Genomic DNA, 144179 nt, shown 5'->3' with positions numbered 1-144179 from the left:
GGCCTGGTATTTCTGCACATTTCTACTTTCTGCTTCATTTTTATTCCAGAGAGGGCTGGTTTTCAGCTGTGGACAAAATGACCTTTGAATATATATCTCCAAAGAGATTTGAGATCTTTAGCTGATTGTGACAGTGTCTACCTGCCATCACTACCAATGCCTTGATTTAAGTCAGGATTTGACTTTATTACCAAGATTAAAAAAAAAAAATACTACATCACTCACACTGCATACAGAAATCATGTCCACATTATACAGAGCAGTAGATCTGAACTCACTGTGTTTTTGCTATGCTGTGGCATAAACACTATTCATTGCCATTCTCTGTGACCCTCTAATCATGTCTTCCCGGTTAATTGCAATTTTTACTGGTATTTTTCTACTTATGAAGATGCTTTTTCTTGAACAAGGTCAGGTTTTCATCATTTTCAGTAAATAAGTTTTGACCAAAGAGCACAGTTTGTGCTGGCTTCCTTATGTGGCCAACATTTCCCTGATGAAAAGCACGTCACAAAGATGCAGCTCCCAATAACTTGCTCACAGTTTTGGCCTTGTCTGTGTTGCCGACAAAGTATGTTTTTCACACAGGGATTAATTAAGGCACATTAGTCATCTCCTGAAAGCTAACAACAGGGCGATACAGTGCTAACACAATAGGTCTTCTCAACTGCTTGGCAGCGCTCTACTTAAAAATGTGACTGACCTGAACCTTGCTTCCTATGAGACCCTGTGGGCTCTTGCTGCACATTTCATTTCTGCTTCAGAAAAACTCCTTTTCTGAGCAATGAAGAGGCAACCATAACTTTCGTTTTTTTTCCAGTAAGTGGGTGTGAAGGTGACAGAGCATGAGTGTTCAGTGCAGGCACCATAGCATTCTAGAGCATTAGCTTTATATGTGATATGAGTTGATATTAAGGCACAAATCCAACCACAGATTATGCAGCAGCCCTGCTGACAGGCAGACAGGTTCTGATCTGAGCCATTGTGATTGCCCCATCTCAAACCCAGCTCTGGTTTTGCCCCCAGTTTACAACTGACAGTGAAAACCCATAAAGCTGGAGTATAACAACTGCTACTACACTTTCAGCACGGCAACCTTAATCAATAAGAATACATCAAAAGCATTTTCTTTTTGCTGGGAGGAATGACCAGAGAAAAACTGAGACTGCTGGTTGGCTACCACTGAATTCTAGGTGCCATCAGCATTCAGGTCGCTGATGCTCATTTGACACTGAGCACTCTGTACAATCAGAGCTTGTGTGTGGCTAAGTAGGTGCATACAAACCAGTTTAATCAGCCAGTTTGGGATTTCTGACTGTGGTGGTTTGCTAAATGTCACTAAAATTGAAATGCAGAATTCTGGGGGAAACCCACTGGCTGTCAGGACCTTCAGCACACACTGTCTTCTGTCCAGAAGGAGCACAAAGCAAAGGGGAAGTAACTTCTTTATGACAGTGCTCTTCCTGAAGGGCAGGAAAGAAAAACAAGTACACGAACAGGAAAAGGCACCCAGTACAGACTGTCCAAAAGAAGGAAGGGCTGAAAAGTGGAAAAGTCCCCAGTCATAAAAAACCAGACTTTAATTTGTGAAAGAGCAGTCCTCAGCACCTAGGGAAGTTTGAGGTAGAGATGAGCCAGATGACTCAGTTACTTAGTGTAAGACAGACTGCAAGACCAGACAGAAAGAGGAGTCTGCATGGTAAAGAGAGATGATTTGTGATCATAGTCCAAACATAGGAAATGAAAAAAAATATGTACAGAAATATGTACAGAATATGGACAAATGTGAAGAGTTCATGCTAATTTTTTCATAGTCTTTGGGAAATATGTCCCAGAGCTTGATGCAAGCATTTTATTATTTGAAGTTTATTTGAAGGGCTGGCTTCATTATCCATTGCCATCTTAGGTGCTCCTTCAAGTATTAACTATTGGGTGAAGACCTGAGAAATGAAAAGCAGAAGTTTGCAGGTAGGCAAGAAAAGAAATAGCATAGGAAAGAGGTTAAATAACTGGTTTAAAGAAAATAAAAACAAACCCAGTAGTTTAAAAGATCAAGGGCCTTGGCTTTAGCTCTTTTAAATGTACATTTCCAGGTTCAGCCTCCAGCCACCTCTAAAAAAACAAGTAAAATTTTGTGGATTTTTTGAAAGTGCCTGTTTGTCTTAGAAAGAGCCCTTGGAAGCTGAGCAATGACTTGCCCAGTCAAATGTGTAACACTTACACTTACCAGCTTATAAATATGCAAAACTAATATAACACAGGCATGGTGCTCTGTTGCCATCTGAAAACTCAGCCATACTCAAGGGTGATTCAATCTGCATTCATTGCAATCCATTTGTCAGATGTTTTCCATGTTCATGATAACCTCTGAAAAGCTCAAAATGAATTGTCATCGAGCGGAGATGACTTCTCAGGAAGGTTTGCCAGTTTAGCTGTAATCATATAAGCAAAACAGAATCATTGACCCTCCAAGAATCAATACAGCTATGCTAGTGCAAAAATATTTACAGTAGTTGTTTTTTAAAGCATGTCTGCAATACAGATTTGGGACAGAATCAGTCACGGAGGTGCCAGGCTGTGATGTGTGACAGACATTGAGCACCCAGCCCACATGAATTTCCAAATGGCTGTGCCTTAACCTAGGCAGAGTATTCCACTAAGCCACACAGGCAAAAGAGGAGTTTTGCCCTCTTTTGTGGTAACCTGTACCACATTTTTCCATGCCAGAAATATGTTCATTGGAGAAAACCAACATTATTTGGGTGTGAACCAGGTTTTTTACCAGTATAGGTTTAATTTGGGCTAATACATTTTTTAAGATACAACATTGGAGAGGCAAGTCCTTTTAGATTTCCCATGTGCAAGGCAACGACTTGTGTCTTCAGTTCCCTCCCTGCACCCACTTAGGTCATCTGGAGTAAATACCAAGTAGGGCATCCCTCAAAACATCTGCTGATACTTTACTGGCACTTCTGCATTAAGAAGTGTCCACCAGGGTAGATGAAACAGCCTCAACTCTGTGTCTAGATAAATACCAGGAGGAAAATATGGCAAATACCTCAGAAAAGAAACCTCTTCTACAGACACAACTGATCTGGAATGACATCTGCTCCATCATCACCTGCTTTTCCTCCCTCTTTCCATGTAAGACCAATAAATTATCATTGCTGGCATTTTAGCCTTCTTTCACAAGAATATGAGGCCTGTATAATTACTCTGTGTAAGACTGGGTGTACCTGTATATTAACACTTTCCAGGAATAATTTTTAAGCCCATTTTCAGGTTCAAAAATTATTGAATACATTGACAGAGAGGTGAAAGACTCAAAGACACTAAAGCTATGCAAATAGGAATGAGGAAGAAGAGAAAAATGAGGAGGAAGAGAAAAATCACACAGCAAAATAAACCCCTGTATTCTATCTTGCTTTGGGACCACCACCCAAGAGTAAGAAGAGTCAGAGAAACTTGAAGGCATCCAAGTGAAGAGCACTGGGATGGAGGGGACAGTGAAGTTCATAATGAGCAAGGAGAGACTGGCTTTGTTCAACCAGGAGAGCAGAAAACTATTGGCAGGGGATCAGGTTCCTTTCTTTTTACTGCCTGATGGAAACAAAATGGGGGAAATGGAGACAGCCCCATCTGAAAGATGCACAGTGAAAGGACAAGCTGAAACAATTGCAACCTATGTTGGAGGCTATTCCAGCTGGACAGAAGAAAATTGTTTCGTCTTCAGAGGAGTTCAGTGCTGGAACAAGACCCCTCAGAAGGTGGGCATTGTCCAACCTTGGAGATTTCCAAACCATGCTGAATGAGACCCCAAGAAATCTGATCTACCTCCAGAATTGGACCTTCTCTGACCATGATGCTGGATTAGACACCTCAAGGTGCGTGAGGGCATGAGTTGGACTCTATGATCTTAAAGGTCTCTTCCAGCCTTGTGATTCTGTGAAGGGGACCCTTCCCACCTAAATCATAGTACTTGACTCATCTATCATTAGACACCAGAGACACCACATAAAAACACATCCTTAAGATACAAATGTGTAGGAAATGAAACTTCCTTGGGGTTTACTACTCATGGAACTATTTGAGCTTTTTAGCAGTGTTTTGCCTTTATTAAGTTGTATTAAAGCAGTAGTGTGGAAAATAAAGAATGGAAATACATGCTAGCTTTGCCTTCACTAGACACAAAAAGAAAATGCAACTTTATTAATTGTGAAAATCTGCTTCTCAAAAGATGAAAATAATTTTGGTGTGCAGCTTCAAGTCCTGGAGACAAGTCCTATGGAAAGTTAGGGGTCTTCATTTCCAGTGCAGGAAAGAAAACACTCTAACAGAAAGGTGCAGACATTGTTAGTGCCCCATGCTCAGGTTTTTCTCTCTGTCAAATCAGATGTGCCCATTGTCTGAGTTTCACCTATGAAATCAGTGCCCTTAGCTGTGGGTGATCTGAAATGGGATGCTGTACCTGACTTTGGATGAGCTGCATGATGCTGCTTTTGCCCCAGGAAAAAGCTGTTGAACAGAAACAGTAAATAAACCCCCCAACTTTACTCTCCCCCAGGAAGGTAGACCTCTACACACAGCAGAAAGTCAAGCTCCAACCCCTGGGCAGAGAACAGAAAGGGAGCAACTCCACAGCCCTCTGTGGCACACACAGGGGAACACAATTGCATTCAGCACCTCATGGGCTCCCACAGAGTATCCAAAACCTCAGGGATAAAGCCCTGGGCAGCCCAATCTCAGCACTGCCTCTGCTTTGAGGAAGTCTGGACCAGAGACCTCCTGAGGTCCCAAGCCAACTCATCTTATGATCATGCAAATATTTACTCAAGAGCTTTAGCAGTCACCTGATGCCAATTTAATTGTCTTGCACATCTCCATTCACCAGCCCCAGAGGAAAAAAGATAAGTAAAAATTTCAACCGAATGTGGTGTTGAGTATTTTTAACGAGAAAAAAAATAAACTGGAGTTGGCAGCTCCTTTTTTCACAAGTTTCTATCTAACCCACTGAATTGCTTTAGATTAAAAAATTACATTACACTCTGGAGCCATCTCACTTAGAGTCTTTGGGCTTTTGTGGTTTTTTTTGAAAAAAACCCATCATCTTTAGACTGGATTTTAACAGCCTTTAATTATTTTTAATTGTGAATGATTCAAAATTGCTTTGTTTCATTTGTTTGTTCCTAACAAGATGTTTTATCTCTCTCACAGTTTGTTTATATAGAGACAAGGACTCCAGTCTTGCCTTTTCGAGGTGTGTGTTGGGGCTGCTCATTAGCTCAGCAAAAGTATATTCCAACATAGTTTTGTCAGTGTAAAACGAATGTTGATTGCAGACTTTGAAAGAGCAGCCCAACCAAGCAGTGGTTCCTCCTGTGCCCTGAGAGGCTTTTGCTTTCCTCTCTCTCCTGACCTTTTCCAGCTCACCATGGATCCTTCTCTCCACCTTGGCTGTTACACCAGAGCACTGCTCCTGGAGCTCTGTGTCTTCCCACTTTTCTGACAAAGATTGCCCTGGTAAGTTATCTGGAGCAACCAAAGAGTGTCTGCTATGGCTCCAGATTTACTGTCCCAGGAAACCTCTTGGTGGGGAAAAGAAGGGTGTTGCTATTGCACACCACGCCCCAGCTCCTGCACTAACAGCAGGACCAGTCATGCTGGACTTGTTATTCCTCTGGAAGGGACCAAACCCTGACAGAATCCCAGGAGGATGGCCAAGTAGGGATGATGGGACCACTCGTGAACAAGCAGCCCACTAGGACATTGTACGTACCTGCAACAGCCTCTGCAGAGGATGTACAGTTTGCCAGCCTGGGAGAGGTCCCTAAAGCAGAAAGACCAAAGAAAGTGACTGGAACTCATTCAAAGACAGTCCCTCATGTTAATTCTCATGCACTGAGTGAGATGTTTACATTAGGTGAGAGACTGACCATAGCTATGCAGCTTGGAAGGGACAACTCCTAGGCAAGACATCTGACTCCTTAAAATTTCGCTGAAATAGCCACACATTGAAACCCAGTCAGCTGGTGTGCCTTCCCACCTAGAAAACAAACGTGAGCAATCTTGTATAATTATAATAATTAGCATTTGTAGTATGATGATGCTTTCATGCAGGCTATTTTATGTGGCTTTTTATCATTGTTCTTTAATTAAAAAGATCTCCAGCTATTGAGATCAGCACGAGTGTGTCACACCTAAATGAGTGAGAAACTCAACTTTACCCCAGATCCTAAAAATAAGGGTTATTCAGAATTTGGATACTCCTAAATCTGGCAGTGCTTGTTGCTGGGGTTTGGTTTGCACTTGTGCTTTTAGGTACCAGCCTATGCTTGGTGGATAAGGAAAAGAAGCAGAACCAGAGCTGGAGCTGGAATCTGCCATGCTGGGTCTCAGTGCTCTGCCAGATCCAACAAACTCTACACCTTTCCTACTGTAAAAGTTGCAGATGTGAAAAACAGGCTATGAAACAAGCCAGAATTCCTTTTGTTTCCCCTTAACCTTTTTAAGAAAGAGAATCCATTGAAGGAATGTGGTGTATTCCAAAATGTATGGATTTTACAGCAGCTTGTGAAGTACAGTCATAGAACTGCAGCATACACCAAGTGTTTGAAGGTCCTTAACATTCATTCCATCTTTGTTCTTATTTAATTAGTAAACATCTTCAAAGGGAACTGCCTGACTGCTCAGGCAAAGGGCACAAGCAGTCCAGCACTGCAACAGGCAAATAAATGTTTAAAGGAAGATACTTGGAACATACAAGAGGCTGGGTTTTTTCATGCAAAAAGGAGAAATAAAACCTTTCTGTGACTCACAATCCTAGTTAAAGACAAGGCAAAGCTGTTCCTGTTCTGAAGGCTGCTGTGGCACTAGGGTGTTCATTTACAAAGAACTGTGTCTATATGCAGATTTGTGCCAAAATGCACTTTGGATTTGCAACTACATCAGTACTGTTTTCCATGTAAACAGGTTTTTTTGTCACTGGTTATCATAACAATCTCAAAAGTATTGACCTGTTGGAAAATAGTACCCCTTGACTCACAGTGATCTGTTTTCAGGCTTCTGCAGAGTATTTCTGTGCACATCTCAGCATTAAGCTGGCTGCAGAAAGGACTGGAGAAAGCCCTGGCTGTGTAAACCAGAGACCTCTTGAAACCAAAAGGTTTCTACATAGACAGGAATAGCTCTTACAGGCAGACAGGGTCAAGCTTTGATCTTTAAAGTTAAATAACAGTCTGCTCTCCTTCACAGTGTCTAAGTGTCTCTGAGAAGTCTGTTTTGCAGCCTTGGTGACCAGGTCCCCGATGCTCATGGAGATAGGTGGAAGTCAGGCACACAAAGCATCCCTGTGGTCCCTGCTGCTGGCCTTCCCTGGCAGAGCCATGCAGCACATGTCCTGCTCTGAGCTGGAGTGGGACACTGGAGAAAAGCTGTTGTGAGGCTGGGATGGAATCAAGGGTATGAATAAGAGAGGTAGAAAGGCACATGTCCACTCCCCTCACTGACAGGACTAGAGAGGAACTGGTGACAATTCAGTCAATTTCTTGAATGATGCCAGAAACCTTCAGCAGAGGTCTTTCCATCACCACACTGAAAGAGATCAAAGGCACTGCCAAAGAATCATGGGTAAAATGAGTTGAAAGCCCCTCCACCAAATGCTATAGTTCAAGAAAATATATGAAGAAAAAATATTGGAGACAAAAAGGAGAGCTGTTATTATGTCATCTGACTGTCATGTAAATTCATTTCTGGATGACCACAAATTTTCCCTAGGCTTTTAAAACCTTTCAGTGCAATCTGGATTCACTCTGCAATTCATATTTTATAATCCTTCTTCTGTGCCATCTGTCAATCACCTGCAGTTTGAATGTGAGTTCTTTTTGGCAAAGATATTTTTATGGCATAGAAAAGTTCAGACTGGCACCACGGAGATACTTCTCCATGCTGGAACATCTGTAGACCCTTGAAACACCATTTTATAAATCAGTGAATTTGTAAATCCTGTAAAAAGAATATTTAAGCACCCACAAGGCATTTTAGGACTCTTAGATACTGATAACTCAAAAGTTAATCATTGCTGATTAAGAGAATTTTATGAGACAAAATAATGGAGTAATAAATATCCAAAGATTCTTTACTTTTAAATTATTATCATGCAACCTTATTCTGTAATCATAAATCATAAAACTTAGAACATATACATAAAGACCATAACCCATATAGAATTTGAGAGTAGGGCTTATGTCTGTAATTAAATAAAGTGAGCAAATATAGCCAGGAGATGGTCTTAAAATGAAAAGCCACAATAGTTGTAGGGGATTTTTCAATACCTTCTTGCCTGAGATAGACCCATAGCAAAAATTTAAATTTCAAATATTAAAAAATGTGGAAAAATATATGGATTTGGGGATTGGTTTTGCTTGCCTTTTTCTTCTTCTATTTTTTTTGTAGGCTTTTTTCTTTTAATGGAATTTTCCCATGAATAAAGGAAAAACAGAACTGTTGCAAAAGTTTCCATAGGAAGTACTTATCATTTCCCAAACAGCTCTCATCTTCTTTCTCTTGATTCATACTGTGGATTGAAGATGTCTAAACCCTGAGTCTCAAAATGGTACTTAAGCACCGTGGAAAAAAGGGAATAATAAAATAATGCTTGGTGGACTATATATAACACTATGTGATTTATGAGTTAATACCTGTCCTGTTATTATTTCTCTGCTACTGTTAAGCAGATGACCTCAGGACAGCAGGGAATGCACTAAAATAATTCTTTCCTCTCCAAGAGTTAAAACCCCACTTCTTGAACATACGAACCAGAAATGAAATGAACTTTTGCAGCCTTCTCTTTGCCATAAAAGGACTCCTCTCTTGGCAGCAACCAGAGTCCATTAGCTGGGAAAGCAGGCAGGTGTAAAAGAAGTTCATGTTTAACCTCACTGGGTTTGAAAGCCAGCACTGAAGTTTATCAGCTCACAAGCCCGTGAAGGGAGGAAAGGCAGAGAATGGGATTTAGTCAAAGACTTACTCAGAGTTAACACAGGCCACTGGCGCTAATAAACAAACATTGCCAGACATCAAAAGGAAGTAAGTAAATCTGGGAAGGTTTAGTCCAAACAATGGAAGGGCAAGCTAAGCCTGTTGCAGGGTGGGCAGTGGAGCGGTGACTTAGAGATGTTAACCCTTGCCTGGGCCACAGAGGCATCACAAGGAAGGGATTGAACCCCAAATTTGTTCCAGAGAAACAAGAAAGTTTTAGCCCAAAAGTCAGAAAACCTCTACCCTCTGAATCTCAAATTTCTTTGGTTCTCCACCTTAAATTAATCGTGTCATGTAAGACTGGGAGTCAGCCCAGTGCAAAGATCAATGAACAAAACCTGATTTCAAGAGTTGAAATCTGTCAATTTTCACACAGTGCCCAGGCAATCAGTGGCTGATGGCCTTACAGCAGAGGCCATGGCTGCTTGGCACGCTCAAGCATGGAGTTTTCTATGTTTGGGAGAAAATTTCCACTGCAACCAAGCAGTGCAACTGCAGCCCATGGAGCTTGGTGATGGGGAAGCTGTATGATGATGATGGTGAAGATGTATCAGCACTGCCTTTTGCAAGAATGTCCCTGAGGTCTCCAACAGCTTTTCGAGGAGCACACAGCTCCCACATTTTCCTTGTTTAAAGGGCATCTCCTCACCTTAGGTCTCTGCACTAGGTAGGGTTTATTGACTACAACCAAATTGTGTACTTGATGTTTACCTTGAGTTTCATTTCCAGGATGGGAAAAAGGCAACATACTTAACAGACACAATTCATCAGAGGGGAAAAAGTGTCATTAACTCATCCAAGGCTTCCTGATCTGTGTAACTCCCTTTGTCTTTTTAGTGCTTCCAGTTTGAAATATCAGTTTTGCTCCACCCATAACACAGTGCCTTGTGAGCACAGCTCCAACAACGACTCCATGGAGAACATATGTGCACCTCTGCTCTGAAAAAGGCTCTTGCTGAAATTAAAGGTTTGAGGATGCAGCCAGAAACTGGAAGAAAGGAAATCTCTTCAGGAGACAGGTCTCAGTGTTTTATGAGTCTCAGAACTATGGGTGGCCATCCATGCTCAGAAGGGCTGTTGGAGCCAGCAGAGTTCAGATGGACTCCACCAGGCTCAGCCAAGGGTCTCCTTCTGAGACCAAGGAGCAGGAGCTGCCACCTTGACTGGATGCCCTAAGACTGACCTTCCTTCTGCAGAGCCAAACCTTCTCCTGAGCACTTGGGAAAGGTGGGTCATGCTTCCTCTCACTGAGGCACAATCTCATTTTTTGGAGGCTGAGTGGAACCAGAAGCACTGGGGTGAGTAGGGCATTGCTTGCAGAGGTCAGAGCCCACCCCTCTGTGCTCATTAGGGGCAGAACTCTCATGGGCTCCTGCTTTGCATCTCCCAAAGGTTTTTGTGTCACCTGGTTCCTGAAAGAAAGAACCACAAGGTGACAACTGTAAAGAATGGAAAGTTGCCCCTCAGCTCTGTATTTCCAGTGGGAAGATAAAGAGATGGACAGGAGGCACTACACAGCTTCTTTCCCTTTTGCCCAGGAAGAGTAAAGAAAAGGGAAAATCCACAGGTCCTTCCTAGCAGCTGGATGTTTTTGATGCATGCTCACCCTCCTGAAGGGTGTTCCTGTGGTTGGAAGCACAGGCACTGCCTCCAATAGGGAGCCTGCAACTTATCCCCCAGGAATGGGCAAGTGTGTGAAAGGGAGACCAGAGAAGAGAGACTGAAGGATGCAGAGAGCACAGAGGCCCCAAGCAGACAGACAGACAGGCGTGATCAGGTAGGTTTTTGCTGATCACCATGGTATTGTATCTGCAGGGTTTAGGACTCCTCTCATGTTGCCCCCTCGGACATTTCACAGCAAGGACAGCCAAGCCAGAAGTGTCTTGCTCCAAAGGCAGGTGATACAATCAAAAAGAACAACATGAAAAAAAGGGCGCCCATAGAAACCACAATCAACACAGAGGTTTAAATAACATCATGCATAATACATTGCAAACTTCCACCTCCAAGAGAGGGAGAGATGGCTGAAAAGGAATGTAAACTGAGCCAAAAAGAAAGCAAGGCTTTTTCCAAAAGGCAAAGGCTATCAAATCTGTAAGGGCTTGCAATCTGCTGTGGCACAGCTTGTTCAAAGGCTGAGGTGAAAAACAGCGACCCAAAAAGGCCCCAGAGCCTGAGGATTATTCACTTTTTTTTCTCTTCAGTTTTTTCTTTCTGTTATTTCTGCTTAGTCAAGGCTCATTTTGGCACTTCAGGAACTCACATCTGTTGCTGGGAGTGCAGGCACAGACCACCCAACACAAAGGAACCAGCAAGTGCGGAGCCACAGCTCCAGGTGGCTCCAGCCTTGCTTCCTTGCCACCCTCCCTGCCTCCCAGCTCCCTCTCCATCAGCCAGGATGTCTTGTCAGGTGCCGTGTCACCTCAGATCTCTTTCAGATCACGGTGTGGTGCCTTCCTTTGTCAGGCAAGGTAACGCAATGACAGGATGATGTGCAACGGGTCCATGTTTCTTTTATTAGGATCGTGTACCTGCTGTCACTTTGGATAAGGACTATCTATTTCAAGTGGTTTCCTGCGAAGTCAACAGGGCTGAGTTTCTCTGAGAGGTCATAAGAATTATCTGGAACTCCCAAGTGTGTCTATTCAAACCTGCATCCTCTATCACAGCACGGCCAGCTTTGTTACTTCAAGATCCCATCAGGTATGTAAGCCCTAAAGCAGCCACCAGAAGCCCAAAGAACATAAGCACATATTTCACTTTGAGCTAAAGGATTCCTTTAGACGTCAGTTTTGTTACCCCTGTGCTTAAAGCTAGGCACATGTCTTTTGTGGATCCTAACAGCATCAATAATTTACATTGTGGAAGCAGCTAGAGGCCCCATTTATGTTGATACTGTTGTACAAACAAAATCATTGACAGTCTCTGCCCTAAAAATCTTTCAGACTGGAAAGTGAATCTGCAATTCCCTTTGTAGCTTGCTCTTCCCAGATTTATTTTTCTCTCATATTTAATCCAACTTAAAGACTTCCGTGCAGCAACATCAGCATGTTATTTTTAAATTCAGCTTTTAGTGACTAATGAGAAGAAGTGACCCTCATCTTTATTGTTGAAAAGAGCAGAGGCAGCTGGGCCCAAATGCTGAAAGATTTAGTGTAGAGCAACCAGTAATGTGGAGGCACAAAATGAGATATGAGCCATGAATTAAGATGCTTCTGAAATACTTTTGTGAGCTTTCAGCACTACCACAGGCTTCTCATCATATCAGCTGTTTGCCAGTCAAGACAATAAAAATGCACCCTTCAGATTAATTCTTCCCCAAGAATCTGGGCTTAAAGCACACAGGATGCTTTGCTGACTGTATTTGGCTACGTAGGAATTGGTATCAGCCTTCTTGTAGTGTGGAACAGATGCAAAAACAACAGAACAAAGCAGCTGGGTCTCAATTTCTGTGTTGAGATGGTCTCACGCTATTCTGTTTGCTGTTTCTTTGCAGTTCTAATCCCACACAGAGCATGGTTCTGGAGACAGAACATCTCTGATGATCAGGCGTCTTGCTGCAGAGTCTGAGTGTTTATGTGTGTAATTGTCATGAGGTGTTCTCGTTCACTTCTCTTCCCATCAGGGAAGCACCCTCCTCTGCAAAAGTACTGATTCTCATTTTCCACAACTGCTGTGGTCTCAGCTCTGGACTGTCACTTGTCCAATTCTACAACATGAAGACCTAAACTGCATCTTGTGGCCCAGTCAGTGCTGAAGAAAGTGGAAAATTCAATGTCTGGGTAGTTTTTATTTAGTTTTTGAAGTACACACCACATTATCTGCAGCACAGTACAGCAGATTCCTTTAGCACAATGTTGCCCCACTGACTCATAGTCAATTTATCATCCTCTAAAATCCCCCAATCCTACTTCATGATAGGAAAATACTGGTTAGAAAACACCAAGTTTCCTCTTTTTCAGGAGACTGACAGAACTATTTAAGGGTTTTTACAGTATCTGCTGTTTTCATGACATCCTTAGTGTGCACAAAGTTGACCACATTCAATATTCTTCTCAATTAAATCTCTGTAGCTGTAATATAAGACCTTAAAGCAAGCCAAAATATAACAATAAATACAAATCTCTATTAGATTTCAGGTTTTCTGTGGAAAAGGACTGGAGTATCCACACATTTGTTACCAGTTTCCAATCACTCCCCTGCGTTAAATCTAGTGCTCTCCCAGGCAGACACAGCTGCCATCTCCAAAAGAGAACACCCCACTCAGCACAAGGAGATGTAAAGAAGCCCTTGTTGTTGTTATAATATGTAAGCATTTCAGTAGCATCCAAAGGCTCCAGCAAGGCCTTCAAAAGCAAGACACAACTCACCTGTAACATCTCTGCTGAGCCTCAAAAGGTCAGGTTTAGCCTCTAAAGGTCTTTGTTGAAGAGCAGCTGTAAAATCAGCACTAGTCCCAGCCCAGATGTCTAGGAGAACAGCTGAGATTGCCTCTGACACAGGCAAGATTCATTTCATAAAGTACCAAATTAAAGACACGAAACCCTTTCTTCATGGAAAGGGAGGGAACAGCAAGCCACACTTCCCATCACACTACCTTCTACCCTCAAACCTGCCACCCACCCCATACAGTTGCCCTCTTTGAATTTTTTTCAGCCCAAGCAGAAGCTGACTCTGCAGCTTTCTCAGCTTGCCCTTTTCCAGTGGAGGCTCCTGAGTGCTCTTGGAAAGCCCCATCTGATCCGAGGACCAGAACCACTCTGTGCACATGGCCAGGCTGGCAGCAGGAGCTACAGCTAGATGGAGAACAGCTGGAGTCCTAGAGATCCCATTTCCAGCTCAGGTACTCCCTCAGCAGCTGATCCCATCCACCTGGAGTGACTGGTGGCAGCTGTCCCTTTTTCCAGACACACTTGGCCAGGAGCTCTCACATGCTGTCCTCTTCAGAGATGCTTTGCTCCAAAGTTGGGGTACAATGGCATGGTGAGCCAGGAACAAACCCTGACATGGAGGAGGCACCATGGAACTGGCTCCTTGGGAGCTCACATGCTGTCCTCTTCAGAGATGCTTTGCTCCAAAGTTGGGGTACAATGGCACGGTTAGCCAGGAACAACCCTGACATGGAGCCAGGAACAAACCCTGACATGGAGCTGGCTCCTTGGGGGAATCTCTCTGTGCTTTTCCTGTTTCTCCATGAAGCCACCATCAAGGACCCTTTCCCTTTGTGCTCTTCCATCCCTTTGGGACTTCTGAAAATCAGCTGCTCTTTTAATTTAGACCTCAGCCCAGTAGGCCAGTAATAAGCAATATTTCTATTTCCATAAAAGACTCCTCCTCAGTGATAAGGATAATAATAATAATAATAATAATAATAATAATAATAATAATAATAATAATAATAATAATAATAATAATAATAATAATAATAATAATAATAATAATAATAATAATAATAATAATAATAATAATAATAATAATAATAATAATAATAATAATAATAATAATAATAATAATAATAATAATAATAATAATAATAATAATAATAATAATAATAATAATAATAATAATAATAATAATAATAATAATAATAATAATAATAATAATAATAATAATAATAATAATAATAATAATAATAATAATAATAATAATAATAATAATAATAATAATAATAATAATAATAATAATAATAATACCAAAACAAACAAACAAACAAAAACAGAATTCCAAAACAAAAATCCACATTCATTGCTGATTCTGGGGTAAGGGTTTGAAGCCTATTTCCTTAGTTCCTACAAATATTTGACAGTACTGATTTAGACGTTTGGTCCATTTCACCCTGTTGGCATATATTAAATGGTGAGATCTGACTACATTTTTAGGTCTTTTATTATAGCAAGTAGGGATGTAAGTAATTGATCCTGTGGAATTTGTCTGTGGTGCAGAGGAAGCAAGCTGCACAAAAAGATTTCCTTCTCTTTTATATTTTCCATTTGATTGTATTTAATAGAAAATATTAGAAACCATACTATATTCAGGAGAAAATCCTTCCTTTGTTATCTCTTTCTTTGGGGTGAGCAACCCTCTGACAGATCTGTTTCAAGCAGAGCACTGAGGCGCTACACTGGAATTATTTGATTTCTACCTTCCTGAGATCAGCTTTCTAAGAAGAAGTCAAACGTGTGCCTCCAATTTACAAAAGAGCAATGCAAGCAATGGAGAAGATCCAAAGACAGCCAATAGCATTAGGAAGACTTCCCTCAAACTGACTGGGGTCTGGATCAGACCCAAAGACAGTTGGTCTGAAGAAAAAAGAAGAGCAGAATTTGAATATTCCTTAAAATGTCAGAGACATAAGCAAAGCTGCATGTAATAGAAATAAGGAAAGGCTGACTGATAGAGTCAGCCTTACAAGCTTTTCATTGTTCCTATGATTTAGGACAAGCCAATTTCTGACAGATTTAGCCAAGGACCCATTTTCCTGTCAGGAGAAGCCGTGGAGAGCATCAGTAAAGGCTGAATATACCACAGTGCAGAACAGCTCTGTGCTTGAGGTGAGAGCCTTCAGCAAGGAGTCAGAGGCAGCTGGTCTGTGCAGGGACAGGCACACAGGCAGCGCTGCCAGACATGCAGCTGTATTTGCAGTACACAGGCACCTGCAGTGCCAGACACGGGCTACAATGAAATTTCTCTCACCCAAATGCTGATCAAAGAGCACTGAGATATTCCAGGCCAAGGTAATGATAATCCAGCAATGTGTTACCACTCTTGGAACAGTAGCACTAGCCCCAAAACAATCAAAACTACAAAACTAGAAATAAGACATTGGGAAATGACCCAAAGTTGCACTAAAGGAGGGTCGGGTTGGACATTAGGAAAAATTTCTTTACTGAAAGAATGGTCAAGCATTGGAAGGCTCCACAGGGAAGTGGTGGAATTATTATCCCTGGGTAGACATGGAACATCATGATATGGTTTACTGGGCATGGTGGTGTTCTGTCAAAGGTTGGACTTGATGATCTCGGGGGTCTTCTCCAACCTTAATGATGCTCTTATTCCATAATTACTGCTGGTGCCTACAGACCAACAGGTACAGACTCCTAAAAAATTCCATAGCTCTTTTAGAAGGATGAATATAAAGTTATGATAAAATCCAGGTTTTTTTAAGATTGTGTGCTGCCTACATACATCTTTGCTATTGATAACCCCTACAAAAACCCAAGACATTCCCCATCCTTAGTGGCGGCTGCATATGTGTAGAAGGAAGTCATGAACCAATTACTGTTTAAAATGTTTTTGACTCCTAAAAGACTGTAACTCTCTCTATAAACATACCACATGACTAAAATTTTTGGCTGGACTCAAATGATTGATGACTTTTCAGGCAAAAAAAATGCCATTTTGAATCAACTGAGTCAAAACTGGGCACAAGAAAGGCCAGAGAATTTCCTGCAGCAGGTCTCATAATCAGATTAAAACCTGTGGCTACATCTTCAAATCATAGAATTCTTTAGGGTGGAAAAGAGCTCTAAGATCATTGAGTCCAATCCTTAACTCAGCACTTCCAAGTCCACCACCAAACTGTGTCCCTAAAGTGCAACCACTACACGTCTTTTAAATCTCTCTGGGGATTGTGACTTCACCAACTCCCTGGGCAGCCTGTTCCAATGCTTGAACACCCTTTCAGTGAAAAAGATTAATAAATTATTCCTAATATTCAATTTAAACCTCCTCTGGCACAATATGAGGCCACTTTCTCTTGTCCTATTGCTTGTTATTTAGGAGAAGAGACTGACTCCAACCTGGCTACAACTTCCTTTGACAGAGTTGTAGAGAGTGACAAGGCTCCTTTTGTCCAGGCTTAACACCCCCAGCTACCTCAGCTGCTCCTCACAGGACTTGTGCTCCAACCCCTTTCCCAGCTCCATGACACTTCTCTGGACCAACTCCAGCACCTCAGTGTCTTTCTTGCAGTGAGGGCCCCAAAACTGAATACAGGATTGAGGTGTGACCTCACCAGTGCCCAGCACAGGGGGACAATCACTGCTCTGGTCCTGCTGGTCACACTTTTTTGGATGCAGACCAGGTGCCATTGGCATTCTTGGCCACCTGGGCACACCCTGGCTCATGTTCAGCCACTGCTGATCAGAGGTTCTTTTCCTCTGGGCAGCTTCCCAGCCACTCTGCCCCTACCTTGTATCACTGCAGGGGTTGTTGTGACCCAAGTGCAGGACCTGGCACTTGGCCTTGTTGAACCTCGGCCCATCAACCCAGCCTGCTCAGATCCCTTTGCAGAGCCCTCCCACCCTTTGGCAGGTCAACAGTCCCATCCAGCTTCACCCAAACTTACTGGGTGCCCTTGATCCCCTCATCAATGTAATTGGCCCCAGTACTGAGCCCTGGGGGACACCACTGGTGACTGGCTGCCAGCTGAATTTACCTAAATTTTCCAGTGGCAACAGAGGTAGCAAACAAAAAAAAAAAAGGAGTTTTTCTCTTTTTCCCAGAGAAAGAAGAGCTGATACCTGAAAGAGTTTTAGCAGAAATCTCTCAGTGATTTTAATTATGAGAAATATTTTAAGAGCTCTTTACTAAGTTTTCATTTAGTGAACATAGATCTGTCCTGTCTGTCCTATTACTGTTTAGGGTAGAAGGTTTTTATCCTCCTTCTTCTTCTTCTTCTTCTTCTTCTTCTTCTTCTTCTTCCCTGGCCCAAGAACCACAAAATGGCTTTTCCTGGAATGGTTCAATTGCATGTAACCATAAATTAAAGATGAGCTATCTCTATACTGAAACCCTGTTCAAGACCCACATCAAAACATCTCTGTCCCACATTTACAAAATGTATATTTGCTTCATGCTAAGGAAACTGACATTTACAAGTGGCTGTGTGCTTTGTGCTTCAGTGAAAAAACAAGTTTTAGCTGTGGTTTGTGAAAGGTGGGCTTCTCTCACCAGGGGCACATACTTTCCCAGGAAAAGAAGCACTGGTCTCATTAAGACCCAGTAGAGGATAATTGCCCTGCTAAAAGGAATGTTTTGCAAGTTTGATATCTAAATAATGAAGAAAAATACAGAACACTCAAAATAATAAAACCTGCCATTCATACAAAAGTTTAACCTGGAAGGCTGAAGCATGGTAGGTAGGAAAAATCAAAAGCATTTCAAAGTGCTAGGCAAAACTCTGAATGTATCTTCCCACAGTGACATCTGCCCACCCCTTACCATAATGGAAAGTGTGTCTCAATCATATCAGTATTTTCCTCCTGACCTCTATGCCTACATATCAAACATTACAGGAAAAAAAGTAATGCAAATAAACATACAGAAAATGAAAGTCATAACTCTTAAAATCAATGGCAGTTTTGCCACTGGTTTCAGCAGAGCCAGATTTCACATACAGATAACAAAGCAGGTCATCAGTGTCCGTGTCAGATCACTTCCTGACTCTATGAATGGAAGCTTCTCTTGGCAAAGGGAGCTTGGCTTTTACCTTTCTAAAGTCCTAATTCAACGTAGTACTAAAAGCCCTTGAAAGAGACAGTTCAGTGTTACACTAAGTAAGCACTTATCCAACTGCAACCTGAGTTTGTAGCTTCAGGGACAACACACAAGTGAAAAGGAAGGGACATATCCTCACTGGGAAGATGGCAAGACTGAGTTCCCCCTAACCCTTGCTCTCCAATGCATTGTTTTCTGGTATTTGAGTGACTGAAGAAAACATTTTCCCAGTCTGGGGAAAAGTGGCACATTTGCATCCTAGACAAGGGACTAAAGGAGGAAATATCTTCAGGCTCATGCTGAACATCACATTTCTGTCAGTGGTGGCACCCTCAAAGCTCAGCAGCTCAGTCTTCATGCTTTGGGAATCTCAAACACCAGGGAAGTCCTCTGAAACCCAAGGCTTGCAAGGTACCACCAGAGGCCAGATGAGGTTCAGAGTGGCATTATCCAGTCTTGACCATTCTTCCCATGCTGAAGCAGCCATCAGCTATTCAGTCTCTGAGGATACCTGAACTAAGTCACCACAACAGCCTTAAGACCTGATCTCTCCATAATCCCCATCCACCCGGAAATAAAAGGGAAAAAAAGTCCATAAAAGCATGCTTCTAGTTGAAAGCGCCTTCCTGCATAAAACAGCACATATTCTAGCTTTTGAGGTCAGGTGGTATAGAAAGGGTTAACCAACATTCAACAAACGGGCAAACTGTTCTTTTTCAGTGTTTCCAGTTTTAGAAAGTCCCAGTCAGTTCTCTGGATAGAGCACATTTTTAAAGAAAATGGGCCAGAAAGTCCTCTACAGATGGGTCACACTGACAATATAGGAGCAGAACAACGGAATTGTTGTCCTATCAGGGCTAAGCCAAAAATAGTTGTTTTCATAAGCCTTTCACCTGATTCTCATTTCTCATTTGCACTGAGGTCCAGAGGGGACGGGAGAACCAGTTTAACACTAAACTCTTTCAAGGTGTATAGCAGAAGAACATTACTGAAAAGTATGTAACAAATGAGAATGGTGGCAAATTACTCCAGTATTGGCAGAAGAGGTGACTCTGACCTCAGAAGGTGGTGGGCAGGTTATGGTATCATTCTGGGTTTCTGCCTCTCTAATAAAATCTTTGTGCATCGTAAGTATTCCTCTTTTCATGTAAATACCCCAACACTTTTTTATGAGTGCATGTGAGAGGTAGGCCTACTCTGGGTATTATTACTGACCCCAGTCACATCATTCCTGAAATAAAAGTCCATAATGACTGCAAATTATTCTCAACCATATTTTTATTTCCAGCACTTAATGCTTATACAGGCCTTTCACAAAGAGCACAATCCACATGCCCTGTCTTGGAGGGACATAAGAGTATGCTACAAGTAATGTACATAGGACAAAACTTTGTTATATCCTTGCAGCCTAAGTATCGTTTTATCACACTCACCTCCAAACTCATCTGTGCTAAGTGGTGTGGCCAACCAAGAGAAAACTGTGTCATGTCATGGCAGGGCTGTTTGGCCTAAATTCACAGTGGGCCATGGTTTTAGATGCCTGAATTAAGACATGATAAAAGGAGTAAATTTTCAAAAGTATTAAATATCTGCCCATAAACAGAGACATAAATATAGACAGAAATAATATAAAATTTTAAGAAAGCCAACAATTCTTTTTCAGTTAGAACACTAGCAAAAAAACCAGAACACTAAAACCTATATTAAGTCTCTGACATGAAAAACCCTTCAGTAAGCCACACAAAACTCAAAGATGTCAGATAAATAGCACAGTAACTGGCTGGCACAGAGAAATCAAACAAAGTCTTCAAAACTGCTCTGGAGAAGATGGCAGAGCTCAGAGGTCGAATATTTCAAGTGGTTACACATATCCCTCCCTGGAAGCTGGCAGCTAACCCTGTACACATTTTTTAAAAACCATTATGGAAGTTGTCACGTTCTGTGACATGTTGATCAAGGTTCCCCACCAAGCAAGGGGCTTTACTTAACCTCAGACCTGCTTTTGAGTTGTGCACACATCCCAGCACAAACATACAAACACAAGTCAACAGACCTGCAGTGTCATGGAGCCAACGATATTCATTCAAAGCTCCAGGCTGGGAGAGGGGGCCAGAAGCTTTTGGCAGTGCTCAGACCTCCCAGCCTGAGAGGAGAGGCACTGGGGTTGCTCAGTGCACATTTGGGAACGTGACAAGAGCTTTGTACCTCCCCCTGTAAGGATCCCCTTCACTGTGAGCATAATGAAAGGATGGGGGTGCAAGGAAAGGGGGGATTTTTCCCCCAAGCACCTCAACCCATCACAGAGCATTCATTTTCAGCATTTTAGGGCTACTCATTTATTCACCTGGTTCTTCACTTTACCATGCTGCAAATGTTGCAAAATCTTTCACAGCTCTGCTAACCAGAGCAGTTCAGCTACAGCACAGCACCTCAGTCAAGCTGCATGTCTCTTCAGGTCTAATATTAAAAAGCAGAAGATTAAAAAACTGAATGAGGTTTCATTCAGAAATAAGTTCAAAGAACATTCAGGACAGAGAAAGAACCATCCTATACACTAAGCCCTCTGTGATACCAAAACAATCCCTGTTGCCTCCTTCTTTGTTTAGACCAGGCATCTTATGCTCATGGGACTCCATTTCAACAGGACACGAAGATACATCAGTGTGGTGCAAACAGGAAGGACCAAGGTCCACCTTCTACTCTTCAAGCCAGGCACATTTCTCAGCTTAGTGCCTTAGCCAAAGACATGCCAGCTCCTCTGGAGATAACCCATCATGCCGGTGTAGACAAGCAGAGTGCTGTTGATCTCTTGGCTGACCAACCAGGCTACTTCCTATGGTCAGACAACTGTGTAAGTTAAAGAAGTTTTAATTCTCATTTTGACACTTGTGAGACTGCATCTGGAGTAATGTTCAATGTTGGTTCCCCAGTACAGGCAATGCATTGACATAATGAGCAAAAATACATTTCATCTATAACTCATCTGTGCTGGATTCCAAGACTGCTTGTTTATGAAGGATGAGCTTTACAGCATTGAATGAGATCAATTCCAGCTAGAATTTTAAGGGCAGAAAAACAGTATTTTTTTCAACAACAAGCATGACCAGTTTGACTACAGTGGATGCCTTTTATTATTCCTAATAATAAAACAGACACTAGTAGAGATGTGTACAGATATAGCAGACACTACTATGTGACAAGTAAGACACTGCACATCAGGTTGGATACTATTTGTGTTTAATATTCCCATAATTTTGAGCTGTCTTTCCTTCTGTGCCTTCTTCTCACAAATTGTATCATCAGTGATCTATGAATCTCCTACAGTTTGTCTGTACACCAGAACAAAACTCCTCCTGTCATTTAACATTTCTTCCACATTATTTTATATCTACTGTCTGAAGTCCAAGGGTCTCTTTCCTTCCTTGTCATGTGAGAGCAGTAATGGAAATTCAGCAAGCACAGGATTTTCAAGAGAGACAGTATCTGAAAGAAGTAAAGTTTAATAGAAATTGCAAAATTCACATCTGTTCTACCTCACCACTGAGGCTCCTGAACTCCAAAACCTTCATCTTGTTCATACATGTAAATAAGACAAGTTGGTTCCATCCCTTGGCACTGGAACCAACTACCCAACTGCTCATATCCAGCCAGCCAAGCCCTTTCACATCCCCAGAACAAGATGCCTGCTGCCTAATTGCTGCTGGCAATGGCCTCTGGCCAGTGTGCATCCACAGATGGTGCCCAGGCACTGCCTGGAGCAGCTCTAGCTGGGGCTGGAGCTGTGCTAACAGCTTACAGAATGGACAGCTATACACCAGTGCCCAGGGTTATGCCTTGTCCCTCTTTAATCTGCTGGGATAAAGCTGGCCACAACCTCCTACAGCTCTTGCATTTGCATACTTTCCTCCTCTCTCTTGGTCATCACAGAAGAATAGCATCTGCTAAGGCAAAGCTCAACTGGACTTCTAGAATCTTGTCAGCAAGGGCTTGAAAACAGATGGCCAGTTCACAAACTTTTCAAATTTATTGTAATTATTTATCACACCTGCCTGTTTAAGGTGTCTTTAAGAAGCTAAGGTGACTGCTGTTTTTTCAGGAAGTAGACTGGTAGTCATATGGGGAGAAATAGTGGGGAAAACTTGATGAGTCAAGTTCTGGAAATAAAAAGTTAGACAAGAAATGACAGATCAAATACTGCATGTCTGTCACTTACAATCTGGTCTCTAAAGCTCCAAAAGACACAGCTCTTATTTTAAGGTCAGGTTTAAATACCCTTCTACAGTATCTTTGCACAACTTGATTGAGACACATGCCTGAGGGGCCACCTTGTACACAGTGGCCCTGCCTACCATTTATCACCGTGCTGGAAGTGCTCGTGAATTACTCTCCACATATACTGGTTTATTTAGAGATAATTTGGGTTGCCCATGTGTGAACAGGGCCTTTCATTGAAAACCTGCACGCAGCCAGACAGAGGGAAGGAGGGCTTGTGGGAGGGCATGACAAAGTGCTTCAAGTAAATGACACCCAAAACTGTTCCACCTCTTCAAAGCCAGCAGGTAACCCACAGCATGGAGGAAACACCGGTGCAAACAGCTGCCACTTCTTGTTTAGCCAAAACCAGGCATTCTGCATGTTTATTTAGACTCAGCTGACTCTTAATGTATACTCACATAACACTGACCACGGGTGTTGCAATGACATGTTTCAATGTTCCAATGGAATCTTGTTTTCTATTGACCCTTTCCAGACAGACCAGAAACAGGTAATTCTAGTGAGGAGGAAAAAAAAATAGAACAGAAAAATTAGGAATAAAAGAACACTTTCCTTCTTAGAACCTTGAAATAACTTGGGGTTTGTATTTACAGAGTCTGGGTGGATGCTGGGTTTCCACTCTCCTAAAGGGAAGACACATAGCTACCTGCTCTGTGAATATTAATAACAGTGCTAAGCAATGTCATGCCAATTGCCTGATAATTACAATTGTAATTACAATTATACCTTAAAATTTGAATCCATTGGTGCAGAAGAAGGACACCCATGTGCAGCTGAATGTTAACAAATCACTGCCTGGGAGGATAGTCCCATTCAGAGGCCTCACATGAACCTTCCTGGTCTTCTGACAACTTCCTATTCAGCCCTTGTTATCCTCCTCTTGCTCTTCTCAGAAGCCAGACTGTGAGCCAGGAACAGCTGATATATGAAGGACTTGGGCACTTGTTCAGCTGAAGCAGAAAAACCCATCCTTTGGCAGTAGAGAGAAGGCATTTCCTATTTAATGTGGTGATTATTAAAGTGCAAAAAACTCAGGTTTCAATACAACTACTATGGTATCAATGGAAAATTCCTAATATTTCAAAACTGGAAAGTCTGAGTTAAAGATGTATATCTTGTTTTGGAACATGAAAGAAGAGTACAAGTCTGAGAGTGCATGTTGCTGTATTTTGGAGTAATCGTGCCAAATCACTCCATTGAGTAAACAATGTATATATGGATATATATAATTATTGATATCAACATAAGTCCAAAACTAGGCCACTTATTGCTCTGGTCTGTGCAAACTCTACACATACCTTTCACCTAAAAGAACTCTAGCTGCATCTCACGAGGTGACAACTCATCCAAGGACCCCATCATCATGGTACCACTCAGCTGTATTCAATATCACAACAGTCCCTTGAAACCAAGGTCGCTCCTTGGAGAGACCTGGCCTCCAGCTAGTGCAGAGAGGCCAAAATCCTGACTGTTGAATGCATGCAAGCCAAAGATCAATCCCTGCTAAATGAAACTTGGAAGAGTAGTATTAAAGTTAGCTCAAGCTACAGAGAACTGCACTTTAGTTCACCTAGATCTGCAGACAGGATTATTTCACCCATCAACAAGAGCACCTTTAGAATTTAGGTGATGACCAAATGTCACCATGAACTATTGTCCTTTCCAGCCCAGATTTTGTTCTCTTTAACTAATTTGCCCTGGTATCAACACACACAAGGAGCTAGGGTTCTATGCATGTTGACATCCACTGTGCTTTAAGCCATCTGTCTGTGTCAAACACATTATTTCCCCATGCTGGGGTAGTGAAAAACAAGAGTAAACAGGTTTGTGGAGAGATATCTTCCAGTCTGGAGACTATGTCTACCTACAGAAAGGGCCAGAAAGGATCCAGGAAACTGCAGACCAGTCAGCTTTGTTTCAGTCCCTGAGAGAATTATGGAACAGGTCCTTACAAAAGCTATTTCCATGCAAACACATTTCAAGAACCTGAATGTGAAAAGCCAATGTGGACAAACTGAAGGGTCAATCTTGTTTGAGCAAAAATCATGCTCAGCAGAAGAAAGGAAAGTAGTGGATATCATCATCAACTTGACTTTCACAAAGTGTTTGACACAGCCTCCCTCAAAATCCTTTTTGACAAGTCAGTAAGATATGGTCTGGGCAGATGAAACACAAAATGGCTGAGGAACTGAACTCTGTTGAGTTCAGAGGCTCAAAAGTTAAAAGGCTCAAAGTCATGCTGGCAGCTGGGCACAAATTAATTTCTTCTGAAGTCGATGCAATTCAGCTTTATAAGGAAGGTAGGCCTGAATGCACTGTCACCAAATTTGAGGATGAGCCAAAGTTGGGCGAAGAGGTAACAGTGCTGGAAGAAAAAAAACACCATATAGAGACCTCAATGGGCTGTCGAGATTTGGCCAACAAGAATGAAGTTTAACATGAGGTTCAGCAGAGATAAATGTCAAGTCCTGAACCTGGGATGGAATAATCCCAAGCAGGAGCACCAGCTGGGCACTGGCTGGCTGGACAGTTGCTCTGCTAAAAAGGCACAGGGTGTCTTGGCAGACAGCAAGAGGAACATGAGCCAGCCAAGCATCCTGGCAGCAATTATGGCCAACAGCATCCTGGGCTGAATTAGTGAGACTCTTGCTGGTAAATGAAGAGATGTGATCTTTCTACTCAGCTCAGCACCTGTTAGGCAATACCTGGAACACACTGTTCAGTTTCTTTCTTCCCAGTTCCAGAGACTTTGAAAGCCTGGAGATGGTCCAGAGGGAACCAAAAAGATTAGGGGAGTGGAGAACTTTACAAATAAATGAACTTCATTTGCTCAGACTTCAGCAGGGAAGGCTTAGTGTGTGGAAATCAAATCACTGCCTTCCAATACCTAAAAAGTAGTTCTGGAGGAGACACATCTCTTCACAAGGGTGCACTATGATAGGAGAAAAAGCAATGGGCCAAACTGACTTCTAAGGAAGTTCTAGGGAAGCTCCATGTGATTATCTAAAATCTTTCTTCTGTGAGAGCAACAGTTGCCTGAAGAGAATGGAATCTTTCTCCCTAGAAATAATAAAGATGTAAATTGATTTGGCCTAAACTAACCTAATCTAATCTAATCTAAGACCCTGTTTTTAAGGGAAAGTTGGATCAGATGGTGTCAGGAGGTCCCTTCTAACCTAGTGTTAGAAGTGTTAGTCTCTGTTTCTGTGATTCCTTCCTGTATCTTCTCAACAGATACTTTGCTATGCATCTATGTCAGGGGAAAAAATTGTCCTGAGCTTTTCAATTTGGAATAGAGAGCAGAAAGGATCCAAGAGCAATTTCTTTCCACGGATGTCCAACATACAAAGATCTTTAAGATCTCTAACTCAAAGAGCAGCTCCAGCTCTCACACACCCAGACTTTTAATGCCCTGGGTTGCACCCTAACCTGGACACCTGGCAGACACTCTCTCTGCCAGGTGTCTGCCCAGTCTTACCCTGCCCAGAGGGTAAGTGAGTTTCATGCTTCTTGCTGGCCATGCCTCCCTAACTATGGTTTTGTTTTATGATCCACGTCATGCCAGCCTGAAGCATGAGCCCTGCCCTTCACCTCATGGGCATGGTCAGGCATGCATAGCCCAGCCTCTTACTGGGAGCAGCAACCTCTCATGAAAGAGGAAAAAAAGAAACTGCTACCAGGAAAGGCAAAACTGGCTGCAAGCAAAGGTCTCACCTAACAGAAACACCAGTCATGGCTTGAGCCATGAGCCTGAGAGACAAACAGAGCCTCACAGATACCTTACTCCAGGGCCAGCAGCCAAAGAGTTAACTGTGGTAGCAATAACAAGGCAAATGACTGAGATGTCTAACTTTTTGGCTTGCCACCTTTGAACTCACCATCCCACTCACTGCTTCCCTGCTAGGATCCATACCAAGATGAACAAGATAAGAAGGATGTGTTTATCAGTCACGCCAACATTTTCATGTCTGGCATGTGGCAGGGAGGCAAGGCAGCAAGTAGGCTGGCAGTGAGCTGGAGCAGTGCCACAGGCATGTGGCTGGGGAAGTGTCGGGGCCACCAAGTTCTGTCACACACCCCTGGGATGGCTCCCACCAGTTTGAAATTGTCTCCATCATGGAAGCCACACCTGAAATACCTTTCCAAAATTGCTTCTGATAAGCAGCGATTCCTACCCTGAGGAATTGGAGGCATGTCGAATCCCAAACTCCTCCCTTTCATGGCCCCAGTCACTGGCTTGCTGCAAATGAGGGCGATACAGACACCTCCATTGCTATTAAATACAATGAGATGTCTGAGACAATGGGAACCTACTCGGTGCAGCAGTCTTTGAGGTACTTGGGATGATGCCCAGCTGTGTTTTACTTGGCCCATCCACAGGCTTCCAGGAGACCCTGCGTCACTGCTCCCTGTCCCAGCAACATGCCAGGGCAGCCACACAAGCTGGGGAGGAAAACAGGAACATTAGCAGCAGGGCAAGCAGCAGCCAAGCAGCCACCATGGAGCCACCTGGAAATTGGAAAACAGGCAGAGTAGGCACCTATTTTTATGAAAAAAATGATCTGCAATTAGATATTAACTGATTCAGACCATGCACAGGAAGACAACACAGGCTTGAAAACAGGAATGAAGCACAACTTCACAAAGGCAGGAAATTGATGTATACTTACATTTATACCAATTTCCCATATAAAAATATCCAGTAATTCACCGTCCATGCTCCCTCTGCTGAATACATTGGCTGGAAGGAACCAAACATGTCAGAGAACTGACATGGTAAACTAAGCTGGTAAGCTTTCAATGCATTTTGTGAAAACAGCTGAGCAGAGAAGAAATCCCAAAGCTGCCAGCCCAGCTTGGGGTGAGTTCATGAGCTATCAGAGATCAGAGGCTCTGTTTGGGGACCAGCTGTGGTCCCAGGCCTGCGAGTACAGGGAAGGCACAGACAGTCCCTGGGTATGTGAAATGGTGGTGGGAAGGTGTCTGGCCAGGTGTCTCTGCAGCCAATTGACTCAAGAGGAAGATGTCAAAGATGGCCTTCCATGTCAAAGAAGCTCTCAATGCTGGTCTCTGCAAACCACTCTCTTGTGCTTGGCAAAACATGGAAAACACAGACATACCCAAAGAAACTGAAGTTTGGTTAAAAAAGCATTAGAATTTCCTCCTTACACTGACCTACATCCCCAGTGAGCATCAGTTTTCATCCACTGGTTTCTCATCTCCTGAAAACTTCTAGTATCTCAAAAGTTTTCCCATGCTTTGTAAAATCAAGAGTCTGCAGCACAAACACAAGCAGAGAGAAATGTGGGATGGCCAGAATGCTCAGTGCTCAGGCAGGGCTAACAGAGGTGGCCAGCACAGAGCTGGTCACGAGCAGCAGGGATGCCTTTGGGTAGCCTGAGGAGGGGGCAGCCCCTGCCTCCTCCCTTCCCTGAACAAAAGGAGCTGTAGCTGCTGAACCACCTGGGTTTCCAGTAGAATTGTGAGGCAAGTTGCTATGGACCTGGGGCTGTCCTAAAACAGAGAGTGATTTGGGAATGGCTTAATGCCCATGGGTGTGGACACCCAAAATTCAGCTCTGTGGTACATCCAGACATTTTAGAGTCTTCACTTCTAATTTTCCTGAGCTCTTTTGAATGGCCATTCACCACCTGCTAACAGGTTATGTGGTTTTTATTGAAATCCCATGCTGATATACACAAACCACACAAAAAAAGGACATCACCTCAGAAGGACCAAGTGTGGATAGACAGGTATGACACTGAGCATGACAAACAATGCAGTCCTGACTGTAAAGAGAATGTAGTGGGCAATGCAGCCATGTTTGTGTCCCCCAGCTGGTTCAAGGTTCAACCATAGAACCCAAAGTATGAAGGAGGTGCAAAATAATGAAGACAAATGGTGTGCTGGTGTTGGAATGGTAAGAAATGTTGGGGAATCCTCTTACTCAAGCAAATCTTCCTGTGTCCTGTCATAGGAAATTATTTCAAATATTTCACCTATGATAAAAGGGAGGTATTCTAATTGAGGGTTAAAAATGGGAATTCCTATGGCTGAAAAAAGGAACATCCATCACAAGGAGATGCCACCTGCACACTGAGAAATAACTTTCACAAGAGCTGAGACTACTCAGAAAGTGCTGTATTCTAAAGCTTTTCTTGGACTTGGGATGTTTTCTTCTTAACTTAGCAGACCCAGAGGTCCTTATCAGTGCTGGAAGTTCAGATGACTTGGCAATCTTCCTGAACATTTTCTTTAAAATGAATAAACCTGACAAGCACAATATGAGTTACAAACTGCCTTGACTTCCAGGAATAAGAGGATGGTTCAAAGAATGCAAGCCTGGAGCCCGATGGAAAAAGAGCCTATCTTAGAGCAGAGCCTTCCCATCCCCACCCGCATTTTCTCAGTCAATTTTGTACCCCCTGCACTTTCGTTACCAGGCAGTTGGGATGTCTCCGTGCAGCAAGACTCATTCCAACTGGCAGCTCTGGATCAAAGAGCAGTGGAAGCATTAATCAGTGTGCCTAATCATTTCCAATCACAAGAAACTTTTCTCTGTGACCTGGCATATAAACACCAAGTCATTTCACTCACTGGTTGACGCACCAGAAACCAAACAATGCTTATCGTGCCTAATTCATCTTACTCCTGCGGGTTATAGATGGATCAGCCTGCAATCGTCCTGCAGCAGTGGCAAACTTTAGGTGCTTTACTTAATCAAACTGATTAGCAACCTGTCTGTAATGCCTTTTATCTGTTGGTGGCAAAGTAGTTTACCAGCATTAAGTGCACCTAATTTTGCGATAGCAAAGCAGGACATGGTGACATATTTAAAAGCACCTCCACTGATGTGGGGGAGCTCTTGTTTTAAGGGGGTGGGGAGGTTCAAGGCAGCAAGTTTTGCTGATGCATGAAAACCACTTTGAAAATTAAATGAGCGAATGGCGGAGTCAGGGAGGGAGCCCAGGAATTTTGATTGCCAGATATCTGTGCTGCCCACAGTACCATATGGTTTGTTGCAAAAGGAAAGGAATAATCAAACCGGACATCTGTGCCTAGAGCCTTATCTATTTGGGCACCATCCTCTGGACAGCCACACTCTGAGCACAAACAAAGAGTAATGAGATCTCCTCTACCCTTGGCGGATCCGCAGGGGGACGTGGTGCCTCCTGCACTGGTTCAGGTTAATATGTGTGTGATCGCCACCTGTTTGGGAGTTTGCTCCCATGGTAACACTGATTTCTTACTTAATGCCAAGAGCAGAACAACAGCCCTGTCACTGTTGCAAGGAAAGCTGACAAAAAGCTGAGGTTGTTTTAGCTTTCCTCAGCTTTTGCTCCGGTGCCCCTGATTGGGGGGAAAAAAAAGCAGAAATAATTATGCCAAAGGTCAGCGTGTTCCAGGGCAGTTTGTTCCCGCTTTGAAGGAAAGAGATGTGAGGGGTGGCAGAGAAACCTGCTGCTACACCTGACAGGCTCTCATGGATAAGAGCTGGTGATGGAGCCCTGCAGAAGCCATTTGCAAACTTGCATGACCTGCCTTGAACCTTGTCCAAAACTATTCCATTATTTTCTTCAGTGCATGGTGCCAGAGGCAATCCAGCTCCCTTTCTCCTCTCTCCTGGACACCAAACAGTATTTCTTTGCCCTGAGAGAAGATGCCTTCAGGGAGAAGTGTGAGAAGGTGAAGAAGGATGGGAAGAAATGCACGAGCACATGGAGACTTCCCTCCTACATCGATGCAAGCCCATCTGCTGTGGTGGAAAGTTAAACGAAGGATTTCCTGGTGTAAAGGCTGCCAACTTGAAGCTTTGGAGAGCTGGTTTTCAACACCTGCTCAGCCACAAGCTTGCTGCCTGGCCTTGCACGAGTCACTCAAGACCCACACGTATAATGGTACTGACATATCTGGCTCCTGGAAGGAAGTCCTTGACACCAAGCTGGTTGGCTGCAGAGGATTAGGCATCTATGAATAAGTTTGACATGAGGCAACACATCCAACGATGGCTGCCAACCAGGACAAGAGGAGGTGCCACAAGTCAGCAGACCTCCCAGGTCTCTGCTGTTTGAATTGCACATCTCTGCAGGAGCCTGCTGGTGGGAGGGCAGCAAGGCGCTGCTTCACCCTCTGTTGATCCAGCACCTGCAGTGGCTTAGCACATTATCACTCCTTGCTCTCATCGCCCCACCCCAGATTTCTGCAACCATTCACAGACCCCAAACTGTGCTACATCACTTTGATTCCCAGTCCCAATCTGCTAAACATGACTGGACATGCAGGGGACAGGCAGGACATCTGGAAGCAGTAGTACTTCCATGAGCTTCAGGGAGCAATGCCAGGGCTGGTCCCTGGGTAACTCCTCTCTCTGCAGATGGCTGGGGACAGGGATTTTGTACCTCTGCTTGTCACCTGGTGGTCAGGCACCAGGCAAAGGCAGGCTTTGGATATGGAGTTGTGCACAAACTCTAGGAAGCTCTCAAGAAGCCAAGCAGAGCCATATCTCCCTCCAGTTATGAGCAGAGAGTGCTATTTCTTTGTTGACCAGGCTGAGACAGTGCTAAATTTTGGTAGTAACTCATACTCTGGGGCTACAAGGTCCCAGGCAGGCAGGAGAGAGCCACTCCATGCTCACCCGAGGCTGGGCACCTCCAGCAGCATCACTCCAAACTCCCTGCTGCTAACTGAGGAGATATATCAGCATCCCACGTTTCTTGGATTTGCTATCTTTTCTGCAGCTGCTTGGCCAGCCTGTTTCCTATCATCAAAATGGGAATAAGGACAGAAGACAGAGGTGAAGCCTTAGTCTCACAGTGAGAAAAGCAGACAGGCAGAGACTGGATATTTCCACATATCAATCATTCAGAAACAATTCTTTTTCACAGATAACCAGCTCATCTTTCCTAGGCGCTGGCTGAGGATAACAGTGAGGAAAGTCTCAGGAGATGCAACACCAAGATCACCCTTCCCTACACCTGACAAGTGCCAGAAAAAAATCATGTACTTACGGAAGAAAAAGCACTGCTGCTTCTGCCAAAAGGCCAAAGCTGGGAATGCTGAAGTTATCACACAGTGAACTGTTTTGATAGTAATTCAGAAATGCCACTGAGCTCTCCTGAACCAAACACAAACCACACAGCCCAGATCCATCAAGGTCAATGCAGCAGCACTAATTTCCTAAGGTAAATCAAATGTGCTTCTCCAGGAAGAGAGTAACTGTGGAGTTGACTTTTCCAAACCCAGAGGAAGCTGCTGTCATGCCTTCCTTGCAAAGGCAGACCTGTTGTGGAGAAGAGCAGCTTAGTAAATCTTGGATAAATCATAGCCAAAGGTCCATCCTCCCACAAGCAAGGAGAGAAGTGAATGAGCTCAGTGGGCCCTTGGAGTATTGCAACCAAGCTCCCTGCTGCTAACTGAACATGTACCCTCCCTCGGGGTGAGGCTTTTGTGCTCAGCCTTGGCACTATGGCAGGCTCCAGAGCTCAGGGACCAGAGCAAGCAGCCTCTTGCACTCACCTGCACTGATGTGCTCAACACAAGAACAAAGTGCTTGGTGCAGGGCAGTGACTGTGAGATGCACACTGCTGACACCTGAAAGGGAGCCAAGGAAAATGGGGAAGGAGCACAGGGGGCTCCTTTTTCCTTATCCCCTTCCAGTCACTGGAAATGTGTTATTGGTGACACAAAAATGTTGTAGGATACACTAAAACAGCCCAGTCTAGGCAGACAGTCAGAGCAGGATTGCTGCTGTTCTCTCCTGTCCTGACCTGCTGCATTTTTGAAGTTCACGTGATTGTCCTTCCTATTCTGTATTAATCTGCTAATGTGAATTGAAAGTGGGTCAAATGAAACAATTGCCATTTTGCTGAAGCTTAAAAGGAAAAAATAGGAGATAACTAAAACCCAATGTCGGGCCTCTCCTCATCCTCACTTTTCTTTTGACATTAACTTGTTTATGAGAAACCATTTAACTTGTGGAGTAAATATGTTGATTACAAAACAAACCCAAAAACAAAACCAACAAAAAAGCCCAACACTGAAGGAAGAAAAGGGGAAAAATCACAGCTTTCTGAGTCCCATGAAATACATCTCATTCATTCAAGACTTAGAATAAAATTCCGGCAAAAAAGTTTATTCCACAACCCCCACCACTCTCACATTTTCTGTAAAAATTCACACTTTTCACATGGTTCAGATATATAATAGATGTGAGGTTTATAATTGCATCATCACTTCTTCAGCTAAAAACCAAACATTAAACCTTCTGCCATCCATTAGTGAATTAATGTCAAATGGGTGAAAGAGGTTTGTACTTAGTTATTCAGACAGCCAAAAGGAAAAAAAAAAAAAAACAACAAGAAAAAACACCAGAAAATCAATGTGGTTTGTGTCCAGGGAGGAGGTAGTTTTCCCTCACTATTCTGGACAGCCATTCAAAGAGCCAGAGCCTTGCATCCTCCCTGGGTCCAGCAAGGGCTGCAGCAGCAGGACAGGTACACACAGGAAGGGGAAAGCTTGGTGCTTGTCTGGCAGCTCAGCAGCCCTTCTGAGGAGCACATGGGAATCATCTTCTCAGCAACATCTACCTGGAAAGGGGATATGGATTATAGTTTGCTACTAATAGTCCACTGCTATCATCCTCTCAAAGCCCAGAAGTTTTGGATAAAACAAACTGCAGTTTATTTACTCAGATGCCCTAATTCGAAGCCATGGTAAAGTGGTAACATCTCTGGGAAGCTTAGAGATGGGAGGCTGGGCTCATGATGAGCCATCATGGGAGGCCATCCTGACAGCAAACTGGTAAAAGAGTCATGCTGCTCCTTGCCAGTGGCAAGAACCCTCCCTCCATCCCTGCAAAGCAGTCGACCCCAGGACAGCTACATGTTAGAACTCAGCCCTGAGGATGAGCTCACAGCTGCTTCCCAACATGGCATGGCTGGAAAGACTGGGATGGAATGACCTAGAGTGCAGGGAAAGAACTGGGAAAACATTCAATCAGATTGAAAACAAACCTCTGCCAACACCTCCCTCCTTTCTGAGTACCTCACAAAGAGAAATGCTGCAGAAGGTGTGTTTGCTCCTAATAACAAAATACCCCAGCTTTTTCTTATTAAAGACTTACCACTGACTGCTGTCCCCTGTACTTGTCTTTTTTCATACTGCTGTCCTTTCATTCTTCTGCAGGCAGGCAGAGGAGTGCCCAGTGCTGCACTGCTGGGGCTCAGCAAGTGGGTCAGGTTTGGTACAGGACCTCCAGGGACTGCTCAGCTGCAGAGAACTTATTAAATTTTCCATATTATTTTCATCTCAGGTGGTGTCAGACGGCTCTTTGTTAGGTTCTTTATTCCACTAACTCCTCATCATGCACACAGGCAGTGAGAAGAGCATTCACCTCACGCAGTTTCAGACACCCAAAGCACAGGAGTCCACATCTCAGCCAGATTTCAGGTCTCCAACATAGCTGCTGCAGGGCAACAGACATTGCCAGAGGGAAAGCCAGATATCTTAGACACCTGTCTTGAGATGAGATGGTTCCAAAGCGTTTGTCCTGACAGTTTACACTATGCCCAGTGTTGTGGCAGAACTTCCCTACCCCAAGGAGGGGTGGAAGGTGCTTCCCTTCTTTGAGGGAAGAAGGTGCTGGGGAGTACCAGAGTTCTGAGCATTAAGGCAGAAATACCCAAAAAATCCATCCTGCCTTCACTACAATGCATATTTCACCCTTTCACCCAAGACCTCTTCATAGTAAGCCCAATATTTTAAACTAAACCTGCAATACTAGAGAGACATTTCCTCTAAAATCTGGAAAAGGATATAGAAATTCTAAGGGCTCCTCCTTACCCCAAACCTGCTGATCAAAACTTTCTTCCTGTACATGTGGCAGTCAAGTCAGCTCCTTACCAGCCCTCATCCCAGCTAACCAAATTGCACTCCTCTCACCTGGAGTCAAAGCAAACCCAAGTCATCTGTGGCTTTCCAAGAATTCTTCCTGGCACTTCCCCTCCTTTCTTCAAGTACAGACAGCAGGCAGCGTGTCCCTCTTTAAACGGACAAAGTCACTGCTCCTACTTGCTCTCCAGAGTTGCAGGGTTCCTTTCTGTCTCACAGCTCCATCATGAGCTCACTCTCACATGATCACACATGAGGATCCCATGGACTCTCTCCCTGACACTGCTCCCCAGATGGGTTCACACACACCTCAGACAGAACCTGAATTCTTTGCTCCCAACTACACGTTCTACTACCGTAAATGAGTGTGGGTTGTTTCCCCCCCCCACTGTCCTATTTAATCAGATACCAGCCTACAAGGGCTGATTATATCCTTACTACTAAAGAGTGCGAGCAGATATTCCCAGGATACCAGCCTACAAGGGCTGATTATATCCTTACTACTAAAGATCCCATACACTGCCTTGCTGCAGGATCCCATGGCACACAATTCCCATGGGCTATGCTGCAGTGCTGAGTCGGTCCTCAAGTGTTTGTTAAATCAGGGCTGGCATAAGGCACCATCCATTCCTGTGGTCACAGGAGGCCCATAATAACCAAGGTAGACTTGCTTTGGCCACCCATACTGAAATTTAAATAACAAGCCCAATTTCATCCTCCTTCTGGAACAATTCGAAAGCAACACAGCATGATGAAAGGAGAAGAGAACAGATGGGTTTTGTTGTCTGCATGCTACCATGGCAAACTTTTAATGGAAACTCAACCCCCTCCAAGAACACCCTGACTATGAGATTCATAAATTCTAAGAGCCGAGAGAAACCAGCAAAATTATTTTGTCTGTCCGCCTGCCTAATAAAGACCACAGAATTTCATACAGTGATTTCTGCCCAAAGCCCAGCAATTTGTGGTTCAAACAGAGTATCTCAAGCAGCCCACTGTCCAGCTTTGATGTGAGGATGTCCAATGAGGCGCTAACCACTTCCCATGCTGTCAAAATCTGGCTCTTCTACAGGTTTCTTGCATCTCTTCACCACTGCAAAACTTTTTTAGCCTTCCCAAAGACATTAATACTTTTAAGCACTTTTACCATCTCTTATCAAAAATCTCAAACCACCAAAAAGAAGGAAAACAGAGATTCTAAGACACAAAACACTAAGCAAATACACAGAAAAAGAAGAAAAACAGAGAATCTCTATGTACACTTCTGCTGTGATTAAATGGATGAAATCTGTATTAAAATGCAAGGTCCACTCATTTGCCCACTCCAGATAACACAGTGGAAAAATTATCTGGTACAAAACAAAACCAAAAAATTCCAAATGTACACCTGTGTGACTTGTAGGGAAAGCACATTTGTTTGGTTAGAAAAGTAGTTTTTCCTGCCACTTATAAAGTTTGCCACAGTTTCACAGCAATAAATATTTCCACAGCAGAAACCTTAAGTGGACAGAACAAAATCCACTTCAAAACCAACTCCTGAAAGATCGGCCTAGTAAAAAGGCAGCTCACTGCTGAACATCCCCTTCTGACTTTTTGTCTCCAAAATTATGTGGTTGGTAGCACTGATGGGTGAAGAAAAAATATTTTTTTTCCCAAACCCAAAATGGCAGCAGTCCAGAAGGCTGGAAGACCAAACTTGTCCAAGACGAAAAGTTTGTATATTGAGCACAGAATTAACACAAGCACTTCTTCCTTGTATCTTGTAAGTGGCAACCCTGGTGATTAAGTTCCTCCACCCACAGACCCAAAACAGCCCAGGGAACAGCCCTGAGACTCCCCTGTGACATCAGCCTGTGTTGGAGGATGGGAGGGGGCTTCAGGAACCATCTCCTAAATCCACTCCAGTTCCTGTTCACCATTCCTGTAACCACATTCACATTTAATAAAACCAGGCCAGAAGGTTCATTCCAACAGTGTCTCTTCTATTGCCACTTTCAAAGAGATGCTTTCTCACCCTCTGTCTGCATTTGTGCCCCAGTCAAACTTGGGCTTGGAAAACAAATTCTCAGGATGGATATCTATGGTCCCATGCTTCAGACTCTGCTGGGATGAACCTGGCTCCATTTTCTGCTCTCCCACAGAAGGATTGGTGTCACCTGCAGAACAGGTAAAGGTGCAGCTCCAGCTCATGAAGGTGCTGAGCTGGCTGTGGGCAGTGTGCTGCTAATAAAGGTACTGAGTGTCTGTGTAGGGTGTCTCAGGGAGGCTCAGGCACACATTTAATGGCACTTAATTGTTACAGCCATACCTTCTGTGAGGTGATAGCAGGAACACCTCTGGCTGGGGCTTTCCCAGCTGTCCATGAGGTCCTGCTACTACACCAGACACAGGACTATGGCAACAGGAGCAGTATCCATGTGGAAAAGAGCAGGACATGTAGGCTTATGAATTAGACACTCATCTAACAGGGCAGGTGTACACAAACCATCTAATGTACTATTGCATGTTAAACTTCAGACTGTTTCAAGGCAGAGCAAAGGTGCTCTTCTTTAAGATTACAGGCACCACAACATTGTGCATTGAAATTCTTACATCAATCAAAACTCTCTGTTAATGTGTATGGGTGCAATCTAAGCCTGCACAACCTCTGTGAAACAAAAGTGCACCTGAAGCAGGAACAGCTGGGCCCCATTTCTGTACACACAGACCTGCAGCAATCATCACTAAAGATGCTGTACGGCCACATAACTGCACTGATTGAAAGAATTCAGAATTAACAGTGGTTCAGCTGAAAAGGCATTGCTTCTGAAAAAGCCAAAAGCACTGTTTTTTGAGGTCCTGGGTAACCAACAGTTAAAGCTCTTCTTTCAAATTATCCACCCTGAAGTGATCATAGCAGGTAAAAGTAGTAATCCTCACAGAGCAACAGTGCAGAAGATAGAGTGAAACCCCACAGCCAGTTTAAGTATAAGCCTCACAGTTTCCATTACTGCTACTGTAATGATTTTGCAACTCTTATTTATTTTTCACCATTTCAGCTGCTAGTTTGTGGTAAATATTTGGGGGCAAAAAAAAAAAATAAAAAGAACCTAAAACCCCAGAGACTGCCCATCCTTGACAGGAACAGTCCTGGCATGCCTGGAATGTGTAAAACCACAAAAGAGCCATTTCTGTTCATATTACTCCTTATGAAATCCCCTTTTAAAGAAGTCTCAGCACTGGAGCTTTAGGCACTCAGCAGAGCCCCTATAGGATTGCCTTTTACTTTGAAATGTGACTTATCAGCCAAAGCCCAGGCGGGTTTGGGTATCTGACTGTTGTGCCCTTTGCTTTGAACTCCAGAACCGTTACGTGCACGGCTGCCAAACTGGTCAAGCCATTTTCCTCCCCTCCTTTGTTCCCAGGTTCAGGATAGATAAAAGCTGCACCAGGCTGCTGCCTCACCAATGCTAATTTGACTGTTAATTTTACATTTAAGGGGGAAAAAAATAATAAAACCCAACACCACACACAGTGATTATCACTGTTACCCACACAAAGGCCAGAACAACCACAGCATGATTCAACAGGACCTGGGCTGCAGTGGCTATCTCTGGACACGCACGAGAATGTTCTTTGGCAATGCCGTTCTGCAGCTCTGACACATCCTTTTCTCTTTCTGAGTCTTTTTTTTCACCCTCACAGACTGTTGTAACATCAGCAGGGTGGCAGCCTGGTGACAGCAAGGCTTTGATCAGCCCCATCCACTTATAGGGACACCTGTAGGGCACAGGCTGAGCAGATGCCCAGGGAAGTTGTGGATGCCCAACCCCTGGAAGTGTTCATGGCCAGGTTGGAAGGGGCCTTGAACAACCTGGTCTGATAGAAGGTCTCCTCAACACCACACACAGTGATTATCACTGTTACCCACACAAAGGCCAGAACAACCACAGCATGATTCAACAGGACCTGGGCTGCAGTGGCTATCTCTGGACACGCACGAGAATGTTCTTTGGCAATGCCGTTCTGCAGCTCTGACACATCCTTTTCTCTTTCTGAGTCTTTTTTTTCACCCTCACAGACTGTTGTAACATCAGCAGGGTGGCAGCCTGGTGACAGCAAGGCTTTGATCGGCCCCATCCACTTATAGGGACACCTGTAGGGCACAGGCTGAGCAGATGCCCAGGGAAGTTGTGGATGCCCAACCCCTGGAAGTGTTCAAGGCCAGGCTGGAAGGGGCCCTGAACAACCTGGTCTGATAGAAGGTCTCCCTGCCTATGGCAAGGGAGTTCAACTAGATGATCTTTGCAGTCCCTTCCGACCCAAACCATTCTGTGATTCTGTGTGAGCTTGCTTTGCTGGAGCAATGAGGTGATCAACTCTTGTTACAGCATTAGTGCAGTGCTGCCCACACCATCTCTCAAGGTGCCTCAGGTCAAATCCTGCTCCTGTTTAAGTTACTAGGTAAATTTTTTGCTGTCTTCTTTTTTTTCATTTTTATCTTTTTTTTTTTTTTAATATTTATTTTATTCCTGAGATTTCTGTGATCACCTTTCCAGTAGATCATCACTACAGGCACATGGCAATCTGTAGTGTGAGGCTCATGTCTGGCTTGAACTTAAGAAAGCACCAGATCAATGGAAGATCAAGCTGAAACACAGGGACTGTTAACCCCAATTTCCAGCACTTACTGCCTTTCGTTTGTGCAGACTGACATGGAGCCCTGCAAAATGCAAGCACTGAAGTTCATAAGCAAGAGGTCTGGCAGGACAAACATTAAAGACTGTAAGAAAGCACAGGCAAAGAAGTATCTGGTACAGAACTGAAAAAACAAAAGATAAATGATAAGCAGGAATTCCCCAGTGGGCTGAGTTTATCAGTGTGATTGCTTTCAGGACTTTTTTCTTGTTGTACCACCTTGATTTGCATACAAAGCATCTCTAACAGGAAATAGCATCTGTCCTGGAAAAAAATAAAACAAACAAGAAGGATAAGGATTCTTGCTGCCAAGAGTAAAATGTCTTTTGGCACTATGTGACACGCCAGAAAGCCCCTCTCCTCACAAAAGCAGTGGCATATTGCAGCTCTTCTTCACTCCTTGCTCTGCGTCCCATCCCAGGGGCAGCAGTGCATAATGCAGCTCCTCAGGAGAGCTTCCATACTTAGAAAATCTGAAATTGAAAGAAAAAACAAGCAGGTGAGTTGATTTGCATTCCAGATTCACAATTAACATTGCACTAAATTAGTTTGTAGGAAGTGGAAGAGCAAAAAGGAAAACCGCCAACTTGAAAATGCAAATCTTCACCCTACTACAATCACAAGCCACAGCCAGGATTCCTACAGGCTAGGAAGGCACCAGTAAGAACCCATTTTTCACTACTTTTTCAATGTGGTCACTTCATGAACTTGACAGTGGCTTGTAATATGTGGTTTCAATCCTATACCATATATAGCCAGTTTCATTTCCTGAAAAGAACATGAACGGAAAAGCAGAAAACCTTTAAATTATTGTAAAGGTCTTTCTGTCTTTTTCTTTCTCCTTTTTGTCTTTTATTGCTGCCTTCCCACACTAAAAAAAGACATTTATTAAATTAGTACAACCTTAAAAAATGGATCTTTTCCCAAGGCTCTTGGATCATCGAGAATATAGGTTGCTGTTTTGAAACTCACACACCAACTTGGCAGCACAGCACGGAATCACAGCATTTTGTTTGAGTATGGTACACATACATGGATACACACGATTCCTCTGCACATGGCTCCAGGGGTCGTGGTTCAAGCCCAGCAGTGAGCACAGTGAGGTATCTTCCACAGCCCCGTGCACTGGTATTGCAGGACCTCAGCTGTCCATGGCCACCAGCAGTCACAGCCCCACGGGAAGCAGAGCCGCGAGTAAAATCTGGCTTTCCAGATGAGTAAGTGAGACAGTGGTAGTTATAACACTAAACCTCTCTGCTTTTTTGTGCAGAACTCAGGTCATTGCCTCATCTGTCTGGGCTCTGTGTCTCTCGCTATGGGAGCCCACACCATTAGCAGGGAGAAGAAGACTTTGCCACCCCAGGGCTCCTCTGTGCTTCTCTTCTGTCCTGGCTGTGGATAAACACTCAGGTTTTCCAAGCACAGTTACAGGGGTCCTATTTAACTATCATCTAGGCACAGCCCCATGTCCCATCAGCTCTGTTGCTCCTCAAGGGCTGGGACAGTCATTGGGAACACAGGCCAACTGGACCTTAGGAAAGAAACTGCAGCAAAGACCAACAGCATGCTGGGCTGCAGGAGCAGAAACAGCCAGGAAATCTCAGACCCCATCCTGCATCTTATTTTGGTATGAGAAACACCAGAACAAACTAGAGCAAGTGCAGTGGAGGAGCAGTGGTGACTTGCCCAAAGAGAAGAGGCTGTGGGAGCTGGGCTTGTTCAGCCAGGGCAAGGGATGGCTTTGAGGATGCAGCAGCAGCCCCAGCACCTGCAGGGAGGTCACTGGGAACACAGCCAACTTCACCAAAAGCAGGAGTTGACCAAACAAAGTGATGAACAGCCCGGTCTGATCTCACAGCTGACCCACCCAAGATCCCTTTAAGCCTGTATTATCCCACAGGCCATCTTCAAACTGCCACCAGTGCAAAGGCTTTGGAGGAAAGGGTGGATGATATCCCCAAGTGAAAGAGTTAAAGAAATGACCACATCCAAGACCATGAAGTCCCAGAAGGCACCACTGAGCACTGTGCCCATGTTCCTCTCAGGACACAACAAACCCCAGTCCTGCATGCAGTCCCACAGCAGCCCACATGCAGCTGTTCATCTCAGCTGGGGTGCCAGTGACCAAGGAACCTTTGTCCATGTCCCATCTGCAGCACACACATGTCCATCCTTCTTCCCTGCTTATGCGCATAAATACACACACATAGTTACAGAAAAAGCAGGATTCCCTAAGGCCCATGTCTAGGTAAATCACAAAAGGGCTCTCCATATACTGCCCAAGGCTGCAGCCTCTACTCCACAGGATGGAGATGCCTCAAGAAGCCTTCCCTCTGCCCCAAAAACTGCCCAGCTCTGGTGCAGGATGACCCAGCTACACTGTCAAGAGTATGGCCACATCATCCTCTCCATCCCTTGTGTCAAAAAGGGTGTTGGAAAAATGTCTTCCTTTCAGTCAAAATAGCCTATGTTGCTAAAGGACAGGAAATGTTCACAACTGAGAAGATGAAAAGGAACTTTACCAAGAGTATGGCCACATCATCCTCTCCATCCCTTGTGTCAAAAAGGGTGTTGGAAAAATGTCTTCCTTTCAGTCAAAATAGCCTATGTTGCTAAAGGACAGGAAATGTTCACAAGAAGATGAAAAGGAACTTTATAGATAGCGCTACCAAGTTCCAGCTTTTTAGAAGAACCCATACAAACTACAAGGCAATTGCCACATGTGCTGGGTGGGCAGAAGAGGAGGAGGTAGAAAAGGAGAGGTTCATCTTCTCACCCCAGGTCACCAAGAAAGTCAGTGGAAGAGCCATAAATATACTTCCTCCCCACTATCCCTGAGTTTGGATGCTCCCCATCCTCTTAAGGCATCTGTTTGATAGCCAAGCTGTGCTAGGAGGTAAAGCTCCCCTCCTCATGTTGCACATAGCCACACTTCTCTTTGGAGATCATTGCTTAAGGGATGCCAACTCCCCACCAGAAGTCAGTCCTGACCAAGTATCATCTTTCAAAAATGCAAACTTGCATCTGCATTAAGAAACCTACCCCGTTTCAATAATATGCTCACCAAAGTGTTCTGAGATGTGGTCTTGTCTCACAGGAACTTAGAGGCTCTAAGGGTTTATCCACATGTGAGTTTTTTTGTACTTGGAAGTGAGACCAGCAAGCATTTTTACACCTACCTATTCAAAGAGTTTTATTTTCAGTACAAAGAGGGTATCAGACCACTCAGTTTCAACTTCTGCTGAAATTCCTGTGTGACCCAGGACAGCTCATTTCAAGCAGTTCTGAGTCCTCATGGTGACTTGTGCTAAACTAAATTTCTGTAACTGCACCCATACCTGCATAAATCAGCAAGAAACCACAGCTTCAGTCAAAGTTAGTACAGAAATAAAGACTGAAAAACCCCATCTCCAGCTTCTCATTGATAGGTAAGTTCTTGAAGCCAGAAATACCTTCAGAAACAGCTTCCCTCTCCTCTTTCCACCCTCCCATTCCCTCCAGTCTTTGAGCTAGGCTTCAGGGCAATACTTTGCAACTTTGTTTGCCAAAGGAGAAGGATGCTTTCTGTCTGGGAAGCCGGGAAGACTGTGCTGGAGCACAGCAGACCCCGGGCATGCAATTACCCAGGCAGCAGCAACAATATGTTAATTCACTGGATCACTCTGAAATGAAGCACAGTGCAAGTCCCTGGAAAAAGTGAAAAGGAGCCTGTTAAGGAAACTGTGTGAAGGCCTTGTGCACAGCAGCCCCTTGGAGTCCAGACAAGGATGGACTTTGCACAGACATCATTTTTAGACCTGAACTGGCAGCCAGCACGCCTGCTCTTCCCACCGCAGGGCATCCAACAGGAATGATGGGAACTATGCTCAAGGTTGACAGGGGACATTGGGCAAAATCCTTATTTTTAAAAGCTGCCATGCATCAGCCCCTGCAAGGGACACCTGCAGAGCACTCATCCAGGGCAGATCACAGTCATAATGCCATGCACACTCTGTCTGTGTCCAGAGACTTCTCACACTTCCAGGAGAGCAGTCAGCAGTCTCCTTCTTGGTGTCTGCAGCTGCCAAGCTCACATCCCAAGCTCAGCTCCTCTATTCAGCTGCCCAGAACTCCTTAGGTTACTCCTGTCCTCCAACAACAAACAACAAAGCCAACATAGCAAGGAGTGGAGAAACAGACTGAAATGGACCTTTGGTGAATTTGTTATGAGAAGTCAAAGCCCTCAGAAGGTCTGCATTGACTGGCTACCTCCTGGTGCATCACCCTTCTCCTACTGACTAGGAGTGCTCTCCTCTAACACCCAGACAGAAACTAAGGCCTTGTGACAGCAACATAACAGAAGTAGTCTTGCACTCCTAAATCAGAAGGGATGCCTTGCTGCAGGCAGGAAAACTGGCTTCTCTCCTAGGGAAAAGGGACAGAAGAAGTCACAAAGATCTCTGCTACCTCCCTATGCTGGACACACTGCCCACCTGCATACTATGAATACAGATTCTAGATATCACAGATCTCCTTGAGGAGCAAGCAATGACTTCATCAAAGGCAAGGGCAGCTTTAAACTAGCATAGCCTCTTGTAGAGAACTTTCTGTTGTAATCCATATATAGATTAAACTCACCAAGTGGAAGAGTTGCACACCAAAGCTCTTTCTGCATAAGGCTATTGACCAGTGAACTGATACACTGAAGTCAGAAGCTCATCTGTGCCGACACACTTCTTGAGGAATGAGAGTGTGGCTTCCATGCATAAATACAGCTGTTACCCTGAGGAGCAGGGGGACGCCAGTTTAATGCCAAGAAGTTTAAATTCAGTACTTACATTGCACCAAAACTCCTGGGTTGCTGCAGAAATAGGATGAACAGCAGCAAACATCCAGAGAAAGTCTTCTGCTAGCTTCTGCTATTCACTGGCTCTTTTGGAGACAGTTTTTTGAGTGTAAAACTAAGACAAATCTTGTTTAAAAATGCATCTGTTTTGTACAGATTGAGTTTTGCTCTCCAAGGAGATGGGAAAAGTAAAGCACAAAACTGATCTGCAAAGACAACAGTGCCTAGCCACAAGCTCTGGCCTTTGCAGAACTCTTGATGGCTGTCCCTGAATGGGAGCACTTTGCTGCCAGATGACGTGTCCCAGACGAGATGACTTTCCTGAAAAGCACTAACACGCGGTTAAAAGCTCAGTTCAGACAAGCAGCGAAACAAGTCTGTTTTCTGGTTTTTGAGCTGAATATTCAACACTTTCCATGTTTGCTCTCTCACAGGTTATCTAGGCTGCACAATCAGCAAAACTGCAAAAACACTTGCTGGGGCTCAGCTACCAGGCAGTCTGTAATGGAGCTGTTCTGGAGGAAAACAGAAGTGTTATTGTGCTCACGGCTGTCCCAATACAATTAGTCATATGTGATGGAGAGATACGCATCCTCACAGAGCTCTTACTGCCTTGTCAACAGATGAAGTCAAAATGAAAACATCCTAACTATCAACAACCAACCTGAAAGTTGAATCTGAACTCTGAAAGCAGCCTCAATGCTACAAAGAGATTTCTTCTCTGCAGAAGAAGACAGCTGAATTCCTTCCATCTGTCCTCTTTTTTTTTCTTCCCATGTAATTTCTTGACACTGCTCAATGAAATAACATTTCTTCTTTCATGTCCCCACTCAAGAAACCCTTCTCTCCTTAATCTGAGTGATGTTGTATGGCCAGGAGAAGAAGGCACACTTGAGACAAGAAGAGAAGAAAGCCTGAGCTTGGGTGGTGGACATCCCAGTTGTCTTCTCTCTGTGACCTCACACAACTTCCCCAATGCTGCTTTATCTCATTTCCCCACTGAAATAGCAAGTCCTCACCATATTGGGTGACTGCCCGGCCTGGTGTTACCAATCCGGGCTAAATTCTGACAATAATCAGAGAAGGCTGATGGCATGCCTAAGCTTCCCTTACAAGCCAGCATCTCATTTGGTCACACAGACATGTGACTGACATGTCAGCATCTCATTCAGCACAACCCAGACCATGGTTTTGTGCAGCACTTCTATACTTGTGCACTTCACAAATATTTCTGTCAGTGCCTTTGTGCTCCAAAGATCTTGGCAAACACCCCCTATCACAACAGCACCACTTCTGTGCTGGAAGCTTAGGAGATCCACGTTCTCTCTTCACCACTTAACAGACGTGGTTTGACAGGACATATTCTTGCATCTACACTAATGAGAGATGGAGAAGACTGTCAAACAAATGCCTGGAGTTTGGCTCATGGCACCAGGGGCAGAACATCAGAATGCCACTCAGTTGTTGGGACTTCTCCAGCTGGAATGTCACCCATCCAGGATGCACCATGCTGATCTCCAAGGGATCCTGTGGTCACTGCAGAAAGGACTCTGGATCTACACATGTATTGCACGATGGCAGACCTGGGAGCAGATACCCAGCAGTTCCTCTTGATAACCATTACAGAATTCATTTGGAAACAAATTTCTCTTTCAGAAGCCTCTTTCCCAGCACTGACAAATCTTTCAAGATGCAATTTGTACTGCCAGGGCTCCAGCTAGGTGGGAGTATGCTCTGCTCCACACTGAGGGTGGCCAGCAAGGCAAGGAGCCATTCAGTGGCTCCCCATCCATGTCAGAGCCCATAACAGGAAACAAATCCTCCAGATTCAGGTGATTCCCGGGCCGAATTTCAAACAAACTCACACATCCACGCTCACACCAAAGAGCAGACACACATCAAGACCGAAGAGTGGTAGGTTGCCATGGCAGTGTGCATGGGTGATTTTATCACCCTTATCAGCTGCAACAGCATTTAGGCCCATTATCAGAGAACACTGGTATTTTTTTAAGGGTGCACTAGATGAGAGAAGCTGAAAATCAGCGTCAGCCAGAGGATAGAAGTCAGCACACAAAGCAGGAACCCTCGCTTTGAGCAATCTGCCTCCCAAGGGCACACAGAGATTTATCCAGCCCCGGGATTGTACTGGAGATGACGGGCAATGCTGGGCTGGTGAGCTCTCCCCTGCACAGAGGGATGCACAACCCTCCAGGAGCATGGCAACAGCAAGAGGAGGGCAGTCGCCTGTGCTCTCCATGGAGCTGAGGGAAGTAGGTCAATCCTTCTGCTTTGCTGAGCCTTTTGGCAGGTCGGTGCCACGCTGCCGTCGCCGCTCGCAGCTCGTCACTTGTGCTGCGTGACAGCCACATCGTTCAGAAGTTAACAAATTCAATACATCTAATTAAATCAACCTTGGCATCCATTCAAAACTCATCTCATGGCTTTTATTTTTTTTTCTGCCTTTTTATTCCCTACTGTTGGTAGTAAAGAGACCCAGCGAGGTGAGATGCAAGAGAAGGTTGCTAAGGAGCAAAGCAGTTTTTATCTCTTTCTTTCTCTCAGTTTTTTATCTCTTCCTTATCTCAATTTTTACTTCCATGCTGCTCTCCTGTCACAGAATCATTAAGGTTGAAAAACATCTCCAGGATCATCAAGTTGTTGCAAAGATGCTTTGTTTTCCTCGAGGGAATGAAACAAATCCACATGGCATCATTCCTTATGCCTCTTTCCTCTTCCCCTGCCCCAGACAAAATTACCTTTTCTATCTCCTTGTAGGCTTTGCAAACAGAATCCAACACACCCTGGGAATCCTTTGGCTCTGCTGCTGACACTTGCCATGCTGAACGTGGACTTGGCAAGCAAGCCAAGCTGGCATAGCTGGCAAAGGGCAGGCACATCAAAGTGTGACCTGCAGCCTGGGGTCCAGACCTGGGCTGGGTTGGACACACAGCAAAGTGGGAGCACATCTTCCACCACCAGACTGAGCAAAGCCAGAAAGCAGCACGGAGACCACTGGAAATGGCTCATGCCAGCCAGGGTCACCTCCAGCTGCTCTCCCATGCAGTTCCTGACTTACACCATATGCCAGCACTGCTTGGTAGATGTGGTCATGAACATGAGATCACACTGGAGAAGCCATCCAACACAGGCTTGTGGATGGCTACAGAGCTCTAGACAAAGACCACAGCATGAGGAGCTGCCATGTGCACGCCATCCTCAGTGACATCAGGACACACTGGTGAGCTGCTCACACCAGTCCTCTTCCAGACTGACACGGACACTGGGATCATCCTGTCCAATCTCTCATGTCCTACATCAGATCCTTCCTCTTCCACCAAATCTTCTACTTCTGCCATGTCCTCCCTGCTCTGTGACCATCACCTGGAAGTCAGGATGTAACACAACCTGCTGTCTTTCTGTGCTGTGACTAACAGATGCCAACAAAACTGCCATTCTCATTTGCAGGAATTTAGTTAAAGACATTTGGATCATCCGAGAACACTCTTCTGGCTTGGTAACTTAGGAGAAAGTTTATTGGTTTCCCATATTCTTCATGCTTTCTATAGCCTTTCTGGCCTGGGGAACCAGGACTAGGGAAAATGCCAGGTGTCACCAGACCAAGCCTATGCAGTTTCTTTTAACCAAGCATTGTTTCCTCCATAGATTGATATGAAAGATCTCTCTGTCAAAGAGGGAAGTGTTTTGTATCTGTATGGTGGCGTTATGCAAAGAAATTAATCTGCAGTCTGTTCCCTGCTATCACCTCAAAGCCATACTTGTCCTGCCTGCTCAAAATGCGGCTGTTTACCTTCCATGTCTGCACTATTTCCTCTCCTTTAATCCATTCTCCTTCAAAATAGTTCCTAAAGTACTCAAAACAATTCTGGGTAGCTCTTCCTCCAGACTCCTGAAATGACACTGTGCTGTGGTGCTGCTTTGCTGGCAAGCAGAAATCAGTATGTTGGAAAAGCTCTGGCTCCCAGCACTTCAGCTGCCACAGCTGGGTGCTGTTTTCCTGGCAGGAAAGGACATTTAATGCAAAACCTACTGCTTATCCCTTCCTCAGGACTATGCAAATAGTCTTAAAAGCACTTTGACCTTGAAATCAGTATGTTGGAAAAGCTCTGGCTCCCAGCACTTCAGCTGCCACAGTGGGTGCTGTTTTCCTGGCAGGAAAGGACTTTTAATGCAAAACCTACTGCTTACCCCTTCCTCAGGACTATGAAAATAGTCTTAAAAGCACTTTGACCTCCTCTGATATGAAAAACACCAGAAGAGTATAAAACATTCCTCTCCTCCATGGCAGAGGATGCCACATGGTCTCTTCATGAAAGCAGGAAGTCTTTCTCTACAAGAAAGCTGCCCTCCTCACACAGGAAAGGTGATGTGTGATGCTCTGCCAGGCTCAGGATGAACAGTCCCCTCACCCCCTTGTTGCCTTTTGCATGTTCCATGCATGCCCCAGGCTGCACACTAGCAGAGGAGTACTGGGCTGGAGGAAAATAGTGGCAGTAGAGGATGCCAATTTGGAGCAATTGCCTTGGCTGCTGTGAAACAGTACATCTTCCCCAACAGCCTACCTCCCATCTTCCCTCACTGTCTGTGAGAGTCTCTCCCATGTGCTGACTACATGCTCTGTGAAAAATACATTTACATTTCTATTTACATTTCCTTCAAACTGATCAGACTTGAGCAGGGCAGTTATGTGACCTCATACAACAGATGCCTTCCCCGGCCATGCCAGTCACATCAGGTGCTGTGTGAATGCAGAGGAAGGGCCAGCCTTGGAGGAGATCCAGATGACCCCAAGAGAAGCCAGGAAGAGCAAAAGCCAACAGTTTCAAGCAGTGGTTGCTCATGCTGCCCAATTAATTAGTCACTCACCTTTGCAGAGTACAAGTCAGTGAGAGATTCTGCTGGGTTTAAGAGGGGTGGGTGATGGGAGCTGCTCTGACTTTCTAACACAGAAGGAAAATGGGATAACCACTAAGCGCAGAGCAAACACCATGGTCTATGGGGTTTTGGTCTCTTTGCAGTGGGTTTTGCAACTGGCTTTCTTCAAAGGATGAAGAAGTGTAAGAAAGTCCCATCTCTGTGCTGCACATTACTGCTCCAATCAGTAAGGATACAATTTACAGTGATGTGGTTTGGACTGCTGAAACACATCAGGTTCTACAACACAGACCTAGGAGCTGCTGGAGCACAGACAGGAGAGCAGTGATTTGCACTTCCAGGGTGAGAATGAAACCAGAAGCTGCCTTTGATACTCATACACATAGAGCATGTTAGTAAGTGCGAGTGGAACAGTGTCCTTAGAGGAAGAGCCATCAGCTCAGCATCATCTTTGCACTCAATTTTTCATGTTTTCTCTTGAATGAACTTCTGAGGGAAGAAGTCCAAAAAGATAAATTAATTCTAATGCATTTGCTCTTTTGCAACATTTAGGTACAAGCAGTAGGACAGGTGAACAATCCACATGCCCTTGGAACAAACACCATCAGCTTGGGAGCTTCACCATCCCTTTAGCAGCAACTTCTCTTTCTTGCATTTTCTCCTCTCCCAGTCTAAATGGTGGGTCCGAGAAAAATTACTAGCAGAGATAGGAAAAAATGATCCAGAGGACCAATGCTACCAGTGTTCCCAAATCCAGTGCACTCTTTCATGTCTTCCAGGTAACACAAAGCAACTAATATCAGCCTGCTTCAGCGCTGGCCTAGGTCTCACCACGGCTGCTTCCAACTCCATCCCAGCCAGGACCAGTCTGAAGGACTCCCTCCCTTCCCCTCTTCCTAAAAAGGATCCTCATCGTCCCCTTGAGCTCAGCCAAACCAAACTCCAAAAGCACTGAGACGAGCGAGCAGCACAGGGCAGTGCGAGTGCTCAGCCAGCCCAAGGCAGAAGGCTGAGACATTTCACACCACTGCTGCCAATGTCTCCACTGCAGGCAGGAACACTGCGGGGCCACGACAGGAAATTGGGTCTTAATCACCATCTCACTTTTCATTCCCCACTTCAGTTCTGCTATTTTAGCAGCTGCTGCGAGCTGGCTCCGCACTTTCAGATGAGCAGCCGTTGGGGCACAGGGTTTAGCTTGAGTGTTTTCACTCAGTTGAGGCTGCAAATCCAAACGCAAAGAGAAAAATGAAGATGGGGGAGGTTCAGGGTAGTGATCTGGTAGCAGTGAAGACTTTAAGACACAACACCAAACAAGCACCAGTCTCTTGCACAGGCTGCCAGTGCCTGGAACAGGCAGCCAGGCTGGTGAGGCCAGACGGGCAGGACACCGGCACTGTGCAGACTGACGGACTGGGCTTGCTGCCCACTTAGGACAGCTGTGTGACATGGTCCAATGCAGATGTGTCTCCAGGTGCTTCCCCTCCTCCTTGTTCACAGTACACCTGTAGATCTGCTGCAGTAGTAGGGTCAGCTGGAGCAGCTCCCTGCTCAAGCTTTGCAGCAGCCAGGGAGAACCCCCTTTGCAGGGGGGAAATCTGCTGTCACCATAACCAGTGCAGATGGTAGACCCAGCCCCATACACCTGCACCTGGGATCAACTAAAGGGGAGAAGCTGCTGGGAGCTGGAAAAAGACACAGCCAGAGCTCAATGGCACAACCATCCCTGTGGAACAGTGTAAAAATGCTCACCAAGTGCCCATCAGCCCATGCTCACGTGGCCTGTGGACCTCCAGAAGGCAAATGTTAAAATTATGAAATCCTTGAGCCAAGACAGAAAGCAACCTTTGCCACAAAACTAATTGAATCTTTGAGGAAAAGCACAGTATTTAGTGTCCCTGTACTGCCTCAAACAACACTATTCCTGAAAAATTCCACACTACTCTTGTGCCATGCCCTCAAGTCCTACTTTGCCTTCCCATCACATCCACAGGTCACAGATGCAGTGGGTGCACAGACTGTGAGTGACTCCGCCACTGCCAAATTGCAGTGACCTACAGGAGTTTTCCCTTCTCCAAGCTGGCCTTGATCTGACCACCACCTTCTTCAGAAAAGGATGGGAAGTCAGACTTGCTGCAAGAAGGACCCACTAAACTTGCTTTTAACACTCCCCCTCTCCCCCCAGACAGCCCGGGGCATGAGCACTGCTACAGCAGGTGTAGGACTCATCTCACTCACCCTAGAGCCATCTGAAATATTGTATCTAGCCAGAGTGAGCTGGCTGGGGCACGCCACATCTCATCAAAGAAAGGTGTTTGCAGCCTTGGCACCTGCATCCAAACAAGTCGGCACAGGGTGTTTTTGCAGGTGATGAAGAATCTGCCACACAGCTAAGGAGGATGAAGGTGCAATTTGTCCCATTCATCAGGGCTCCATCACACCTTAAACCCTATGGACAATGTTTACTACATTGCCCCTGGCTGCAGCATAAACCAAAAGCTGCACTGCTGACCTGCATGGGGGGGTGATGACTCCCACCTTGCCAACCAGTCAAGTGCAAAAAAGCAGACACTTCCAGAGGGCAAACTGCTCTCAAAGCCTACTTCAGTACCTGACATGTCACTGCCTCCACCTCAGTGCACTTCCAGCCCTTAATCCCCGCACTGCCCCAGTAAGGGGAGGCAGAATAGATATTCTCCATTTCAGGTTCCCACCTGGTGCTCCAGTTCTCCCAGTAAGCCAAGATGGGTTTGTGCTCATAGAGAACAAGGGATAAGGTGCAGATGCACATTAGCTCATCCTCAGCCCTGCCTCGGTGGGTAGCAGCTTTTGGCAACCAGGTAAGTTGGGAACTAGGAGCAGCAAGAACTCAAACAGCTCCACAGGGATTCATTTCACATGAGGATGGTTATCAGAGCGTGCAGATGAGCAGTACCTTCAGCACAGCTGTATTAACACATCTCAGTAAAACTCCCTGAGACTCCAAGACAGAAAATGCCACATGGGCAGCTAATTTCCACCTAATAGCACATTTTCCTCCGGCAGAAGTTATAGACTGCAAGTGCTTCATGAGCCATTTGTAGGAACATTTGTAGGCACTACTGAGGAACTCAGAAACTTAATTATCTCTTTTAAAATGACCTGTGTGATTTAAAAACCTATTTGGACTTCAGGTGCCCTGGGATCTGTAATCCCTGATCTAGTTGCTTAGCTGGCATGATCTTGAAGTTACTATACAGGCCATTCACATTGCTATAAACTGTTCTACCAACTCACCAAACCCTCAAACATGCCCCCAAATCCACCATCCCAAACTGACAGTGAGAAACAGAACCGCAACAACAACTTCCTTATCCTTATCCACTACCTGCCTGAGCTTCCCAAATAATGGCTAGAGTACAAATCCCCTCTACTGGGGTCAGCAAACTTTCAGCATGAACAAATGCCCAAACATCTTTAGTCATTAAAAATATATATATTTAGGGAAGTTATTATGCTTCTCGGAAACTTTTTGCAATACTATTACCAAGGCTCACCAGCAGTTTTTAGAGCCCAGTGGCAGTTCACAGCTTGAACCAAAAGACACACCACACGCAAACCCTCTTACTAATAATGGCCTGAAGGGCTGGAAAGCCCCTGTGCCTGTCTCAGTCGTGCTGCACTGAGGTGACATGCCTGGGTGCTCGATTTGAATATGTATAGCTGAGACTACCCACGGGGGAAGCACAGATCCTGCCTCTGAGCTGCCGTCCTGACCCCAGTGATGCAAGGTGAATGGGGCAGAGACAAGTGTTCTCATTTCTCTACCCCAAAAATATTTCCACCAAGTGATGGTTAAGAGCATTCATCAGAATTGTGGGGCTTTTTTAGACATGTCAGTGTGGGATGACATGGCCAAAGTGGAAGAACCTGCTGATAAAATTCCTGATGCCCTGGCCCTTGCATTCACTAACTGATGCTACACAATCCCCAAATGCCAAAATCCCATCCTTTCTACCAAGAGCAACATCAGATTATCACTCAAAAAAATTTTAGTCTTGAGGTAGTTTCATAGCATGTGAACATCTTTGATGCAGAGCCTAAACAGAGGAGGCCTTAAAGGCATTTTCTACTCTACAAGGCAGGGACCTAACTGAGACTATGTTACAAGCCATCATGCAGGGGTTTCTGCTAGCTAGATGCAATAAGTTTTGGGGTATGCAGAGCCTAAACAGAGGAGGCCTTAAAGGCATTTTCTACTCTACAAGGCAGGGACCTAACTGAGACTCCTAAGGGAGGACACATCATGCAGGGGTTTCTGCTAGCCAGATGCAATAAGTTTTGGGGGGTTTTTTTATTTTACACATGATCAGGACCCAGTCCTTTACTCCAAAGGTCTGTTTCAGCCTGAAGAACACAAGTTCCAATGAATGTAGCAAAGTATCAAAATCACAGAACCGCAAAGGTCTGTTTCAGCCTGAAGAACACAAGTTCCAATGAATGTAGCAGAACCACCAAATGGGCTGGGTTGTAAGGGACCTTCAAGGATGATCTAGTCCAACCCCCTTGCTATGGGCAGGGACATCTCTCACTAGATCAGGATGATTAGAGCTCTGCCCAGCCTAACCTTGAAAACTTCCAGGGATGGAAGTGTTCCACAGGGAGCATCTACAGTTTCTCTGGGTAACCTGTTCCAGTGTCTCACCACCCTTACAGTAAATGCTGAGATCCAAATCACGCTGCTGGCACACAGCACAGATTCTCAAGCCAGATTTTTCTTCCTGGCTCTGGTTCATGTGTGCTGAGAAATCAGGTGCAGCACCTGACATGCCTCCACTGCCCCACTGGAAGGCCCTGTCCCAGGCTCCTGCTGATGAAAGGGACACACTGCTCAAGGCACAGATCCTCAGTCATGGCCCAGGACCTTCATGGAAACCAAACATCCTTGGCAGTTTAAGGATGGTGCGAACCACAGGTGATGCCCAAGAGCGTGGTACATGTGGAGTCCCAGCCATCCCCAGTGACACCACCCACACACAGGCAGGTACATCAGGCAGAGCCCATGTGCTGCCATCACTGTCAGCTTGGCCTTCGCTGCAATGCACCCTTGAAAAATTTCTTCTTTTAACTCCAAATTTCCCTCATTGCTGTACGGCCCTTTGCACCCATCCAAGCCAAAGCCACTTCAGTCCCCTGCCATCCCATGTGGGTTAACACCTCCCCAGCAGCTCCTGCCATCCTGTACGTATCTCCCCCATCTTCACAGCTCAGCTCCTTCTGCATCTCCCCCAAGAGCAGGCTCCTTTCTACTGCTCATCTCTTCTTAAATCTGTTGCTCACAGAGCTTTGAGGCCAGTGGTTTTGGAAGCAGAGAGAGGTTCAGACACATGCTCTCAAGTAGCCTGCAAATTTGTCCCTGAACGCAGTAATTTCATAGCCTCTCATGGAGCTGAGTACATTGGGTACAACTCTCACTTGCCATTGAGTCAACAGGGTTTTTTTTGCACTTTACTACAGCCAGTATTTTTCCCTTAATGATTCAAAAGTAACATGCTGCAACAGCAGCTGCCTTACCTGTTTCTACACCTTCTGGTTTGTTCTGCTGAAGAAGGGGTACGATGGCTCTGGAAAAACACAAGCAAAACAAAAAAAAACCCCAAAGTATCGAGAGAAAGTCACTAATGGCATCTATTAAAAAGACAAATATTGCATGTTGTGGAGAACAGCTATAAAAGCTGCAGCCTTTCAACACTAGCTTTCATTTCAAGGTGACATGAGCTGCCCCATACCCTGTACCCCCTGAGGGAAGCAAAACTTCCCCTCCCTGTGAACCCTTTAGATGAACAAACCAAGGAGCAAAGGTGCCAGAGACCCAATGCACGTTCACAGAAAAGCACGGATAGTGAAATTAAGGTTCCTGGCTCTTGGCATCACACTACAGCTGTTATAAAACAGGATATCCATCTCAGCAGCACAACTATCAATACTCCAGCATGAGTCATCTGCAATACTTATCTAATGGTGAGTAAGCTGCTCCTGTCAGTCATACTTTCCAGATAAATCTGTGAAGAAAACAAGAAGGAAGAAAAAAACCCTATCAGAACATGTTATCAGAGAAATAAAATGTAGGGCATGATATCTGGTCAGCAAGACAGCACCCAAAGTGGCAGAGGGAAAGGTAGTTTGGGGGTCACTGGATGAAACTTGCACACCAGGAGCTCCAAGACAAACATTAGGGTCCATATGAGTGAAGTACTACTAAATCAATCACAATGTGACCCTTCCTGCTGGTGGATGCCTCAGCCAACACCCACGCAGGGGCTGTGCATGACACTGCTTTTGGGGCTGGGACTCCAACGTACAGACCTGTCAGCCTGGGGGTTTGTGCTCATCACTTCCCTGCTTGGCAGTGAGTGATTATCCAAGGGAGGACACAGTGCTCAGGAAGAGTTGCTTGGGGTCAGGGTCTTTAACATCCCCAACAGCAGAGAAACCCCAGCCCGGCCATGCACTGGGTGCAAAACAATCCTAAACACTGGGGATGCTTCCCCACCTCCCCCTATTTTGACTAAAGGACAACAACTAATTGCAAATAATTTAGTGGTGAAAATAATTCCTAAACACTGGGGATGCTTCCCCACCTCCCCCTATTTTGACTAAAGGACAATTGCAAATAATTTAGTGGTGAAAATAAAAACAGGAAAAGATAAAGACACTTCCTTTCAAGTCTGTTTGAGGAAATCAACCCTGAATGACCACACAGGGTCATTTGCACCCAGCCATATGCAACCTTTGTGTTCGCTGCCTGCCTGAGTCTTGCAGCCTCTGGTGAGCCACGGGAGCTGAGGCCAAGCCTCAGAGAACTTTCTCACAGAGAAATCGCTGCTGGGGAGGTGGAGGAAATACCCCAAGGGTCTCCCAAGGGGGTATGGGTGTCTCACAGAGATTTCAGAGGGGAGCTGGGGAGCAGGGCCTGTGAGGGGAGAAAATTCCAAACACGTCCCCAACCTCACATGCCAGAAAGTGAGAGAAAACCCCATGTATGAATCACTCTGTGCTGATATCTCAGAGCCACTAAAGTGTTTCACACAGGCTGCCGTGCAGCCTCCTGCCAGAACAGAGGAGCCCATTTGCTGTTCTTGCAGCCCACCTGTGAGGCTTTTTGGGCAAGGGGATCCCAGGGTGGGCAAAATGCTTCTGTCAGCTTGCCTGCAAGTGGGGAGAGGCACAAGGGCATGGCTGTGTGAACCAACACAGATCCACCAAACCCCAAGACCTCCACACCCAAGACTGAAGCCTGACATGGCCACCTTAATCTCCTCCTACCTGGAAGGGACTGGAAAATAAGAGCTCTTGTCATGGCTACTATTTCATAGAATCACAAAATGGTTGGAAGTTGACCTTAAAGATCATCTTGTCCAAATCAACTGCCACGGGCAGGGACAGTTTCCAGGCACAGTAGACCAGGTTGCTTAAAGCCTCATTTAACCTGGTCTTAAACACTTCCAGGCATGGGTATCTACAGCTTCTGTGGACAAACTGTTACATCATCTCACCACCCTCATTTAAAAAAAAAATTCTTCCTCATGTCCAAACCAAACCTAGCCTCTTTCAGTATGAAGCTACTGCCCCTTGTCCTATCACTCCATGTCCTCATTAAAAGTCCCCCTTCAGAACTCTTATAGCCCCTTCAGGTGGTTCTAAGGTCTCCCCAGAGCCTTCTCTTCTCTGGGCTGAACAACCTCAGCTCTCTCAGCCTTTCCTCAAAGGTGAGATGCTCCAGCCCTCTGATCATCTCCATGGCCTCCTCTGGACCTGCTAAAAAGGTCCACGCTCCTCTCAGACTGGGGACCCACTGCTGAGCATTTCACACTGCAGCTCAGCACTGCTCAGGGTGACCTCTGTTTTCCCTGCCTGCCCTGGGGACAAAGGCCTTGTCAGACAAGTGCAGGAACTGACACAATCAAGAACAAGCTAGACTGTGTTTGTTTCCTCTGGGTTAAATTTTGTTAAAGTCAGTGTTTCAGTGCTGCAAAATCCTGTGCACCCAGGCACCAACAGCAGGGATGGGATCGGTTTGAAAGGCAAAAGACAGTGGAACCAGCCCCTGTGGCATGGGCACACTCAGCCCACGTGAGAAGGGCCACATAAGCACATCCCCACACTGTCATTCTCAGCACTTCATTTTACCGGCCTCAGAATAAAACTGATTCCTTCACCAGAGCACAAGCTCTGTATGGGGCCAGCCATTTAGAAATAAAACCAGGCCAACTTAGTCTCTCCTGAAACCTCAGACTTATTTTCATATACATATTTTTCTTCCCTTTTTTTTTTTTAATAGCATTGAGAAGGGCCTGCCTTGAACACGAACTCAATAAGCACCCACCTCAGGCAAATACATAATCCTGCCCAGAAACAAACCAACACTTTAGTCCCTTTTATTAAAAACCTTCCCCCAAAATTAGAACACTTATTTTTATTTTCAGCCTAATAACCACCATAACAGGTGAGACCCACTTGCTCCTGAAGCATCAGCATCCTTCTGTCTCAGCAGGTCATCCATCTCCTCCCTGATACACCTGTACTGGGCTGAACAAGCAACCTCCTGCTCCAGGCTTTCCCATTCCAGGTCTTCCTGTCCACCACTTCCCATGTGAATTTATCTGAAGAACGTGAGAACTGGACCCAGTAAGCATTCTCGGGAAGGCCACTTGCCTCTGAACCCTCCTGTTTTCCTAGGTTCTCCTCTGAGACCTTCCTACTAGCATTTTTTGATTTTGGTTTGGGGCTTTGTCTGGTGTTTTTTATTTCAGTTATGCTGTATGGTCAAAACTGCCTTTAAAATGTCTAAACATGCATTATATATGAAATTAATATGCAGGGAAGAGGGGGGGAAACTGTCCTATCTTCCTGCCAAGATGCAAATAAAGTGCTGAGTAGGAAGTGAACTGGCCACAGATGTAATCTAGCCCTGTTGGTGCTTTAGAGCACGTGTGATACAATATTAGACCCAAATTAGGAGATTCTTACAAATGAAAAGACCATTTTGCCCGTTCAGTTTTTGGTGAAAAAAAAAAAAGAAGAAAAAAATAAGAGAGGTCTATTTGCTCTAATACAGCATTTAGCCTAGCTGGTTTTGCAGGAATAAAAAGAACAAAATCAATAATAACCTATATAGCAACCTATCACAGTTCTGCACATTTCTATCGGTAAATAAATGTAGCTGTATTACAAGGATTGCCCATCTGTATTACGGTACAACGGCAAACAAATGTGCACTGCTAGCTTTGGACCAAGGCTCTGGAATTTACAGAAGCAAGGAAAAATCAACAGGGGCTTTGCCTGAATAAAGACCTCTGGTTTAAGCACACATGGCTTGTGCCAGTGTTCAGTGAACCAGCTTGGCCTGCATGTGTGTGTGCACAGTTAAAGATAACCATCTCGATATATTTATATCAAAGAGGGAGAGCAAAAAAACCCTCACATGCAAAACATGGTGACGTTCTCACAGATCTTGCAGATCTGGAGGCAACCGAGCCGCGCTGTCACAAGAGGTCACAGCTCTCGAGTTAATAACCCTCTGACATGGGTTTTCTGAAAGGGGAGCTCATTTGGCTGCCCCTACAGCTGCTGTTGTACACAAAGCTGGTGCAAAAGTCACATAGCAAGCATGCAGTGATTCAGCTCATTTTCTGCATGCTGGAAAACATTTTTTGGTTCCTTATTTTGGGCTCGAAAGTTTGGAGATGGATTCTTGAAAGAAAATGTGTGAAAACAGTCTGTTCCTCCTAACTAGTAGTGTGTCTGTTTGCTTAGGTAGCTTTGAGCTGGTACTGGTGAAGCAATTGTGTTTTCAATGGAGCAAAATTGCAGTCACTGGTGGAATTCAAGAGAACTGCAGCTCAACTCAACTGCAACTCATCATCTCCTCTGCAGTCATCTGCTGGATTTGCATCTCGTTTGGTCACTCAGCTCCATGCAGCTGCTGCAAGTGCACCTCCCAATCCCTACAGTAATTAGTAATTCTCTTGGGGTATAAATATAGCTGTCACCTAAGACGTCTGCAGCCATTAATTAAATTTCCTGCTCTAGGTACTGCGTACCTCTCTTCGAAAGCAGCAGCCTTGACTCAGCACACGCCGGAGAGAGGGAGAGACCAGACCGTGCTGCTTCACTTTCTTGAAAGGTCAGCAAGGGAACGCCCCGGAAACCCTGAGTAGCAACACCTCATCCTTAACCCAAGTACAGGAGCTGTATTTAGGCAGCTGACTGATCACAAGAGCTACAAGGACACGTGTCTGCTCAGCAGCAACCAACTGGAAATGCGGATGCCTTTCATTAGCCGCCCTTGTATTTAGCTTGGCTCAGAAAAGCGCGCTGCTCCGCTGGTGGGTCCTGCAGCGTATGGAAGAGCAGTTATTAGTGAAGCTAATTACAAACAACGTGGCTACTTAGAGGGCTAAAAATAGCGTGGTGTATTAATAGATGGAGTGAAAACTGGGACACGGAAGATGATTTTGATCTTGAGCGCAGCAGCATCCTGTGTGATCTCGGGTAATTCTCTTCATCTCTGTGTTTTGTTTTCACAGTTTACAAAGCAGGCAGGAAAGCCTCTTCTCAGAAAGGCTGAGAGGTTGAATTCCTCAGCATCCAGGAACACTGAGAGGTCCTCCCTTGTATCTCCACACAAGTGGAAACCATTCCTGTGTCAGCCACACTGGCTCCGTGACAATAATTTTACACCATTTATGTGACAACTCAGGTGACAGTTCCCAGAAAGCTGTAACATTTACCTTAAATACCTGAGTTCACTTGTCACTGATCAAAGGAATGCGGCCTTTGGAAATGGTTTCCAGTTGACCTGGGGCTGCTGGAGCAGAGCAGCAAGTGAAGCCCTTGGTGCTCACCACTGATCTGCAGACAGGAAGATCATTGCAAAGGGGGAAGCATCTGACTCACTTATTCCATGCCAACTTTAGGCAATTTAAAAATCATATGATTTGCATCCACCTAATGACCAGAATCACAAAGACTTGCAATGACACCATAAACCCCTCTGCCTCCCTACCAGACAAGCTCAGTCTCAGCCCAGCACCTGAGAGCACACACATGAGAAATCAAGCTCTCCCCTCCCCCAGTCTGCAGCCCCTCAGTCAATCTAATAACAAAAGCAAACAAGACCCTTACTACCCTTCCAGGGTGGACAAATACCACTGCTGTGCTGGAGAACATCTCCTGAACAGCAGGAGACCACACCATCAGAAGGAAAGGACACCAGGAGGCACAGCTTGTATTCCAAATCCCTCATGTCCCAGAGAAGCTCCAATGCCACCTGGCCAGGCTTGCAGGCACCACACAGACTCCATCTCCCCAGCTTCCAGGCTGTCTTTGAAACTTCACAGTGCAACCCCTGGTACATACAAGCAAAGCTGTATTTGAGGGGATCAATGCCCTGCTCCAGGATGCCAAATTAACCCCTCTACATCAATCCCTCTGATAGAGCTGTTTCCATGAAGAATAAAAACAAAAGGTCTTGAATAATGATGCAAATGTTGTTATAGGAGATCTGTGTGACTCCTAATAACTATAATGCAACATACCTTAGTGAGTAAGAAAGGGAGTGGAAAATTAACGTGCATTTGCAGAGGGATTAATCTATTTATTTAAAACAGAGGGCATGCCTGTGAAACGAGACAATCCAATCCCATGGTCAGTGACAGTTCTACCTTTGCACTGATGTAGAAGAGATAAGACTCTGCCCTTGAGTGTTTTGTTACCTTCTGCTCAGGAGTTCAAGATGATTAAAAAAAAAAACCCAACAAAGCAAACCAAAAACCCTGCAAGAAAACATAAAAGCCACAAACCATACCAGTTTCAATACAAACAAACAGGAATGTTTTCTTTAGCCTTTTCTACCATGGAAGGAGTGAGATAAGTGGACCTTTCATATGAGTGTTGTGAAAACAGCTGCAGGAAGATAACAAAAATTGAAATATATGTCAGATGCAACTGTCAGCTACTGGCATCTCAGGCTGCAAGTGTTCCCACACTTAATCTCCAAGATGAGCAAACAAAAACATAAAACACCGTTCCCAAAAATCAGCATCTCTCAGCTGCACAACTGGCTCCTGACCAGGAGGGGTGGTGGCACCCCATGAGTGGAGGTTGAGCCCCAGAGGCAGAGTGCCAAGCAGGAAGAGGAAGGATGGAGAGGGGAAGGAAGAGACACAGGAAGGAGGTGCAGTCTCCTTCCTCTCATGATACCAAATTTCTCAAGGCTTCCACCACCCTTTGTGTTTTCCAGTGCACATAAATTCCTCTACCACCCTCAAGAGCAGCAGCTCAATGGAACTCAAAGATGCTTTAAGAGCCAAGCATGGCCCAATGCAGCCAGAGCTCCCCACTGAGCAGCCCAGGGAGAAGACCTAGCCCAAGGCTGAGGTGCCAGAACTTCACCAGAGCTTCCAGCTCCAGATTTACCATGTCGTAACCCTCCTTGGGTTTGGGTGAGGTGTTTTATCTTCCACAGAACTCCACAGAAGAAGGAAGGATGACTCACTTTTCTGCATTTTGCTCCTCACAGGAACTCACACACGAGAACTGCCCAGCACTGAGGGTCTCTGCTGCTGATGGGTGCTCAGGGGTGGAATTCCACAAACCACCAAAGGGAACATGAAAAGAAAGCAGCACCAAGTTATGACTGTCAGAAAAAAGAACAGATATGCCTGGTGCATCCTTCTTTTTCAAGCACTCTTCCTTTTTTTTCTAACCTATGACTTAATTTTTTCTAAAATATCCCTTTACATTGGGATAAAGCAATTTGTGGAAATGGAGATGCTCTATAAGCTAATATCCACTGCACCTGTGACAGACCAAAGGATTTGTATCTACTTAAAAGTAGAGTAAGATGTTTCAAACTGAAAAAAAATATATAAACTGTCAAAAAAAAAAGTTTTGTTTTTTTTTTTTAAATCATCACCTAAATCATAAGCAAAGTGAAATTAAATTAGGAAAGGGGAAACTTCAGCCAGACATTGGGAAGTATTTAACAACCTCATGCATCTTCCTGTTGGGAAAAGCTTCCCATGAGGAGGTCAGCGGCGGGGGAGTGAAGTCACCACCGGCTTCCGAGCTCAGGGCTGCTGCCTAATCCGGCGCTGGCAGCACTCTGAGCCAGGATAGCCAGGATGGGGGGTCCTGCCCAGCTCTGAGCCAGGATAGCCAGGATGGGGGGTCCTGCCCAGCTCTGAGCCAGGACGGCCAGGATGGGGGGGTCCTGCCCAGCTCTGAGCCAGGATGGGGGGTCCTGCCCAGCTCCCGCCGCAGCACCGAGCCCGGCTGACTTCATCGGAAGTGAATCCCCCTTTCTCTGCTCCCCCCCTCCCGGCCCCCCATTCATGTTGGGAAGGAGCCTGGCAAACCCTGGGGGGATTACAAGGCAGGGGAAGCAGGAGGTTAAAACGCTCTGAGGCCCCTTTCAGTCTAAAAGACAAAGTAATCGCGAAGCTAAAACAGATGCTTTGCTGAAAATAAAGAGTGGTTTACAGAATTCTCAAAGAGAAGCCAAAAAATGAAAATACTGTACAGTCCCAGGAAACTGAGAGCATCCTGTTCTTATAAATAGCTACAATAGTTGAGTCTACAATAACATTATTGCAGCATTTTGAAATGATGCTAAAAAATTACGTGTGTTATTTGAAGGATAAATTTGAGATGGTACAAAAAGGAGACCATGCTGCTGAATATATGTAATGAAAGCCCTGAGTTTAAAAATATATATATATTTACAATTTACTTCCACAAGTGAAATGAGGAGGACTGACAAGACCAGCTGCCCAGGCACAGGGACAAGCAACTACCCATTCAAATGAGCTCGCCACAAACAGAGCAAGAGATACCAAGACAAAGCCATGGAGAGATCAAGTCAGCAAATGCCCCTTATAATTGTAATTATTGTTGACTCTGGTCGCATTTGGTAGGCTGACCTGTTTCCCTGGAGAATCAGACAGGAGTGATATTCTGAGAGAATATTTCTGTAGGTTCACTAGTGTTTGTCCAGGGCATTTTATGGTGCTTTGATCCAGCTCACCTGTGCAGGTGAAGGGATGCTATACTCAGGCTCTGGGCTGAGCCATTCCTCCACCTTGCTACTGAAAATTGCCACCTCAGCAGTTGCCAGAGGTGTCTTGGCACAAGCATATCTCTGCTGCTGAATGGACTGAAAATGCCATGTTTCTTCCCTCTCAGTTAATGCAAACGTATCAACTGAAATCAGAGATCATAACTTGCAGGATTTCAAGAATCACAAAGTGGTTTGGGTAGGAAGGGAGCTTCAAAGATCATCCAATCCCCACTGCCATGAGCATGGACACCTTCCACTAGACCAGGTTGCTCAAAGCCCCATCCAGCCTGGCCGTGAACACTTCCAGACATGAAGCATCAATAACTTCTCTGGGCAACCTGTTGCCAGTGTCCCACCACCTCACAGTAAAAAGTTGTTTCCTTATGTCCAACCTAAACTTGCCATCTTTCAGTCTGAAGCCATTAACCCCTATCCTATCACTCCACAGCCTTGTAAAAAGTCCCTTTTCCACCTTTCTTGCAGCCTCCTTTAGGTACTGGAAGGTGGTCTAAGATTTTCCTAGAACCTTCTCTTCTCCATGCTGAACACCCCAAACTGTCTGTTTTACCTCACAGGAGAGGTGCTCCATTGGGACACCAGAGTAGATAGAAGCAGCTCTCCTGGAAGTGAGCCCACCTCTGGAGTTTGGGCTCTATTTATTTATATATTTGATCAACACCACTGGATGCTGCTTCAGATGGCTAATGGACTCTGATTTGTCTTCAGTCTCTGGAGCTCTAGGTGAGGAGCAAGTCTGCCAAGTGAGGGAGCAACACAACCAGCAAGATTTGTCTCTACATTGTGCTGCTTCCAAGAAAGTTTGAAACATCTGTACAACTGTCCTGGGACCTGCCAGTGAAACTGTGCTGCAGTTGCTCTGCAGCTATTCACACCAGACCCTGACTTATGGGTTTGATTGACACCCACTGGCTGCTTAGGCTGAATTCAAGGGTCTTGAACTGGGCACTTTGAGTCACCTCTCAGACCACTACCAGCACAGCTTTTCACAGATTTCTACTCTCTGTCCACAGGTGATTTTTTATCCCCAGGTTGAAGCCAGACTAGTACAGAAGTGACAACCCCTTTGTTTAGTTCTTATGTGATCAGAATACACACAGCTCAATTACAGCCAAAAACTACTGCCTGGAAAAAAGAAATGCTGAATTTTCATATATAGAATAGTGGAAAACAGCAGAAAAGGTGGGATAAAAACAGAAGAGAAAAAAAAAGGAAGGAGGAATGAAAAAAAAAAGACAAGAAAAAGGAAAATTATGGCAGGGGTGGGGGAAAGGAGACATGGAAAAAGAGGTGGAAAGAACAAAAGGACTGGGTGGGATGACTCTAGTAGGGTTCAGGCACTAATCCAGCACTTGTTCACCTGGCATACTGCCCATGGAGAACAGGCACTGCATTAGGTAGCAGGTCTCCTCCACACTGCTGGCCCCAGGCTTTAATCTTCCTCCTGCACAGACGGCCCCATGATCACGTTTCGAGCCTTATAAATTATTTACATCAGATATGAGGAAGCAGAGACATTAGAGATGGAAAAGATGCACCAGCCCATCCCCTAGGGAAGAGAGCTGGATCCTTCCCCGTGTCACACGAGCAAAGCAGTGATGCTCTGTCTCTCCTTAGGAAGGTGTTTTGCTGCTCCATGCCCTCATCAGGCTGAATTTCTTCATGAAGCTTTTGCATAAATTGCATTTATTTTCAACTCTAATCGCTTCCTTCTGGCATTACCACCTGCCTGCATCCTCTGCAGCCCTCTGGAGTTGTACAGAATCACTAAGACACCTCCTTCTTGAAAGTTTGCCAAAGACATGAAATATCCTGCAAGGCCCAGTTAAATATACCTCCAAGAATAACCCAGCAATTGAATATTTAAAAAATAAAAATCAAACTAATTTTGAAAAAGGAGGACTTTCAGCTAGAATTTTGCTCTTCCTGCCTTCACTCCCAGAGTGGGAGAGCAGTTGCTAGCTAGGGATGTGGTCAGCAGGAAAATATTTCCTGAGCTATGGACTGACTGCTTTGTAAAGTTACTCTTGCAGCACCAAAGTAAATAAAGGACTCCAGAGCAGTTTCATCCTTCCTCCCACAATGCTCAGCCAGTTGGAGTTTGTGGGATGGGGCAGCATCCATCCACCTGAATGCTTGGCAAAGTCCAAAACACAAAAGCACAAAAGCAAGCACAAAATAACTCAGTCCTCATCCCTAGCACCACATTTTAAGAGCTAACTCCTTCCTGACAACTGAGATAGAGTACATAAAGGAGCATGTCATGCTTTGAACTCCACGGTAATTCACCTCCTTGCCAGGATTTACACATTCTTTCTGTTGGCTCCAACAGTTGCCAACACTTCCTTCACTTACAGAACTTCATGCAGATGAAAGACTCCTGCTGAGAGTCATCAAGATTTACTGCAGTTTTGGTTCAGATCAGGAAAGCACTTACATGTGCTCCCAAATACTGCCGAAGTCAAGGGCACCCGGCTGCACGCTCCCATACTCAAAAGCAGTCAAGAGGAACCCCTTTTTTTCATTGGAATAAAAAGGCATGTAGAATCTTAATTAGAGCTAGATGGAAATGACCTAAATGAGCTGCTTGCTACTGTAACAAATCAGATGGGAAGATAATCAAGTACAAGACATGAGGACGGGAACTGGATGGGGAAAAGCTGGCACTGAGGGTTTGCTTGAGCAAGCACAAGGGGCAGGGCACAGGGCTTGCCCACAGCACCTCAGAAAACACACTGTTTTCAAGACACCAGTCAGAAAGGAGAGGTTCCCAGGTACTTTCACTGAAGCCTCCCCTTCTAAAAGATGTATTCTGGCTGTTCAAAATGGTAGGGACCAAGCCAGTCTGCTTTTCCCCCATGTGTAATGCATTTCTTCTGGCTTGTCCTGCTCTGCTTGCACAAGCCTGTGCTGGAACTGGGAAGCCCCGAACATGGAGCAGAAGTTTTGGAGGCTCTCCTATACTCCACAACTCATACCTGGCTGGCAGCATCTATGATTAACAGATTTATGGATGTATTTGGGAATATTTGGAAATTCAGCCTGTTCAGTCCCCATTCCCATACTCCCAGAGCTACACGTGGGACATCTGACAGTCACCATCAACTGCAAGAGGGCTGTAGCTGCTCCACAGGCCACTACATCACCCATGGCTGCACCAGAGCAGACCAACAGTGGGCACTAACAATGTTCCAGCCATGTGTTAGGGCCAATTCAACCTTCCCATTATGTGTGTCAGTCTAACCCAGATAATGGTTTCTAGTAAGAGCGCTGCGGGTTCCGGGTTGACTGTGCCTTAGCAGCTTCTAGAAAAAAAATTACCTCAGCTGACAAATAAAATGACAGGCTTTGCTTCTTCCAACTGCAAACTCGGTCTGGGAACTGAAAGCAAAGATGTGAGTTCTGATCACCTCAAGCATTGCCACCCAGCACGTCATCTCGACAAGCTTGCAGAGTGCATGGAACTGCACATGGGGAATGCAATACATGCCATGTACTGGGAGCGTGGGGTACATGCCACGATGCCATGAGTGCATAGGCTGCATGTCGTGGGTGTGCAGCATGCTTAGTGTGAGTGTGTAGGGTGCATGCTGTGCACATGCAGGGTGCACCCCACAGGCATCTGAGGTGAACTCTGTGGTGGGTATGCTGCCAGAGCCCAATTCACTGAGGTTATCTGCAACAATTCAGAAGTCACAGGCAAACACGATGCCTGAGACAAGGGTAAGACAGTGCATGCACTTTGACAGCTGGAGGAAACCCCCTCTGCTCTTTCTCTTAACAAATCAAACGTGATCCTGCAGTTGTATTAAAGGCAGGTGCCCAGCTGGACAGGCCAGGCTGACAGCTGGGGATTACCAGCTGGTCACCTCAGATGGTCACTAGCCCAAAACACAGCACTTTCCCATAACCTCCCCAATCCCCCACCCAGACAACCACCTATTCCCACAGGACAGCAGAGCACTGCATCCAGGGCAAACAGGCAATAAACAGCCACCTCAGCAGGAGCCAGGTAAAGGGGAAAAGCATGACTGTGGTGCAATGGCATGCAGACACTGCTGGGGAGCAAAGCCCAAGGGCCAGCTGGTCATCTGCTGCCCTGGAGACCTCCACTCCTGCATGACCTCAGGGCAGTGGTTGCTCAACTGCTGGTGCAGGGCCAGAGGCTGACGGGCAGGCCTGAGGTTGCCCCACTGAGGTCAGGGTGACTCAGCATGATTCAGGGGGAAAATGGTGAAGAGAAAAAAAGGTCTGAAGGAAGCAAGACTCAGCCCACATGTAACAACTGCAAGTGCCTGGGACCCCCATGCTGCAAGCTGTGATGGATGCTGGGCTGCACATCAGAACACATGAGGGAGGACATAGAAAAACCTGAAAATCAAGCTGTGGATGCTGCTTCAAGAGGAGGAAGATGGCTGCACATGCCCAGAGGTGCCATCCATGAGAAGGGTGGCACTGTCCTGCTCTCTGACCTCTGCCACCCTCCCTTGGAGATGGGGCACCCTGGGGATGCTGCACCCATCAGCCCCAGCATTTCTTGCTGCCCCAGCTGCTGCAGATGGCAGAGGAGCCTCCCCAAGGAGTCACTCAGAGCACAGCCTTGGCCCACTGCCACACCACAGAGGGCTGTTATCTCTGGGCATCTCATGGGGCACTGCAGAAAGCAGTGCTGGTGGTTTGGCTCTGAAATAAAGTGGTCTTCCCTGGGCAGCATCGCTCAAAGATGAGTCCCACGCTTCCAAGAGCATGCCAGGATTGAGCCAGGAAGGGTGCAAGTAGTGGGACCTTCAGCCAAAATGTCCTCACCTTACTGGGCATAGCTACCACTCTTCTCCTGACCTAAAGAATGGCTTCTGCTGGACACCTGAGGCACCTCCTGCTGGGCATTACATGGCTGCCACAGGCCAGCTTGAAGATACTTGTAATTGAAGTACCTTGCCACAGTCACAGATAAACTGAAAAACTCCTCTGGGACCACCTGGCAGAAGAAATTCATGTTGACATTAAGTCTCTCTCTGTCAAAGATGGCATTTTACCATATTTATTCTGATCTGAGAAGATGACCCTGCCCTTAGTACAACACTACAAGAGTATTGTTGTGTGGAAGGAAAACCACATGCTAATTCAGAGATGCCTTTCCTAGGAACCTCTTACAGGAAGTTTGACTATGCTTGGGTGGCTGGGTGGGTAGCTAGTCCTGCTTCCTGCCCAGGAGCACTCCTAGGAGCAAACTTGCCTTTGTGGACAGTGCTCAGTTAGGGGACTTCACCAAGGCCACTCTCCATCAAGAGCTTTGCCCAGATGCACTGCAGAAGCTGAACATCCCATGCTGTCACTTCTGCTCTAAGAGGCAAAGACAAGGCAAAAAGAAGGTGCTTGGGCTTGGTGGGAGAAGTTTCTGTCTCTCTCCTACCTGATAAACACCCAGACAATCCCTTGACTCATCAGCAGCTACTAGGTTAACCTTCAAAGACAGAAATGGAAAGAGAGGAAGAAAAATAACCTGTCCTTAAAGAGGTGGGAGGATGGAGAGATGCAAGCTTGAAGTCTGGAGAAAAGCTCTTGCTGTCAGGAGGAGGGGATGGCTTTTCACACCACAGAACTGGAAGCAAAGCCTTTGTCCAGTGGGAGAAAAGAGTCCATGGATGTGAAGCCTGAAGTTATCAGCTGTGCACACAAGGACTTCTAAGAGAGGATGCACTTGCACAGCTCTAAGATGCCCTGTTTTAGTCACATGAACAATCTTCCTTCCCCTCCTCAATCCCACATCCTCCCAGGCACACAGAAAATCCTCAGAGCTTCGATCTGCAACAAAACCTTGACACAAGCACCTCTGACCTACAGACACAAATCCATTTATTGCTGGGCTGGGAGGTTGGACAAAGAGGAGTGGTGTCTCAGAGCCGGGTGCCAGGGCCATTCTCTGATTCAGCAAAGCCCTTGATAAGAAATGTCATCCTCCATTCAGTAATTTTAGCCCGTGAGATAAGAATCTCTATCAGGCTCAAACATATGGCTGGCTGCAGTGCATGCAGCAAAATGAGACGGGTAATTTATTTGCTTGTGCTAAGAGCACTCCCAGACCCAGAAAAGCTGATGCAATGAAATAATAAGTGCCAAATTACACTCTATCTTCCTTTGGAGACCTGGAAGAGGCTCCTGTGAGATACAAGGGGTTGTATCTCTCTCCTTTAAGCATCAAGTCACCAAGAAGACAATAGTCCTACATGACTAATAAGACTGACTGCACGGGATTTTCTAAGGTTTGTTCTTCTCATTAAATCCTACTTGTTACAGAGGAATTCACACCCACAGATAGGACTGGTGCTCTCTATCAAGTGCCAGTAGATGCTTCCCAGGGGTTAAATGACAGAATTACACAGGACTGAGGGTGAATTCCAATCTCCTGGTCACTGCAGCAGGACCATCAGCCCACCAGGTGCTGTGATGTCCCCAGGCTGAATCCAACTTCACACCTCTGATTTAGGTGACCTTGGCTAATCCATATAAACACAATACTGGGCCAGTGATTGCATGGCTTGGGTTGCTCAGAGTAATGAGCTCCACAACCTGAGCACAACAGGAGCATCTGATCCATGGGGACAAATGGACATAAAGGACACTCCCAAGAAACACTTTAAGCACTGGGTTCCACAAGGATCTGCTGAAAAAAGCTCATTCCTAAAGCACTCTTTCTTATACTCTTTCCTCTCTTAGCTATCACCAAGGGAGATACCAAACTAGATGGTCTTGCTCTGTACAGCCACTGCTACTCCCTTTCATCTCTAACAATGTGGCTGCTGTTCAATGTGTATCACACATTTTGTCACTTCACCTTTAAATGGGGGAATTTCAACACAAGATTAACATCTAAACATCCACTCTGAAACAGAAACTTTGGCTTAACGAACAAATACTTAAATTTGGTTCTTCCAAGGAACTGGGCCAGACCCAGACTTTGAAAGAATCCTTCATTTCTCTGATTCAAATCTGCTTTAGAAATGTTGCAGCTACACATTTAGTCATAGATAGTCTCTTCATAGATGTGAAACCACTGCTACTTCCCAGCCAGTGGTACCTTCCCACCACCATATCTACCCATGTCACTAGCATTCTCACTGGAAAAATCAGCAGTTAAACTAACAGCTGAATGAGTCACAGAGGTTAAAAACTTCTAATACAAAGTGACTGTCCTTCCAGCTCAGTGCTGAGACACAAGGGTGAGGGACAGCCAGGAAATCTCTGGTCTGAAGAAAAGGGGGGGAATTTCACCTCAGTGGAGTCCAGTTCAGCAATTTTCATCACTGCCAAATTTATTAGGGCATATTGCCATGACAGTATAGGTCCCCATGCACACACTGGCATGGCCTTCATGGCAGCATCACACATACTCAGAGGGAGAGTCTGATGAACCCTTTCCACCCTCGCCACCATCCAGCCTTCAGAGTGCACGGAGCGCACAAAGTGCAGCAGAGGACAGCCAGATGTCCCCCGTGCCCATGGAGTTGTGTTGCTGGAACAGACCAAGCCTGACACCCCTCTGTCATCCTGGCCAGCCTTCTCCTCCAAGGAATGCTTCCAGCACTGCAGAGCCCAGGGTCCAGCATGGGAGGAGCCGTGCATGTTTATAAGGAATAACACTTGCAGCAGGAAAGAAGCTAAAAATTTAACCAAGCTTCAACTTTCTTTTCCACAACCAATGTTTCTCAGTTCTCCAAAGGTAGTAAACTGGAAACAGGTAATTTTGCTCTATTTTCTGCCTTTCTCCTCTTGTGGCTTTGGACAAAACAATGTGAAAGCCCATATATTTCAGCTCTCTCTGTACCTCATCTCTTTGGAAAACACATCACTGTCCTGCTCTGGAGCTACAAAGAGTGCAGTGCAAACAGTGTGAGGGACGTATCAAACTCACTGCCAACAACAGAGCAGCAAGATCCTCAGGCATAAAGTAAAGGCACAAGTCCAGAAACAACACATTTAGTATGTGTGTGTTTGTATTTTTGTGTGTGAGCAGAGATACCTGAAAACTTAAGTCTTAGATATGTGGACAACACAGGCAGTTGAGATTTAATGATGATTTTTATATGAAGCCTGCCCAAGGCATGGGTGATGCAGGACACAGGAAGTGGCCAGGTAACAGGACAGAGACTGGGGGCAGTAAGAGAAACTACTCAATGCATGGACTCATTACTCATCTCACTTCTTGTCTGATGCATATTTCAGTGAGGCATAAAGGAAAGATAATATTTCGCGCTCATTTTTTTCTTACCTTGTTACAAAGCTTCAGTCCCACTCTGGAGGTCAGGAAGCTGGCTTGTAGCATCACCTCTTCTCCTTCTGGTATCTTCTCCTGGGCACACTCTTCCCAGGTAAAATCTGTCTCTAAACCAAGATGTATATGCCAGGCTTTTGTCCTTTTGAGCACTTCTTCCAAGAGCAACACAGCATTGATTTTCATTACTTGTGTAAAGCAGCCAACTCCATTCTATCTCCTTGTGTGATGCTGGAAATATAAATTTAAGCTCCTCTGTCCCCAAAGTCTAGGGGGAGGGTTGCGTGGCAAGTTCAGAAAGTCTTCTGAAGTACTGTAATCCAAGCCAAATTGCAGCTCATCAAGTTTCATCATCCAAACAGTGGATACACCTATAAAGAAAACACAGTTTTAATATCTGGATCAGGACAGATTGAAAACCTTCAGGCTTTATACATGATTTCTATTAGTATCAAGAGAGTGATGTCTGGTTCACCCATCAAAGGACACCCTGACCTTGCAGTACTGATAAAAGAACATCTTGTTGCCTCAGGATTCTGCCAATGGAAGATACTACTCTAACAGAGATGAATAAGAGATACGAAAGAAAAATCCAGTTCTATCATCCTTGTGGGATTTAAAGATCTTGATTTTTTTTTCCTATCATTCTGAATAAGTGGAAAGAAATATAAAAAACTTTAAATTTTGAAAGTTGCTGAATTGAAACTCATTTTGACTTGAAGCACTTTGTTTCAACAGTTGGAAAATTTCCCTTTGGAGTCACAAACTTTTACATTTTGTATTATAACTCCCATTAGAAACAAAGACTCCTTTCAAATATAAACCATAATGCAGATGGAGTCAGAAAGTTTAGATGTACTGTCAGCAGCCAACCCTCTCCAAATTTTTACTACACTTTTCCCAAAAAGGGGGATTTACAGAAGCTGTCTCCTGAGGGTGCGTTCAACTGCAACACGGCACCAGATTAGTGACAAAGCAACAGTCAGCTCTCAAATGCCAACAAAGGAAACACTGAGCTACTTTAATCAAATTAAGTGGATTTTAATACACCAGATTAGTGACAAAGTAACAGTCAGCTCTCAAATGCCAACAAAGGAAACACAGCTGCTTTAATCAAATTAAGTGGATTTTAATATACAATGCAGCATATAGTTAGCTTTACATGTAAATTCTACCCTAGGACAATGTAAGTGTTCAACTGCAGACTGTCACAAACTAGCAAAATGACTACACTGTGTGTTGATTAATACTAATGCAGACATTGCTCTGTGGGTATAACACACCGCTCCACTGAGGAGGCAGGAACAACTCCAGAAATCAAATCTAGATTAAATTCTAAGTTTTAGCAAAAATAGCCATTTCTTTGTGTGCAGCATTTAAGCATTTATCTAAACTAAAGACTTTCATGATGTCCAGGAGCTCCTCCACTGGACACTGACCAGACACAAACAACCCAACATAATGGACCTGAGAGAGAAAGAAAGCAGCCTTCATCTTTGTCCAGGGGATATTTGAAAGAGATGGAAAATAAACAGAATGAAGATGTCTACAAGGTTTCTTTGGGTGGGAAGAGCTGCAGAAGAAGAGGCCAGCAGCCCTATCCCTGCAAATTAACTCCAACTCAGCAAGGAGAGAAGGATTACCAGGGTGACACAGAAACTCAGATTTATGAGGCAGTTGGGAATAAGTTGTAATTTAGCCTCATAAAAGAAGAGCTCTCATATCAATGGAAGCTTGGTCCTACCCAGATTTAATGTTCCTAGTTACAGAGACCAACGGTGAAGTGAGGGCCCTGCCCAAGGCAGAGGGGTTGGAATAGACAATCTCTACAGACTCTTCCAGCCCGGGGCTTTCTATGATATCTTTATATGAGAAGCAGGAAATCTGGTCAATGCTGCAGAAGAAACCTCTTCCTTGGGTTCACAGGATGTGGCATAGGAGGTACAAAGCCACTGAGCCTCAAACACACTTTTGTTAGGGAAGTCAAGCAGCGTGGTTCATAGCTGCTGTGGTGAAAGCAAATGGCTCTGGCACTGCCTGGGAGCGTGGGGGGTACAGCTAACAAGATGGCAACTGGAAACAAGATGGGCCCCAAGCCATGAGGGTGGTGATGCCACCCACAGCTCCACAAACATGTCTCTCTGACCATCTCTTGCTGCTTTCTGTGTTCACATGACAAACATTAACAAGCCACGCTGTCGTTCCTGCTTCAAAACCTGCAGTGCTGTTTCAGCATCTTTACTCTCTGAAGGACCACACGCACAAACCAAGGTGCTGCAGGTCCTCTGGGGCTGTACAATGTCCACCTCCATCCATGAATCACCAGCTGGGCCGCTCTCTGACACATAACCAAGAGCACTTGATGGCCCATCCTTGGCCAGCTCACTGTGCTGTGTCACTCATTAGAGAGAAAGAGGCAGAAATAGGATGAGATCTCTGCCTTTGGGCCATCCATCTCACAGGCACCTAACACACCAACACCTCCTCCTCACAGAAGGGCTTTGCCACACCCCAACCACACGTTTCCACCTTCTTCCCCCATTTTAACCTGCATAACCTCCAACATCACCCCGCCATCCCTGGAGGGAGCTGACACACTAGCCTTCATATGGGGAGATGAGATGCTTCTCTTTTTCAAAGACCTTGTGGCTGCCATCACCTTTCAAGACCAGGCATCCACGTCAGTAGTTTGCAGTGAGCACCACAAACTGGTCTGCTCTGAAGACATGCTCTCTATGACACAGAAAATGAGCAGTGTGGTGTGAGGAGCTGCAGTGCTCATCAGATCTGAGGCCGTATCGGAAGGGCTGTGACCCAGGGTGTGGAGTGGGCAGCCTAGAAAGACACTGCACAGCTCAGGGCTCTGGGAATTATGGAATGTTATCCTCAGGCTGCTGGCAATATTCCCTTGGGCAGGGCACAGTGCTGACACTGTGACATTAAAAGCACAGCTCCCAGTAGTACCCTGGCTGCCCAAAGCCCTGGCATGAGGCAGCTGAGCTGTCCCAAAGCTGACCCTCCCCGGAGGAACACCGTATGCTGACAATCCTGTTGCAGGGATTAGCAAGGCAGTGTTGAAGTGCTAAGATACAACCAGGGAGAGAAACAGCTTCCCACTAATAAGGGGACAGGCAGGCGTATCTTCTCACACAAGGAGAGCTTGCCCTGCTCTCAGCTGAAGTCAGTGTTCAGACAGACAAATGTCTTGCCCACATGGCTGAGTTGCAACAGCACAGGTACACAGTGACCTGTAACCAGGCAAACCTGGGGCACAGTACTTAAAATTACATGCAAGATTACTTCCAAACACCCTACATGAATGGTAAAAGCAAGAATAATTTGGGTTACAGTCTGAATTGCCTTCCTTTCCCACGCTTCCTCGGCAGCTGGTTGTCCTTGCTTCTGCTGCTAAACTTCCCCCTCCTCCATTTCTGCATTACTCATAAATTAACATCACACACAGCAGCAGGCAGTAAAACACACCAGCAGCACCGCTGAAGGCATTGACTTCAGCAGTGGCTTAAGCAGATGTGCTAAGGAAACATCTGGATGATATTACCAAAAAGCTTTCTAGGTTCCCCATCAGATCAACACCTCTGTTTCCTCTGAATCATTACACATAAGAAACAACATAGAACCAATAATAAAAACATCTCATTTCAAAATACAGTTAACTCTCTGTGTCTAGTATCTAGAAATTCACCAGCACTGACCCAAACTCCCAGTGGGAGCAGCCAGTCAATGACTCCCAGGCAAGAAGCTTGGTGCTACACTCCATAGCCAGCAATGACAGGTTTGACTGGCACAGTGCTTGCAGGTTAACCATCTCCACGGTTAATCTTCATGATTTAAAATTCATGAAGATTTGAAGAGGTCAAAAAAGCCTGCAGGACTTTGGAGCCAGTGGTATGCACCTGTCCTGTCCCATCATCCCATGGAGATCTCAGTGTTATTTCCCTCTTGTGAACTACTTTCCCTCCCCCAGCTATGTAAAACACATTCCTAGCAGCTCCCAGATTTGTAAAGATTTTTGACGTCTGGCTGGTAGAGAGAGAAAGGCTGGACTAAAATTTCTTTCAGAATACAACCAAGAAAAAAAAAACATCAAAAAGATTAAAGAGACACTTGGCATATTAAAGGAATGGGTGCGTGGAAACTTTTTAAGCATACAAGACCTACAGGACTGGCTAAGAGGCATAATTAGCCCAACGTGAGCTCGCAAGGCAGGTCCATGGTGCCTGGCTCCACAGACAGGGGATGTCACGTACCAGCAGAGGCCCTGTTATCTTCGGGCCCTGGGCTGGCACAGCTGATGGGAGTGTGAGGTTTCATACCTGTACCCACACTTCAAGAATACTGCTGGAAAAACTGGAGAGAGTTCAGAGGACAACCACAAGAACAAACCTGGGCTTGTAGCAAGGAGCTCAAGGAAGTCAATCAAAGAGAAAGTTAAAAGGCACCTCGCAGCCTGTAGGTACCTGTCAGAAGAGTGCTCTCAGCCTGCCAGACAAAGGCATAACAAGACCAAAGGTTGAAAGTTGAAGCTCAACAGAAAACAAACCAGAAACAACTACACCATTTTTCAACACTTCAGGTAATTAACAGAGAGAAAAGTCCTCCAGTTGGCATGGACAGGGATCCAGCACTGGCAATTTTCAAAATAAGATGGGATGCTTCCACCTTGCTTCTCTTGCTCCCCCAAAAATGTGTCCTTGGTTGCATTCACAACTGCTGACTGCAGAGTGGAAATTAATTCAAGGACTCTCTGCTATACAGCAGGTCAGACTAAACAAGCACCATGTCCTAAAGCCTAGAAATCCATGAGGTACTAATAACAAGAGGTTCAGCTTCTGGTGGTATGAAGAACAAGATGCCTCATTATCAGTGGTCGGACTTGTACAGTCCCTGCCCCATCCAAAGGTCCTCTGCATCCCATGACTACCAGGATGGGGATTCTGAAGAGCAGCAAAAGAGCCAGAGTCATACCAAAAGCAGCAAAATAAAATGTTGTTAAACCAAGAAACTCACTCTGATGTTTTTCTCCCAGTTAAAAAAAAAACCAGAAAAAATCATATCCAGATAAAATTTTCAAAAAATACACTCACTGGCCAAAAACAAAGCATAATGTAAGAAATAAGCATTTTACAGTGAGAACAACCACTCATTGGAATAACCTCCCCAGGGAGGTAGTGGAATTTCCATCACTGGAGGTCTTCAAGATACAACTGGACAAGGTTGCTGCAATCACCTTGGCTCCCTTTCCCACAAAAGACTGAACCAGACAATCCCTTCCAGTCTGGGCTGGTCTGTGGCTCTACGAAAGGCACACAAAACTTTCCTGACTACAAGCACTTGAGCCAAAGGAATGAAGCTCCCAGTTCTGACACTCTGAAACCACCCATTGATGTTTATCATAATTATGCTTGCAGGTTCCCTTTGTGCTTCTTGATTCCACGATCTTCACATCTGCTGGGTTCCTCTAAGCCCCAGAGGCATATCCCAGGACATAGAGTGCATTCAGGAACTCTCTCAAAGAGCTGGAAAGCCCTCCCTGCAAGCAGAAAGCAAATTTCAGCTCCTGCCTGGTTTGTTTAAAGTTTTCATCATCATGGTACTGGTTCATGGTTGTGCATTTGCAATACCTTCCCTCACTCCTGCCCCTTCTTCCTTTAGGGCCTAAAATGTGGGGGGCTCACAGTGACAGCCATAGGATTAAAAGGGTAACTAACTTGTGGCATAAAAATCAAGGAGCTACTACTGCTCCCTAGGAAACCTGGAGGCTGCAGTCAGAATCCAGCCTCCACCAATCCTAAACCTGCACTTGGTAGCTGGAAAATACAGGGGGAACCAGGGATGGGGATGAACTTTGGGGGCTGCAAAGCACAGCAATCACTCCCAAAGACTTTAGGAGCATTGGGTCACCCGGTCTGAATCTTGCATAAGGGAGGTCACAAGTTTCATTCCTACCTTTGATTTGAGCAGCACTGCTAGTGTTTGCCTAAGCCCCACCTTCCAGGGAGGCATGCAGGCTCCATGCAAAGAGCTCAAGATATGGAGATGGTAAGTCACCTTTTTGATGGCTGGCTCAAATACTTAAAAGCCTTTGGTATTTAAAAAGGGCACTTTAACTCTGATTTATCTGCATTGCATTTGTGGCCAGGGGTGCCTGTGATATAGCTGCTGGCTGAGGGAGATGCTTTGCCTGATTTCTCAGCCGTTCACAAATCCATCTCCAGGAGAAACCCTGGGGCCTCTCTGCTCTCTTCCCCTGCAGACAGCCTGTCTTCTGCCTCCACCCTTTTTTCTGAATTTATATTAGCCAAAGGAGAAGAGGAGCTTTCAAAGAATTTAGCACAAGTGCCTGGCAGGGAATTGCTTCTGCGGGTGGCTGGTAAGCAGAAGAGGGGAGGAAAGGAAAGGCAGAGCAAACACTTTTATCCCCATTGTTTCCATTCCAAGGTGAATCCACACATTTCTCCACACCCATTTCCCCCACCTCCAAACACCTCCTGCTCTCTCACCAGCTTTTCCATTTACTCACACATATAAGGCTGCCCTTCCCCAAATACCCTCCTCAGATGCCTCACAACCACAAACTCCTGTGACCCTGTGCCACTCTCCCACAGTCTCGTTAACAATAATTATCACCCAAGTTACTAAACCTGCTCCTCAGTGCTCACCTCTCAAAGGACAATTCTAACCTGGCTGGCTAAGCAGCACTCACCACCAAGCAGGGAAACCTGGGCTAAAGAAGATGCTCACAGCAAATACATCCGATGGAAGCAGGGATCACATTCCACTACCCAGAGCTGCATCTGCACAGAGCTCCTCTTGCCTACCCTAGCTGCCACCTGCAGCTCATCCCATTTGCATGGGCACAGGTTTCAAGAGCCTTGTACTGAAGCTTCAGCACTTCCAGTCTTTGGTATTCAAAAGGTTTATTTTAAAATTGGGTTTGTTCATCTCTAAGCACAGATTAATTTCCAATTTATGTCAGCAAAATAAAGACCAAAATGCAAAGCAAAAATGAAAAAAAAAAGCCTGCCTGACTTGGAAGCCTAAAAATAGACCTGTGTATTGCAAAGAGTGAACTGTCAGGTAAAGGCTGTGGATTGAAGGTTCAAATGAATAATGTGTTTGTTTTTCCTGCTTCAATACTTTCCTGCTGTTATCACTGTACAAATAAGTCAGCACATGCTAATTACTCTGATGGCAATTTCCTGGGAACTGGTACTTAAGTATCAGGCCAAATTTATTGCCAAGCATCACGGACTAGTCCTCCCCCTGCACTCCCAAACAAACAAACAAGCCCAGCTGCCAAATCCCCCTGTCCTTTCCTCCATCACTGTAGACCCACCACTGCCAGCATGGTCCCACTCCTGACACCAGCCTAAGCTGTAGGATCTGCCCTGAGGAACGTGTTTCCCAACAAGCCTGGTTAAAGCCAAGGTGCTCATGTAGAACATGGATCTGGCAGTGCCAGAACTTGGACTTATATCCTTCAAGGCACTCAACATATGAACAAATTGTGGATCCCAAACAATATTTGTGCAGTAAAAGGGGTTTAATCTTGGGAGCTGAGAGTACAAATACATTTTTGCAAGGCACACACATCAAGAGAGAAAGGATGGGAAGTGAAATGTCTGTGAAGTGTTTTTATAAGGCACCCAACAAACCAGTCTCAAGCCCCTTTTAGCCTGAAACCATCCCATAAGGCTAACAGTTTATATTCATGGGTGAAATACATCAAAGAACCACCTAAACAATGCCTGTGGTTTCTGCTGCATTTTTTTCTCCCCCACTTGGTATTTATACAACCATGGATTTGCACTGTAATTCAGTCAAATGCATTAGTGCAAAGATGAAGGAGGAGAGAGAAGAGGGGGGAAAATGCTATTACCTGTGTTACATCCCAAATGGCATTGAATTTCTGTATAAACCTTCACTGCAACCTCAACCCAGATGCAGGCTGTTTGCTGAACAAGCAATATAAAGCCAGCATCCTCCTTTGCCGGCTTTTTCAGCTTTCAGGCTCCTTTTTTTTTTTTTTTGAGGATGGTTGGATTGCCTTGGATTTATTGTATTATCATTTCTTTCTGATTTCACTGTGAGGCAAAGGGTTAAGCGACCTTTCAGATCCTCCCTGGATGCAACTCCATGCATAACAAGAAAGCTTCCAGCCCAGTGAAAACAACTTGAAAGAAGGGCAGTGACCCAACTACAGGCTTAAGTTTCAGGTCACAACACCCCTGCTCAAAACCATCCATCTTCCTCTGGCCACAAGTTTGCAGCCAGTCACCTCCCATTAGTGTGATTTGTCTCCAGGATTTGCAGGAAAACATCTTTTAGGGACCCAGCTATTGTTAGCCCCCTCTCTTGCACATGAGATGAGAGCTGTGAGCTTAACAAGGGACACACTGCAGGTACACACTGATGCAGCATCCCCCTGCATCCAGTAATAAGTGCTAAGAACACATGGACCATTAGGAAAAATAAATAAATAAATAAATAAATAAATAAATAAACCAAGCTGCAGTTGTGAGCTTTGGTTTCATTTACTCTCAATTTCTGCAAGGAAATGGGTGTTTACAACCCCTATCAACCTGGACACATGCACAACACATTGCATGGCAGAATCAAAGCTGTTTGGCTAGCACAGGAGCATCATGCTGCTCTTTTAGAAGCCCTGGATCAAAGGAAAGAGAGGGCTTGGTGTTACTGCACACTGAGTCAGGGAAATAGCACATCTCAGGAGTACTACACACTGGAAGAAGGCTGCAGAGAGGAAGGATGTGCCTGTTCTCCCCTTCTCCAAAAGGGGTTCCCTCAGGCCTGTTAGAAATATTCACCTGCTGGACCACAGAACTGGGGATCATAGAATCACAGAATGGTTTGGGTTGAAAGGGACCTTTAGAAGTCACATAGTCCAAGGGCCCTGCAATGAGCATGGACATCAATTGTCCCATCCTCACACTGCAGCAAGGATGCTGGTAAGCAACACACTGCTGAGATCAGTCAGCAGAAGGTTCAGAACCCAGCTCCCCACAAGCCAAACAGAAACATGGCTCCTGGGAGGGGGATCTTGGCTTATCTGGGGCAAGAAGGAGGAAAAAAACATACATGTGGCATCCAGCCCCAAGCCTGGCACTCAGCCCAGCTCCTCCCAAGCTTACATCTACCAGGGGTGGCCTTGCTCTGAACCGATGCTAATAGAGAGCATCAGGAAGGGAAGCAAATGTAGAAAAAGATGAGAATGTGAAAATATTTATCAAACACCCTCCCAGCCTCTACCATTTTGTGCTGATAACTTTAAAAGCAAGAGCACAAAGGAACAACCTGTGTGTGCAGGGAACTTGGCACTGAGACTTTGCCATGTATCATCATCAACCAAACTGCTCTGGGAAGTAGGGCAGGCACAAGGCCCGAGGAGGTTCCCAGTTCAGCTGCAATTCCCAAGGCTTCAATGTGATTAGGCCAGTGACTCTCCCCCACGAGCTTTCTGGCACTGGGACCAACCCATGACATTGTTCCCATTGGTTCCTCCCTCTCAGCCATGCCAGTGCATGCCAGTTTGCCATGCGAGACTGCAAACTCAACTGGGGAACCGAATCTGCAGAGTAACAACACAAGAAGAGAGAAAAAATGTCAGTTGGATGGGTTCCCTGCTGTGTGTTCAGCAACATCCTTTGTTGTCAGCAGCCTGAGATCGGTTTTGGGTGTAGCAGTGCAGAAGGACAGGCAGATATTACAGTAACACTGCTCAGCTGCCGAACGAATGAACCACCGAATGCCACCTTGGGCTTTCAGTTTTTTTGGTGACTAACTGTATTTACGTGTACTATCAAAAAACTGGACTGAATTTAATGAAGTGATCCCATTTCTCAGCTGCCCGGCTTACTGTGCGATCCTGCAGCACCAGAGGAACCAGCTAGAAACATCGACTGCAAACCCAAGGCAAGCTGTTTCTGACTAGGTGCTGAAGAGAGAAGCCCACAGCTGAAGCTTGGTATACACCAGGGACAATACAGGTATGAGCTGAAACAGTGTCAGAGGACAAGACAACTTCACCGGGCTCCCTGGCCAACAAGCTGTGCAGGAGTAACGAGATGCTGAGCCCTTTAAGTGCAGTTATCTTCTACTGCCTTGTATATACTCATGTGGGATGGATATGTGTATTTATTTTAGTATTTGCCAAAAGTATTCACACTATGTCCCAAAAAATGCAAATATGTCCTTCAGTGCTCAGAAAGGCATGTCTTGTGGGAAGATTTAAAAAACCCAAAACTTGTTTTGCCTCTCCAGCCTGCTTTCAGACTGACATATCCTGCTGTTGAAGAGCAAGCACAGGTAGGGTCTGTATTAATTAGCAATAGCCTTTCGAAAGGTCCCGAGATACCCATTTAGGGAGGAATTTGTAGCTGAGCAATGTGAGCACTCAGATCTGCCCTCCATGCATGCAATTATGCCTTTGTTGCTGGGTCAGTCTCTGTCCTCCACTCCTGCAGCTCTGCAACAAGGTCAGGGGGATGCCATGAACCCGACTTGCCATCCTGGGTTAGCCAGGCTGGGGACTGCCCTCATCAAATCATTTGGGTTGCAAGAGACCTTTAAAGACCATCTGCTCCCAACCCCTCAAGTGAGCAGGGACATCAACTCCATCAGGCTGCTCAGAGCCCAGTCCCACCTGATCTTTAATATTTCCATGGATGGCATATCTACCACCTCTCTGGGCAACCTGCTCCTTCCCACCCTCCCCCTCCTTCTCTTTCTCCTCTTCCTCTTCCTCCTCCAAGAAGATCAGTGAGCACCCAAGCTGCAGCAGTCGCTGCACTGTGATAATACAAATCATGATGGCACAGTCAGTGGGAAGATGTGGGGACAAGAAGATCATGATGTTTTACCCAGTAACTACAGTAACACTTGGTAGTGCCAAGACAGAATCTCCACCTCTGGGGAGATTCTGAAGCTCAGATCTCTTCACTTGGTTTGGAGAGGGCACAACAACTCACTCCTTGTCTCTGGCACACATCGCTGCCCCTCTTTCACTAGCAAAGTACTCAGTTTGGGTTTTTGAGCTACACCAGGGCCACCAGCTCTGGATGAACCCTGGGGAACAGCAGCACCAGAACTGGGGACTGTGACGTTTTCCCTGAAGATGCCTTTCACCATCACAGAGTCCATGGGGAAACTCAGGCATGGGATGAGATCCCCACCACAAAACAGGGCATGGCTCCAATGCGGCACCAGCCCAGGGTCCAGCAGAACAGTCCAGCACACACAGGAAGGGCTCAGCTACCCAGGCACTGCCGCTGTGCCAGAGTTAATCGCCACGCCATGACTGATAGGGCTGCCAGCTACAGCCAGCACCAGTGAGAACAAGCCCTGGGGAAGAAATACAGCTCTGCGTCCTGGCTTTGCAGCCTGGCTCCTACATGGAGAAACAAAACGAGAGGCACAGCTCACTCTCTCCAAGGAATACGCCCTTCCTAATGAGAGTCGACCCAGGAGCTATGTGGGAGTGGCGCCCATTCCCAGGCAGGCTTCAACGCCACTGAAAGCCAGCGATGGAGACAGGCAGCCTCTGAGAAAAGACACCAGTGGGAAATTTTGCTTTGAAGCTGGCTCATCAGCTAGCTCCGGCACCAGGGAGGAGGAGGAGGGACTGCCGGCTCTCGCGATGCTCCCCTGCATGTGCATACTTGCAGAGCTGAGCTCAGCTGGAGATCCTGGGAGAAGGTTGCAGCAACCGCAGAGCAAGTCACCAGCTGTGCCCTGCCTGACTGGGCAACACATGGCTGGCACAGCCTGAGCCCCACAGTGGCAGCCAACCACCCGCCATCGGACAAGAAAGACCATGGAGAAGAGCTGGCACCGAAAGGACGCTATGAAAGGACCGTGTCGTACAACCATCCATCGTCCCAAGATGTCGGTAGGAAAAACTCCATTATCTGTAGCTAAATCTGGGCAGAGTGCAGTGCCAGGACCTCTTCTCATCCCAAAGAGGTTATGTTCCAGGAGACACAAATATTTTTTATTGCGTTGCTGCTGCTGTTAGCACAGTAAAGATGTCGAGCATGACCCAGCTGCAACAGCCAGGCTCAGGGTCTCGGATTCACCGCAGTCTTGACCCAGCTCCAGAAAGCCAACAGTAGCAGTGGGATCATAATAAATACAAAGGTGATACAATGGAAAAGATTTCCCAATTAAATTCCTGACACTTGTATCCCTTCCCCCACCTCCTCTCCTTATCTTTTGATTTGCTACCACAGATCCCAAAGCACTTAACAACTACTTAAGTGCTGTTAGCACCCATCATCCCGATGGAGAAACTTCCACTGGGTTGAGCAATCCTGAAGTTGCCCAACAACCCGCTGGGCGAGGAGAAAGCAGGACTGGTTGAGCACAAGTCTATCCATCCCTCTGCGCTGTCTTGCTGCAGGGTATGAGTTACCGGCAGGAGGGTAGGGCACATGTTACATGGCACAGCCATTTCCCAGGATAGGGTGTGTCCCACCTTTACAGGTGCTGGAAAGCACTGGGCACTGTCCCTGCTAAGGGGGCAGTCGGAAATGCATCACTTTTTTTCTTTTGATTCGTGTTTGTTTGTTGCTTTCCTCCCTATAAACTTCCTGTGTTTAAAGCTCAGGAGTGCAGACTTCCTGCAGAGAGGAAGGGCTGTCAGGGCAGGTGGCACATGTGGCTGTTTCTCCATTAATGAATACTTAATTAATAGATACTTGGAGGTGTTTACCAGCAAAACAAGACACCAAAAAATCACCAAGGATTTTTGTTCTGTGCTTTCTATTCCAAACTCTCTGTGTCCAAGGTCTGAGTTATACAACTACAAATTAAGGTGACTGGGAGAGGGCATTTCAGAGAACCAGGAGCTACCAGCGTGTGGACCTTGACATACAGAGTCCCTATTAAAGCAAGCATGACCTTAAGAGTTGCCCAAAGGTTGCAAAGTTGGATCCCTCCAGCAGCAGCAGCAGACAAAATGCCAGGGGCTATGGCTGTGATGGTGCTTCTTGAATCACTCATACAGGCAACCACGGAGGACACACCATGGTCAGCAGGTCCACCCTGACTGGAGGATCACTAAGACAGAAGATGATGCAAAGAATTTCTATTTGCTGTATATATTCTCCAGTGTACTATTAAGGAGCTGCTTCTTCTCAGCCCAGGGCAGTGAATGTGTTAGGTGGAGAAAGAAGATAGAAAAGTCTCTCACCTAGCCACAGACTTAATTCACTCTTCTTTAATTCCTTCACTTGCTCTAGTGGACCATCTTGTCCATCCCACCCTCTCATCTTCCTCAGATTAATTCATTTGGCCTTCTTGTAAATGCTAAAATTACTGTACAAATGAACAATTAAGGGATTATCATCGTAGCAACTGAGGATAATGTGTCCAAGAGTCACACCTTCAGAGAAGTCCAACTTAACCAAGAGGAAACTGGACAGGAACTGTCTACTGATGATACCCAAAACTGAGTTTCAAAACTGAGGCTGATACACAGCATGGAAGACCACCTCTGCCCTAGCTCTTGCTGTACAACTGTGGACCATGGGCATAAAGCAGTTTAGTGACGTGACCAAAATCCAGAAGTTGGGTATCAAAGCACTGCACCTGAGGATCCAAACATGGGAACCAGGAGGTCTAAAAAAACCTCTTTACCACTTAACTTTCCATTGCTTAGTCCTGCCAAGAGAGAGGGCTTAATTAATGTTTCAAGCATAAGTGCAATTAATAGACTCTGTCCAAATGCATCCCAGATGCTGAAACACAATTAGTTTCATCTCAGCTTCTAGGAACAGGCTGTCTCCTCTTTGGCCCTGTGCAGCAGGTGAAACCTTGGGCTGCCCAGCTGATGGCTGGGCCCCAGCTAATTAAGTGAATTAGGCTGCTTCCATTCTCATTACAGACCCTTCAAAACAATGTCCTTTAAACAGAGACCTTGAAGCTACTTTCAGTAAAACCTCCCCCATGTCTCTGTGCCTCAAATTCAACTGTACCAGCTTCTATTAGGTTGACAGCGCTATTACAGCCATAGTGCTCACTTCTGCTGACTAATTCTCCAGCTGCCCAGCCTGTGCATCCACAGCTCACACACAGTACTTGTCTTCTCATCAGGGATCCAGCACTACCAGTTCCCTCAGCTTCCCAGGCCCTTTATGTGAAACTCCAGCAGCAGAGCTGAAAGCAGTGACGGCAGCAGCTGCTGCAAGCAGCCAGGTTATGCAGAGCACCACATTCCTCCTCTGGGAACGGGCAGCACGAATAAACCCAAAATCTGATTTTATTGCATCTTTCAAATTCTTAACAAGCCAACAAAAATTACTGCTGCCTTTTTTTTTAGTTTGTATTATTATTATTTCCCATTTTTAAAGTGGCAAGGCTTTTAAAACCAATAGTTAAATTTTAGATGCTAGGATACTGTTGGATGTGTTTGGGGATGGTTAATCAGAGTCACTAAAGAAATTAATAATAATAATAATAATAATAATAGTGACAATAACATGAATTCCCCAGCAGGATATGTAAGAGTGGGGGAGTGACTGTTGCTCTCTTCCCTGCCCAGAGTCAAGAGCAAAAGCACATCTATGAGTCTCTCTGCCCATGCTGGCACTGGGGCAGTCCCAGAAAGGCAGGGTGGCCCAGGACATGCAGAACAGGCTCTTTGGAAAGGTAGGACCATTCAAACCTAGGTCATTTGCAGGTCTTAGGGCTTGTCAGGGAAAAAGCAAAGCCTGTTTTTGAATCAGGCAGCTGCCCACAGCAGAGGAGTCTGGGAAGAGGTGTGAGAAGGACGGGATGCAAGACGGGATGCAGGGCAGGATGCAAAGCAGTGGTGGAGCGCATCCCAGCGGGAAGCACAGCCCCGCTCCAAAGCATCAATGGAAGCTTTCCCGGCTCCAGCCTTCCTTCCCAGCACTGTGCCACACACATCTGTGTGGGGAGGGCTGTGTGGCAGAGAGCCAACTCAACAACTCAAGAGGTGCAATTATCATTAAAGCCAAGCAGGCTGGAGCAGGGGAGAGGAGATGCCTCCCTGCCAAATGAATAGGTTTAATGCTGCTCACATTCCTGCATTCCTCTGCTGAAGTGTAATGAATAAACCCTCACAAACTGCTAAAAATGAGGTGGTTTTGGTTAAGCTTTTCGAGTGTGTGTTTTGCAATCTTACACCTCTGCAGACAGAGAGCCCCGCTATGCTGGTAATCTAGGAGCTGAGGTTTTCCAGAGCTGGCTTGTGTAGCCAAGCAGAGACATCAGCACATGCCTATTTTATGGGAACAGCATCCCCATCACAAGCAGGGAAATGGGACAGAAAGCACTGGAGCCAGGCAGGTCCCTTCCCAGGCAGGAGTGCAGCAGGGGTCCCTGACCAAAGCACACACACAGTGCCACTTCTGATGACAGAACAGGACAGGATAGCATAGCACTGGACAGAATAGGATTAGAATGGAATTGAATGGAATAGAATAAAATAGAGTAAAATAGAATAGACCATTTCAGTTGGAAGGGACCTGCAACAACCACATAGTTCAAATGTCTGACTGCTTCAGGAGTGATCAACATTTAGAGAATATAATCAAAGGCATTGTCCAAATGCCTCTTAAACATGGGCAGGCTTAGAGCATTGACCACCTCTTTAGGAAGCCTGTTCCAGTGTCTGACCACTCTACTGGCAAAGAAATGATTCATGATGTCCAGTCTGAACCCTCCTTGATGCAGCTTTGGACCATTCACACACATCCTGCTACTGGATCCCAGGGAAAGGAGCTCAGCACTGCCTTCTCCCCTTCCCCTCCTCAGGAATGTGTTAGAGAGCAATGAAGTCACCTCTCAACCTCCTCCAAACCAGACAAGTCCAGAGCCCTCAGACACTCCTCGCACGACATGACTTTCAGCAATTCCACCAACTTTGCTGCCCTCCTTGGGATGCATTCAAGGACCTTCACAATCTTTTTAACTGGTGGGACCTAGAATTGCACACAGAGCCCCAGGTGAAGCCACACCAACACTGGCCAGAGTGGGATAATCACCTCTTTTGCCCATCTGGTTTTGCCCATTTGTGTTTGATGCACCCAAGAATGATGTTACATGCAAAGCTTTTCTCTGTCTGCACTGGTTTATCTGTAGAGGATCCTGTCTGGGTCTGGAAGCAATAATATTACTTATTCATGATTCTACTGAAAAAAGTAGTGGCTCCTTAGCCAAAGGTCAAAATCCATATGTCCCTCTGCTTGGCCTTGGCTTCTCCAACCTGCCTCTGTCAGCACTACCTCTCATCTCTCCCTTCCTGCCTCTTCATCATCCTCCAGTTCAGTTCAGATTTCCCTCTCCATGGGGCCTATGGTTCAACCCATGCTCCCATCCTTCTCCACCTCCCTTTCACCTCCACCAGAAATTTGTATTGTTATGATGGTCTGTGCCCTCCTCCATACAGACTCTCTTCTCTACTCCAGACTGGTCTCCTTTATGTTTGAAATTAAATCTCAGGACATCTTTTGAATGCTCTTTCATCCAGCATCCAAATCTGCCATTGTCCTTGAAGCTCTTGCTTCCTCACATCACAGCCAACACCCACCCTTCCTGAGACCAAACTTCTCCTGACCAGCAAGAGTACTACCACATGGGTCACGGCTTCTATCCCACCTCATCTCCTCAAGGATAGCCCCTTTCCCTACCTAATCACACAAGAGCTCTGTAACTCTCAATGCTTACCCCATGCCCTACAGTACCCACTGTCTGCTGCTGACTCTTATAATGTTGACTATTACTTAGGAACTTGTTCTCCTGGACCAGTCAATGGAAAATGCCTTTGATACTGAATGACATTTTTTCCCTTCCTGCCCCTTGTCTGGTAGAAATTAATCTCAAAATGTCTGCCAAACTACCTCAGTGACTTCATCAAAACTCTCCTTTGCGTGACATTTACAAGAAAACTCAATAACTGTGAGGCTGCTGGTGTTCTGAGACATGTCTGTCAAAATGATCAATAGTGTCCTGGCATTTTTATTTTACTCTCCCATATGCAAGTACCAATCACAACCTCCTGTCATCGATGCAGACCATGAGCTCCCTGGGGGATGGACAGCCTTTGATTCAACATTTGTACTAAGGACAATAGACTCAGAACCACACTTAGTGCTCCTACAGTCACAGTGGGGAAAATAACACTTTTAAAGACCCATCAAGCTCAAGAGATACCTGCTTGCACTAGGTATGATCCCCAGGCTAACAGCAGACAACATGACCAAGAAGTCCACTTGCATAATGTTGTCAGGAAGGCACAAATTACCTGAGGACAGTTCACAGTGCACCAAGACTCAGGTGTCCTGTTGTTGCATCTACTTAGAACAACCTTGGGATTGGACATCTACTCCATCTATTCTGGGCAACCTGTTCCACCATTTCACCACACACATCACAAAAAATTGTCTTCCTTTTATTTAGTCTGAATTTACCTTCTTTAGTTTAAAGCCATTACCCTTTATCATTACAGACCCTGCTAAAAAGTCTGTCCCCATCTTTCTCATAAGCTCCCTTTAAGTACTGAAAGGCCACAAAGAGGTTTCCCAGGAGCCTTCTGTTCTCTATGCTGAACAACCCCAGCTCTCTCAGCCTGTCCTCGTCAGGGTCACTTTGAGACTGGATGAGCTGGTGTGGATCCCTGAATCTTTGCCATCCCTCCACGTTTGTCATCTAAAGGTGACTGACACCAAGCATCCTTTGGCCCCAGGAGCAGGAGCAGCCTTGAGCAAAACCTCAGAGTGTTCTGGTCGAAATTCTGCCAGTAGCTCCAACCTCCACATGTGCACTGGCATCTCTGCTATCCCACCAAGGAGATGCCCAACTGGCCAGGAAGACAACCTGTGAATATCACATTTCACACCCTGGCCAGCTCTGACACAGAGCTTCTACCAAACTGAAAGACACAGGAGGAAAAAAGCGAGCCCCACATGGAGGTGACTTTCCTTCCACTGCCCAGCAGAGACTTGCAAGGCAAGTTCTTCCACCAGGCTCCAGGGCTGGCTATGCCATGGGCAGGGCTGAGCCTGCCCTGCTGAGCCACCAGTGCCAGCAGCCCCAAGCAGGACCCAGCAGCCCCAAGCAGGACCCACTGACTGATGAGAATCCAGCAGCCACATGAGACCTGTGCTCTGCAGCCCAGAACAGAGATGCACACACAGCAGGGATGGGTTTGCTCTCATCCATTAGATGAACTTGACCTGAACTAATGCTGCAGTGACAGAAACCAGACATAAACCACAGGCTTTACAGACTTCAGACACACAGGGTGAGCTCCCCTACCTCCAGTGCTTCTCACTGGGGCTGGGCTGCATCTCTGCAGATTTGGGATTGATTCACCCCATACAGAGGGATACCACAGCATCTGCACTGTGCAGCACAGGCCCTGCCTCCCCTGCTGGGAAGCACTTCCCATGCTCACATCAGACATTTTGCACATGTGAACATGAAAAAGTTTCTTGGGCAAGAGCTTGTGCCTGCCACCTTGCAATCACCTGTGCTGCAGGTCAGCAGCAGCACTTTTGATCAGGGTTTCTCCAAGGACTGCAAGGCTGAAAACACTGTTCTCTGAGAAACAGGCACAACTCTGCTTGGTTGAGCACAAAAATTTCCTTTGTTTTTATTAATGTTACAATTTCACATCACAGGCATTTTCAGGCTCCCTGGGATTATTTTGTATATCCAGTGCTACACAGTTCACAGGCACAGCCAAGGGCAAGAAGGTCTCTCCAAGGCTCTGATGAGTAGGGATTTCACATGACCCAAGTGGGATGTGTCCACCCAGACATGTGCAGACAGACCTGGGCTTGCTCTGCTTGTGCCTAAAGCTGACTGGGACTCAATCCAGCTTAAGACAAAAGCCACAGAGCCACATTAGTACAGCACTCTGCCCAAGCTCATATGACCAAAGTGGGTGCCCTGGGCAAACACCAACAAGACCTTTGATTTTGCTGTCCACAACAGTTATATGAGAATAGAAGGGTTATAAATCACCAACAGCATAGAAAATTCTTAATAACCGTAACTGGTAACTATTAGAAAGAACAGATTCAAGTGAACAAGTGTGCTACTCTACCCTGGTTGAATGATGGATTTCAAGCCATCTGGTCCTTGGGGAACAATGTTCCATATTGTGTGGGTCTGTGGAAAGTAACATAAAAAATGCAACTCTATTGTCAGAAGGCTTCAATTTATCTGAAAGGATCCTACATCTTCATTAAAACAAAAAACAAAACAAACAAACAAAAAAAAAAAACCAACAACACATTTAGAAACTCACAAGGTGAGAAAGGCTTGGAAAACCAGTTAGAGGGTGCATAATGAAAGGAAATCCACCCTTGAGTGGAAAGAGCTGTTAAAAACCCAATCACCCAAACCCCTGACAACATCAGGGACCTCACTGGTATGGTTTGTGGGGAACAGTTTATTCAACAAAAATGGAAGTGTTCAGAAGGAAGAAAGTGAATTGAAATTTAGCCAACAGAAAGATAAATGTGAATGCACAAAGAAATGCTTTAATATTCTGAATGATCATTAAAAGCTACAGGTGGGAAAACAACCATTTCCTGCATCACCAGTGTCCTCATGTACAAATGGCACCTGGAAGCACCCTATAACCCATCCAAGCAGCCACCAGGCTCAGTCACGTTTAGCTTGAATGCACCAGTGAACACAAGAACAAAGCTATTTCTACATATGCAAGAATGACAAAGCTAAAGAACAAAGCTATTTCTACATATGCAAGAATGACAAAGCTAAAGAACAAAGCTATTTCTACATATGCAAGAGTGACAAGACAACACTACACTGAAATGAAAGGAGCTGATGGTCTACCAAGCTCCCCCCTTCTATTGAAATAAAATGTTACCCTGTGCCATGATTACCTGCAGAGAACTTGGGTTACTTTCAAGACAGTTTAGAGGGGAAAAAAATCAATGACCATCTATCTATACCTCAGCACTTTTGGGACTCTCAGAGCAGTTGGAGAGAGGAAAAAACCTATTTGGAGAGAGGGAAAAAACCACACAAAACCTTTTCATCTCTCTAAGTGATGTGGATGCAGCCTTGATGGGTGAGGTGGACTGGGTTGAAACCTTCACAATGTGTGCAAGTCCAAGTAACCTTTCCTCACTTCCTAAAGCCGCTGCTGGCCCTGGTGCTCACCAAACCTCTCCAGCTGCTGATCCCCTCCACTGACCAGCAGAAAGCTCACCCAGTACAGATGCACACTGAATTTCTACCAGCACAGTGAGCTGTGGGTGGATCAGTGCTGGGGCAAGCACAAGGGCTGAGGAGAGCTGGAGAAAAGAGCAGCGCCATCCCCATGGTGGCAGGAATGGTGACAGCCCAGCTGAGCACACAGCCAACAGCAGAAGGGAGAAGTGGACAATCAGTGCTGGGGCAAGCACAAGGGCTGAGGAGAGCTGGAGAAAAGAGCAGTGCCATCCCCATGGTGTCAGGAATGGTGACAGCCCAGCAAAGCCCAGCACAGCTGAGCACACAGCCAACAGCAGCAGAAGGGAGAAGTGGACACGGAAGAGGAGGAAGAAAAGACGATGGTAACAAATAAAACACTTGTTTTGGGGAAACTGCCTCTAATTAAAACCCCAAAGCAAACACAAATTTGGCAGCTGGAGAGAACAGTGCTGGGTTCTGTTTTGGATTTTCTTGGCATTTATCAGCTTGGTCAGCAGGACACTTGTTAAGCAGCTCATCCTAAGGGAAACTCCTCTGATTTTCTTAAAAATCCCAAGCTGCTTCAAACAAACAAAAATTTTACTCAGGCATTGCCCGTACCCAGCTTTCCTGACAAGGTAAACACATTAATTTTATCTCTGAACAAATATTTTGCCACTTCCTACCTCTGTGTGAAGAAACCAACTAAGGGAAAGGAGGACAGCTGCTTAGTCCAGGAGAGAGAATCCGGATATGCACACAAGGCTTTGAAAAGCGCACAAAACACACAGGTGGGAAAGAAAAGTAAGTGAACAGACAGGAAAGTTGCTCTTGGCCCAGGGACTGGATATGGCACTGTGAAGCTCTAGTTTCTCCTGGAGGTACCTGCAGCTGGTAACTCCTGCCTTGCAACCTGTCTGTGCCCAATGCTGGGCTTTCTCTTTACCCTTTTTGAAGTGATTTGCCAGAAAAGGCTCTGACACATTTGAGCTGTGTCTCCAACACTGTTCTGTCAAACTAAATTAGGGATGCTGCCTCCTGATTCATATCCAAAAGAGGTTCCATCTGTGCAAGGTGATGCTTAGGTTTCAGAGGACTCTTCTGGCTGTCTCCATGCAGGGAGGGAAACACACCTCATAAAGCAGGATTGCACTGAGAGGGGTATTGCTGGTGAGAGCAGGTATTTATCACCACTGCTATCCCTGTCCCTCAGAATATCACTGAGGGAAGTCAGCATGGTAGAACAAGGCTGATGTGTTGCTCAGAAGCCCATGATGCTCCAACCCAGATGTGTCAGCTGCAGTGCTGGGAAATGGAAAGCACTCTAGGAGGAGAGGCGAGAACTTGCACAGAGGAAAGGAACAGCAAGAGGGAAATTTGGACCTATTGCCAGTTTCCAAAGGAGAGGGTTCAGTCACGTGAAGTACATGTTTTTCCTGCAGAGCTTCACCAAACTCCCAGCCTCTGGTGCTGGTGTCCCCAAGGAGCTGCCACTTTGATGCTCAGCACGGCAGTGCCCTGACAAGCAGCAATACTTTGGGGCTCACGTGTCTGCCCCCAAGTCCCTGCACCCATCATCAAGTACAGTCTGCTGGACATCCCACTGCAAAAGTATCAAAGTGACATATGTGCCATAAAAATAGCTGAAATTTGTATTCCTACCCCTTTAATCAGCTTTTAATTGCCAAGGTAAGACAGTACAGATGCTCAACAGGAGTCATGCTTGAATGCACCAGAGGTGTGAGAGGCTTTTTTTGTGGAAATCTTCCTTTTTTTCAACAAATATCTTTGAAATCAAAAGCAGCCTGTAGGAAGACTTGGGAAAACCCAAAATAACAGCAGTGATCCAACCTGCATGCACTGCTCACCACAGCAAAGGCAAAAGCACTAAAACTCAGTGAAGTTAGCAGCACACCTTGGAGGTTTGTAAGCAAACAAAAAGTTAAAGAAGCACGAAGCAGAAAGACTCAAAATTATCAAAAGAGACAGGCAGGAAACAGAAGGAGAAATGGAGGGAAGGTACATCTTCCCTGATTGTACCAGCCTTTTGTATGGAGCCATGGGTACCATTTCAGTAACTTCCTTTTAACAACAGCCCTATTTCATTAATACATCCAAGCACACTGGCACAGCCCTGCCACCACTAAAACTTTTTATAAACCTCTGTTTTACCACACTAAATACCAGAAGTTTATGGGCAAACCTCATGGCAGGCTCCTGCCCAGAGAGCAGCAGACTCAGCACTATGTCCAGGGAGCTCTGGCAGATGCTCCAGCTGTGGGTCACTATCCTGATTTCAGACTCTTGGAAAGACATCAGCTGGTGTAAATGGAGTGTTGTAAAAAAAGCTGAGCTCATTCAGGGAAGATGAAGTCCTTTTCAGTCTGGGAAGTCTCCCACTACATATTTTTAAATCACAGTCATGCATGGGGAGGAACCCAGGCAGGGGGCTGGAGCACCAGCCCCTGTGCGTACGCTCCGTGGCTGAGCATCGTGGGGAATGAGCAACAGCCCCAGCAGCTTTACACAGCACCAGGCTATGTTTTTAACTAAAATGGTCAAAACAGAGGTGAGGGCAAGGGTGGATTCACTGCAAACTGGGGTATTAACCAGCCAGAAAGAAGGTGCACTGTAGCTGCCTCCTCCACACCATGCAGTACCCCATTATCATGCCCAACTCACAGAGCTGGATTAGTGATGAGCTCCCTGTGGAGGTCAGTGAAGGAGGAGGTGCTTCAGGCACCTGCAGCCTGTGGTGCAGCCCAAGGTGAGGCAGCTGTGCCCCTGCAGCCCATGGAGGATCACAGGGGAGCAGAGATCCACCTGCAGCCTGTGGAGAAGACCCACACCAGTGCTGGTAATCTCCTGCTACTCCTCTCAACAACTTTATTCACCAACTGCAAGAAAAGCTCCAGAGGGATTGTCAGCACTGATTCAGAGGCCTATGAGGTATTGCCACATGATTTTATTTTTTACTGGCTGCATATTTCTGGCTAAAGTCAACAAATCCAGTCATTGCTGTTACACATTGTCCTCAGTCTGACATTTATTTTTGCTCATGGTAAAAGAAACTGCAGTTCTTTCCAATTAACTCCACAGAAATGCCTATTTCTCAGACAGGAGTCTCAAAGTTGGCTTGAACTAATCAGCAAATTGGTTTAAAACAATTAGGTTTTGAGGATGACCATCTTCTAGCATCCAAAATGCAATTCTGAGGGGTTTATTTGCTTCAAATGTTATTTTTTCTCTTACCATCCCTATCAGGTTAATCCCAGACAGGACAAAAACGTCATCAAACCCCGCCAGCCCATCGTGGTATAACCAAAAATAGCACAATTTGTTTCCACATCGGGTTTCTCTACTGAAGCAACATATCCTGTTGCAGTCTTGGCTCTCTACATGCCTTGTGATTCAATTTTGAGGGGAAGCAGTTCACAAAGAAGCTGCATGAGTTACTGTGAACCCCAGGAGCACATCCTGCAAAAGGCAGTAGAGAGGACTCTAAAGGTGACTGCACAGGTCAATGCCTTGCCATAGAAATACAGAATCATGAACTGTCCTGAGCTGAGGGAACCCACAGACATCACCACGTCCAACTCCTGTCCTGCACAGGACAACTCCAGGAGTCCCACCATGTGCCTGAGACCATTGTCCAAACACTTCCTGAACTCTGGTAGGCTTGGTGCTGTGACCACATCCCGGGGGAGCCTATTCCAGTGCCAAAACACCCTCTGTGTGAAGAACTTTTTCCTAATAACCAACCTATACCCCTCCTGCCCTGACTCAGCTTTGTGCCATTCTCTCAAGTCCTGTCACTGCTCACCAGAGAGAAGAGATCAGTGCCTGCCCCTCTGCTTCCTCAGACTCGCAGCAGGCTTGGCCAGCTGGCCAGGCACAGCTGCTTGCTGGTGGTCCAGTACAGGATAACTCAGCCCTTAAAACAAGATGAATGAGTTTCAGCAAGTAAGCACAGACTCCCTGACAGAGGGACACAAAAATGCCTAAGAAAGACTTACAGCACATAAAGAAAGCCAAGGCTGTCAAGCCAAAGAGTTGCACAGTGCCCTTTCATACACCATTCTCCCAAGTCTGACAACAGAAGAACATGAGGCTGCAGCTGGGCTTTCATGGGAGCACAGTGCCTGTGCTGATGGTTTCGAGTTGGCTCAGGGTCAGTGCAGCTTCTCAGTGGGAAAACAGCCCTGGAGGACTCAACACAAAGCACAGTGACTCTCTTCTCCCTTCCCTTTGTCAAAGCATCACTTGAAGCAAAAGTCTGAAAATGTGTTACCTGGGAAAGCAAAGCACACGGTGACATTTACAAGTGAGCTTGAGCTCACTCATTTGTATTTCAAAGGCCAGGTTGACACAAGATATTTCTCTTGTTCTAGTTTCGGCTGTGAAGGGAATAATACACAATTTTGAGTACTACTGCCACTGTGTCAGCTTTCCTGCAGACTCAGATACACCAACATTCAGCCTGCTTTGCTTGGAGAACATAAGGACCAATCTTGGAAAATCCTCCTTTGGCTGACATAAAGAAAACCCATTCAGGATGCTTGCTCATGTCCATACAGTCACCAACCCATCCTCAGCTTCCTAAGGCTCAAGTGAATGAAGCTAATCGTGTTGAGTGTCTCCCCTCCTTCAGTAACTTCACAACACTATGAAAGTTTTCCATCTTCAGAGTTCTAGCTGACTGATGGTGTCACATTTAATGACAAAACAGGCTCAACAGTTTAACACCTTTCTGGCCTCTATCAGACTGTAAGACGTCCTCCTTTGTAGGAAAGGATCAGTATTTCTGATACCACCACCAGTAGCAACTCCATCAGCACTAATCAGGCATAGCCATTTGGTGAGAAGTCACAGTGCTCCTTAGACCAAGAGCTGTCTCTTCAGTCAGAAATCTGGTGTAATACTGAGTAGAAATCCAGTTTACAGCATTCCCTGTCATGCCAGACCCATCGAGACCCATGCTGGAGGTGGCAATGTCCTGTTCTGCTGTAACACCTGCCTCAGCTGACATAGCATTCCCTGTCATGCCAGACCCATCGAGACCCGTGCTGGAGGTGGCAATATCCTGCCTCAGCTGACAACCTTGAAACTGGCAGCCAAGGTGCACAGTGCACTTACCTCCAATAACTTCAGCCTCACATCCTCCTCCTAATAAACACCCAACTGTCTCAAAGGAACAACCCATCCTCCCACTTTTCACCTCACATATTTTATGCCTCTGTTTTCAGGTCATCAGTCCAGGAACTCCAGAGCTTCTTGGAAACCTTTACCTGCCTACAACAAATATGTAAAACTGACAAAGCCACAATGAAACAGGTCTCCATCCTCTTGGTAGATACCATCATGACAATGTGGAGGCCTTAAAGAGATGCCATCATACAACAAAGATCATGAATGTCCAAGCAATAGAGATCACCCTCTTCTAAGCAGGACCAAAAGACATGAACATTAAGTGGTCATGTTGCTCCACTGGTTCCCTCAAGTCAGAGTTGACCACAAAGTTTCACTCTTCTTCCATGACTGGATGCCACAGTTAACTCCAGCTCCTTTCCTGTCCCCAAACATATTGGCACTGTCACAGTCCTTCTAACCCAGTTTTTGGGTCCACGCATGTGACCCAAGCATGCACACTAGGAAAGCAAAATAGCAAAGTAAGGTAGGTGTTCAAGAAAATACGTGGGAATCAATTTGCCCAATTAATGATTTTCCTATCTGAATCAGAATTTTCCTTGTAAGTTTGCCATCCAGTGCAGTTTCTTACACTGATCTTCTTCACCCACACACATGTTCCACCTCTGCCCTGGCTGCTGTCTCCAGCTTTCATCCACACCTGTGATACTCTAGTCATGGTCCAATATGTCTCCCCCTCTATTCCAGGGCAGTTTTATTCCCATTTTTAAAGCAATTTTGTCCATATACAATTATCCACATTTGTGGACCCGTGCTCATGTGCACACACAGCTCATGAGCGTGTGTAACTCAGGGATCTGGAGACTTCCACCCAGCAGCTCCAAAGCCCCCACATCCCCCACCTGCAGTCACCTGCAATGGTGCTCCATAGTTTGTGTCTTCCCATGCCTGGCTGGAGCAATGGCCTTGCTTGGGAATGAAGGGAAGCAAAACAGAGAGACCTGGCAATGGACTGGTTGGACACAGCATATCCAAGCCAAGATCCCACCGCAAAAGTGAGAGTTATTTCCTTGTGACAGCACAGACAAGACAAGCTTTATATAAATCACATTCAGTAAAGCATACTCACACAGAGCTATACGTAAGATATATATACAGTACACACCAAAAAAACACCAAGGAGTGTGGATGCCAAAGAAGGGGTAAAATTAGCATGTTAGAGAAGTGGCACAATCTTAAAAGAGAATGGAAAAAAGGCCTATTTTGAACAGTAATGAACACATTTCAAAAATATTGGATATTCTTGGCTTGGAGCCCTACATACCACAACATACGACAATCACATCAGATTGAAGAATGAGAAAAATCAGCCAGAAGGTCCATGGGAGATATCCCAAGAAAAACAAGGATTGCATGTGGTAGGGCGCTGCAGCAAATTATTTCCTTGGCATCACAGAGTGCACCAGTGTTCTGTCTAGTCCAGCCTGCTGCTGAAACACAACTTTCTGAGAGTCACACAGCCCTTACATGGCAAAAATTAGCAAAACCTCAGAAATAATTTATTTAAATCTATTCCTTGAAGGTTAGTCCAACATTAACGAGACAAAAAGCAAAGTTGGCAGGGAATACCAGGATGCCATTTAACCCAGAGAAAGCTGAAATGTCAATAATGTAAATTGGAACCAAATAATACTGTTGGTTAGCTCAATTACTTCATAACAATCAAGTTAAGGAGGAAAAAGGAGATGGAAAATAAATGAAAATGGGCTGGACAGTTTTTACCACAATTGGATAATGTGTCCAAGGGCATTGAAGGGGTCAGGAGCATCCTAAGGTTAGGAATCAACCCTGGGAAGACTTAACAGATCCTCTAGAATGGAAAAACTAATCATTGCAATGTAGTACTTATCTGTAATAAAGCCTACCATAATATTCAACAAGAACTAATTAAATTAAAATAAAGGCACTACATATATTGATCAATAATAAGTGCAAAATGCATTCAGAATCACAGCACTCAAAAATCAAGACCTACTACCAAGATGAGGGCAAGTACGGTGATTTGAAGACGCATCCATTCTGCTCCACACTTTATGGACATCAGGACTTCAATGCAACACCTTGGGTAAAATACCCCACCAGCACTTTCTGAGGAGAAATATGTGCCCAAGACACCAACACAGCTCTGAGCATCATTTGCCCAGCTCAACTTACAGCAAAAAGTTTTCCTAACTTTCCCATCCTTTTTGACGCCGTTTTACTGCATTATTTGATTATAGGCATGAGGGATGAATTGCAGGCAGAGAGTAACTCAATCCCTCTCTCCCTGGAGGAGTCCTACTGGGAGCTTGAAGTGAGGTGCTGACCTTGGTTACTTTACTCTGTTTTTTTTCTCCTGCAAGCAACCACAAGAGAAACCTCAAGCAAAATTGTCCGAAACTCTCCTGGAGATTTGGAATTCAGTCCAACATGGGTGCTATTTGAACTTCATGAAATGAACATCTTAAATAAAAAGGTTTGCGGTGGTGTGCAGCTGTAAAATTGATTTCAAAGCCTTAACACGCCAGCTCATCAAGAGAAATACAAGCACATTCATTAACTCTCAGCATGCTGGCAGTTTCAAAGATGCTACCCATGGCCAAGATCAGCCTGTTATCCCAAACACATTTGTTGCTGTAGCCAGGAAATAGCTCCAAGTTTTATATTTATTCTCTGTTTCAGGGAAACAAAGACTTAATACTGAACTCATTTTACACACAAGCAACAGAAACATCAAGAAACTACAAGGTGGGACTGCTCTCTCCCTAATTTTAGCTGTCTGGAAATTGGGCATCTAACATAAGTCAAATGTTCAGAAAACTTCCATGATCCATAGAGAATCCTGGTCCAAAGCATTACGTGTTCCCACTCTTCACACAGAATTTAGTGGTGTTTACACTGAAACACCATTTTTTTTTTACTTCACACCCAACCTAACCTGACTCCAAACCACAGCCATTCAAGAGTCATAAAGTCCACCAAACAGCAGATGAGACTGGCACAGTAATGCTGGTAAAAGGTGTCCAAGTGGGTCAGCTTTTTGGATGACCAGTCACACTTTTGGACATTTCTAGTCCAGCTGTCTGACCTGCCCATGGTCACTTGGGAAGTATGCTGCAGGGCATTTCACGCTCAGGCTTGAGCTCTTCCCCCTTTTGGAAAATGAAACTGCTTTTTTAGCCTTTATCTGTGCTCTCAGAAAACACCCAAAAATTGATCCCAAGAAGTATCAAGCTTTTTGGGGGGCTTTTTTTTTTAGCACAACTCTTGAAGTAATAGGAAAATTCAATTCGACAAGACAATCCATCTTCCTCTATCATCATGACATCTCTTCATGGATAACCTACATGGTACGGGATTTGCCAGCAAACAAGCACAAGGAATGCCCTTTCTGCTACTTCCCACCTGGCTCTGCTCAACTGCCCAGCAGCCCTGCCCACACCAGTGTCACCATCACAGCAGAGCATGTGGAAAGGGCTGCAGCCTCAAATGTTCAAAACACCATGGCATTGGGAATAACATAAAAGAGTCAGAACCATTCAATTCATGCTCTTTGGGACTATGCCCAGCTAGGAAATCTTCCCAGGAAAAGATCATTTGTAAAGCATTATCTATACAGTAAGGTTTAATGAGTTAATCCCTATCACAATGTATAGCTGATGCCTTCCCACAGAAGAATGCAATCCAGCAAGGACATATTCCTGGCGTGTCACTACACACTCTCAATTAGAATGAACATCAGCTCTCCCTGTCATGACCATGTGGAAAGACAAGATGGAAAACCACCACCCATCTCATCCCAAGTCAGCAGCTCCCAGTATGTCTGCTTGGTGCAATAAGGGCAACCCTTTCCTCCTCAGATGAGCTCTCTTTATGGCTGTTAGAGACCTCTCAGGTCCTCTTTTTGGGAGGAATCCAAATTCAGGCAAACAGACAAACAAAAGAGAAAGGGAAAAAAAAAGGAAACGTAACACATGCAGCCATTTGGCGGCTTGCATCCTGTTTCCTGCCCAAATTTTAATCTCCCTTTCCACAGGGGTATATCAGCATTATGTACCCAGCAGCCCCATCAGTGTGGACCCCTCAAGCCTCTAGGCTCCAGCTCCCATGCCAGCTTCCCTAATGTGGCACTGCTTTGGTTGGAAGTCGCACTGGGGCGGGCAGTGATGACTCAGGGTTACAGCTCAGAAGCATTACCCCTGGGGCACTGAGATGTTAGCAGAATACACCCCAGTTTTCATAACTAACCCTTCTTGACCTCAGCCCCCTTTACTCCATATTGGTTTTCAATACATATTTATAATTCAGAAAATGAACACAGTTTTCTTCAAATGGGTCAAATTTATTAAGGAAAAGCATCCACACAAGGGTAACATCTCCCCAAAGGAGCCATCTCTGCAGGACATGCTGCAGGTCAGACATTCAAGATAAAAATACAGACAATACAAACCACCTCTGAGAGCAGTTTTTTCATGCATGTGAGTAAATCACCCATAGACACCGTTAACTTATGTGAGTAAACCACCCATAGACACTGTTAACTTTAGGAGGAAACAGCAGAACCAAACAAACCACTGATGCAGAACCTAAAAAAAAAAAAGACCAGAAAACACCTGGTTCAACTAAATATATGCAGTCTGCAATTGGATGCCCTCCATGAACACACAGAATGGGTAAGGCTGGAAGGGGCCACACACACCATGCAGCCTGCAAAGGAGACTGTACAGATTCACGGTGATGCCGTGCTCTCTCCAGACACAGACGTGTCACCACTGAACGTGGCAAGCTGCCGGCTGGCCCAGACAACCCTGGGAGCTGCTGATGAAAAGCAGCTGGATCTTGAAGAGAAGTCTGCAAGAGCTGAAGGGAGAGCAGACTGAACAATGTCACAACTTTTCCCCCCATATTTATAACAGTGGCTCTGTGAGAACAGAACACCTCAAAGCCTTTGTTCAAGCACCTGGGTGCAAGGATGGAGCATGCAGAGACCACAGGGCCCAGTCCGCTCCTCCCTCCCCACCCTCCTGTCCAAGCACCCCTGTACACACTCATTGCCCCATGAAGCTTCTTTAAAGAAGCAAAAGTGTGTGAAACAGGAGACAGCACAAACAGATTTTTATCACCACATCCTGCACATATCAAGTGAAATCACAAAGAGGGAGGTGCAGTCCACAAAATAAATAAGCAATTAACCCTCACAGTGAAAGAGTCAATCTCTTGGCTTTGGGGGAGGGGAGGAGTGGTAACTGGGGAAAAACTCATTAAAACCGGGAAGATTAGTGAAATTATCAATGAAATTAAGCAGGTCACCTGCAGGACAGGAGAGCGCAGGTGAGAGGTGGGGAGAGACCAGCCATCTGCAGCTACAGCTGAGCTGAAACACCCAGCAGGGACATGTGCAGGTCCAAATCACAGCAAAGAAATGAGCCTCGTTAAAGGTTCAATTAGAGTAGGGTCTAAATGCAGGCTGGGTGGGTGCCAAAGCGGAGTAGGATGGGCAGAGAGCAGCAGAGCACTGCTCCACCCTGCACTCAGCATCTCCAGGCTGGCCAGGGAGGGTCCTAAATCCACACCAGCTTCGAGCTAAGGCATTGTCCCCGCTTGAGCAGCCACCCCTTGAGCTGCAGCAGGCGGCTGGATTCGTGCCTTGCTACTGCATCGAGGATGAGGCAAAGCACGGCCTGGCAGCCGGGCTCAAACCAGCCGGGCTCGTGAGGGGCCTGCTCGGGCAGGAGCTCGGCGGGCTCTGCTCACGCCCTGCTCCTCACACTGCCTCCATCAAGGAGGTCTGAGATAAAGTCACAGATCGTACTGGGATCCGCACTGACTTAGCTGGGCTACCGTGAAAGCCGGAGGAAGCTGGGAGCTCTCAACCTCCCCACCAAGACAGCAGAGCCACAGCCCACTCTTTTCTCTCCGTAACCTGGCCTCTGGGCTTTGCTTTTTTCGCCTCTTTGCAAGGTCGTTAGGTTTGACAAAGTTATCTTCTCCAGTTGGACCGAACTGCTTTTTCTCAGGGTTGATCAACTTGTGTCATGGAAATTACCCAGGGTGGAGGTAAACCAAGAAAAGGGGCATTCAGATGGTTCCTTTTATGTTTCACAGATCATTTGCATCCTTATTCTCTGCCTTTAGGGCAACTCTCAGTTGACTGAACACCTGCTTTTAGCTGCCGGGAAGCACACAACAAACCTCCTTCTCCACCCACCCCCAATTCACACCCCTTCCGAGTACTTAACTGGTGTCACTCAGGCTTGCAAAACCCTCCGTATTTCAGGCAGGCTGCTCATTTCATGTTGGTCTAGATGGAGATGACAACATTCTCCGGCTTATCATGTCCCAGAATACCAAAGCATCCCAGCTCAAGGAAATCCCAAACTCAAAGAAAGCAGAGAAAGCATAGTAGCTTTGCACTCCATGAGCCCTGAATATCCTTGCTGATATCCACGGTGTCAGCCCAGCACAAAAATGCTTCAAAAAAATGGAGTGACAGAGAAAGAAAGCCAGATGGAGTGAACTTAATTGTGAAAAACCCAGAGAGACGTCCAGCAGCCAAGTAAAAATGAGGCTGTTCCTGGAATCTCTCATACTGCAGAAAGCATCCCTCCCTTCTTAGACACAGCCCTTGCATATCCCGTTAAATTGCTCATCCTTAACATCAATTCTCACAACTCCAAAGAATCAGTTTATCCTGGTCTCTGGATGGAGATTCATGGCACAGTTAAGAGCAAAGAGACCAGTGGCAGAAGCAAACATCAAATACAAGGGCACCCTGAGTCCCTGCAACATCTTCTGGTCCCCAAGGCACACAGACAGAAGACAGGAGAGGTATGTGTCAGGCTCAGGCAAAGGGCAGTAACCACATCATTCCACTGTGACAGTTTCCCTTGCTATAAAAAGGAGAGATTTCTCTCTCCAGGGTGGCAATGAAAACACTCCAATTATCAGTAATACAGAAAAGCTAACAGTAAATTGCAAAGAAAACATTAAATAAATGAAGAATAACACAAACACATTTCCTTTGCCCACTTACAACTAAACAAGAGTGATGTACTACAGCAAATTCTATTTGTTCTTTGACTTAAAGGTGACAGTCTTGACAATGGACCATCATCAATCTCTATTTCTGAACAGACTGCCCTCAGAGAACAAACATTGAGAGCATCAGTAGAAGCATAAGCATACCAAAAATCTTCCAGAGCTACCTCTGCTTAACTACGACACCTTGTACATCGAAATTGCAGCCAGCGTCAATATTTATCCCCACTGCCATAGGGATGAGCCAGCACAGGCTGAGCACTCTGCAAACACAAGCAGAACACATCTCCATCTCCAAGAACTAGGAGGGGAAGAAGAGGGGGTGGCTGAGCAAAGTCAGGCGGATGTCTGTGCAGAATTTCCCCTGGCTGAGAGATGCAGGGATGTGCACAAAAGCTCTGGATGGGGATTCTAATCAACAGAGCTGACATGCAGGCCCCAGTTCTTCACAGAACCACACCTAGGAGATTCTGCACCTTAGCCAAGGTACCAGGATGTGGATGCTCCCTCTACAGGTGTCAGGTTCCCATGGGGAGATGGCAAGCATTGTTCCAAACCTTCCTGTGGCTGAAAAGCCACAAGCCACATCACTCAAAAAGCCAAAGAGCAGAGCAGCTCCAGGGCTGGTTCCCAGGAGGTTACAGTGCAGCCCAAGCAGCTTCACTAGGTCTTAGTGCAGTGGCTCTTGGGGCTGCAATAAACTCCTGAGGCTGGAATCTCTTGCTGATTCTCACTGGGGCTGCAACAGCCAGTGTGAGATGACCCAGTTGGACTGAAACCTCCTGAGCAATCATACCCTATCCTTCAGGAATGCATGTATGCTGCCAGTCAGGGTGTATAAATGCCGAGAGCAGGCTCAGACAAGTGGCTCGCAGATTTAAGCTGCGTCCAAACCTTGAAGAAAATTTAAGGGCAGCTTAGGAGAGGCCAAGCTTTCATGCCCCGGCTTTGGACACCCGAAGCCACAAGCAAGCACCCTGAACTCCAGCCCTCCTACACAGGGTACAGACATTACATAGGCCTTGCAGACCCTACAACCAAACAAGCTGCCCCAGCTATGCTGACAGTGCAGAGAAACAGGTATTGTAGGGAATGATTCAATCCATTCAGATGCCTACAGCAGGTCAGGGTCAGACACTTCCAAAAAATACCTATTTCCCTCCAGCGACTGTAAAAGGAGGCTGGGGGGACTGGATCAGTAGCAGGTAATTCTATCAGAGTTCTCTAAACTTACACAAGTAAAGTCCCCTACTGTGAAGCCCAAATACAGCCAGAAACAAGACCTGTGATGCACAAACCTCAACATATTCCAGATAGTCTCCAGCCCTTCTGATACTCCCAAGCACAACAGCAGTCTACAATCCTCCCATCAGGCCTGAAGAGGCAAATACAGCAAAACCTGTAACAAAAGGAAATCTGGAGGATCAGCAGGAGAGGTCTCACACAAAGGGTGCAGAGAAAACCCAGAGGGCTTCTATCTCCAGGCTTATGAGTGCTGAAAGATATCACCACTCACCTCATTTCCCAGGAAACCCTGGCAGGATCTGACCTCCCTTTGACACGCTCCTCCCTTCTCCTTTCTGCAGTCAATCCAGACCTGTATGACATTACAACAAAAGAAATGTCAGCAAGCTCAATCTTGTCCCCTCCCTCCAACCTAAAAACTTCAATTGCCTTAATTTTTCAACATAAGGCTGCAATGGAAACCAGTTATATATAAATTACAGCTTATATAAATAGCAGCTTATGTATACATTTAAATATTTATAATATTTTATATATTTAATACATATTACCTATTTAAATATATACATACATATATATGAATATATAAATTGGTGAAGGGATGGGGCCCCATGCAAGTGGCTGAACCATTCCTCTGCAGCCACCAAAGTTCAGGCATAAATGATGGAGCCCACAGCCTGTCCCATGCTGGACTACCACAACAACCCAGCAGTGTGGCATGTCAAGGTCCTCCCCAGATGTTCACTGCCAGCTCTAGAGCAATCCCTCAAACACTCCTAAGGAGTAATGGGAGAAAATACAGACAGGAGTGACAGGGAGCCTGGGCCAGAGCGGTGAGGAAAAGGAATGGAGGCAGCAGACTCCTGCACCATGACCCAGAGCATCCCAGTGTCATCATGGAGAGGACATGGGCTTTTCCTCATGGTGACCTCCAGACATTGCTGAGCCCTCTCATCACAGCCCAAGGGTCACACAGGACAGCCAGGTGGACATCAGGCTGCTGTTCAGGTTCTCCGTGCTCTGCTGGGTGGTGGTTCTCATAGACTTTTCTCCCACCACACAGGTCCCCATCCTCTCCATCTCAGGCCACAGAGCCCTTGTTGACACAACTAATAATTCACACAGCCATATATCAAACAGCTTTCTATCACACAGGCTGGCAGTGTAAGTGTGAGGCAGAGGAGGGAAGGGGACCTTTATCACCATCAAAATCTCCTCATTGCTCAGCCTACTTAAATCCAGCCACATTTGCACTGCTAAATTTGGGAGAGTATGAGAAGCATTCCCTCTTAATGGGAGGTGGGGGAGGGACAAGGCGCTTCTGGCCTTCTTTAACTCCTGCCAAGTGCTCTGTAATTCAAAATCCATGTCAGGGAAGCCACTCCTGGCTGCACAGCAATGGCCTAGACCCAGCAAACCTGGAGATGAGTGCCTTAACTCCTTCCAGTCAGCATCTGAGCTTGCCTATATTAAGAAAATTATTGAGTCAGGCTTTAGGAAACAGCTCCCACTGAAATAGCAGGTATCCAGGAGGTATGTGGAGGGAATTCTGGACACCACCACACATCAGCTCCAGACAGTGAGAGACCTGAAGACCCTCCCCTGATAAGATGCAGTGCTCAGCCTGGTACCAGCTAGCAGCAATCCTCATCTTCAAACTCATTTAAGAAGCTGTGAATTACTGTTTTTGGCTACAAAACAGATGAACTACTCAGGAAAGACAGCATCAATACCTGCAGCAGGAAGGGGTCACCATTCCAGAGAAGCATTACCCTGACCTGCAGCACAGGCACCTATAAACACTTACCATCAGGCTTTGCTTTTGAGATATAGGAACAATTAAACATCTCTCTCCCTGTTGCTGACAGGTACAGGAAGGAAACAAAGGTTACAGTAACTTTTCTGGACCTGTTCTCCATAAACACCATCAGCACCTGCACCCTTCTTCAGATGCCCAGAGAAATGTGCCCTGGAAACACAATCCATGGAACATCTGGGGGGCCAGATGTGCTGCTGCCCACGCCCAACAAATAAACATTTTAATTAATCCCAGAGGGTGCCAAGTCCGGTGGTGTACATGGTGAGCCAGAAATTTTCCTCAGCATTCACACTGAGACATTCGAGGGAGCTTTTGAGGAATCCAGGCATGAGCCTGGGCAAGCGGCCGGAGACATTTCCCAAGCAATTCACACACACAAAAAAACCCCAAACCCAAAAAAACCAACCTAGGCTGGTTTTCAGCAGAAGTGGGCATCAAACGTTCTGACATCAAGAAGGATGATTAAAGACAGCTGAGGTGCAGGAAAGATTAAAAGAACTAAATATGCCCAACCTGGCTAAGCAATGAGTAAGAGGAGACGTGATAAAAGACTCCAGGCATCTGAATGAAGGGAGTGGCATGGCATTAAAGGACTGAATAAAATATCTTTCTGAGAAATGGATCCATCAACGATCTCTCAAGAGATAAGGTACAAGCCTCATTTTTTAGGCATTTATAAAACCAGTCGCCAGAACTGAGGTTTTTGAGGAGAAATCCACATTGCCCTGAAGGGAATATACACCAAAGCTTTTTATCTCTGCTATGGGGTGCTGCAAAGAAGGACCTCAATGCCATCAGGGAGCACAGAAAACTTGGGATGGGGCAAGCATTTCATCCACCTCACCCAAGAAGCAGAGATATGCCTTTTGACTGTAAAATTAAAATTTATAAACATACTTGATTTTTCACTTTTATTTTTATTCAGCAGCCCTGATCCATAATGTCTCAGGGTTAGGGAAAAAAAAAAGAAGGAAATAACTACCAACCTATTAAAAATGAACAGGTCTGGGGATCTAACAAGTACTAGATTTTTTTTCAGCACAATAAATAAACATACATGGCATGATACCAAGGAAGCAAGAGCCTGGATTGAGCTGGGCAGTGGTGTTCCTGGCAACTGCCAGCCCAGCAGCTCCCTAGACACAGCCAGAGACAGAACACACATGGGCAAAGTGACAAAATCCTGGAAGTTTTTCAATACTTGGCTCTGATGAGATCATACCCTTCAGTCAAAGTATCCTCTGACCCTCTGAAACCCAGAGGCCTTATACACCTTATAAAGATCAGAAATGAGCCCTAAGGCCTGAGTAAACCACCCAGGAGGAGAGATAAACCTGTTTTGCTGGCTTTGCCCCAAAAAGCCATGTAATGCACACCTCACTATCAACTCTGTGAAGCCAAAACAGTGGATTCTGTGTAATTTCACACAATGTCTGGCCATATGAGGGTCTTCTGGACATTCCCCCTAGCACAGAGCGTTGCACCCTAGGGAAGGAGTTTGACCAGGCCAAAACTATTTACTGAATACAGACATATGCATGATGAGGTTTTTACCAACACCAGCTTATCAGTTCATCTGATGTGCCTGGGGACTGCCAGTGATCACAGAATGTTCTTTCAGGTGCTTCTGCCCCAATATTGCTGATGCAACTCAGCCACTGGGGGTAGGACTTACAAAGCTCAGTGGTATCCCAGATTTGGGTACTTAGAGACTTCTTCCCCAGTTGGGAAAAGCCAGAAGACATTTGTCAGAGGTGTAATTTTAAGTCACTGTTAAATTCACACAATGGCTGCCCCTGACCCCCTGACCTAGTGAGCCAAGGCAGGGTAGTTGAATCTAAGAGGAAACTAGATAGGAAAAAACACAAAAGGTGAGTAATTTTCTTCTAATTAATTCCCTAAACCAGTTCAGTGGGGCTCAGGCAAGTACCAGAAATCTTTCCCCTTTTGGCGTGAGTGAGATCAGCTGAACTGCAACATGTGACTGCAATCCAAGGCAACCTTTGTTTGCAAGACCAAGACTGGATCTTTTTAATTTTATTTTTCCCCCTTTCCCACAGCAACCTCTTAAGTCTGCAACTGCCTTTCTCCATGGGAACAGGAGATCCACCGTTAATTGACCAGTGAGTTTTATTGCAGAGTTGAAACAGGATGTTCACAGAGGATTTTATTGTGGATTTTTTAATAAGTGGGACATTTTAGTAGGCAGTGTATCTTCTTGCTTTATGCCTGCTTGTTGTTTTGAGAGGCTGAAGTACAAAACCAGACTGCCAGATTCATTTTATATACTGAAGAAACATGATTTTGTTCTACCCAATTGTAAAAAAAGAACATAAAAAGACCCGTTCAAAGTGGAGGAAATTCTGCTCCTTATGTTTGGGATGAAAAGGGAAAATTAAAACATCTAAGATAGATTATTATACCTTCCATCAAACCTTCATCTTCCCACAGAATCAGCTGCTTCTATTACTGCAGCAATACTGATGCTGGAGATTACCTGGCTCAATGTATCACTGTCACACAGAATTAAAGGTTTGCAGCCTGTATTTGGACAACTCCCTCCTTTCCTTTTGATGTTAATTTTGGGTATCCCTGCTAAGGCCATGACTGCAGTTTTACTCTGCTCTCATCATGCATTCAGACTGACAGCCAGAGCTGGCAGCTCTCACAGCAGGTGTGGCAGGAGGGCACAGCCCCTCTCTAACCCACAACTCATCCTTCCAGGAACAACTTTGGAATCTGGAGAAGGGAATGTAAAATTTTGACTTGTGCAATTCCCACTACAGGGAGTGGAAGTTATTTTTTCCCCATTCAGATAGTTAATAAGAAACAACTCTCTCTCAAAACACAGATTAGTTTCTACTCAGAAGAGTGGGCTGTGGAGATAGTCCATGTGTTAAAAAAAAAAAAATGCAGAGAGCTCCCACAGGAAGAGCCCCAGGAGGAGCTGTGTTCTGGGAAGCAGCCAGTTCTCCATGTCCTTCCCAAGAAATACATTTCTCATCCTGACACATACATTTTGGTACACCCACTCCCACTCAGCAGAGCCTTTGCCGGCATCCATTTCCCCTGGATATTTTACAAATGCTTATCCAGAGCCTCCCATTCTCACTCTCTCATATGGCAGTAACTGCTATTCTATTTTTGCCCCAGTTTTGAAAAGGTGTGAGAGAGAAATGAGTGTTTTTCATGTTTCCGAAAGATGGAAACCTCTGTCTGAGCTGGCAGCAGCTGCTCTGCTGAGGGAGAGGGGATGGATGCACTTGTCCTGTGCACAAAGCTCTTGGAGAGGGAATGGGGCAGGATGTAAGTGCCTAGACTGCTGCTGGTAGTCTGGAAAGAGTTACTGCTGGGCTGGGGTGAAGAATGCAAGTGACGAAGCAGCATCCTGCAGGGAGAGAAAGGAAAACGTAAAAAAAAAAAAAAAAAAAAAAGCCTTACAAAACCTCCAGCTCTTTGGCTGAATTTCAGGATGACTACACTTTTACTGTAAGTGTTTAGTAACTCAGACTCACATAACCCTCTCTGCCCACTTGGGGCCACGAGATGCAGCTTAGAAGCGACAAGAAATGCTTCACACACACACACACACACACACACACACACATCCAGCCAATCCCTGTCCAAGGGAGGACAAAAAGCCTTTAACAAATTAAGCTGTGTTTCCCATTTAAGCAGAGCTCCATCGCTATTTATTTAACAATTTTAAAGTGTTATTTTAGCCTTCCTGGGTTTTGTGTGTTGAGAGATTGTTCCTGGGACAGGAGCCAGAGTTGCTTAGAGCAACCCAGCAGCTGGAGAGGGAAGGAAAGGCAGGATGGAAGAGAGGAGGAGGAAGATGCCAGCACGAGGCTTCACTGTGGTCACACAGCCCCCAGCCACAGAGCTGGAGCGAGGTGAATAGAAAACTGGGGACAATGAAGGGAAAAAAGAGCTGGGGTGGAGAGCTGTGTGTGCTCCGTCACCATTTGGTGGCTGTTGAGGTTCCCTGCTTTGAGCACCCTGAGCAGGTGTGTGGGGGGATGAGCAGGTGACAGCACAGCTCTGGCAGTCCTGCACACACCAGCATCCACCCCAGGAAGATGCCACACAGCTCTCTGTGGGTACCATCCAGGAGAGGTGCTCATCCTGCCTGAGAGATGCTCTTACAGGAAAACTGACCAGAGGATGGATGACCCACCTGGGCACAAATGTTGTTTGATATACACCTGATCAGAATGCCCTGCAGTACCAACAGCCCTGGAACAAATGCATCAAGGTTAAAAACAACAATAAACATTTCCTGTGGCTATCAGACAACTCCCACTCAGACCTACATCCTCTTGCCATGACTATACTTCCAGATTGGCTTCCCAGAACATCTCTTTGCATGAAATACTAGTCCTGTGAAGTCACCAAAGACAAGATTTCATCCTTACACATAATTATATTCACCATTGTCATTAACATAATAGATCTGTTCCTTGAAAAGGGACTTCTAAAGAGAAAGTTAGGTGTTTTTAGTTTGTCTTCCTTAAAAACTTAAAAATCCTTTGTGCCAATGTCTTTGCAGTCCTTTTACCCTGTCCTCTGAAGTCCAGCAGTTGCTAGACTCTGCACTTCCTCATTTAGAGTTGATGCTGTTGAGTCACCTGTACAGCACCCTGGGGTTTCAGAAATGCAGTTTGGAGCCTTCAGCATCACCCAAACCACCAAAGACAGGTTTTCTGTGTGCCCAAAGACACATCCCAGAAATGCCACTACAACTTTGCTGACCCTACTGAAGAGCTCTGCAGCTCCACTGTCAGCAGTCCTGCCACACCAGCCCTGCACCAGTAAGCCTCATGTGGCGGTCACCCCTTCATCTGGTGATATCATATGGAACTGTCTGGGGATTTGACTTCTTCCCAGAGTAAGCCCCAGCCTACCAGCCTGGAAAAGGCAATGATTAGTAAACTACTTGTTCTCGTCTTCACTTTCTCTATACCCATCTTAAGACAAATTACCATGCTTCTTTTATTTTTTAAGCAACTGAGATCAGCACAAGCCAGATTCAGTGACATGTCAGACTTGTCACTGAATTCAGTGACAAGCAAACATAGTAAGCTGCTTTTTGGCTTTTTTTGTTGTTGTTGTTTGTTTCTTTGTGGGTTTTTTCCCTTTTTTTTTTCCCCCCCAAGGGAATTTTAGCATAAGCAAGACTGGAACTGAAGCCTACATCTTCCTAGCAAGGCTCACATCTATATCCTCCAAGATTGTGGACAAAGACTCTGTCTTTGAGCTGTACAGAGATGCAGCAAGGCAAGGGAACCCTGCAAACCACGGGGGAAAGCTCTGCAGCCTACAAAAAATCAACCAGGCGTGTCCTGTAGGTCTGCCTATCTAAGATCTTCCTCTTCAAGGCACTTCTATATCCTCCAGTGATTACACTGTTTCAGCTTTGATGCTCTGTGTTCTCATTATCAACCAACCAATACCGGAATATCCTTTCTTCTTGCAGTAAACCCCCTTTTTTTCCCTAGGGGTAGAGCTGGTTGGACAGAACAGACCAGGCATTTAGCATTTCATCATAAACCTAAGTATCAGCTTGAATCACTAAGGCTTGCACAGCTCCAGCACATTCCCATCAGCTGCAAACACCAGCCTGGTAACATCCCAGCAGTTGCAGGAATATTTGGTTTAGCATCCACAGCAGAGGAGATTGTCAGCTTACATCACAGCACAGAGTGACCAATTTGTGGTCAACCAAACTACTTCCAAGAGCCAAAAAGCCAAGTGCAAAGAAGTAATGACAGAAATTTGGATTCAAAACATCAGGAGGCGTTGAGACACTCAGCCTCAGCAGCACTGACAGGGGCAGAAGCCATGCCAAAATCTGGATGCAAGGACTGCAGAAATGCTGGGCCAGGAGGGAAGTCAAACAGCCACCAAGCCCTGAACCCTCTCTTGGCTTGTCTTTGTGCTGCTCTCCAAGGCAACACCGGCACAGCCCTGCCAAGAGCAAGCAGGACTCGGCTGCAGTTCCCAGCGATGAGTATCACTTGCCCCACCACCCAGGAAGGGCTGCTGTGCTGCTAACAAAGAGTTTCTAATGCTTTTTGGGTCAGCTCCAGCCTCACTCATTCTCCTTCACCACCACCACCAGGAGCTGGAACCCACACTTTGAGAAATGCCAGCCTACCCCGTTGCTACCAGGCATGACAGAGACGATGCACTGGGAGACCGTGCCCAGAAAAGGAATTCCCTATATGCAATTTTTGTCTAGTCCTGTCTTCAGACATGGAGAGACATTGTGTGCTGTATTCTTCACACCACCTTCCTGTCTCAAATCTGCTGTGTTCCCTTCAAATCTCAGCTCTACCAGGTGCTCACAACCTCCAGTTCCTCTCCTTGCCCTCCTTCCTCCTGCATAACATCTGCTGTCTGCGTGGCCATACTTTGAAATAAATTTGGAGAGACTTCAGCTTTTTCTATACTGAGTGAAATTCCTTGTCCCAACTCACATTATGGACATGAGGTGTGACTACACAACTGACCACACAATGAGCTGCAGCACAGTCAATACCAGGAGAGCAGAGATACTTAGCCCCAAAACTACTGCTGAAGACAGCATACCATCAAACCACAGCCTGACACCTGTGGGCTGTTGGTTTTGGTTTTTTTTTTCCCTAGGTTTAATATATGCAAATCTTCCAGCTATTCCTTCTAAGTAAATTTTCCCAAACAGAAGCTTCATCTTCCCAAGCTGCCTGCTTTCATATTTAAAATAGAGGGGCTGAGACTAGATGCTGTGTTTCAAACAGGGTTTTTACAGAACAAATTATTACCTTTGCCATTTTTGTCTGGGCTATTCAAGATCTACCTGTCTTCTAACAGCATCTGACTGCACAACAAGCTTGTGATTCACTGCAGCTCACAGATTCCTTTCTGTAGTTAACCTGCTCATTTTGAGAGTTACTGCTTATTTTGGGTATGTGCATCCTGTTTTCCAAGAGTGCTGCTTTGCACTTGTCTTTATTGAATTTATTTTTCCTATCTTTAAACTAGCCTTGCAGCTCATTAAGGTAACTGTAAGAAAAAACGTTATGACCTGAAGTACCTGCAATGTCCCTGTTTGCATTTCATCTCCTGTATCATCTGCAGTCTACCATCTGATCTGCTCCTGACACTGCAAATGACTTCCTGATCCAACAGAGAACTATTTCTTTTAGCTTCTTAAGTACCAACTTACAATGATTTCATCTTCAGCACATTTCCCAAGTTTGTTTACTGAGCTGTTGGGATTTCCTCAAGAAGTACTCTACAACTTTTTGAACTTCTTTGGTAAAGTCACTAAAACACAAGACCTGGTATGAGACTGCCTAACAGTTCTGCAGGCTCTCCATCCTTCACGAGAACTTGGGAGGTATCACAGCTAAGGGCTGGCAACTCAAGACAGTATGAGTTCTGAAGTTACTTGAAATTTTATTTAAAGTCAGCTCAAGCAAATCATCCATTCCCCATTTAGGATCAGCATCACAGTTTTTCAAGTCTTACCTACCCAGCTCTCTGCTGCTATTTCCTGTGGCTGAGCTAAGACTTCAGGGCTGCAGGCACTTACAAAGAAAAGCTCATGCCCAATGGGTTAAGAGTTGTTATTTTCATTAACTTTAAATCATAAATATGATTTCCACTTGAAAAGGGAACACTTCATTTAACAGACACAGTGGCTCTGATGGGTAATGAAGGGTTTCGAAGGAAATTAAAAAAAGGGAAGCAAGGGGGAAAAGAAAAATAACACTTCCAGAAAGTTTTCCGAAGGAAATGAGTAACCACTTGTTATTAAATGATAAATCACAGTCCTCAGGAAGGAGCATTGTCTGTGGTCTATTTTTAATGAGAAAATACCCGTCACTGGCACAAGGGCGATATGGGACACATCTGTGGACAGTGGGAGTGTTCACTGCGAGGTATCATCTCACTGCTACTATTCCCATCACTTATCAGCAACAAAAACAGGATGAAAAGAACATGGCTTAGAGGGAAAAAAATGCATCCAGGGCAACAAACAAGGGCTGCTGTTCTCCATGGATGGAAGACAGGAGGAAACACTAGAGACCCAGGAGAGGCTGAGTGTAGTCTTGGGCTTTGCTTGTTTTCCTGTGTGAGGGATGCACATGAAGCCACCAGGAAGCAAATCTGTGCTGACCCAAATGTCTCTGTGGGGGGGGGTTAGGTAACCTCCAACATGCAATTGCATCCTCTTTGTCCCCAGGATGGGGACACATTAGGTACACAGCCAAAAGAAGCCCTCTTTTCCCTAAGATTTGCAACTAACACAGAGTTTTCTGGGGAAGCACCTGATGCTGCAACACCACTGATGCTGAACACTTGAAAGGTGTAATTAGCCTGATTTTATGCTGATAAATGAGTCCCAGATTCTGGTGGCAAAGTGACTCAGCAGCTGGGAACAGACACACTGTCAAGGGAAGGGAAGCAAAAGACAGCAGAGTTAGCTGGAGGTTCAGGTATAAGCACAGCCTCAAAACAAAATCAGTGGCCCAGACCTGGCCATCAGGCAGCAAGACTCCCTGCACACCACTGAAGAGATCATTTTTGGCATCTTATGTCAAGCCCAACTCTCCCAAGTCCCAGCCCAAGCAATGGGGTTCAGCTGCAGCCCAGGTTCCCCATGCATTCAACACATTCTGTCCCAACACCACACACCCCCACAAACTTTCCAGACTGCAGCAGTAACGAGCAGAAACCTATGGCCAATGTGCTGAAATACCATGCACTATGCCTGATTTTACTGTGAGGGTGACCAAGCTTGCTCAGGAAGATTGTGGAGTCCCCATCTGTGGAGATATGCAAAAGCCATCTGGACATGGTCCTGGGCAACTGGCTGAAGCTACCTACCACCTGCACGGGTCCCTTCCAGCTTCAGCCATCCTGTGACTTTTTAATTGCAAAGCCACCTGCATTGCAATCCTTCGCTTTCACTGACCCACAAAAAAGACTGTAATTATTCAGTTTCTCAACTATTGCTGACATTCTTTCCATAGATGAGGTTTAAGCCTTTTTTCTCCCTTTTCTTTTTAATAGGAACTTAGCCCCAAAGTTCACAGCAGATTATAAAACATGCACACACACATCACTCTTCCAAAACAGCATTTTAAAGTGTTTGCTTGATTTTCTTTTTCCTGCCACCCATAAACCACCACCCTGCTGGTCTAATTCATTGTGTGGCATTTTGCAACGAAGCGTAAAATGGTATTAATCATAGCTCTGAAAAAACACAAACTTCTTCTCTGAGGTTTGAAATAACCATTTGGAAGAAAAACTTCCAGGAGCCAGAAGGACTGACAGGGCTGGAGACTGAAGTCCTTGTTTTCAAAGGCCAAGTGTATCCCAATATATCCCTTGGACAGTTGCCCCAAGCCAGAGTTATAATACTTTATTCTTCAGTTCAAGTAGCAAGAAGGAGATTTGGTACAAAATCAGTACAAATACCTAAAGGGAATAGGGAGGAAAATGTGTGGTAAATCTAATGGGAGGCCTGAGCTCAGACTGCAGCTTTGGTGAAAGTGTCTGAAGCCTCAGCTGCCTCTCATCTCCAGGATGTTGCAGCCAGAAAGACCAGATAAGGGTACCCACCTCTCACAGGCAGCACCTGAGCATCAGGGACAGTGTGCTGGCACTCACCAATGGCATAGTGTTGCCTCAGCCACAGGCAGAAGCACAAAGATTTGCAAAGGCTATGCCAAAAAATAAAAATCATTATCATCTTTGTTTTCTGGCCAAACACCACTGGAGAAAATTACCTTCTACATAAATCAAGTTCTTTGTTCACTTTTGTGGATTCAGTGCTTCTCACAGAAGGGGAGCTTCTGTCAAAGATGGAGTCAGAAAAAAACATGAAACTCTTTTTTAAGATAGATGCTTTAGCAGCTATTTGCCAAAGGCTTTGGAATCCCTCTGCTTCAGTGCTAAAACATTAATAATTTAAACACCTTCTTTTAAATTAGGAAGGGCACTAAAAGAAACTATTGAAAGAGAAAAACCATCAAGCTTGCCACCACCTCCAACTCAAATACTGACATTTTCTCTCAAACCTCAAAAGTAGTTTCAACAACCTGATAAATGAGAAATTTACGTTTTTCTTACCTGTCCTTCCCTCACACTTTCTCCTCTGCCATTAATCTTCCAGGCAAAGCAGCTGACCACAAGGACAGGGCACACCAATCATCCCGGTACAAAAAGACCCAGGATGCTGTAACCAGGGGCAGGGGTGGTGCAAACAGTTGTCAAATGTTTCACAGGGCATGGCAAACATTTCGTGTTTACTATTATACTAGTGGGGTGGGATGGGATGGGATGGGATGGGATTAGGATAGGATAGGATAGGATAGGATAGGATAGGATAGTTGGAAGTAGGATAGGATACGATAGGATACGATAGGATACGATAGGATAGTTGGAAGGACTGCAAGCATCATCTGGTTCAACTGCAAGTACTTTGTGTTAGAAGAGCAAGACAGAGAGAGCAAGACAGAGGGAGAGAGAAAATAATTATTTTCTCTTCTTTTTAATCTGTAACCCCAGGCTCCTGTGCATGATGAAGTTCCCTGCTTATTCAAAGCCTCTATGCCTCTGCCTGTCTCAGCTACCAATGCCTTCCTTATCAGCACATTTTATTCTTTTCTATTCTTTGAAGAGCTCTGCAAATTGAAAAAAGGGTATTATCTTCATATTTAAGAGAAAAAGAAAGGCTGGCAGAGGAAGGTGTACCTCACTATCAAGGTTTTTGCAAGAGCAGGAACAATGTGGCAGACCAAGATCCATGCTGTCTACACAGACCCCATCAGGGACCCCACCTCCTTCAGCAGCAGCTGCCCCAGGCACAAACCTCTGTCCTGGTATCAAGGTGGCCAGACAAAAGCACATACTTGGAGACACATCCCCCCTCTCCCATGAAGATATATGAACTTCAGATGGATTTGGACCAGTCCAAATTTGAAAAGATGTGTACAGTCAGGGGGCACCATCCATTTACTCCATACCAGGTCTTCTCTTGAAGAAAACCTCTTTGATTTGAGTCTCCACTGCAGCCATGCAAGCAATGGAAAAATGCAACCTTACGTCTCTCCAAAGGATGCTTAGACACATCTCTTCCTCGGGGGAAAAACGAGGATTAACTATTCAAAACCTACATGCCAGGCAATCTGGTGACCAAGTGCCTCCCCCCGATAGCTTTTCCAGACAGTCATGAACTTTAAACTATTTTTTGTCTCCAACTCTCAGCAGCTCCTAAACAGTGTGAGCTAAATATTTATAGAAGAATCACTGTTTGTTTAAGTTCCAATCCATACTCCCTGAAGTCCAATACGCCCAGATCCTGAAATGACAGCTGATTACAGAAGAGCCTGAAAACAACACAGAGGGGACACTGAGACTTACCAGATCTTTCATCTGGATGTTTTCTCCACTGGTTGTTTTGGGGAGCCTTTCCCAGCTTCTTTCAAAAGAAGAGGAACTGCAGCTCTTGCCAGCCAAGATCCATGCTTCATCAGAGACTTTGGCACAGCTCTGCTCAATGACAGAGAGCACCAGGTTTTGGGGAGCCCCCACTGTGCTCCAGTTAGGCATATGGATTGCTGCTGGAAATGCAATGGAAGCACCCAAGCTGCAGAACAGCAGGCACTAAGGCACGGGAGAACACCCCAACACCAGTGCCACAGCTGGGGCACAGACAATGTCTGTCACTCTGTCACTTCAGCTTAACAAGTTCTACCCTCACTCATCTCTTCCGGACTCAGCAACAGCTTTTCCAATTTACCATGGCGTCCACTCCACCTGAACAAAACAGTCCTCCCATACCTTACAAAAGAACTAAGGATACCCACACCTTCTGCCTAACTAAACAGCCTGTCAGAAGTTGAAAAGACACCTGTATAAGCTGACACACTACTGCTATAAGCTAGCCAAGTCCAACAAGTCAGCTCCTTACATATGCTGTTGCACAGTTTCATGGGTGAGGCAAGAAAAAAATAAAACTGTGCTTCATCCCCTGTAATCATGTGTGACCAGAGTTGTCCTTTTGGAATGTAACTGGGGACTCATCACCACAAAGGAGCACACAAGATGCAAGGCTACCAAGCAGGCACAACTCTATGACAACACATCCCAAATGAACATCTCACCCTGCAGACCTCAGTGTCCAGCTTGGCATCTTTAGAGGGACAGCAGAGGCTGGGAGACAACACCCAAGCAAACACACTTCCAATGACCACCCAAGGCCGGTAATTCCCTTTTTTTTTATGGTTTCCCACACAACTCCTGCATGAAGAACAGAGCAGAAAGTGCTCACTCCCCTCAGATGTGTCTTTGCTAAAGTCCAGAGACCTCAAACCAGCACCTACTTTGAACATGCCCTTGGATGACTAGATGTTGCTGAAGAACTCAAAAACCCCTCTGACAGCTGCTGCTGTGTCTATCCCATCAAGATGAATTCTTCCACTGCAGCAATATGGGACTCAGCAAAGTTGCTCCATCCTGGGGTTCTCCAAGGGCTAGAAGGACTCCTTGCACAGGGTGTTTCAAGGCATTTAGCCCCAATAAAATAGAAAATGTGGTTTTCAAGCAAGAGGATAACTTTTGTAATCAGGTGGATCTCAAGGACAGGTTTGCACACTCATTATTCACCTTCCAGCGTGACGGCCCATGCACGGATGAAGGACCAATTGTGGAAATGTCCGTGCCAATGCCATGAATACACTCACAGCCCACACCCATCCTCACATATATTTTATATCCAGGTGTGCCTATGCACACATACACATGTAAAGTGCCATGAAACCTCCTCCTGTGTTACCTGCATGGGAATATGCAGGAGTTCATATGCAGGAGTACAGAGGGCCACCACAAGCCAGCCATGCTGGCAGACAAGACTAAAGAGGAGAGTGCAACAAGAAAGCTGGAAATAATGACAAGCACTTTCATCAGTAAAACTGCAATTACCCAGCCAGCACACAACCTTGCATCTCTGTGGAGCAAGCAAATCAACTTATTAGAGAGATGCTTCTACTGTGATCCGACTTTTAGAGAAAGGGTAGGAACTGGCCCAGCTTTTCTATGTTTGATTTCTCTGGCTCTCATTCCCCATTATTGGGGAGTCACCATGCACATCACCATGGCTGCTGGGTCCACTGGAGCCAGCCATGGCTGGGAGGTTGAAGGCACAAGCCTGCAAACAAGGAGCCTTCAAAACTGCAGCTGTTCTCCTCCAGCATCATCCACACATTCAACATCATGGAGTTGGCTTTACTGATGCTTCATGGAAGAAAATTTTACTAGGGCATAGAAGAGAGACACTTTTCTATTTTAATTCACCTGGCCCTAAAAAATAAAAATAAAAGAGAAAATAAAGAAGAAATACAGCCCCCCTCTTTCCCTTTTTACATAAATATTGGATCTGAGCACTTTATGCTCCTAAGAAGTTAAAAATAGGAAATAATATCAAGTCTGTGTGCTGCATCTTTTATCAAAGCCCTTTATAAACATCAAAACCAGCTCCTCTGCACTCTTTTATACTTTCCTGCTGTCACTCACAATTCATAAAAGGGGTCTACAGAGATACAAAGGGTAAGGCACTTTCCAGTACTGTCACAGAGAGTCTGGGACAAAAACAACCAGCTTTTTCTCAAAGCTCTGAAATCTAACAGCAATTTTATGACATAATGTCACTTTTAGCACAAGAGATGAATAATAGATATTCAAAATATAATAACACTTTCATAAGTAAACAATGCTTTGCAGTGTCAAAGCTTTTCAGCAGCAGTGTCAAGCCTTTGCAGAAAGATCAACAGTGCAATCACTGAGCAGCACCGGGAAGCAAACACTGCATGAACACACACATGTTTAGCCAAAAGGCAGAGTCTCTCTGGCCAAACTCCATCTGCCTTCTCTAGAGGCACACATCCAGATCTCCTCTACAAAAAAAAAAAAAAGGGAGGTAGGGAGATTAACAAGGTGACCCAGAAATCCCTTACACTTAAATTCGACTTTGACCCTGCCATCTCTGAGAGACAAGTGATAAATCCAAACCTCCTCCCCACCTGAAAGATGAGCAGGCTTACACTCATCTATATTCAAGAGATATGAGCATTAATTAACTCCAACATTAAAAAAACACATTTGAAAGATGATAGCTGCTAGAATATTCATGACTCTCACCCAGCCTGTTTATATAACTGGATATGAAGCGAATCCTCCGAGTAAACCATGGCAAACCTGGCAGCATCATTTACCTGTTCAGCATCTTTTCCACAGAAAGCAAATTCCATAACTTGTGGTCACCACTATTTTTTTTCCTGCCCTGCACATAAGAATTCGTAGGGAGGAAGTGATAAACCCATGATAAAAAAAATTCCAGTGAACTGTCAGCATTATCCTAACCAAAAAAGAATTTCCTCCTTAGTCATCCACAGGCAGGGTAAGCCAGCTCCCCCATGAACTACAGAAGAGCAGGGAAAAAGTGCTTATCTGGGAAATTACTTCTCTTCCTAGTACCTTGGTACTTAATTTTTAAGCAAGGCAAAGGTCAAACAGAAACCACCTGATGGTGATACAAATGGAGCCCTGGATAAAACGGCCCAGGGGCCACCACAAAGAGCTGCTCTCTGCAAAAAGCTTAATGAAAGCCAAGAGATAGTGCCAGTGGGGAGGATGATGGCAATCCCACATCCATGTGCCTCAAGAATGCTGCCAGGGGCAGGAGGGCATATCCAAGCTGTGGAGGGGGCCAAGCCAGGGCAGTGTGGGGTCTCCAGCATCACTCAGCTCTCCAGGGAATGCCCCCAGCCAGGCAAACTGGGCTGCTGAGCCTGGGGTGAAGATACACTTCTAATCAGGACAGTAAGAGATCCAGAGGCACCAGGGCTGGAATGCAGCTGTGCCTCATCCCCCAAGCTGTCTACAATAATTGTTATAAATACAGGTACTTCGTTGTGTTGCACACACTCAGGCCCTGTTTCTGCTGCTGGAGCCCCAGGCCTCTAATCTGACTTCCTGATTTTGACACTGCAGAGACAAAGAGGAGGCAGCACAATGATGGTACCCTGCAAAAGTACAGCAGCAAAATCACAGGATACCCAAAATCAGTGCCAGGGAAAAACTAGGAGGCTGGGTTTGATTCTAGGTCAGGAAACACCCTGAGAATACAATATTGCCCAAAAATGGCATTTTGTTTTTCTGAACTGGGCTCCACACTGCAGGACAAGAAGATTAGGTAGATGCCCTCCCATGGTGGCAGACTGGCCCTATAGCAGCCACTCTGCTCAGGAATTTTTGTCTGCTGCCCTATATAAGCAACCAAACCAGCTTGGAGATGATTAAAGCTTCATCAGAAACTCTTCAGATCATGTCCCCTTCACAGGGGGAGCAGTGCAAATCCTGCCACTTTACCAAGAGCCCCTCCAAGGGCCTCTCACAGCCCTGGGATGCCAGCCAGCTTTGGAGGCTTTACATTTTCGTGGCATGAGACAAATTTCGCTAAGAGTTCCTCAATGCTAATCCTCATAATGCTGCCCAGCAGCTGGGAGCACCAGAAAACAGCCTGTTGGCACCTCCAGCTCTGCACAGAGCCCCTCAAAGCAACACACAGGATTCAGAAGCCAAGCATACACCTCTTGCTTTCTTGCTGGCATTAACAATATGTCTCATGATAAGTCACTGCTTCTTTGCAACCTGAAGAACACAGCAAGTCAGCAGATAGCTCAATATTTACTGTGCACAGTAAGTCAGGAAAAGCGTGGAAAAGCAAAGATCACACATAAAGAAAAGCAACAATCACACATAAAGAAAGATTTTTATTCTGAAAGTAATGACTGGGATGCTTTGGTTAATACAAAATTCCAAGCAAGGTCTTAAAGCAATCAATAGAGGATCATTAAAGACATACTAGGAGGATAATTCCAGATATTTAAAAATATATGAATATTTATTTACTTATATAAATAAACAGAAATATGGCCTAATGTATCCCCAGTTACATGCCCTGCAGTAAGGGCACAAAGTTTGGGCACAAATGGCATTCATTAATAAGTGCCCCAAAGGAGACACAACCTTTAAAGGAGAGCAAATGCACAATTCAAAAGTGGTTGATGTTTTTAGCATAAACTAAGGACTGACATTCAGCTTTAATTTGCTTTGTTCATGTTGACTTTCACTGCTGCACAATGAGCAAAAGTCAGCCTGTGCAGGATGAGCACAGGTGAATCAACATCCTTCACCCTGGGCATGCTCTCCTCCAACCTCCCCATGCAGGACAGGGGAAGAAACATCAAAGCAAAATTTCAGCTTCAGCACTTTCCTCAAGCTAAAGAAGATGTGAATTCAAAGATTCAGCTGTAAATATTTTAAAAGTGGCAAATGGACTTTTGGCAGCCAAAATAAGAATCTTTAAAAGCACTAGCATTTGCTGCCCCCAACCCTCACAAATCCAGCCTGCTGAAGTCGTAAGCGAGGTTGCCCACAAACTGAAAGTTGAAACTAGCTTCAGCCCCAATTCCAAAAAACCTGGAAGTAATTTTAGAAGCAGGAAACCATCAAGCAAGAGACAGCACCTGTAGATTAAAACCTCTTCCTCTGTCAGGCTTCAACACATTTGACTCACAAAACCATAAAGAAAGTAAGACTCCCTTAAAAAAGCCTCATTGTCAAAATTTTTTATAGCTTTGAGGTTATATTTTATCCTTAAACCAATAAATACTTGCAATTCCTTAATTTGCTGCCAGCTGGGGAGAGATTTAAAAACTTCTGCAAACCTGCAATTTCAGTGCTGGTCTGTGCTGGGCACTGAAAAATTCCGTAGGAGTGAGAGTGAGAGGGGTTAGTCATGACAAGAACATCCCTGCAATGTGCCAGGGCTGCTTTTCACTGTCATCCAACCATCCTTAATACTGACTTAGACCATCAATGATTTTCATAATCAGTTATGTGCTTTTGAAATACACACCCACATACATAACCCTCAAAGGCAGCCAAATAGCAGCTTTCTGGGTTTTTTTATTATTATTAATAACATGCATCTGTATACAGACCAACTCCTTAAAGGACATTTTGATCCAAGGATCTGCAACCTGACTCAAAGCAAATCTTTGCTACTTTACCAGCAAAACTCTTGAATGCTAATGGGGTTAATCTTTTAATTAGCACCAAGGGATGCAGCCAGCAGCCCCCCTGCCTGGATGCTCACGCTGACCAACAGCAAAGCCCTTAAACTACTTATCCTCTGAAGCTGCCCCACATCTATGCAGGGTGAGACCTGCTCTGAAGAAAACCTGAGACGATTTTTCATCCCTGTAAAGGACAGCTGCACATTTACAACTGAAGCATCATTCCTGGCCGAGCTCTAATTCTTGGGCCACTCCCAGGTGGCCCAGAAGTGCCAGGTGCCTGCCAGACTGTGTGTGACATGGGAGTCACACTGCAAGGGGCCGAGCAGAACACAAAATTCAGGGTCCACCTACCATGGCTTTTCTCCTTGCTCACTGTCAGCGCTGACCCTGCAATGCAGAGGTCAAGCACCCTGGGGCTGCTCTGGGTTATCCGGGTTACAGGCAGGTTTTGTTCAGTGTCCAGAGGCACCAAAGGGCCTGGCAGCACCAGAGCAGAGCAATTGATGCCCCATTCGCTCCCAGTTACTCATAAAAGATAAAGCTCATTCCACTGCTGCTGACATAGGACCTTTTCACATCTTACAGCAACAAGGGGAGAGATCTGGTTTGCAATGTCTCTGTCAAACAGCTGACCACAAAAAAAAAAAAAAAAAGGATTTTTAATATTAGTGGTGTTTGCTTTAATTGTAGATAAAAAGAACAACTGCAAGAGATTTGTCTTTCTTAGGTGCTTTAGAAGTTATTAGGAGCTAGTTAATAAAACACTAGGGATTTCAGTGATGGGATAACTGTTAATTCAGGTTGAGGAAGGAAAACTATCTGCAAATGAAGAGCTGGTTCCAGGGGATGTCTCTGCAGCAGAGCACAAAGTCATGCAAGCACACGGAAGGGTCTGGCCCTGCTGGGCTGAGCTCCGGGCAGTGCTGCTGGAGAAGGCTCTGCCTTGGCACATGACTACACTGCTGGGGCTTGAGCATGGACCATCCCCACCAGCCTGGCAGGATGCTGCTTCCACCTCCAAATCCCCACTGTTAGCTCCAGCCTCTCTTACAAGCACAGCAAGCACTTGACTTTGCTCATTGATAAAGCAAAGAACATCTTTATCCCAATCTCTGTCTACAATCTCCATCTGGCCTACGAGTCACAGTCAAACTGAAGCGTGAGGCAACTGATTATGCTTCCCACTGAACATGCTCTATCCACCCTACCCCTCTCATTTCCTTCCTCTGATGCAAAATTGTGCTTACCATGCAAGAAGATGAAACTTTTAATGCCTCACAAATGCTGAGGGGAATGCAGAATAAATGTACATCAAAGCATTTTCAACCCTTTTCCTTCATCGCCTCCTCTTTGTATGGTGAAAATAAAAGTTAGAGACAAAGAGCTAATTTTTTGTCTACTCTGTAGAAGGAACCCTGAGCCTTTGACCAAACCAGCACAAGTGCCAAAAAGAATGATTTTCACAGCAAATTGATATCCAGAGACACCAAAACCAATAATTCTCTGTTAGAAAGAATGGGAAAAAAACTTGTCACCTCCACAAAAACATCTAATTCATTGTAAATTACTCTAGTGATGCAAATTTGGTTGTTATCACTAGTGCTATTGAGTTATACATATCTATATGGAATAGGAATAGTTTAATTTTAGAGCTAATGGCATCTCCTTTTTTATGGGGTAAGTCATCCTCAAAATTACGTTCTTCAGCAGAAATTCTGTTGAACTAAGAAGAGAAAAAACATTTGTGTCATCTTTTTTGAAGTGAGACGATAAAGCCCGCTAAGCTGATCCGCACACAGCTGATGGCAGCTGTGGGTTACAAACACAGCTGCCCAAAAGTCCTGGAGGATCCAGGTGCAAGAATGAAGAGCATCAGATCCATCCTTTCCCTCATCTATGAGGCTATGGTTGGTCATCAGAACCTTCAGAAGCTGACACTACTGTTCCACAAGAACCTACATCTCAAATGGGGTCTGTTCCAACAAAGAAAAGTCATTCTTAGAGTATGGCACCAGGGCCTTTGGTAGGTCTTACCTTTAGCACAAGCTAGTAAGAAAAAAAAAGACCGAAGATCAAGAAAGCAAACTGGGCAGTCAATGTAAAAAGCATTTACATACCTGCTGGACAGGAGTGCTGCTGCTGCACTGGAAAAGCTCTGGGAGAACAGAAAATATCTTCCAGCTGGGTAAAGCAATGGCTCCATTTCAAGAAGATGCATGAGGAGGTATTCCAGTAAGTGACTGTAAGCTGTAATCCTCAGGACAGGGCCACAAATGACACAGGGTGACCCAGGGAAAAACAGAGTAAAAAGATGGTAGAAACTTCCAGATGCTTTTATCCACAGCCAGCATTCTCCAGATGGTTTTGTGGGTCCACAGGTCCATGCATCCCATGCTCCCCATGCTCCTAAAAATCCTCTGGAGCTATGAAAAGGACCAGACTGCCAGACTCCAAAGGTTATTCCAGACAAGTGGGACACATGGGGTTGGGACCTTCAGAGAGAAGAAAGGGACAGGCCATTACACAACAGCTCTTTTCACATTGGACAAAAATCTGGATTGCAAACTTTAACATTTTGATTTATTTTTGCACAGAAGGAAGGTTTTAGGGTTTTTTCTTTTTTTTTTTTTTCATTTGCATGATTTATTGAAATTAATGTAACAGTGAGCATGGACACAGCATGGAGCAACACCTCCAGATGCCTCATAGCTTCTAGGGGATGTGCAAGGAGGAGAAGCCAGAAAATGAAAGTAGTTCTCACCTAACCAACAGATCTTTCCAAAACTATTCTTTTTCTTTTTGTCAGGTGAAAGAACAGAGTTTTCCTCCCCTCTCCTTTCTGCCACACCTCCTAAACCTAATGAGGTATTTTCACTACCAGGGAAGAGGAGGATGGAAGGGGTTGTAAGGCAGCAGGCCAGCAGCACCATCTGCCTTCCTGACCTCAGTGGAAAATGTCTCTCCACCATCAGGAGAATCACACCTTCAGCAACCCACAGCAAAGTCTGGCACAACCCACCAGTGACATAGCAGAAACACTCTGCCCTTCAGTACAACAACCCAATGTGACCTCCGACCAGACAGAGCCACACTTCCCACCTCTGCTTTCAGAGAAAATAAACACATCCCAGCAAAGTGGCTCAAAATACCCAAGGAATTAGTCATAAAGATTCTAGTATTTGACGTATATAAACCCATCATGATCTGGGGGGTTTTGGTTGTTTGTTTTTTCAATTCTTTTAATCTGATCTTACTAATTGTGCTGGGAGTAGAGTTGCTGGGATTTTTGTTTGTTATTTTAAAATATGAAAGCTGTCGCATAAACACAGGCAAGTGCCAGGCCCGGATATAATGCCCAGCAAGTGCTGAAAGGAAACTCAAATAACTCTTTGCCTGACATTGCTTTCTAGTTCATCTGTAAAAAGAAAACAGCAGAGAGCAGCTGAGAGCCAAAAAAGGTTTTTTCACTTTGTTTTAGCTGCAGAAGCACAAGAAGGTGATAACATTGTGTATAATGTAACCAAGCAAAGGAGTAATGAAAGTGCAAGCAAATAGATCAAATAGGACAGGGCTAAGGAAAAGGTGTGATAATCATTTGTTTTGCTAATTGTGTCAATAAAGTCCTATCTACCCTCAAACAGCGGAAACGTCATCAGATATTTAAAAAGGAAAAATCAAGTGAATAATTAAATGTACAAAACCCTGACATTTTTTTTCCCCAGATGTTCTCTTTAAAGGGTTGATTAGGAGAGTCACATGTTTATTTGAAATAAAATTTTAGTGACTTTGATCATGTTTAAGTCACCTCACGTACAAAATCTACTTTGAACCAAAACGATTCTTCCCTAGGGAAAATAATCAAAACTGCTTTCTTTGCAGGAAAGATGCACCATTACCTTAGCATAACCCAGGCTAAGCTGAGTCGTGGGGACAACACCATCACCAACACAAATCTGGTGTGCCTACAACGTGTTTTTGTTTCTACAACACCCAGCAGGCAAATCGGTACAAGCCAACTGGAAGTCTGCAGACTTGATGTCTGCTAATTCGTGGAAAAAGAAATCTGAAATGCCTTATCCTTGCTTCTAGTGTTTTCCCAGTGATGGGGAGGGCTAGGAAATTAAATATTCCCTAACTTCCCCCCCACATAAATGAACTGAAGCTGAAGAAGGTCTGACCTAAGTCCCTGAGCTGATAAAAACATTTTGGAAAAGGATTTGAATCTCCCAAAATAACTCCAATCCCACTAATTACATAGCCAATCTCAGCCACTCTTGATAACTTTATGACACGGAAAACGCCTGTAAAACCTATTTCTCTACAGCAAGAACACCTGCCCAAAATCCTCGAGCTAACTCATTTCTCCACAATCCAATTACCTGTAAAATATGAGCATGCAAACTGAGATGAATCTCTGTTTCCAGAGAAATGAGGCTTGTCCCACCAGCCCAGCCCCTCACTCTGCTGTGCCTGATGCACCAGCAGGGCTTTTTCTCCAGGCTCCAACATGGATGTGTCAATATGTACTTTGCTCAGCTCTCCTGGGAGATGAGCCCAGCAGTCCTCACTGTCCAGCAAGTGAAAACATAATTTTTTTTGTTCTCTATCTTTTATATCTCCCCCCATCTCACATACACCACACCTCTCACAGCACTCCCATCATCTGCCTTCGAGGCCAGCTGGATGGCAGCAGGACTCACGGGCTATGCAAGAGTTCAGTGACCAGCATCTTGCACAAGTTAGGTTTTTACATAAACATATGGGCTTTTCTAGTCAGATTGTAACAGATAAAACAATGACAGATGATTAATGTTCATTTTAAGCATCTTCCTTTGTGGGATGGAGGAACCTCAGTACCTTCCACCCCCTGATGTAAGGAGAAGACACTGTCTCATTGCTACCCTGTTTGAGAGGCAGATGAAATTCAAACCCTTGTGCCCACCACATGCCTGAAAAGACAAGTTTCCAGTTCTCTGGACTCTACCCTTAAAATGTGCCAGGTTTTTAAGACTGAGCACACTGCCTACTGGAGAGAACATCACTCCAGCTCACTCCACTGCTGCTTCCCCCTCAGACTGGAGGGAGGGTCTTCGTTGCTGACTGTCCATGAGTGTTCCCCAGCCCCAACAGTAGAGGTCTTGCCCTTAACAACTCACTGAAGGTCATGCAGTAGAGTAGGTTGGCAGCAAAGCCCTGAAACACATCCAGATTTTTCAAGTCATGGGCCAGCACTTGAAAAACACATTCATCTTCCCTATCCCTTGACAAGAACTACTCCATTACTCGTACACAACAAGGGTTGAATCACTCACACACAAAAACACCACGGGCTGAGCACGTGTCAGCTCTGAGCAAACAAGGCATCACCCTCAACACGAGAGCAGCACCCTGAGCCACGGCTCCTCTCCAGGGACAGCAGGAACCTGTCAACACAGCTGTAGGAAACCAGCAATGAGCAAAGTCTGCCCTGCAATAGACAGACCCCCAAATGATTAATAAACACACAAAAAGAGTGAAAATACTTGTTCCTCATTAGTTGAAAAATATGTGAGGAAGAGAGAAGGAGTCCCACCTGTTAAATTTTGAATGTTAAAGGGCCCCGAGTGCAATGGCTCATTTTAAAAAACAAGGGATGTTTTCTGTGCCTGTGTTTTATTTGAAGGAAAAGGCTGGGTTTTTTACACTCTAACATGTTCATTACAACCCAGCCATGTGAGTTAAATGCAGTAAGGGACTTGTTAAATCTCAGGATCATTGCAGTAAGCTCCAGTAGTGACTTTATTGTGGGCAAGAATGCAATTGGGGCATTTGTGTCTGCTGCTCCTGCCACCAGGCACTGTGAGCAGTATGTGCTCAGTTTGCCAACACCAAAATCCCCATCAAAACACAAGGTCAGCATCCCAAAATGGCTTTGTTACATCTCCATGCAGAAGAACATCTCCAGACACTGAGACTGCTTATCAAGGTCAATGTTATCCAACAGAGAATAGAAAGAGAAAAAAAGAGAAAACTATTCAACCTTTCTGGCTTTTTACAAATTCTCCAGCAAATGGCTGCAGGTGTATTTCCTGAAAGGCAGCAGTTTGCTGCCATGGGTATCTCAGCTACCACAAGGGATTGCATTTCTCCTGATTTATTGAGCCAAAGCAGGCTCAGCACCACCACTGGAAGAAGGAAAAGGACAGCATCAAGCCCAGACTGTCCCCTGCAATAACATTCAGCTGATTAACCAGCTCAAGCCACCTCCAAAACCTCTCCTTGGCTTCCTGTTCTTAGGCATGAAACTTTAGAACAGCTCTAGACTGAATCTGACATAGAAGTGAGAGTGGCAAAATCACGGAGTTCTGGGTCAATAGGACTTGTATTTTGTATCAGTGAGGAATCATGAACTTGTTTGCTTTATGGAATTATGGCAGGATAACAGTTAACAATCTCTTATATCATGCCCATAATATTTAAGTCCTTATAAAAGATAAATAAACAAAACAAATCATTTCCCAAAGAAACACAAAGGAAAAAAAAATGCAAAGGCTGCTGTGCCTTTTTCTCCTCACTCAGCAACACCAAGTTTTTGGAGTAACCTGGCTGCTTTTGAGGGCTTCGCAAGCTTGGCCAACATCTCAAGCAGTCCCTGGAGCTGGGGATTTGCTCCCAGATAAAGAAAAAGCAGCTATGGCTGGGAGATGATTCACATGGGGAGGGCACTTCACAGATTTTCCTCCAGTCTGTGACCAGGCAAAAACATGTGCACATGCAAAGCCTGAATATTTGAGGTAAACAAGAGGGAGGCAAGAACCACTCATCTGGTCTTACCCTACCATTTTTCATCCACAAAATCCTTTCTGGGAACTCCAACGAAAAGGGGAGGGTTGAAAAAAGACAAGCACAGAAGCATTGCCTGGTAGATTGGGAGTTCCAACCTACACTCTGCCCAAAGATGCAGAAGGGCATCAACGAAAAGGGGAGGGTTGAAAAAAGACAAGCACAGAAGCATTGCCTGGTAAATTGGGAGTTCCAACCTACACTCTGCCCAAAGATGCATTGTTTGGTAAGGCATGAAGTGCAACACCAAAATGCTTCCAAGAACGCTTGTAACAGTTTCACAATAAAGTGTACATTTTAAAGTGTAAGTCTAGCTGTTCCAGTGAAGGTATCATCACACAAATTTGTGTCCCTTGCATCCATCCAGGACTCCTCACCCACACTTGGGATGGGTCTGCCCACCAACCTGAACCAATACCCAAGTGACCAACACACTGTATATTTACAGCTCGAGTTCTCACACAAAATGCAGGTCATGACTATGCTCTTTCGACTTCACAAAATGACTCCACATGAGGATCACAAGCTGGGATGCTATAATTTGAAATACTGCTAAGATGCTTTACAATTAATCCCCTTCTTTTAACCATTTTTGAAGACAAAAGCAAAATCTTAAGTGAATGTCGCACAATCTGACATTTTAAGCACCTAATGTCACCTTGGACCATTTTCAAAGCAAAATTTCATAATCTTATTCTCCATCTGCACCAACTGACACAGATACATTAAGAGAAAAAAAATCTTGAAAACGTTCCCTAAGGAGAAGGGGGGGAGATACTCTCCAATAAATGGCGGACTGTTACATAAAAAGACTAAAGGAACAAACTGTAAGATAAATATTAACTCATCTTTTTATAGTATTCAAGACACAAATGTTTTCCAACTTAGGTAATAGTACCAAAAAAAAAAAAATTCTATTTCGTGCTATCAAAATCACCTCTAATAGGGGACACAGCATTTCACACATCCTTCTCTTGGAAAAAGATGTTTTACAATGAATGAAGAGTGTGATTCTTAAGAGATACTGGATTGCCTCACCCAGAAAAATTGAATGGTGACAGAGAAACAAAGTCCACAAAGAAGGACCATTTCAGCCTTGAACCACTTGCAGCTCAAGCCAATGACCGTGCTCCTTCTCAGATGCAATCAGTCTCCTTGGTAGGAGAACATCCACCTGGACCACTCTTTGATCCAAGAGTGGGGATACTCAGTGACAGACATGCAAAAAAGACCAGCCTGATGTCAGCTGCTGAACACTTATGGCATGAGATGTACATCAGGGGAAAATCAGACCTGCAGATCCACTGAGTGGACACAGAAATGCAAGGGGCAGCGCTTCAGGATAACACTTCATGCTTCCTGCTCTCGCAGGAGACTGGGCATTCTGGCTTTTTTTAGAAATGCTGGTCCCAAGGCTAATCTTGCAGAGATACGTTGTAACCCTTTAAACAGATGAGGAAATGGATTTTTGCACTTTTTTTGTTTGCTTGCTTGCTTTTCTAAAATAGGCTCTCAATTATATCTTCTATCTATCATCAGCTTCAACTACCACAGGAAGTCAAGACCTGTGCATCAAAATCAAAGTCAGGTTCCCACGCCTGGGTGAAGGAAAGCCCTTCTAGCCTACTGTTCACACCCAGGTGGGCACCATTTCTCCTCCCATGCTGCCAGCAGGCTCAAGCAAGAGCCTCTTTCCCTTCCCTGGCCCCTGGCACAAAGCAGCTCTGCCACCGGTGGCTCTCCCACTATCCCCAAGGTGCCCTCACATGAATGACATGGAGCTGCTGCTCCATCTCCAGAGCTGCTCCACTGCATATCAACACACAGCCCAGTGCCAGGCTTGCTTGCTGCACTGCTGCAGTTCACAGAAAACTGGGAAATTTCACTGCAAACTCGCCTTGTGCCTTAACCAAAATGTCCCACAGCTCCCACACCTGGCTTGGTCACCATGAACCATCCTGGCTTCCCAGAGCAGGGCTCAGTCTGAACCCTGCAGACTCTTTTTGCTACCTTTTGTTTATGATTTTCAGTCTACAGCATTAGTTACCAGCTTACAATGAAAGGAAAGAAAAATCACTATGCCAGCTGCAAAAATAATCCTCCTGCTCATTACATTTTCAGTTCTTTATCTCAGACCTATTCTTTAAGCCTTCACGATCTAGGCTGTCACCACGCAGGCTAACAACATGCTTTGTAGTCAAATAAATGCTGAAATTCTCACAAGGCTACATCACTCCAGGAGCAAAGGAGTTGTGCTAAAATTATAAAAGTGGCTAACAGAGAGATTAATTGGATGCTATTAAAAAAAAAAAAAAACAAACCACAGAACAGAAGCCCCTTACTTTTCAAAGATGAAACCAAACAACTCCAGGCATCTTGGTCACAGTTGACACTTGCTTTAATCAACCCCCCACCAGTGTAGCCTCCTGAAATCCCTCTATTAAAATGGATTTGCAATTGTCCCCATTTACACCATCATTGTCCTCATTTATGCCATTTATGCTGCCCCTGCTTCAGCTCTGACAAGGCAGAGTTGGGATGATGGGCTTGGTCCTCTGAAGGCACTGGTGGGACAAAAACTGAGCCAATGGCTCCAGTGCTGATGAAGTTTTATCCCTGTGGCACTGGATGAACACAGCACCAGCCCCACGAGCACCAGATTGATTTACTGGCCAAAAATGGACATTCCTGAGCCCTTCTCTGCATCCCTCTGGACCTCAACTCCTCAACCCAAAGGAAACCACACTCTGCTCTTGCTGGGAGCATTTGCTGTGGGCAAAGCAAATCAGGACAAAGCTGCTGAGAAGCAGCAAGGGAGTAAAGGCCAAGAAGGAAAAAGACATTTTTTAATGAGCTTAAGTTACCCCTTGCAGGATTGACTCATTTCCAGCTTAATATCTGGCTCCTTTAAAAGCTGAGTCCTTGGTGGCTGCCTCCTCATGCCAGAACAGGACAGAAGCCCAGTGGTAATGACTTTCCCTGTGCACTGTCACACTTGGCTTGAGGTCCAAGCAGCCCTGTGGAGCCCAGGAGAAGCCCCACGTGCTCCGGGTTTGGCACAAGGCTCTGCAAAGGCAACTGAGGTGAAGATTTCAAAACAGAGCTGGGAATACCAGCACAGAAACGTTTTGGCACATCGGGCTCTGTCTTCCTGTTACTTTTTTGAAAGGTCCTCCTTATTAAGGGCACATGTTCAATATTCAGTAAATAATAACAAAGTGTTTGCCATTAAACCAAAGCCCATGGAATGATCTTGACTCATTCTGACTTGTCAGATGCAAATAAACGCCTGCCCTGCTGTTGCAGGCAGCTTTAACCTGCAGCTCAGTGATCAGGACCTTCATGAGGTGAAAAAAATACTATTATTAGAAAAGATTTTGTAACACTGTAGGACTTGGCATCGTCTAAACATAGATGTTGCGTTGGTTTAATTAAATCAGCATGGAAAGGTTCTATTTATTGCATCACACAGTTACACTATTAAGTTACACGCCAGGACTCATTTTTTTGCTGATATCAAAGAGTAAATCCTTTTTCTGCTGATGCAAGGATTCCTATCAGGGACTGCACTCCAGCTCTACCTGTCCCACCCCAGGTGTTTGTGAACAGATGTTTTTCTCACTGTCTTTCACTCACAGAGACTCCTGACCATGCACCAATTTAGTTTTAATTCTGCTAAACAAAACCAATTCAGTCCTACCAAGTCTCTTTTCCTACCACTCTCCTTTCACCTCCATCCTTAGTGAATATTATTGCAGCCACCTCAAGAGGAAGAAAATAGAAACACAAAAAACAAGACCTCTGAAGACGTCTGGCTCCTGCACAACCCTGTCTACATTTGCAAAACAAGCACAGAGCTGCAGGGAATCAGCTGTTGCTCCTCACCCCAGAGCTGCCTCCCACCAGCCCTGCACCTCACACAAACAAAGCATCAGCCACGGTCCAGCTCAGCTGCATGGATGGATAACTTCCCCAGGATGGAGGTTATATATTATATAAAAAATAATTTATATATTATTATATAAAATAACCCCCATTATTTTGATGCCTGGATGTGCTCACAAATTCAACTAACCTTCCTATATTCCGGATATTTATGAATTTTTATTCCAAGTCTGACAAAGTATTGCACCTCTTCTCACTCATTTATTGCTAACAATGTTTTTATTTTAATCACTTCTAGGCTCTTAAATACTTAATGACACGATTTTCTGAAGAGCTTACATGCTGTGAGAAAAACAAGGGAAAAAGAAAGGATTGTTTTATCACTACATTAGCATCTAAAGGCATCAAAGGAATTCCTAGCCACATACCACTCTATAGGGAATGCAGTTAAATAGTGTATTTACATACAAAGACTGTGAGACTCAGGAGAACTTACAGTCAGAGAATCAGAGATTCAAAGAATGGTTTGGGTTGAAAAGGACCTTTGAAGGTCACCTAGTGTAACCCCGCAATGTGCAGGGACATCTTCAACTCCATCAAGAGTTGCTCAGAGTCACATTCATCAGTGTTTTAAGCCCAAAAGGGCTCTTCTCTTTTGCAGGGATGATGCTGCCCTGGAGGGTGCAGGGTTTTCCATCCACACACTCCATGGTTTGGCACTTCTGTCCTCTCTGCTCTGCCACAGCCCCGTTGATGGCAGCACTGCCACCCCTCCGAAGGCAGCAATGCAGGTGAGTGCTCTTTGACTGCTCCGAAAAAGAAATTTAAAAAAAACCAAAAACGTAGGGTCTGATGAAGCTGTTTAAACATCAACTTGAACTCACTAAACAGGGAGGGAAAAACCTGGAGCCTGTACAACTGGTCCTGCAGCAGTGACTGTACACCAACTCCATGGCTCCACTGCCAAGACTCAGCCAAAGCCTCCACACAGCCTCCCTGCAGAAGGAAGGCCCACCAAAAAGTCTATCAAACCCAGAGGTGAATTCAGGGATGTCTCTTCCCTGCTGTGCAAACCCTTGACACCAACAGCAGATCCACCTGTCACTGCACCCAGGTGAGAAGCTGCTGCCTGAGCTCATGTCCCTCCTTCCCCAGAGCTGCCTGGGAGAAACACAGCCTTTCTTAAGCATCTCACTTACCCTTGCTGGGAGCAAACAATCCCATTTCTGCCTCTTCCTCCAATGGAGTCATGGGCATAATCTACTCCAGAGACAGAAGATCTGTTTTTATGTGTATATTTTATCACAAAGAATGGAGAGAGATCATTGAGAGTGACACTATCTTTGCATAAGTGAAGGTACTGTTAGCCCCAGTTTGTAAGTCCTCGGAGCTATTTGACTGAAATACCTGAAATAACTTCTCTCTGAAGACTGCTCATTAAGACACCCTTTTCACCAGTCTGCTTCCTAGACTGAATTCAATTCTCCAGGGGACGATGCTGTAGCAGAAATCTGTGCCCTTTCCAGACCCCTCTCCCATTTACTTAGGATGGCAAGTGCAGAGCTACTATTCACAGCAGATAACCAGAATGTGGAATATAGTTGGTAAAGAAGCTCCAAGGTTAAAGAAAAGGAGGAAGGAGAGGACACTGAAATACATCAAAAGCATCATAAGAAACACACCATGAATATAATAGGAAGTGGCATACTGACAAGTAAACTTCATGATTCAGGGCTAAAAACCAGCATCAATAATTAAAATGTTATAGGAGATTAAATTTAATTTTTTTTTTTCCCAAGAAGATGACACTCCTGCCCTCCTCTGACCCAACACGGGTTATTTGGGAGTCGGGCTATCAGGTCAGACACGTCTGTGGCTGATGCAAGCCTGCGGTAACCCTGCGGCGAATGGCACTGCTCCTGCAGCTGACACGGTGCTCAGATCCCCTGCCTGGTGATCCTCAGCACAGGGAGCAGGGTGGCAGCTGCAGTGTGATGCAGCAAGGATATAAAAAGCTGAGGACTCAGCCTGGAGAGCGGCAGCCAACCTGGGCAGTGCCAGCATCACCTTTCACCTACATCTGCCGAGATTATCTTGGGAAAACAAGCCCTGCCGCGGCTGCTCGCTCCAGCGGCTCCCAGGATCAGAGTTATGTTCTTCCAGGACAGTAAGCTAAGGGCAGGAGAGGGGGATCCAAAGCCACCCCCAGTGACAGGGGGATCAGAACAGGTTCTCCTAGGAAAAGAGAACTTCTTCCCATCCCCAGTGGCTCCTGAAGTGCTCAGCCCCATCCACCCCTCCAGAGGCTGGCTCCGTGCTGGGGGAAGCAAAAGCCCAGCCATGTCAGGCAGGAGACTGATGCTCCCTTCCCAAAAAGGGGCACCAGGGAACAGCACCAGCATGGCAAAAAGCTCCACTGGTTTTCTCACATCCAATTCCCTGGCTCTCCAGCCTGGGAGCAAAGCATGACAGACTCGGGACCTGAGAGCCAGCAACAAAATCTGGGAAATTCAGAAAGGAAACAAACATCAGAAATCATCAGCCCCAGAGGCATGCACCAGAAGCCACCACCAAGAGAATGTTTAGAGCCAAATCTGATCTTGGTTCCATCAAAATGCTCTCACTGCCTCCTGTGCTGGATCAGGATGTGCAGGCCTGGTCATAACCAGGTTTTGGTCTCTTCCACATCCTCCCCAGGGCCAAGGTGGTTCCAGCTGATGTGCTCACTGCAGCTCTGCCATCCAGCAGGATGGAATTCCAAGCTATCAGAAGTGCTGGAGCTAGCCATCAAGATGTCAGAAAACCCAGGAAGAAATTATTCCAGCCATTTATACGTTTTTGGTCTGCCTATCTGGGGTCACATTAATGATAATTTCTAATGTCTTTATTCATTTTGCTACACATCTTTTAAAGTCCTTCTACAACCCTTTAAATTCAACATGACATGCTGTCATTATATATATGCCACCATATGAAAACAATGTCAGAAGACTCTTGATTACACAAAAAGCACCAAAACCTAGGTTTTTTTCCAATTAATAAACTGGTATATCAAAGCAGATTGGTGTATCTTGCAGAAAAGTCAGAAAACCTTACTAGCATTTTTTCAGGAAGAAAGTGGCAAGATCCTTCTAGATATTACCATTTTTTCCTACCTCATAAGCAGCATGAATTAACAAAGCCAATAAAAATGACCTGAAAACCTAAACTGAAGTGCCTTGGCCTTGATTTTGATCTTGAAACAACCTGGCCCAAGATCAAGAATAATTCTTAATAGTTATTTTTAGCACACATTACCTTCAAACCTCCAGACCTGTGTTAGATACTTTTCTATTTTTTCCATGAGGCTGAAAACACAATCTGTGAAGTCACGTTTATCATGAGAGACTTGTCCATCATCGCTATCTCAGTAAACACTTTTCCAAGGAAAGAGTGTTCTTTTCACAGCAGACGTGGGCTTTCCCACCACCTACCACCAGGAAATGCATCATGTTGATATCCAAACCTGCCAAAGCCAGCCTGCTCTTTCCAGAGCCACACCAAAGTTGTGGCCTTGAGTTAACAAAGCCCATTTAACTGGTAGCTGTTGTTCTCGCTGACACAGAGCAAATCCATGTAAGAACTCACCCTCTCAAGGCTGCATTTCCTCACAGCTGCCAACCTCAGCTCACCTGGCTACTCAAACTGGATGCAAACAGCTCCTTGCAAGCAAAAGCTAAGTATCTGCATCAACTCTGAGAACACTTTATTTGAGAAGGTCTAACTACTCTCATCTACTTTTGGAAACATGCGCAGCTGCCACATGCTGCCCCATGCAGTTCATGCACCAGTAACACCACTAGTAAGGACCTGAAACCAAGGGAAATTGCTGATTTTCCTTGAACTGAAGCAGTTCCATTTGCAGAGATGTGCATCAACGCACCCAAGATGCTATGAGGTCATCCAATCTCCCCATCTTCTCATGAACACTCACAACAGCGTAAAATCATTGAAGACCACACAGGGATTGGGAAGGATGAAAGGAGCCTGTTCTCTCCCGACCCTAACACAGCGTAATGAAGGGCTACAAACAGCCCCATTTGTGGGATACTGGGGGATGAGAGAATCTGTGATCCTCAACTGCCTTAATGTCACCATTTCCTGCCACTCTCCTTCTCCACATGCCCTAAGAAAGGGACTTCTGTGAAACTGCCTCCTAAATCCAAGCCCTCAAGCAGGAAGCCCAGAAGCCTGTGATAGTTTATTGTATACTATTTTAAGTGGTTCCTTTGCACTGATGTAGTCCTTTTCATTAGGATGGCCTGAGGCACATCAGGCACAATACCTAAAGATCACAGCTCTGCCTATCTAAAGGCACTAGGAATAACTCTGAAGAATGTGAACCCTTCAAAGACCATGTGATGAGCCTCCCAGTGAAAGGGATGTTTTTTTAAACATGGTGACACAAAAATCACCAGAGGGGATCAAACCCAACCACCATCCTTAGTCAGCATCCGGTTCTCAGATGTTCTGAAGAGCAGAGCGTGCAGTTGGCAGCAGTGAGAGGACACTCCTGCTGGCACCCATTACTGGCATGCACAAACTATTCTGCTGTGTCCTCCAGCTTAATTAAATCAACAGTTTAAACTAATTCCTCAGCTTTGACTGGTAGCAGCTGAGAAGCTGACACAGCTCCCCTTCTGCCACCCATGGCAAGCACAACAGCCTCCAGGATGCAGGGCAAGCAGCTGACAGAAATGACAACATCTACCACGGGGTTGCATCACTGGGAGATCACCTACTACAACCTCCAGACATCCACTGTACCACGAGGCCAGTGCTTAAACCAGCCACTTACTTCCAGATAGATATATAGACTTTTTTTTTTTTTGTTATCTCAGATGTGTCTATTCTTGTGGTTTTGCCCCACCACTGTAGTTAATGGGGGGATGGGATGTCTGGATTCAGGGCAAGGCACCAGGTCCTGACAATGGACCTTCCCACCGCCAAGACTGAGAGATAATAAAAGCTGGATGAGGAAATGAGGGGGAAAATGAAACAAACACCCACAACATCACATCATGGTTCATTCATTGTTTCAAACAGCTGCAGAATAAATTCTGCTTTTGTTTTTGCTGGCTTTTCCCTTTTTGTTTCCCCTTTCCTTCCATACAGGATGAAAAGAAGCCTGGAAAGCAAGGGCCTGTCAGCATCTGCTCTGCACTGACAGTTCAATCCTCAGGGCCAGCCAGTGTGATGGGCCTCAAACTATAGTGACCACAAGTACAGCTGGAGAGATAAACCCCTTATCTACGGCAGAGCAATGCCTACTGCAAACTGCACCACTGCAAAAAGCTTCTCTGACCCTCCACAGCAGGGTCTGGTCCTGACTTGAGTGCATTAGAGCTGGAGCTGAGGAGCACCCTGGAAAGTGCAGTGAACCATGATACTGCCTAAAAGCTTTGGTGTTTCACTGCAGCCCCTGTGACTCCCATTTAAGAACACACAACTAGGTTAAACAAAGAAATGAAGTACCCAGAATCTACAGAAAATTTGAAGTAAAAATTTCAGCTTAGGAGCAGAAAGTCTATTATGAACAAAACCATAACAGAATTACAACTGCATCTTCTTAGTCATCACTGACAAAAGTTCCACCATAAATAAAGATGCCATTGTATTACATGTATAACATGTATTAGGGCTTTTATACCACTTATGATTCCTTTTGGGGGACAAACATTTTTGCAGGGCCTGTTGTGATAGGACAAAGGGCAATGGTTTTAACCTGAAAGAGGGTTAATATAGATTAAAGGAAGGTTGTTTTTTTTAGAGTGAAGATGCTTAACACTGGAACAGGTTCCCCAGAAAGTGTTGAAGCACTAGAAAAGGTTGCCCAGAGAAATTGTGGATACCCCATCCCTGGAAACATTCAAGGCCAGGCTGGATGGGGCTTTCAGCAACTTGACAAGAGTTGAAGATGTCCCTGCCCACATCAAGGGGACAGACTTCACAGCATCACCTTTACAGGTCCCTGCCAACCCAAACCATTCTAGGATTCTATGACATTGATGAAAGAAGACACAATCATGAAAATTAAACAGCTTTCATTGTTGGTCCTTTTAAGTACTGCCTCTCCCACAGCCACCAAGCTGGGGTCTTAGTCCCAGAGCTGGGTGAAGGTTGATTTTAGCTAAGGCTGGTCTCACTAGAAATTCCACCTCTCTCTGCAGGTGAGTGCAGATGAACAGGTATGTCACCACAGCAGGGTTTCAAGGGCAATGAGGTTCTGCTGGCAGCTGGAGGAGAAAGTATTTCTGGGAGACCTAAAGATGTCAGGCTGCTCCAGCAGCAGCAGGAGACCTTGGCTCCGAGGTGCTACATCCCCCCTGGGAGCTGATGTTCAAGCAGGATGGGTTTGAACAGAGCCTGGTAGAGGATCCAGTTGTTAAAGCAGGAGGGGAATGACAAACCCTCCTTAGAGGAGAGGATGGAGTGAGTGAGCTGCCTGTGTCAGACCTGCACAGCTCAGGGGGTTTGTAAAGGTATGATGTATTCTGTCTGCATCATGGAAACAGGGATTTAAGCTAAGGACAGCACTGACACAAGAATGACTTCAGGCTGCAGCACAAAGCTCCCTGGCCCTTCCAAGCTCTGGATGCCTTTCAGCAGCCACAGGGCAGGCAGCCCAATCAGTCTTAGGATGCAGCTTGATAGATTTGTTAATGAGATTATAGGCCTTAGCTGCTCATGAGGCTAAGGAAGAGACCTTCATGATCCATGCAGCATTACAACCCCACTCCTCCAAGGACAAGAACTCCCAGAGCTTTCCACTGTTTTTTGTTATTTTGGTCACCACAAACAAGGCTCCATTGCACCTGTCCATTCCTGCAAGCCCTTCAGATGCATGCTGCAATAAATCCAGTATCTTCTCAATGTATATAGAAAGATGCTGTCCCTACCACCTCCCAGTGCATCTCCATCCCAATGCTCTGAAGTCCCCCTGTTACATCAGACACCCTAGCTTCTTATTCCCTAAATACTTCCAGCATTTGTTTGGGCTGTCTTTGGAGATTACTGCAGTGTTCTTCTAAGCCATTTGTTTTCAAAGGTACTCAGATACTTTGCCTGTACCTTTGATAGGTTTCCAGCTTTTGGATCCCTATGTTTAGATAAAAATTACTTTCAAGTCCAAGATTCATAGTTCAGCCTTTCAGCTGCAGATTTTCAACGAGCAGATCTCAGCTAAGCCAGCAAATGCAGCTGCTGCCTTGCCAGCATGTGACACCGTTTCCTCCTGGACACCTCAGGATACACAAATGGATTTATTTCTTGTATTCCAGTGCTTTCTAACGTAAGGCTGGACTGGGAGCTGCAAGGCTGTTCATGAGACCAGTGGGTTTGTATCAGCCAAGGCACCCCCAGCTCCCTCCAAGGCAGGGGGGTCTCTCCATGCACATCTGCTGAGGGGTCCCATAGGCTTCACAGAAAATTTGGGACCCCAGTTTTGCCTTCATACTCTCAGCCAAGAGAATGGGAAAGGCTGTCTGTACACAGACACAGCTGCAGCACTGCCTCCACCTAAGCTGAAATGTCTCATCGGCACTGAGGATATAGGGGAAAACCTGAACACAGGTGCTCCAGCCTGCAGGAAGCTCAGGGGTAACCAGCTGCAGACAAACCTCAAGCCACATTACAATAAACCACAATACCATCCCCTAAAATGCTCCTGCTGCAGCTGGTCAGGAATAACTAAGAATTCTATTTTTAATCCAGATTGAGATAGCACCCAAATTTACTCTGGAGTCTGAGTTTAGACAAGACTTGCTGTGCATGGCTGGGCTGTCCCAGGTGGAGGTGGTCCAGCCTCTTGGAGAAGCTCCACCTTCAACAAAACCTCATCTACCAGGATGCCCTTGCACCCTTCAAGACAAGAAACTACAGCCAGTGACAGCTCCACAGTGCTGAGCATTACTTAGTGCTTGGATAACCACTTGCAAGCGGGGAGCCTTTGAAAGCACAGGAAATATGCAAATATAAGACAAAGCAGAAACATCAACATCTTAGAGAGGTTTGCCCTCATTCTATCAAAGCAGCAGTGATGTGCTCCCTCTTCCAGTAAAGCTGTTGGGATTGTGTCACCTGCTTTAACACACTCGTCTTTGCCCTTCGACGTGCCAGGAGGGCATGAATTTAATTAGTATCCCCATTTCATTTAGATTTTGTGTAAAGGATGGGGATGTTTGCAAAGGGAATCCACTTCCCATTTCAGACCCCTGACCAGGCTCAGCTGGATGGGTATTTATTTAAAACATTATCATCCTCCCTGCCTGCTCATAAGGCAGGGGTTGCTACCATCACAGCATCACAGGTCACAGCAGGCAAGGCGTGCTGAGGCTGCAACCTGAGGCACCAACCAGACAGGCTGGGGGTGTGATCCTGTGTTAAAGTGCTGGATTTGGTTTGGAAAATGTCTGTCTGCATTCCAGGTCAGCACAGCAGTGTAAGAGCACTTAGTCCAACATCTGCATTGCTACAGGTAATGTGGCTAAGAAAGATAAAAAATTAAATATCAAGTCAGTGAAGACTTTGCATATACAGAAATGCTGTAGTATTTAAAAAATAAAATTTTCATTTTAATATACAAAGACTTTCTTTCCACCTTAAAACTCATAAGCACAACAGAAGAAAAAAAAAAATCCATATCCAGAGACTTGCCAATTCCCTATCCTCACACCCAAAGGCATACCAGGTCCTTTCTACAGACAAGCAACCAAAGCATCTCATGTTTGCCTTGGCTTGACCCATACTTGAGATGTCCCAGGAGCCTGTGAAATGATGAAAAATAAATTCAAATAAAGTCCAGAATACACCCACGGCCACAACCTCTGTAGTTCTGCTGAGGAAATGCAATCCATTTGGAAGGAGTACTAAGGAGGCAGTAGGGAAGAAAAAACAGAAAAAAGGGGGTTTTTTTTTCTGCTGAACTTTTTTTTTTCCTGCTTCGGGCTGCACAGCAGAAGGGTGGTACCCAGCAACAGGGGAGTGGATAATATAACCTCCCATAAGTGATATCTGCATCCCTGATCATGCACTGCCCTCCAAAATGCTGCCTCCTCTTTTCCTGCAGAGAGGCTGCAAATACAATCAGGGAAACAAAATATAACCTTACAGAGGAGGAATAAAACCCAAACAAAACAATGTGGGAACTACACAGTGCAGAGTGTCACTCTATCTGAGCAGTTTAAGGTGTACAAAACCCAAGGGAAGTGGAACTCAGATCCAGCACTAGGAGCTCTCAGCTGCCACTCCAGGATGAGGATGCTACCAGCTCTTCTCTGGGGAGAAGCATTTACCCTATCATCAATATC

General features: G+C 45.3%; 1 long non-coding RNA gene across 2 annotated transcripts; it reads right to left on the bottom strand.

The window, feature by feature from the left end:
• Positions 1-38593: 38593 nt before the first annotated feature.
• Positions 38594-127074, bottom strand: LOC120505186. Of its 2 annotated transcripts, XR_005628180.1 has the most exons (6): positions 126243-127074; positions 105440-105520; positions 105222-105322; positions 71482-71855; positions 54647-55134; positions 38594-39848 (listed from the first exon to the last, which is right to left on the bottom strand). It is a non-coding gene; the product is annotated as an uncharacterized LOC120505186 (long non-coding RNA). The 2 variants fall into 2 exon arrangements; XR_005628179.1 differs by lacking the exon at positions 54647-55134 and having other exon boundaries at positions 126243-127070.
• Positions 127075-144179: the final 17105 nt, after the last annotated feature.

The sequence above is a fragment of the Passer montanus genome, unplaced genomic scaffold, assembly GCF_014805655.1.
Source record: "Passer montanus isolate IOZ18808 unplaced genomic scaffold, ASM1480565v1 scaffold33, whole genome shotgun sequence".
NCBI lineage: Eukaryota > Metazoa > Chordata > Aves > Passeriformes > Passeridae > Passer > Passer montanus.
Note: the sequence above shows the minus strand (reverse complement) of the source record. Positions and strands in the feature narration are given on the sequence as shown.